At 37.7% G+C, this 116,162-nt stretch overlaps 1 protein-coding gene across 1 annotated transcript; it reads right to left on the bottom strand.

Annotated features, from left to right (window-relative positions):
• Positions 1 to 1,537: 1,537 nt before the first annotated feature.
• Positions 1,538 to 79,517, bottom strand: LOC306870144 (semaphorin-4C-like). Its single transcript, XM_079417249.1, has 16 exons — positions 79,068 to 79,517; positions 35,509 to 35,707; positions 24,633 to 24,787; positions 24,328 to 24,390; positions 24,105 to 24,203; positions 22,904 to 23,000; positions 20,046 to 20,165; positions 17,403 to 17,554; positions 16,103 to 16,278; positions 14,699 to 14,843; positions 12,145 to 12,358; positions 10,678 to 10,793; positions 9,393 to 9,550; positions 6,991 to 7,082; positions 3,586 to 5,491; positions 1,538 to 2,635 (listed from the first exon to the last, which is right to left on the bottom strand). Exons 2-15 carry the CDS (start codon positions 35,609 to 35,611, stop codon positions 4,611 to 4,613), a joined length of 2,571 nt encoding a protein of 856 aa, XP_079273375.1. The 5' UTR covers positions 35,612 to 35,707; positions 79,068 to 79,517; the 3' UTR covers positions 1,538 to 2,635; positions 3,586 to 4,610.
• Between the last annotated feature and the right edge of the window lie 36,645 nt (positions 79,518 to 116,162).

The raw sequence follows: 116,162 nt of genomic DNA, 5'->3' as shown, positions 1-116,162 counted from the left end.
AATGAGTTTACTAATATAGGCATCTGGGTCCGTGAAGAGTCAAGAATGATACCCAAGTTTTTGACGGTGGCAGATGGAGTAATTAATGTTGCTTCAAGGTCAAGTCTGGGGGCATTAGTTTGAAAACAGCTAAATTAATATATGTTTAAATATCGTACAAATGCTTATGAATGAGATTATACAGATTCATGCCACCAAATTTGCCACCAATCTGCCAAAAATTAAAATAGTTTTATATACACATATATACAAAATTAATGCCAGTTCTTGCATTTTCTCTGAAGCCTGTATAAACAAATTCAGTAAAAATATTCATTAGGCCTACAGGACACTCATATTTATTTAAATACATATTTAAATATTTATTTACTGAATTTATTTACCATTTATCATTCTGAAGTCTAGAGACTTGTCATAAAATTAATCAATCAAACAATAAATAAATAAATAACCAGAACTTAGTTTTTTCCCCCCTCAGGCTTACACTATATTTAAAACTTTTTTTTTTTTTTTAAAGAAGTCACTTATGCTCACCAATAATTGAATCAAAAATACAGTAAAACAATAATATTGTGAAATATTATTATAATTTAAAATGACTATTTTAACATATTTTAAAATGTAATTTATTCCTGTATTTTCAGCATCATAACTCCAGTCTTCAGCGTCACACGATCCTTCAGAAATCATTTTAATATGCTATTTAATATTATTGTCGAAAACAGTTGTGCTGCTTAGTATTTTTGTGGAAACTTTAGATACAATTTGTTTCAGGAGTCTTTGATGAATATAAAGTTAAAAAAAGAGCAGCATTTATTTGAAATAGAAAAAGTCATTACTACAGATTTTGACCAATTTAATGTGTCCTTGCTGAATAAAAGGATATATCAAATATATAACAATAATAATAAATAAATAAAGTAAAAAACAAACAAAAAAAACAAGTATATATATATATCAGTGGTGGGTAGAAGAAAGATAGCAGCTCAGAAAGCAAATATCCTGCAGATAATGGCCCTCTCTCTTCTTCTCCTCCTTTTATAGACGGCTTGGAGGCCCAGCTGATTAGCCAGTGATGATGCACCTGTATGTCTCACCTGTACCTGTTCAGATGCACGGTATTACAGCGAAAAACATGAACGCTTCACTGAAAATAATTATGCAATTTTTTAGGTAAGTGGTTGCAAAAAATATTATTTTATCTACATTTAAAAAAAAAAAAAAAAAAAGTTAGTAAACTAAATTTGTTTATTTAAATGTAACTTAAATAATTTGATTGCGACCACATACCTTAAATGTTTTAGTAAATTCAATGAATCATTTTTTTTCAGTGTATAAGCAGCGGAGACTGCACTTTTTGTTATTGTCCAAGTGTCGTGTCTGGACTCCATGAGGTTAACCAAACACTGAATGGACATATTTTAGCAGAAGCAGCATGAAAAGCACTATATAGACATTCTGCATTAAGCAAATGTAACACTTGACATTTGAAAGGCATTATAAAGTCAGCCGAACGAATAAGCAAACACAACCTACTCGCTGTGAACTGATCTCTACTTTTATTTTCTGTTGATATATACATATATAAAAAATAAGGGCATATGTACAATGGTAATAAATATCCACTTTTTGTACAAGCAAAATAAGTTACTTAACATAATTACCTAAAAAAAAGAAGAAACAAATAAAATAACAGCAAGATTTTTTTAAAGATATCTTGAATTGCAAGAAAAGAGAATTTCGTAATACAAAAACTCACAAAGTAACAGCAGGTTTAAAGCCATGTGAGATGAAATGAACTGAGATGACCGTATTTTTATTTATTTCTTCTAATCAAGCAGGAAATACTGGTCAGTACAAAAAAGCCATGCATGATGCAAACAAGCATATGCAACATTTCTGGTCGCTCAGTGAAATTATGTCTGACTTTAAGTCATTAGACAGGCTTATCAAAGCGATTAATGAAATTAAGAACGGTGGAATTTCACAATTTCAAGAGAGTCAGAAGCCCACCCTGAGAAGTCCTGGCAGAAAGGATTGGGTCCTTGTTAATCTGACATTTCTTGATGCTCTTTTTAGTACAAAGATGTTTTCTGACAAGTGTAAACTTCCCTCTTCTGCAGTGCGGCGCACACTAGATTGTAGACTAGAAAAGAGCCAATGACAGAATGGAAAGTCGCTTGAGAAAATCGTAAAGCTTTCATGCCACAAAGAATAGCATTCCACCAAAACAAGAGTAGTAGTAACAAAGATTTCAGACAACACTTGAGTTCTGTGCAATGGACAGATTCCAGAACATAAAAAAACGAAAAACAGGGAACGGAAGAAACATGTCTGCAGTCTGCTTTGGCTTCACCCGAGGTGAAGAGGCACAGGTACGAAAACTTGGTTTTTTGAAATCCATGAGACTATTGTTTTGTTGTTGAAACCGATACAATATATTTTGCAGAACATCATGCAACAAAGTCTGGATCCGTGATGAGCATCGTAGTGCCTCTCCACCCGCAGAGTCACAAAAAAAATCTAAAATCTCCGACATTTGTCTTCACAATCAAAGTCAACGCAATGAAATATCCTCTACTCTCGGTTTTGACCCTGTTTTTGTATTTAGTCTTTAAGAGTTGCAAAGCCCACACTGAAAGACAAAAGAGAGGCAGGTTATAGCTTTTATAGCTTATTCAGACAAAATCAAGTCTAAATATGTCTATAAATTTGTTGTCTTTTTAAACAAAACACATACAAATTATTAAATATTCAAAATGAACAATAATGATAATAATTATTAGTGTTGTTGTTATATTATTAAACACAGGATTGTTTTAATCTGTCTCACAAATCAAGAATTTGTTGGTTTTATACGCCACCGTTCAAAGGTTTGGGGTCTTTAAAGAAATTAATACTTAAATAATTTCAGTCTCAAATAAATATTGCATATGTGTGAGCCTGGAGCACGAAAGCAGTCATCAGTAGCACAGGTATATTTGTAGCAATAGCCAACAATACACTGTATGGGTCAAAATTATACATTTCTCTTTTATGCCAAAAATCATTAGGATATTAAGATCATGGTCCATGAAGATATTTAGTACATTTTCTACCGTAAATATATAAAAAAAAAATTTTTTGATTAGTAATATGCATTGCTAAGAACTTAATTTGAACAACTTTAAAGGTGATGAAGCCAAATATTATCATATCATAATAAACCATACAGCAATGGAAAGCTTATTTATTCAGTTTTCAGATTATGTATTTTGCAAAATGTACCCTTATGACTGGTTTTGTGCTCCAGGGTCACATTAGAATGATTTCTGAAGACTAAAGACTGGAGTAATGATGCTGAAAATACAGCTTTGCATCGCAGAAATAAATTATATTTTAAAATATATTCACATAGAAAATGGTTCTTTTAAATTGTAATAATATTTGACAATATTACAGTTTTGAACAAGAGACTAATGAACAAACATGAAAAAAATCGTACCAATTTTTGAACGGTAATGTAAAATATCAAGCAAACTATGCCTTCATATAATTTCAAACCAAGTAAACATCCCAAATATATATGATTTGATGTAGTCTCACCTGTGTTTGATCAGCCGTAGCCTCTGCCATTCATTCTGGACTTCTTCAAAAAGTCCAGCTCCTTGTAGTCTGTAAAGGATCCCTTTCACGCAGAACAATTCGGCTTCATAACGTGAGCGGAGTCTTCTACACCATTCCAGAAGGAAGGTTTCATTCCACTATTCATTCACCTGCTTTATCATGTAGGCTTGTACTTCATTTGGCAGCTCAAGCCAAATATATACAGTAATGCACTTGCTGTCACATCCAACACAGTCTTAGTACAACATTCTGTTGCATGCTACTAGCACTGATAATCCTTTCACATTTCAGATGAAACTATCAATCGTAAAAAAAGAAGAAGTAGAAGAAGAAATCCTTGCAATAAACAGACATGGAAAAACCTCACAATATATTAGTCTCAGAACACATTCTCAGAAAAAAGACTTACTAATGTTTTAAAAAAGTTATTGAGCTGCGAAGAAAGAAAGGCGAAGCATTTGTTCATTATTCAAGTCCTGTTTCGGTTTTACAGCTCACTCAGTTAGTTTTTAATGATCTCCTCTGCTTTCCTCGAGCGTGATTGTCATCAAGCGATTTGAGTTTATGTCCTCGTCTCCTCTCTCAAAGGGTGCAAAGAAACATGTCCTGAGGCGAGCAACCTCAAGACGTCCAAAATAAACTCTGCATCCTCTTGCCAAATGATAAGGATCTGTTATCAGACGCCTGCCCTGCGCAGATCAGACTGACGGCTACATTTGGCTGGTTGGGTTCCTCTCAGAGATGTACCTGCGGTTTAGCCAAGATCAACACGAGGCTCTGTCGCTCCGGTCCTTCAAATACAGACATTTACAAAAGCTCTGTTCAGTCTCGGTCAAGTGTTAGTAGTGCGAGAACCAGAATAATCCAAGGGAATGTCGTGAAGCACGGTGGCCTTACGGCACGGGAGATGGAAGTGCTGACAGAGAAGAAAGAGTTTGCGGATGAAGAGAGTTCCCCAAGCAGGAGGGAGGTAGGTGAGGTTTTCTGCGGTCTTCCTGCGAGATCTACACAGAAGACTCCTCGGGATTGGCGTCGGGAAGCACGCTCCTCTGCTGCAGAGTTTTCCGGAGCTCCTCTTTGAACGGACTGGAGTAGTCGCTGTCTCGGCCGCCCATCCCGATTCCCTGGATGCTGGATCTCTCGTCTCCGGCCGTGCTCAGATTGAGCCGGATGTATCCGTTGGCGCTTGAGCTCCGGATGTTGGTGAGGCTTAACCTGCTCGGCGAGTGAATAGGCTGACCGGGAATCGTGCTCGGGGATGCCGAGCTTCCGGTGGAGCACAATGCATGCCCAGGCACGATTTTTAGGGAGCCGTCTGAGTAGTAATAATTCGCCCCCGTTTCCCAAAAGCGATCTTCGTCGTTTGCCATCTTGCTCGGCACGAATGACGGGCGACTCGGAGGCTCTTTGGGTAAAGTAATGGGGTACACCAAAGTGCTCTCCAGCGGCTTCATTTCTGCACTTTTTCCCAGCGCCAACTTTAATCTTCTACGAAGATACAAAGATGCAATGAGCAGCAACAGACAAGCGGCTCCCAAAGTGATCACTAGGACCCAGAACAAACCCATGCTTCCATCCGGAGCGCGGGCCTCCATGAAGACAGGTGCGCTGGCTACCACCGCCACCTGGTACCTTTCCGTCTGGAACTTCACGCCTTGCTCCTCCGAGTAGCAGATGTAGCGGCCTGCTTGAAGGGGCCCAGCTTGGGGAATGACGAGAGCGCGGAGGGCTCGGTCGAATCGGGGCCCCGGGGCCTCACCTTCCACCAGGACGAGCTCACGTTCGTTGAGCTCCCAGAAAGGCTGGGCCAAGTTGGAAACCAAATGGCAGGGCAAAACCAGATCCGACCCAACAACCACAGTCACATTTCGCAACCTAGAATGATCTGGGGGAAAACAACAACAACATTAATATAAGATATTTTATTTTTTAAATAATAATGCAAATAAATGTAATAATATAGTCTTATTTATTTATTTTTTACATTTTGCATTTTGTTTAATAATATTTTCTGCTTAAAATTAGAATGTTCTGGGGAGAAAAACAATAACATTAATATATTTTATTTTTTAAATAATAATACAAATAAATACAATTAAATAAATGTGATAATATAGTCTTATTTTTTTTACATTTTGCATTTTTAGTAATGGTTTGTGGTAAAAATGTACTGTTTCTCTTCAGCTATTAACAATGATTAAATTATTTGAAAAAATTATATTCTTTCTAGATTTTTTTTTTCTGCATTGTTAATATTTATCTGGTATTATTTTTTTGTGTTATATTTTAATAATAATAAAAAAAACTTAAAGGTAATTTTAAAATGAAATTAATTTTAAATAATAATAATAATAAAATCATTGTCATTAAAAAAAAACAAAAAAAAACAAAAAAAAAAACAAAACATCAACAACGTAAAATTGTAAATTTGTTAATATCGATATAAATATGTTGGTTCATACAGTGCTTAACAAATTTATTAGACCACCAGTATCCACAGTAGTATTTCCAATGCCAAACTATCATCATTGTTGTTATTCAAAATGACTGTTTTACATGAAAGGCAGAAAAAATAATAAAGCACTTTATTATTATTTTTTTTATCAAGAGGCCAAATTACAGTTATTTACTTGCAGTCCTTACAGTTTTTTTTTCAACTGCTTACATGCACATATTTTCAAAACATTGAATTTTTTTTTTACTTGACACACAAATCCAAGAATTGCACACAAAATGCCTCACATTTCTTGCAAAATGAAGCACTGCATTCAAAATATCACAAACACATCTCAAAAGCAAACATTTGCAAACCCCTTTGCCATAATATTAATTCCTGTCAGATTGTAGTGTGTTGCATAGAGAATTGTGTGTTGTGTTTTGCAAAAAAGTGTTTTATGAAATTTAAAAAAAGTCCAATGCTGAGAATTAGTGTCTGGTTTTGCAGATTTGGTGTGTGCTTCTGCTGTTTGAGCGTCAGCTTTCACAAACTGTGTGACAAGTAAAGATTTTGTGTGTAAGCAGCTGAAAAAAACTGTAATATAAAAATAAGATTTAATTGTAGAATGTCACGCTTGATTAATATCTGACTTCTGAGAGATGTTAAATGTGCCAGCTCAAATTTGTGTCAAATTTTAAAATGCAAATTCATAAAGACTACTGAGTTGTTCGTTATTTGCCTAATAAATTTGCCTATACAGATTCCTAAAATATTAGTGTTTAATCTTATGACAGGTGGTCTAATAAATGTGTTAAGCACTATATATCGGACACTATTGCTGTTTTGTCAGTAATCTCGTTGACTCAGTGAAGAGTATGGGACCTCTGATGGAAAAGAGTTCACTACAGGGGCACAGGCCTGCAGGGGGCAGCGTGAGTCTGACGTACCTGGACTGGGGATGGAGAAAGGCTTATCAAACTTGGCTTTTCCTCGGCTGAACCTCTCCAGCATGAGGTCCTGTGAGAGTGTGGATGTGGAGCTGTGGGGGGGAGCACAAATATTGACGATGTGTCAGAAGGCTGTTAGACATACTGCTATAGGGATTCAGCTTAAAAGTACAAAGAGGGTCCTGTGGAGGAGAACAGAGGGGGTGGAAAGGAAAAGCCTTTGCAAAATGATGAGGAGCGAGCAGCAGAGAGACAGAAGGAAAATAAAGAGCAGAGCACAACAGACGTGAGCAAAGCAGCGGACGGAAGATGGTGAAAGGATGCAGTGTTGGGAAGGTAACTTTGGAAATGTAATTGGTTACAGATTACAAGTTACTCTTAAAGTGTCACTATTTCAATTATTAATTTTTTAATTACTTTTCTAAATTTTTAACGAATGTTTTCAGCTGTTAATCATTTTGAAACATTTAAAGCAGGCAGGGTTAACCTTACAGTAAAACTCAACACTGATTTCTGTCAGACTTTAAAAATCCTTCATCAGTTGAACTAAGATTATAATAATTTAATTTTAAAGCACAGCCACCACAAAATCAGACTTTAGCAGCTCTCTTCACTTTGAGATCATTCTGAGGTCAAATACAGATTTAAAATCATAAGATGGCTATGATACTGTTTTAAAATAAAGTGTAACCAATACAACATATGACCCCAAATAGGAAATAACACAGTTATCAAATAAGCATATTTAAGAGCAGTCAATGCAATTTGGAAAAGAAATCAATCAAATCTCTATGTGTGTGAAAATATGTAATTGTTAACATTTTCATAAGTAACTGTACAGGCTGACCCCCCAGCCCTTCAACCTCTGCAGCAATGCTGGCAGCACTCATACGTCTATTTCCCAAACACAACCTCTGGATATGACGTGGAGCACGTGCACTCAACTTCTTTAGTCGACCATAGCGAGGCTTGTTCTGGGTGGAACCTGTCCTGTTAAACCGCTGTATGGTCTTGGCCACCGTGCTGCAGCTCAGTTTCAGGGTCTTCTTATAGCCTACGCCATCTTCATGTAAAGCAACAATTCTTTATTTCAGATCCTCAGAGAGTTCTTTGGCATGAGGTGCCATGCTGAACTTCCAGTGACCAGTATGAGAGAGTGAGAGCGATAACACCAAATTTAATACACCTGCTCCCCATTCACACCTGAGACCTTGTAACACTAACGAGTCACATGACACCGGGGAGAGAAAATGGCTAATTGGGCCCAATTTGAACATTTTCACTCAGGGGTGTACTCACTTTTGTGGCCAGCGGTTTAGACATTAATGGCTGTGTGTTGAGTTATTTTGAGGGGACAGCACATGTACACTGTTATACAAGCTGTACACTTAATACTTTACATTGTAGCAAAGTGTCATTTCTTCAGTGTTGTCACATGAAAAGATATAATAATATTTACAAAAATGTGAGGGGTGTACTCATTTCTGTGAGATACTGTATGTACTGTATGTGTGTTATAATGTTAGAATATCGCAAGTGAAAAAAAAAGAAAAACAAAAGAGTCGTGACGGGACCAAACTTCCTCTGTGAGTGATTTTAAAACGTAAGACAGTACGCAGATTTGAAGACTATACGATTTCACCTCTACTGTTAATGACATTTTGCTAGGCTACTATGAGATGGATAGCCTAAATGTTATATAATTCAGATGGGCTACCTGTTATTTTGTGACTGGTGGTACATTTTATCAATATTTACCATGCTTTCAAAAAAAAAAATGGTCACACTTTATATTAAGTGGCCTTAACTACTATGTACTTGCATCAAAAAATAAGTACAATATACTTATTGTGGTCATACTGTATTGCAAAACACTTTTGCTGCTATTGAGGTGGGATACGGGTAAGGTTAGGGACAGGTTTGGTGGTATGGGTAGGTTTAAGGGTGGGTTAAGGTGTAAGTGATGGGTCAACAGTGTAATTATAAATGTAATTACAGAAATTAATTACAGATGTAATTACATATAGATATATATTTTTTAAATATAATTACAATGTAAAAACATGTATGTACACAATAAGTGCATTGTACCAAATTATTAATTTAAATGTAAGTACACAGTAGTTAAGGCCACCTAATATAAAGTGGGACCAAAAAATGTAAATAGGTAAAAGATGCAATATGAAAAAAAATGTTCAAAAAGCCTTATTCCTAAAGGTATATCTAGAAAAGGGGGTCGTCTTATATTCGGGTCAATTCGGTATATGTAACGTATAACAAAGACAAAGTGTTACCTTATTTTGTATTTAAATTTTACAATACTGTTACATGTAACTAGTTCCTCCCCAACACTGAAAGGATGTTAGCGGATGCAGAAGCAACTGAAAGATAGATGAACGTACCCGCGGTGGAGGTCGATGCGGACACAGGCGCGTCCCTCGCTGTCCCAGGCGCAGTATGGATCTCGGGACAGAAGGCAGTCTGGCTGTGAATGGTAGCGGCTGCAGTTTGCCAAGGGCAGCTGAAGAACCTCAGAGCGGGAGCCAATGTACAAATACTTCTATGGAGAACGAATGGGAAGATTTGAACAGTGTTGGGAAGGTTACTGTGGAAATGTAAAAGGTTACAGATTACAAGTTACACTATTTAAAATGTAATAAGTAGTGTAACTATTTCAATTATGTAACTGATTACATTTGATTTCTTTGACATTACTTTTTAAAATTTCTAATGAATGTTTTCAACTATTATTCATTTTCAAACATTTAATCCAAGCAGGGTTAACCTTAAAGTAGAACTCAACACTGATTTCTGTCAGACTTTCAGAATCCTTCATCATTTGAGTCGAGATTATAATAATCTAATGTTTAGCAGCTCTCTTCACTTTGAGATCATTCTGATGTTAAATACAGATTTAAAATAATAAGATATAGTTTAATAGCTATGAAACTGTTTTTTTAAATCAAATTTTGCATAACTATGACAGGAAACACTGGCATCTAACAATGCATTGGAAAAAAACAGTCAATTTTAAAATAAAGCATATGCATAAACCCAAATAAAACAGTTATGGAATAAGCATGTGTCCTAAACTCCTGAAACACTAGTGTCTCATATTTTAGAGCAGTCAATGCAATTTGGGAAAGAAATCAATTAAATCTGTATGTGTGTGAAAATATTCAGATGTAACCCTCTTTGCACTCATTAACATTTTCATAAGTAACTGTAATTTAATTACACATTTTTTTTCTCAGTAACTACTGAGAAAAACCATTTTACAGTTACATTTATTTTGGGTAACACTTTATTTTAAGTTGTTACACGTTCCATGTACTTACTATTATAATAACAATAAATCATGCATAATTACATGCAAGTAACTCTAAGCCAAACCCTAACCATATAGTAAGTACATGTAGTTAATTAATATTACTCAGTACTTAAATGCATAATTACTCTGTAACAAGGACACCTTAAAATAAAGTGTAACCTTGTTTTGTAATTAAATTATGTAATTGCGTTACATGTAACTAGTTACTCCCCAACACTGGGAATGAATAAGTGAAACAATACAAGCAAGTCAATTATTTTCAGTTATCAGTGCATCCTGTTTTTCGACTCAGTTTGATCAAAAGCGGTTCATGCAAGTCAGGCGGGAGATCTGCGCTCAAAGAGATGAGAAATTACTTTGCTGTGTGAGATGGTGAGGCTGTCCACCGGTTGCTGCCGATCAAACAGCTGGATCTCTTCTATCACATGAGCTTCTGAACCCAGAATCACCACACGCTGGAGCCATCCATCCGCTGAACGACAAACAGTGAGGAAAGATAGGGATAGATTATATTCATAGGAAGAGAAATAACGGAATGGGGAAGGAGAGGAGAAAAGGCGAGAGAGGAGAGACAAATAGGCCATTAATGCATCATCAACACATGGCATATTTCTCCGTCATTGGATTTTAGGAACAAGGTTACGCCGATTACAGCAGGAAAATTGAATACATCCCAGCTGGTGCCGTGACCTATCATAACTCTGTATGTGTGTGTGTACTTTATCCCGTCCTCTCACACAGTGCTTGTCACAGATAATGTGCCACTGACCCCTCTCTCCGTCAGGAGAAAAAAGGGAGAGTGCGGAAAAGGGATAACGGAGGAGAGCGGCAGAGCTACAGGGTGTGCTTTACAAATCCACCCTGCTACTTTTGCTCATGTCAGACTATCTATGTTCACTCTTAATCCTCAATGCAAGACTCTGATTCTCTCCGCCACACACACACACACACACACACACACACACACACACACACACACACACACACACACACACACACACACACACACAGCATCAGGTGCTGCCTGCACTCAAAACAGCTTAACGGTAGTTGATATGAGATTTAACTATACCTGGATGTATAGGGGAAGTGTATATTTTAAGAGTGTTTTTTTTTAGCCATTTTACTTTCATTATTAATTTTTAATAGTCCTGCAGTGTGATAAATGAATATGTAAAAGTAAAAAAAAATATATATTTGATTTAATTATACTATAATTATTATATTCATGTAGTTTTTCAATTAATATGATGTTTTTGCCATCACTAGTAATTTTAAATAGTCTTAAGATATGAAAAATATATTAATATATTTTATAATAACCTTCATGTAGTCTCTTAATATGATGTTTAATATAATGTTTCATTACAATTGAGCAATAATTATTTTAAATTGTTACACAGCTTACTTTTCTGAAAATCTTATGTTAACTAACTAGGTTAAGGCTAGTTGTACTGTATTTGTCTTTTGTGTGCATTTGGTGCAAAACTGGAGTCATTGGATGCTTTAAAGAGACACACACACATAGTTGAGCATTGAGTGTGAGTGTGTTTATGTGAGATTGCCAAGGCCAAATACATCTTTTCAATTTTAATTTGAAGGACTGACCTTCCCGCATGACAGGAATTAACTGGCGGAGGTGACTTTCCCACTTAGATACAACATTATGGCTAATAAAATGGTTTCTTTGGCTGCTCTATTCACACTTGTGCAAGAAAAGACAAAGGAACAATGAAGACGATGCAGAAAACTGTCACATAAACCGACAAAGAAATACTGCTGTCATTTTTCATACATGAATCCATTTACGTGTTTCAGCATACCTGTGCCTATGAAGAGCATGTTGTAGGGTCTCTGGTCCAGCGAGCTCACTCTGTCCACAGCTAGCCGGGTGAAGTTGATCCCTTTAGTAAGCAGCAGGGGGCGAGCTTCTGCCCGGTCCTCCATCAGCGGATGCTTCTTGGCAAAGTTTAGCGTGGCATCAGGCAGCTGCAGAGAACTGTTGTAGCCATTGTCCCTGTCAAAGTTTGTGATGCACTGTGGAAAGAACAAGAAAGGAACGTCTTTTAACGATTTTAAAGCGATCCCTGGGTATTAAGGCTTAATGTAACGTAAATGATGTCTCTTATTTGAAATATGTAGTAGAAAACCCATCAAATATTTAAGTTATTTTAAAAAATCCCATCGATTTATACATATTTTGAACTATGGTGGGCGCCGTTGTTCTGATGATGTAAAATAGTTGCACTCGGTGAGCTACTGGCGCTACCTGATGCTATTTTTACCAAAATACATCTCGAAATAGACAACTCTGAAAATAAAATACTGATATGATGACCACAGAGCTTACAGGTGGTGATGGATATAAGTATAGGTTTAAACCAAATGCTGTACGATCGAGTCTAAACGCCCCGGATATTGAGGGAAATCTGCGCTGAGAAACTCCTCTAGCGGCCGCGAGTCATGATCAGCGTCGGCATGTTTACATCCTGAGATGGCATCTAGCGTTTCCCGTCTCAGTCGTTCGTAAGCTCTTTCAGTAGCTGTGGTCTACTAAGACTCAAAGGCATCAGGGCTAACCTGGAGAGAAAAAGAAGCGGGTTTTTAGAAAGTTTTATTCGTCCACAGGCATCTTCCCATGCTTTTCTCCTCCTATTATCACTAGGAAAGCAGTCTTACGTTGCTTCTCTTGTTGCACTTTGACTGAAAATGACAACCAAAAGGCACACAATGTGGTATCGTATCGTATTTTTATTTTCTGAATTGTGTTGCGGTAAAAAGCCAAAGACTATAGAAATAAGTGCCAGTAGCTCACCGAGTGCGGTTTGACGTCATCGACGCAGAATGTACTGAGCACATAAAATAATGGTTATTTAAAAAAATATTTTTTTAAATAACATACATTTTCATGTTTCTACTACATATTTAAATAAGAGACATCATTTACGTTATATTAAGCTATGCATGTCTTAATACCCGGGGATCCCTTTAACTTAACTTAATTTAGTATGTCATTTATGATGAGTATTTTTTTACTAAATCATACAATTTAAAATACACCCCACTTGAATTGAAATAATAAGAAGAAGGTATTTACAGGAAATGAAGCGTTCTTCTAACTTGGTCCATAAAAGTTAAAGTGATCGGATATATAAACTAGAAAAGCGAAGCCTTTCTCAACTTATTTTTTAGGAAATTTCTCAACTTTTTGTTGTATAAACTTAAAAGAAGAAGTTGAGAAAACTCAAAAATCTGCTGAAGCTGGTTGCCTTAAACTTTTATGTTGGCTCAACTTTTTGTTTGTTTTAACAATGTAGATACCATTTATTCAAGTAATAGCAAAGCTGTATTTCCAGCATCATTACTGCAGTCTTCAGTGTCACATGATCTTCAGAAATCATAATAATATACTGATTTGCAAGAAATATTTCTTCTCATCATCCATGTTGGAAACAGTTGTGCTGCTTAATATTTGTGGAGACTGATTTTTCTGGATTCTTTGATAAGTTCAGCATATAAGTGAAATATATATGTATATATATATATATTTGTAAAAGTCTGTCAAGGTCTTTATTTTCTCTTTTGATTGATTTGATGTGTTCCTGCCGAATAAAGTAAAAACAAAAACAAAAGAACAAATAGCAGCTGAGTCTTATCCATCTTCAAGAAACATCTCTTCCATTCTAACTCTTTTTTATCTATTTGTTTTCTTTTTTAATAATAATAAAAACACAACACTTGACCCTTCTAGCACTCTCTATTCTATTTCTATCCTATCTACTTGTTTTCTTTTCATTTAAAAAAGACCCTCTAACACTAGCATTCTTTTTTTATTCTATCTACTTGTTTTCTTTTGATCTGTTATAAAAAAGTCCTTGTGTAGTGTGTTAAGCTAACTGAGACTTGCATATTATTGCTCTTTTGTTGGTTTTGATTGCTTCTATTGTCCTCATTTGTAAATCACTTTGGATAAAAGCATCTGCTAAATGACTAAATGTAAAAATTAGTAAATTATATTTGTTAGTTCAATTCAATTCAAGTTTATTTGTATAGCGCTTTTCACGATGCAAATCATTGCAAAGCAGCTCTACAGAAAATGTGGTAGTTTTGTATTGTTGAGTTAAGTTCTGAATGGCCCTGCTAAACGTCATTATACTCTGCTTCATCTCAAAATATTTATATTATATTTATATTACCTGGTTTTCCAAATCGCCTTTTTTTTTTTTTTGGACATACTCTCACTCAAAATCTTTTTTAACCATTGTAATCCAACAGGACACTTATTAAGTTCTGATTCACTGGCTGAAAAATGACTGTATGCACAGAAATCTATTTTTAGGCGACTGCTTAGTCACGGCCGGTGTCTGCTGAGCTCACCGCTCCGGGTCGAGGGCTGGGAACTGGGCCAGTGTATCGGCCCCAGCGCTGAGACGACTCCCTGTATTCCTTATACGGCCCGTCGAACACGTTTTTCACCTCTCCGATCTGGTACTGACACACAGCAGACACGTCCACATCCCCCCTGAGAGAGAGAGCAAAGGATGAAGAGACAGAGTCAGTCTGAACTAAACGACTGCGCTACATTGGCTGCTTTATTACTGTAATAGCCTTACTGTCCACATAATGACAGCGCAGCATTTTCTACACTTGAGGAACACGGCTGGATGTTTGGCACCGTGACACTTTTACACAAGCAGAGGACAGAGCGACTTTCACAACTACAGAGAAATACACTATATTGCCAAAGCATTGGGACACCCCCTTCTAATGAACAGGTTTGACTACTTTAGTAATTTCTATGAGTATAAATCTTAATGTTTAAGCATATAATGATATTCTAGGGAATTGTGTGCTTCTAATTCTATAGCAACAGTTTGGACAGAACCCTTTTCTATTCTAACATGACAGTGTCTCTGTGTATAAGACACGGTTCAGAAAGACATGATTGATTGAGTCAGTGTGGAAGAACTTGACTGGTCTGCAGAAAGCTCTGGTGTGACTTTAAGAGCCAAAAACTCATCACCAAACACTGGATTTTAGACACTTCCAAAACTATTGCAACAGAGATGGAAACACGTTTTTTAAAAACATGATTTTATCTTATGGAAGTGCCTTTTTCTGTTCTAAAGAAGGGGGTGTCTCAATAATTTTGTCAAAGAAATCTACAGCAATCGCACGATTTTTTTTCTCTTGTTCACCAAGGCTGCATTTATTTGATCAAAAATACAGTAAAAACAGTCATATTGTAAGATATGATTACAGTTTAAAATAACTATTTTCTCTTATAATATATAGTTATAGACGTCATTTATTCAAGTAAGAGCAAAGCTGTATTTTCAGCATCATTTCACCAGTCTTCAGTGTCACATGATCCTTCAGAAATCTTTCTGACTTGCAGCTCAATAATTTTTTCTTCTCATCATACATGTTGGAAACAGTTGTGCTGCTTATTATTTGTAGAAACAGTAATGCATTTTTTTCTGGATTATTTGATTAAAAAAAAAATTCAGCATTTAAATGTAAAAAAAAAAAAAAGTAAAAGTATGTCAAAGTCTTCAGCTAGGTTTAGGACTTTGTCTTATACACAGAGACACTGTCATGTTAGAATAGAAAAGGGTTCTGTCCAAACTGTTGCACTCAATTCCTTAGAATATCATTATATGCTTAAACATTAAGATTTGTACTCATGGAAATGACTAAAGTAGTCAAACCTGTTCATTAGAAGGGGGGTGCCAATACTTTTGGCGGTATAGCGTCTGTATGACAGGAGGGTTCGCTCACCACTGCGAGTGGAAGATGCCGTAGAAGCTGGTGCTCCTCCAGTCCGCCCCGGGCAAGGTGAAGACGGCACGCAGGTTATTGAAGGTGATGTGGCGCTCGGGGAAAGAACACATCAGCCGAGCTTTCTGGAAGGTGGTCCACTTCTTCTGCAGGGTCCGTGTGCCTCCCAGGTCTCCCTGAAAAGTATACGAGTTCAGAGGTTATGTGCTCATCTCATCACACGCGAAACAGATTTCTCAACCCCTCTACTTTTCTAAGAGTATAAAAACAAATACATTTAATAATATATTAGATTGATAACAGCTTCTGTTAATAATATTCATCTAATCTTTCAGTAAACATGATTTCATAAAAATACAATTTTTGCCTTTAATAGGAATTCTCAACAGTCATGTGGTATGACAAATGCATTTTTAAAAATATAGTAGTTATTTATTTTTATTGTTATGTCAGCATGAGGCTGGGTGAGAGTTACAAACACAAAATAAAACCAGATAAATACAAAAAGATAAGTTTTTTAAACTAACATATGATAAAAAATCTCAAATCTTTTTTTAGGTAAAATCTTACTAAACAAGTCCCTGAGTGAGCGCACTTATTTTTAACGATATAAAAATATATAAAAATGATAATTTTATTAAAAATATATTTTATAAGAATATTCATGTAGTCTCTCAATTAATATGACATCATAAAACTCTTTTTTTAAATATTTAATCATTATGGAAGCTTGTTTCTGCCACAGGATGAAAAAAAAAAATCTAATTGCTAATTTTAACTCATAATTCGGACTTTTTTTCTCAGTCAACATCTCGCAATTCAGAATCATCCAAACTGTCTGAAATTTTTTTTCCAAATTGTGATTTTTAAATGCAGTTGTGTGAAAAAAAATAAAAAAATTATTGTATTATTCCGTGACAAAAACAAGCGACAGTAAATAACATATATTGCATTATAAAAATATATTTTTATAATCATGCAAGCTTTCAGTTAACATGATATCATAAAAACCTGCCTTCACTAGTAATTTTAGATAGTCATGTAACAAATGCATTTAAAAAAATATATAAAATATTTTTAAAAATGATATTTTATTACAAAATATTTATATAAATAATTTTATAACAATATAATAATATAGTCTCTCAATTAATGAGACAAAGTCCCTTTTACTAATTTTACATTGTCCTGCAATAGCAAACACATTTTAAAAAGTATAAAAGTATATTTTAAAGCATAAATATTTTTACATATTCAAACTTCTGGCCGTAGAGTTGAGGTGTGTGTGCTTTATTCTCACCTTACACACACGTGCCACCCGCGCCACAGTCAGATCGCTGTCGCAGTCCAGCTCCACTGCTCTCTCGCTAAAGAAGAAGTAGATCTTATCGTCGTCTCCATCTTTACTGCTGCGGCTCTCCCGGACCAGCGCTGAACCCACAAAGTTTGGCTCTGCACCAGGCAGCAGGGAAAGATATGGAAGGACGTGTTAGACAAGTGGCTGGTGGTTACTCGATGAACAGATAAACGATCTTAAGTTTCCACCTTGGGACATTGTTTATTGAGCCGATTGGATGAACCCTGCTAGAAGAGCTCCTGAGATAATACATCTGAGATAATACGCTGTAGACCAGATCTTTTAATTGTGATCATTCCTCTCTGGCTGATTCAGTTCTTCAAACACATGGTTATGATGCAAAGCTCAATCTTCATCATCATCATTACTCCAGTCTTCAGTGTCACATGATCCTTCAGAAATCACTCTAATATACTGATTTAATGCTCAAGAAGCATTTATTATTATGCTGAAACAGTTGAGCTGCTTAATATTTTTTGTGTGAAACATGATGCTGTTTTGTTTATTTAAAAAAGAAACCTTTTGTAACAATGCAAACGTCTTTGCTGTCACTTTTGACCAATTTTAATGTGTTCTTCCTAAATAAGAGTAGCTAGTCATTTCTTTAAAATATTCCTTACTGACCCCAAACTTTTGATGAGTAGCTAGTATATAGGGTTATATTATATTATATTGGTCACACTTTAGTTTAGGGTCCAATTCTCACAATTAACTACAACTTTTGCCTCAATAAACTCCCAATTTTCTCTTTTTTAATAGTTAGTGAGGTAGTTGTTAGTTTTGCTTTGGTGTTTATGAATTAATATGCAGAATAAGGTATTAATACGTGGTTTATAAGTACTAATAAACAACCAATATGCTAGTAATATGCATTATAATAAGAAACTAGTTAATAGCGAGAATGTTACCATTGTGTTACCAGAAGTGTTACCATTATATTATATTATATTAAAGACATGTTACTTGAAAATGCAATTCTTCAAATTGCCAAACAAAAATAATTTTTAACATTTACCATGAATTTCTTGATTTTAAAGAGCAACAAACACACTGCTGAGGCAACTACAAGGAGAAAGAGCTGGATAATTTAACTGAGTAAATATTACATTTAATTAATTCATTATATTTACATTTTTGTTTTTCGTTTGTTTTTATCTATGCCAGTTACTAATGCACCCAGATTCACTTAATGGCATAAAAGCTCTTTTTTTAAAAGCCGGAAATGCAGCCAGGAAACAACGAAAATCATAAATGATTTCTTATTATGTAAAAACACCAGGTACTTTTCTCTAATGGCACGACAGACAGCATCTCCTGAGCTGATGAGAACACAAAGAACCAAAGACCAACGCACGACGTCTAATGCACAGATCAGACAGAAATTAAACAGAAATTACTCCCTCTCAACTGAAGAAGTACTTCACACTAAGAAAAACAGCTGTGCCTATTATTGTCAACAATATGATTATTTGATTTCAAATGAGACTATTATTAAAAGAATAATAATAATACTAGATTATTGCATCCTCTGGTTCAACAGGATGCAGAGGCTGGGACAGACATATAATCCTGTTTCCATTAAACAAACCAGGTCTGAGCTTATGGACCTGTTGCTATGACAACGACTCAGAGATGAGTTTTGGAGAATGTAACAATAGAGGATTGTGTCAAATCCAGATAACTCCATATCCAAAGAAGCAACGAGGTCTATTCTCAGTTAATAAATGCTGCTATTTTAAAAAAAAATATATTATTATTTTTTTTATATATTTTTGTAAATTGTTAAATAATGTACACACACACACACACACACACACACACACACACACACACACACACACACACACACACACACACACACACTCACACACACACAGTTGAATTCAGATTCACCAGATTCAGATAATTTAATAATCCATCCATGGATTATTTTCTGCTAACAATTGCTTTAAAATGTTAATTTAAAATATATATATATTTGAATATTTTATATTTATTTAAAATATGTTTTAAATGCTGTAAAAATGTTAATTGTTAAAATCAGCCATTTACTACAAATGAAAGACAAAACTGTGTCTAATATTTATACGTCTAATATGATGCATATTTTGAAAGCAATGTAGGATTATGTTTAGTTGCCAACAGTTGAATCCAAACAATTCAGTAATGCATGTTCAAAGATGCAACATCATTGTTTTAATACAAATTTAACTATTGTTAAATGATATATATATTTTAGTATTTTTGTTCATTATTAATTGTTAAAACCAGCCATTTAACTGCAAATAAAATTCAAGAAATATTATATCTATGTATAATATCTAGGTGTATAATATGAGGATTACGAGAGCAACATTGGATCGTATTAAAGTGCATATATTTACGGTAGGAAATTGACAAAATAGCTTCATGGAACATGATCTTTACTTAATATCCTAATGATTTTTGGCATAAAAGAAAAATGTATAATTTTGACCCATACAATGTATTGTTGGCTATTGCTACAAATATACCTGTGCTACTGATGACTGCTTTTGTGCTGCAGGGTCACATATATATTTTGTGTACGTGTGTTATGAGGCTTACCGTTGAGCCACGCCGGCAGGTATTCACTCTTCATGCTGTAATGCTGCTGTCCCAGGTTCCTCAGGATTACGGGCTCTGTGCCCAGAAAGTTATTGAGGGTGGCGGAGTACAACTCTTTGTCTAGGAAAGGAGAAGAACACTTAGAGCGGGAACAGGAGCACACGCACGCACTTCTGTCTACAGCCTCACGGTTATGAGATATTAAAGAGGGACTCCATGCTCTCGAGTGTAGGAAGAGAGGAGGCATAAACGCATCCACGGGCTGCACCAAACACAAAAGGACACCCACACACAAGACACAAGAATAAATATAGCTGCAAGCAGCGATGGCGGGCCCAAGCCTTCAGTGCAAACGCCACCCCCGGTGGCATCAGGAAAACGGTGCCCAGCAGGCACATGCATTACTAACCCTGTGGGGAAGTCGTGGCCTAATGGTTAGAGAGTCAGACTCGTAATCCAAAAGTTGCGGGTTTGAGTCTCGGGCCGGCAGGGATTGTAGGTGGGGGGAGTGAATGTCCAGCGCTCTCTCCACCCTCAATACCACGACTGAGGTGCCCTTGAGCAAGGCACCGAACCCCCAACTGCTCCCCGGGCGCCGCAGCATAAATGGCTGCCCACTGCTCCGGGTGTGTGTTCACGGTGTGTGTGTGTGTTCACTGCTGTGTGTGTTCACTGCTGTGTGTGTGCACTTTAGATGAGTTAAATGCAGAGCACGAATTCCGAGTATGGGTCATCATACTTGGCTGTATGTCACGCGTGTGTATGTTAACAAATGAGACCTTATTATAAAGTGTTATCAAAACTTTTAATGATTTATAAGCATTGTTTAACAATTTTATTGATCTAAACATTCGTGAAATATTTTTGCCTGTATTACAGCTAAGTCTGCATCTGTCAGCTGAACTGTTTTACTGTTACATTTAAACCACTTTTAAATCATCAAAAGTTTTAAACAGACTCTCTCTCTCTCTCTCTCTCTCTCTCTCTTTCTCTGTCTCACCCACCCTCTCAACCCACAGTCAACACACAGTCACAACCCCAATCCACCCAGAAGCAGAGTGACACCAGATGTCTGTTTTTTTTTATTTTTTGCTCTCCATAGTGTATTGTAAATTCATGGAATTAATCACATTTCCTCAGAATGACTTGTTCTGTGTATGTAATTTTTTATGAAGTGTTTGGAAGCTGCACTTTAAAGATACAAGAAAATTACTGTTATCTTTTGTTACCGTTACTTTAGTAAATCACCATCGCCACACCATTCAAGATATCCTAAATCCGTTCGCAATTTAACATCTTCAGTATATTGGCATCATGTTGACAAAGTTTGGTGTGAACTACTTGTTTCTTCTTGGAGGAGTATGAATTAATTTAAACCCTGATATTCCCAAAAATTGACATTCAATTAATTATAGCCGGCTTCCTGTTGGTCGTAGCTAATGAGTGTAAATTAGAAAGTTGTCCGGCTTGATGAGACAAATGTATGTACCAAGTTTGGTGACTGTAGCTAAAACTAACGCCCCAAGTTTTGTCAAAAGGTGGTGCTGTAGAGTGCCTCTTCCCCGCTCGTTTCGAGGTTTTGCCAGTGTCTATCTATCATTAATACTGATATGTGTATTGAGTTTTATGAAATTCTAATCCATGTTATCTGCCTCAAAATCACCAGAAAAGAATACTGAGGTTTGACACGTTGCCATGGCAACAGTATTTTAGATATCAATATTCCCTTCACAGTTTTACACCGGCCGTGTTTTTACATTATCCTGATGAAGTTTGAAGCAAATCAAGTAAAAATAAGAATTATTGAAAATATTGAAAATGACACACTTCCTTCTGGCAGTTGGTGGCGCTATAACTTTGACTCCTAATAGTCACATCTATGCGATCGGTATCATACAACGAACAAACCACCGAAGTTTGATAAAAATCAGACAATGTATGTGGATGTTATTAGGCATTTCCTGTTTCCCATTTCTCGCCATAACTTCATCGCCTCGCCACGGGCAAACCATTGGAGATATCAAAAATCTCTTCGCAATTTAGCGTCCCCAATGTCCCCAATGCGATCATGTTCACCGAGTTTGCTGGCAATCGGTTGGTAATCCTCAGAGGATTATATAAAATTCCAGAGCATGCGCTTTTTAAAGCAATGGGGAAGTCGTGGCCTAGTGGTTAGAGAGTCGGACTCGTAATCCAAAGGTTGCGGGTTCGAGTCTCGGGCCGGCAGGGATTGTAGGTGGGGGGAGTGAATGTACAGCGCTCTCTCCACCCTCAATACCACGACTGAGGTGCCCTTGAGCAAGGCACCGAACCCCCAACTGCTCCCCGGGCGCTGCAGCATAAATGGCTGCCCACTGCTCCGGGTGTGTGTTCACGGTGTGTGTGTGTGTGTGTGTGCATTTGTTCACTACTCACTGCTGTGTGTGTGCACTTGGATGGGTTAAACGCAGAGCACCAATTTCGAGTATGGGTCACCATACTTGACAATACGTCACGACTTTTTTTTTTTACTTTTTACTTTTAAACAGTCCTGAATAGCCGACTTCCTGTTGGACGGAGCCAATGACATGCAGCGCGAAAGTTGTTCGGCTCAATGAGATCTATATGTGTACTGAGTTTCATATGAATACTTGCAAGTATGTGTGAGCTATACATCATATTTTCTGACTGTGTTCCAGGGGCTCCGTAGAGCCCCTGTGCCACCCCCAGGTCCCAGCCTCTGAGTTTTTTAGCACGTTAAGGCCCCCAAAACCCCCAAATAATCGAAATAAAAAAATGCAATCCTTTATTAAAACAAGAGGGCCCTGCGCCATAGTGGCTTGGGCCCTAATAATGCATATTTTACATGTGTGACTCACCCACAATGAGGCCTGTGTGACCCTTGGCGGGGTCGTAAGGGCACTTTCCCTTGCCGTCCTCCAGGGCGGCGCTATCCAAAGTGAAATGATCTGCATTCTATCAAAGAAAGAAATGATCACATATGGATCGAGTGCAAACACACACACGCACACACACACACACAACCTGATGAACACACTGCACCACCGGCCATGTTTGCCAACAGAGTTTAACTAGCAGCTGAGCCCTCTTGTCCTCCTGCCCACACACAAATAAGTGCGCACACACGACGACAATACACACTCAACATGCCGTCTTATCACATTGTGATAACACAACCTCATTTACATTTGATATATTTCACTTTGACACACTGGAAGCCACTCGCTGAGTCTCACACACACACACACACATAGATTACCGGTCAAAAGATTGGAATAATGTTTTTCAAAGAAGTCTCTTATGCTCACCGAGGCTGCATTTATTTTGAAAAAAAAAGCAAAAACAGTAACACTGAGAAATATTATTACAATTTAAAAGAGCTGTTTTCTATCTGAATGTGTTTTAAAATTAAATTTATTCCTGTGATGCAAAGCTGTATTTTCAGCATCATTACTGCAGTCTTCAGTGTCACATGATCTTCAGAAATCATAATAATATACTGATTTACTGCTCAAGAAACATTTCTGATTATTATCAATGATGAAATCGGTTGTGCTGCTTAATATTTTTGTGCAAATCGTGACACACTACCATTCAAATTTTTTTTTTTTCACAAAGGTGCATTGAATTGATCAAAAGTAACAGTAAAGACATAACATTGTTATTACAATGTTACAAATTTCCATTTCAAATAAATGCTGTTCTTTTTTAACTTTATATTCATCAAGGAATCCTGAAAAAAAATCACTGTTTTTACAAAAATATTTAGTAAAAACCGTTTTCAACATTGATTACTAATAACTAAGCACTGAATGTGACACTAAAAACTGTAATGTCTGCTAAAAAAATTCAGATTTGCCATCATAGGAATAAATTACTTTTTAAGATATACTCAAATTTAAAAATTGCAAGAATATTTCAATCCACTGTTTTTCATCATAAAAGCATGAAAACTATTTTAAAAATCCTCAGCTAATGTAATTCCTCCATCATTCCTCCATCGGCTCGATCACGTGGCTCAGATGGATTTCTGGGTCCAAGATAAAAGCACACACTCACGATATAGGTGCACTTGGGCTGGAAGGCGTATGTGCCGCATGTGTACAGGTGTGTGTGGTTGTAGCTCTGCAGGAATCGAATGTAGTTGAAGCACTCAGTCTGCAAAGACGGCGATGACAGAGAGAAAGACACAAAGAGAAAAGAGGTGAGAGAGAGGGCGAGTAAATGCATTTCAGACAAAGTAAAGCTGTTAAAACATAAAGGATGCAACATCAGCCGCTACCTGGTTATTCTTCCCCTTCGCTGCGCACTCTCTTTTCTTTTCCACCGGAGCAGACCACTCAATCTGAGAGAGAAAGAGACGTGACTTTTACGAGCAAATGGCACTCTGCATGTAAAACCTGCATTCGCTATTGACTGCCGCAACTGGCAATTTACTACAAATGGCCGTGGCATTGAAAGAGTGAGTCATTTTTAAATGCAGATATTTTTGAATGATAAAATGCTAATGCCCTTTTTGCTTGATGGCTTGTGCATGAGTATTTATTGGGTGCATTAGGGGTTTTCTGATTGAGATATAAGGCATACCTGTGGTCGGAGCTGTCTGCTGATGTCGTTGGGATCCAGGGCAAAGATGTGCTCTCTGGCGCCAACGTACAAAACCCTCTCATGCTCCGCCAGGGTCAACATGGTGTAGTTCCACACCCCAACGGCACGAAACCTCGCCATACTGTCCTGCACGTCTGAAAAGAGAGAGGAAAAGTGTGGTTTTGTGCTGGTATTAAATGTGATCCAAATGTCACTGATCCAATATGACTCTTGGGCTTTAAACGAAATCTCTCACATTTATCATCTTCTCCGACGCTTCTGCTGAAAATGCCAACTTAGGCAAGCATGAATTTCCATGGATACTCATAACCTTTGCTTAAATCGGTTGGCAATGTGTTAAAAAGATTAATTTAGGCAAATATGAGTGATCCATGGTGGGTTATGCTCGTTAGTGCTGGCTTTTAGTAAGGAGGTCTTAACATTTGAAATTGGCTAAATTTGCATCAGATAATTGTCAATGACATGAATGAAATCATTATATATTTATGATTTAACATAAACCTAGATTAAAAAAATTGTTCTTTGTTAATGTTATATAATTACATTTATATGTAAATGTATTTTAACATTCATAGATATTGTGTTCATATTTTAGAATCATGTATGTTTTAATTATATATAAACAAACCAAAAAATAACCATCCATTTACTACAAATACAATTATATTATATTATACACACACATTATTTCATAAAAATATATTTCTACATATATTAACATAACACTACACACACACACACACACACACACACACACACTTATTTATACATATATTGATACATTATATCAACATATAAATTAATACATTATTATTCCTATATGTTAATAGTACACTAATTTTAATTTTATTTAATATATTAATTTAAAATCTTCTTTTAATCTATTTGAAATAAATAAGTACATTAGTTAGTACAATAATTAATATTTTAATTTATATTTCTATATATCTATACACACACACACACACACACAAATATATATATATATATATATATATACATACATACACACCACTATAAACAATTATAAATAAAAATAAATATCAATAAAAAATTATAATACTTTTTGACTTCTGTTTATTGTAAAGTTTGCAAGTGGTTGATGCCTCTTCAACTAGTTAACACTACTAGTCACTAGTAACTGGCACATGCTAAGAGTTGGCTGTGATCTTGGGTTATCTGTTGCAGACTTAAAACAAAGGGCGACATCTTCAATCTTGGTTTAAGCCAGTGAGGAAGCCAGGAGGGGACACCAGAATCCATGCATCCCTGAACACACGAGAACACCATGCCTGATCTGATTTAACGCTACCATGGGAGATGAGTGCAGAGAGGAGAGAAGGTTATGATGAGCAAGTGCTCCAGGAGAAGAGAGGAGAAAAGGCATCTTGGAGAGACACGGCGAGTGCTGGTGATGGAAGTCAGGAGAGCGTGTGGTTATTAGCTGGAGAGCGGCAGCTTGTTAACGTATAAGAGGGCTGGATGATCCAAGAGGAGAGGGGAAACAGACTTCCCCCAGAGAGGACAGAGAACATCTGCTGGGCTGCAAACAGCCAGGGAGATGTGACAGAGCACACACACACACACACACACACACACACACACACACTCACACTTCTAAATACCTGCATAATGACTCAATGCCTCTCAGACAGTCACAGAGCTTTGAGTTCAGTGAGCTTTGTGCTGAGCCGAGCACAGAGTGCTATTTCTAATTATTATTCTGAGGAGATGTCGTGGACAGGACGCACTTACGGATCCTGACCAGACAGAGGCAATGCTGAGCAAACTGTCCACTGAGGGGGTTCTTTGTCTGTTTTGTACAGGGAAAAGAAAATATCTAGTCCCAAACCCTTCACTAGTAACTGTGCTGAGCTGTGACATGAACAATAGCTGACAGGAGAAAAGCTAGGGATAAATCAACTTCAAAATTCTGATAAGCTGATAATTGTTTTCACGTTATGGTTGAAAATGATAAATTGCAGCTTAAAAATGCACACATTCGAAGTGGATGAGAAAAGCTCATCAAAGTTGTCCTAAGACAAGAATGCATGTTTGGTTTTAGGTCTTTAGGACAACTTTGATGAAAGGTTTTGATCCACTTCAAATGCTGACTACTGTATTTTAAATAAACTGAAAATAAAATCAGTCCTTCTGAATGCTACGTGTGAATTTAGGCATCGCAACATTGTAACAATATTACATGTGTTCACACTCTAAATTTACTCAAATTGAAATAAAACTAAATTAAATTGACAAAAGCAAGACAATCTATATTTTAACAGTTATAGAATTTTAGTTTTCTTTAAATAATTAAACAGAATTAAGCCTCACATCAATACTAATTATTCAATAAATATTATGCATTCCATGAAAACTGTATAAATGTATAGAATATATTTATAATATTACATTTAACAATGTTTATGATTAGTGTTTTGATATATATTAAATGTTTTACATTCATAACAAATAAACAATAAATATTGTGCATCCCATGGAAAATATAAGTAGGCATCACAACATAATAATGTATATTTACAATATTACATTTAGCAGTGTAATTAGTTTATTGGTGTTTTTAAAAATTTTGAAATTTATACAAAGACTTAAGTCTAATTTATAAAAAAAAGGACAATTAATATTGTGCATCACATGGAAAATATATGTAGGCATCACAGCAATATAATGTATATTTATAATATTGCATTAAACTGTTAAAATTATACAAGTCTTATATTCATATAATAATTATGTAGTAAATATTGTTCATTCCATTGAAAATGTGATCCTTCCAAAAACGAATTTCGCACTGGTAAAACATCTGCTATTGCATTTCATATGCTGCTTAAAATAAATAAATAAATAAAATAAAGTAAAGTAGATACATGGATCCATTTGAATGGCTGTCAGTGGAGAAAGATGCCAGATGGTGCAGTTTCAGCATCTACCAGCAGGGGCTGACTGCCAAAGCTAACCTTGCAAAACTTTCCCACTTGGTTTTGGATGGCTAGCAGAATTTAATTAAAAAAGCAAACAGAAGATGATCAAAAACAAGGAATGCACAAAGAACAAGTCGTCCAAAACCAACAGGAGTGTATCTAATGGGGAGAGATGGAGTGTAGGGCCTAAAAAAGGAACGAGCTAAAAATAGATGTCACTTTGAATGGAATCCAGATGTGAGCAACATAAAGGGAACAGAGGTGAACTCTCTGTGTGTGTGTCTTTGTCCTTCATGAGTTCTCAGCTGGGCCGAACGAGAGGCCAGTGATCTCCGGTGGAGGGAAACGAGCCGCAGAACTGAAACGAGTCGAGTTGAAGGCTGCTGTTTTCTTCTGATGTTCCTCCATGGCTCCTTACAAAGCAGCTTTGCTATAAATACAGTCCTGCCCTGCTTATAGCTCATAACCGCAGCGCTCCAAACACACACTCTGCTATTAAAGACCTATTTTAAGGCCTTTGAAGCTTTGACATGGATACCAAAGAATGACTTAGAAACACAAAAAATGGACACACACACAAAAAATGGACACACACGCTAATTAGGAAGAGAAAAGCGCATATGGCTATAAAAACACACCCACGTTTGCTAGGACAAAGACGAGAGGAGCCACCGTCTGAGGCTGACACATAACGGCACAATTAAAAGAGAAGAGAGAGAAAGAAACACATTAAGAAAGACGCAGGTGGCGTGTTTACGCTGACACACGAACACAAGTGGTGCGCTGGAGAGCGGGGGACGAGGGGAAGTGCTGTAATTGCAGTAGATTAGCTGAAGGGAAGAGAAGAGAGGAGAACACGGCTCAGCTTCAGGAAACGGTCAGAACGGAGCACCACAACAATAGGCCCAAACACTCGCAAATGCCACAAAGTGCACAGAGCGAGCGAGGGAACGGCGACAGGAATGCAAAGAGGTGTGGTGTGGAGAAAACGACACAGTATGGGAATATACATGGTGGCCAACATTAGTATTTTCACCAGATAAAAAACGCTTTCAAGTCAGTTATTTCTATGTTTTGCTGTAGAGTGTCAGTAGGAAATATCAGATTACATTTCCAAACATTCATTTAGCCATTAATTGTAATAATCCAGTGAGATTTTTGAGATGTGATCTGATCATCATCAGTCTGTCTGGAATGACATGAAGAAACAGAACAAACTGAGACTAAATCCAGAAGAACTGTGTCTCCAAGACGCTTCAAGAAACCTCCTGCAAAGCTCCTGAGAAACTCTGCTCAAGTGCACCGAGGACAAAAACTGCTTTAAACACAAAGCATGCTCACAGCAAATGTTGATTTAGTTTAGTTAATAGAAGTTAATTGATAAAGAAAATCTATTTTTGACAGCATCTTCATTTTACAGCATTTATACACAAGTGCCTAAATCTTTTAACAGCACTGTAGCTTTGCAGGAGGTTTCTTGAAGCGTCTTGGAGACACAGTTCTTCTGGATTTAGTCTCAGTTTGTTCTGTTTCTTCATGTATTTTGTTTGTTTCTTATATGAATTAAAAAAGGAGATGTTAGGCAGAATAATGTGTCATTCACACACTCTTCCATATAGCTAATTAACTGGTAAATGAGAATTTCTTTTTCTGTCATCTCATTTTGTGTGCCAAATATTTTTTTTTGTATATAACGATTTTAATTACATAATATGATTTTTCAATATTTCACGATTACCTTTATGTATTTACTAGAATACGTATAACTCAATGCTTTAACTAAATGCCAAAGCTGAATAATCAACCTACTGATTAATCCTTATTAGTTTATTTTCTTATAGCACATTTCTACTGCCTCAAGAGCAGGTCAAAGTGCTGTACAATGCATTCAAGAAAACCAAACAAAGACAATAACAAACACAACATCTTAAAAAATAAAACATATATTACGTCTCTCCTAAATCAGACTCAAATCCCATAATATAAAAGTGCTTCTGATTAGCTGATTAATCATTCACATAATCGTTAGATTAATCGATTATCAAAATAATCATTTGTTGCAGAGAAAAATCACACTCAACTCTTTCTCTAGTTAGCAAACAGAGGTGCTTAAAGGTGCTGTGGAAAACCACACATAAACTGACAGACGTCTCAAGCTCATGACAGATGTCACTGGAATACGTGCCCTACCTGTCTCGCTGACTGTGTGAACAGCAGGAAAGAGTCAGGGGAGCGGCCCACGCCTAGCCCCAAACTGGCCAATCAGGAGCGCTCTCTGCATGTGACTCATTGTGCGGGTTCATGATTGCTGACATCTGGCTTGCCAACATGTGTTAGAGGGCCTTTGAGAGGAGGACATGTGGTTGAATTTAACAAAATGGTGGGAGTTAGCTAAACAGCTAAGAGAAATGACTCACAGCGCCACATAAGTCTGTTTTCTTCTGAGTATTCTCTATAAAATCTTGTGCTAGTTGCTGGGTTTTGGAAAATAGCAGGTCATTAGTTAATGGCACCAGCTACATGTTTCAGAAACCACTGTAACCCTACATTAAGACTAGCTTCTACCTGGTTTGTTGCTGGTCCAAGACGGTTTAGACGTTTGCCAGTTTGTTAACTAAAACTAAAAATATATATATAAAAATGCTTTTGATAATGACTTTAATTGGCTTTTAAATCACATAAATATTAGATGAAAACTTAAAGAAACTTGAAAAACTAAAATATCGTATTGGCAACTAACTGAAATAAATAAGTTGCCTGAAAGTTGATTACCAAAGCGAAAACTGAAATAAAAATTAAAGCTAATAATAATGAATAAAAATGGTAAAAACACACATTTATTAAAACTAAATTAAATTTGAAAATATATAAATAAAAGGTAATTCAAATTATTAATCATACACTTATGAAAATTTACCATGGCTTTACTACAAATAAAACCAAAAGACATGGGTACTATAGTTAAACCATAGTTTAACCATATAGTATTTATAATAAAACCATTACCATAATGGTAATCAAAATGCCAAAAAAACATGGTCACCACACTTTTACTACAATAAAACCATGGTTAGTTTTTGTAAAGGTAAAAATATGCTATATACACTGAACAAAATGATAAACGCAACACTTTTGTTTTTGCCACATTTTTCATGAGCTGAACTCAAAGATCTAAGACTTCTTCTATGTACACAAAAGGCCTATTTCTCTCAAATATTGTTCACAAATCTGTCTAAATCTGTGTTAGTGAGCACTTCTCCTTTGCCGAGATAATCCATCCACCTCACAGGTGTGGCATATCAAGATGCTGATTAGACAGCATGATTATTGCACAGGTGTGCCTTAGGCTGGACACAATAACCGACATTTTAATGTTTACTGAAAAAAATGCATGCAATAAGACCAAAAACATGCACTAGGAAAGTCAATATGGTCAATTTTGATTTCACGTTGACTTGAGGTCTCCCGAGCTATGAAACAGCAACGTCAGAGCAATGAAACTGTCCTCGGGGCCCAACAAGAACGAATGAGGGAATGAAGAGAGAGTGAGAAGGTGTGGGTGCTGAGAAAATGACAGAAACTGTATGAGAGGAAAAGAGCAAGCTGGAAATGTGGAGGGAAAAAAATGCAAGATTGAAAGAAAATGAAAGAGAGCAGAAGAGACAGGATGACAGTAAAAGGGAGAGATGTGTGAAAGGTTGTTGGAAATAGGCCGGCATTTGACAGACCGGGGGGGGGGGGGGGGGGGGGGAGTGTTTGGAGGGTAGAGACTGCAGTCGAGAATTGAACTCACAGCTTGTACCGAGTTTGACCTTTTCGTGAAAGTGGAGAGCACACAAAAAATAGACTTTCTTTTTTCTGCCCCCTTTAACAAACAGCCTCCTTCTGGAGCGAACAGGTCCACAAAGGGTACAGGAAACAGATTTATTGAATGAAAAAAGAAACACACTTTTACAGACAATGAGACGTAAGAGTCTGTTAGAGAGGATAAATCACAGACGTCCTGTATATCTGTGTGAGAGGAGGAGTCGGGCACAGATAGACGGATATAAACACGCACACATACACACGCAGTGGGCCTGTCCTTTTCAGCGGAGGCCGTCATTATAGTAATTGGAGGGTAGAGAGATGTGCTAGGCAGGCAGTCCCTTTCTCTCTCTCTCTGTAGCTTTGCCATCCTCAGCGCATTGGACTTATTCACATATAAATGCACAAACCCTCTAAGTCAGCTGAACTTTCATTTGGCCTCTGATCAATTTCAGCTTTAATTTGCTGTTTGATCTGCACTTTATATTTTTATTTTTCATTTTAGTTTGAGTTAAAAGTTTTGGTAATTTTGTTCCATGCTTAATAATCCCATTTCTTTTTATTTTGTTTTATTTATTTTTCATTTTATTTTTGTTATAGTAATGTTACTATGCCATGTTAAACTTATTTGCTGCTCAAAAAACTATTACTATTATTATTATTATGTTGAAAACAGTCTATTTTTTCAGGTTTCTTTGATGAATAGAAAGTTCAAAAGAACAGCATTTATCTGAAATAGAAATCTTTTGTAACATTTTACATTTTGTAACTTTTGTACATTTAAGTGTAATTTTTTAAGCCTTTATTAAAATTTATCTTTAACTATATATATATATAACCTTTCAATTTAATTTCAGTTTTAGTAATTTTAGTATATCAAATTAAACTTATTTCAGTTAGTTGACAAGTCACTATTTTTTATTTTTTTTTAAAGTTGAATTTTTTCATCTAATATTTATATTTTATTTCAGCTAAAAGCAATTTTTAATAGTGCATTGATACAATTCCTCAAGTTAGAGCGAGTTTCCTTTGGCTTGCAGTGAAATTCTTTAATTTTCTGTTTGACCTGCTCTTTATATTTCAGTTTACATTTTCATTTATTTTCAATTTTGTTATGTTTTTTTTCATTTGTTTTAGTTTTTTCTGGTTTAGATTTAATTAATTATTATTTCACTTTTAGCTCGTTCATGTTGTATGTTCAGATAATTATAATTTAAGTTTTTTAAGTTAAGTTTATCATACAATATTTCCATTTTATTTTCCTCCCCCCATATTTCGATTACTGAAAGTGATTTTGAATAGATTTAGTTTGTGCACTCATAGCATACTAAGTCTGCAGGAGTTTCCTCAAGTCTTTAATGTTCAGTTTGACCTGCTCTGGTTCTCTTTCTCGATTGCTCTGCTGTGGAAAGCTACGGGTGGGGCCTGTGACTCCCCTTTCAACTCAGAGCTGATTTTCAGGGTGAAGACAACAGTTTAACGTCTGCCAATATAAGTCACAGCACTTTGATAATGAACAGAGGGGGAGAAATGGGAATGAAAGACATTTAGTTGTAAGAAAGACACGCGTTTACTTGTGAATCCCCGGTGACTTTAAGATGGAGATAATTGTGGAGGAGGGGACTTAAAGGGCTGTGGGTGTGGAAAGTAGTGGGTAAATATTATCTCTGCTGCGATCCAGCTCTCCACCTCCAACCACACACACACACACACACACACACACACACACACTCTAAATCCCTCAGACTGCCAGTCTAAGCACTCTGCACGCTCACACACATAAACTTTAAACTGCACTCTGATGCTTTGCCTGCTTTTCAGTCTTTCATCCTCCCTGAAAAGCGTATGTGTGCCGCTCAGGCCTACTGCTTTCGTGGTTTAGGGCCCAAACGTAGTCACACATGACCTGAAACAGTAGTTAAACACACACTGTGTACTTTTCTGTTCTTTCTGGACTTTCTTTGACGTCTTTCTCTCTCTCTCTCTCTCTAAAGCCATTTCCTGTCCATTTAAGGCTGTGTTCCCAGCCGCTGTGCTCCCTACTGAGGGCTTAAAAGGAGATGCTATCAGTTCATGTGTGTACATATAAAATCATGCCTACTGCTTGATGTTTATTGTAGTTGTTTGTTTGATTATCAGCTGTGATTTGGATTAAAACAGGAAAAGACTTAGTGGCAAATTTACTAAATAGTTGTGCCACTTTTGCATGCAGTTTATCATTAACCACCAGTAATCTAGTCGTTAAGCTTTAATTTACAGTTTTTTTCAACTGCTTACACACAAAATCTTTACTTGTCACACAATTTCTGAAAGCTGACACTCAAACAGCAGAAGCACACACCAAATCTGCAAAACCAGACACCAATTTTCAGCCTTTGACTCAGTTTTCAATTTCATAAAACACTTTTTGCAAAACACAACACACAATTATGTAACACACAAATCTAACAGGAATTAATATTATGGCTAATGTTTGCTTTTGAGATGTGTTTGTGATATTTTGAATGCATTGCTTCGTTTTGCAAGAGATGTGAGGCATTTTGCATGTTGTGTGCAATTCTTGGATTTGTGTGTAAAGTTTTGAAATTAAGAGGCAAAGTTTTGAAAATGTGTGTAAGCAGTTGAAAAAAACTGTAAGCCATGCAATTCATGTTATGCATCTCCTTTAAATATAAACTACTGTTCAAAAGTTTAGGGTCAGTAATGTCCTTTATTTGAAATAAATGAATACTTTTATTCAGCAAGCACACATTAAATTGATCAAAAGTGACAGTAAAGACATTTATAATGCTACAACAAGTTGTTCTGAACTTTTATTCATTAAAAAGTCCTAAAAAATCCTTAAAATCACAAGAATAAATTAAATTGTAAAACACATTTAAATAGAAAACCGTTCATTTAAATAAATTCATGATATTACTGTTTTTATTGTTGTATATTTTTGATCAAATTAATGCAAGACACTTCAAAAACATTACACAATCTTACACACCCCAGTGTGAATTATGCTTATTTAAATAGTCAATAAATAGTAAATAGTCAATACTATTTACCTGGTACAATTAACTTTGAGATATTACGTTAAATTGAGTTTCATTTAAAAAAAGACGTTTGTGTACATTTTCTATTGATCTTTATAGAAGTAATTCATCAAATGACGGAGAAGAGTGTTATAACAGGGCATGCATCCAGACATGTGGTGTAGACTAGAGCTCTTTCTGCATCTTAAAGAGCCGATTCAGATATCTGGACTACAGTAGTGAAGTGATGTTTTACAATCTCAGCAGAGTATGCCAGATCACGGTAGTCTGCTGCATTCTTAACAACCTTTTATTCTGAACTGGCCTGCAACTGGAGTACAAATTGCAATCAATGTTAATTTTGAGAATGTGACTATAGTGCAAATACACCACAAGAATCAGTATCTTAAACCATATTTTTGTATAAGAACATTTGCAAATGCTTAAATCAGGACGTACAGTATTTACGTGAGAATTGTGAAAATAAGCTTTCAGAGCGTTTTACTGCAAGTCCACAAGTTTCTTACCCAACTGTCAAATTGCTTTTCTCCTATTTTAAGTATAAACCTCACTAAATGTTGTTAAATGCATGCTAAAAATAATAAAAAAATACTTTTCCAGTGAGGAAAGGAAAGTACACACAATTCAAATGATGTTATCTGAAATCAAGTCTTATAATATTAAGCAATTTTGCTTCTCAAGTAAATGCATTTTTATGGATGCTTCTTGGGAAAGACACAAATACTGATGAAGAGTAACAGCACTGTTGCACAACTTGTTCTTAGTGAATTCCCCTCAGAGAAAGCATTAGAGAAGTAAAGAGTGAAAACATCGTGAGAAAGGAAGAACGGACACAAATGGAGCGAGTGCAAATGATTAGGGATGAAAGCTCTTTACCATAAAGACCTATAAAACCACACAGTAATGTGATATCTCAGTAAATTCAAAGCAGAAATCACATCTCTTATCTGAAATCTGCATGGAGAATGAAGGGAGGGGTCGACTAAAGAAAAGAAGAAAGAGATAGACGGATAAAGATAGGAGGAGTACCATACAAACTGTTTTGTTTGGTCACTAGATACTCACCATTATATTTAACAGTCTTGCGTGGGACGGGGTTCCAGTTGACGCAAATCCCCTTTTCAAAGCCGATCACGAACATCACGAGAAAAACTTTCGCACACCCCATTTCTCTGCTCACACTCCTTTTATAACGCAGATTCTGATTGGACGAGAAGCGAGGGTTCTGATTGGATAACGAGGCTCCAGATGCACACAGCGGCTCCTGTCAGGGGAGATAATAAAAAAACAAACAGAAACAAAAGAGATTAGGAGACACTCTCCAAAGTCCCTAAAGCAGCGGTGGGCAAAAATCAAGTTTTCCACATTAAGTGAGGGGCCGCATAATATGAAGCTTTGATTTATTTTAATTGTTTTTCTAAATTGACACTCACTTACTACTGTACTATGTATACTTGTACCTACATGGCAGCTCTATTCTTGTACCATCTCTACCTATTTTTATGAGCACTTTATGACACAGAGATAAGTTGCATCAGTGTGCAAATCAATTAATGTAAGACACATTTGATCATTTCATTCAGAAATAATGTAAAATAAACGAAACGTTTACAAACATTAGAAACATGGTTTTATATTCTCTACACTCCACAAACAAGCCTGTAAATCTAGCAGTGTCCAGAATAGAAACAAAGAACGAAAACATAAGTAAAAAACAAACACAAATTATAGTGGCATTCACCATAAACATATATTATAATCGCCCAAAGCGAAACTGAAACTAGCGGCGTGTTTGCTGGTAAATGCACAATACAAACTCAAAACAAACTCACTTGCCTTTTCTCATTCATCACCAATCATAATGTGTGCGCTTTGCACTTGACCTTGATTGCTTTATATAAGTCGCCTTGGAAATCGCAGCACATTTCAGATGAAAAAACGCAATTTATAATCCAGAAAAACAGTACTATATCCATTGTCATAAAAATGTGTGTGGAAAACAGAAGAAAGCATATCTTTGTGAGATAAAATGACAAATTATTTCCATGTTTTCCCCACAAAATGACAGCACCGTGAGCAGGAGGATAACACTGGCACTTGTTCTGATGCTGGAAAGTCTTTTAATCATTTTTAAAACAGTTCCAATACAAGGCATTTTTTAAAACATGTAACTTATTTACAATGGTGCCAGTTTTGTAGTGTATATAGCTATTTTGACTTTTTACTTTGTATTTTCTTTTTTCTCAAAATTTAATGACTTTATTCTCAACATTTTTTCTAGACCTTTTTTCTTGAAATTTAACGAGTTTAATCTCGAAACATAATGCCTTTATTCTCTAAATTTAATGAGTTTAATCTCAACATTTTATTTAGGCATTTTTCTTAAAATGTAACGAGTTTAATCTCGTATTATAATGATTTTAATCTTGATATGTTTTTATTTTTTTCTATATTGCTTGCCTAATCCTCTTCCGTACAATCCTTAATGGACAACTTAATATGTAAACAACATTGTCTTTGTTTGTAAAACAATTTAAGACTAAGATATCCAGGAAACAGATATAAGAATATACTCTAGGCCTCAAAACTAGACACACAAACCTCAACAAATGTTAAAAAGCTGAGCTCTTTACATCACAGTACAACAAATACATAACAATAATGACAAAACAACAACAAAAAAGTTTAAATGAAGTCAGCAAACAGCAAAACATCAATAATCCTATATCAGTAATTTATTCATGCTGCAATGCATGCTGGGAACTCACAAATCCTCAAACTGTGTTTGACTAGTTGGGACAACATTTAGGGTAATTGTTGGTCTGGCAAGAGTTTTTATAAATGTGATTTGAAGAAAATAGCATTTTTTAGTCTTTGAGCATCAAAAGGTTTGATAAACTGGAAAATGTTTTATAGTGTTGGCAGACCAAAAGCCAAATTGCGGATGCTTGTCAGAGCTTGACAGCATCGATACAACTCGCCATCGTTTATGAAGAACATGTCATACGCGGAGGACAAGGCACGGACAAATGAGAGATGCGTTTGTAATTATAATTGGAGTCTGATGCATGATGCAAGGTTTCAAGGGAAAGAGCGGGGGGGGGGGGGGGGGGGGGGGTGAACGGTCCAGTCTGTTCAGTAAATGCAGTTTTCACACGTTTGCTCTAATCATCAACTCGCACCTGTTCCTCTCCATTAAAAAGGGAAATTAGGGCCTTGATAATATTTGCTGATTTGAGAGCAAACCCATTGACTTTTAAATGTGCGTCAAATGTCAAATAGTGTTTAGCGGCACAGATAACAATGTAAAGCCCTCTTTCTGCCTGCCCCGTGTTTTATCATTCAGTCTGAAAAGGTTGTGTGAATTTAAAAGTTCTCAATGATAAGCAAGCGTGGAGGAGCTGGATTGAGATGCGGACCAATCTCACAACCATTGATTTCTGTTTTTCTTTTTTCATTAGCATGAAAGAGAGAGCCAGAGACAGATAAGAGAAGTCAGAGATGGTGGTGATTTGCTCCAAATGAGTTGTCCATAATAGAGGGCTTGCAATATAGCAATTCGCTGACTCACATCTCCACTTGCATGGCAGTTTTTATTGGATCGATGCACCGTTGCTTATATCTGTGCTGTGGGGAGGGACTGGAGCGCGTCAGACTGTTGTGACATGTGCTGTCTGCTCGACTTTATAAAAACAGGTGGTTGTGTTCTCCGCACTTTTTCTTGCACGGCACTTCCAAGCTAAATATATGCTCTCTTTTACTGCTGTTCAAAAGTTTGGGATCAGTAAGATTTTTAATGTTTTTTTATGGAGTCTCTTATGCTAATCAAGGCTGTATTTATTTGATTCTATTGCAATTTCAAATAACAGTTTTCTATTTTAATATACTTTAAATTATAATTTATTCCTGTGAAGCAAAGCTGTATTTCCAGCATCATTAGTCCAGTTTTCAGCGTCACATGATCCTTCAGAAATCATTCTGATATTCTGATTTATAATCAATGTTGGAAACAGTTTTTGCTGCTTATTTTTTATTTATTTATTTTTTTGGAACCCGTGATGTTTTTTTTCAGGATTCTTTAATGAATAAAAAGTTAAAAAATAACAGTTTATTAAAAAAAAAAAAAAAAGTGTTACAATATACACTACTATTCAAAAGTTTGGGGCCAGTAAATTTTTTTTTCTTTTAAAGAAATTAATACTTTTATTCAGCAAGGATGTGTTAAATGGATGAGAAGTAATAGTAAAGACTTATATTGATAGAAAAGATTTCTATTTTGAATAAATGCTGTTCTTTTAAACTTTTTATTCATCAAAGAATCAAAGAAAAAAGTATCAAATTCCAAAAAAAATAAAAAAATAAAATTAAGCAGCACAACAGTTTCCACACTCATTATAAATCAGTATATTATTATGATTTCTGAAGATCATGTGACACAAGACTGGAGTAATGATGCTGAAAATACAGCTGCAGATCACAGAAATAAATTATATTTTAAAGTATATTGAAATAAGAAGCCAATATTAGAAATTGCAATAATATTTCACAATATTACTGTTTTTTCTGTATATTTGACCAAATAAATACAACCTTTATGAGCATATGAGATGCATATCTATACACACACATATAATTATTAACCATTTTTTAAAATATTAAATAGACATATTTATTTTAGAATAATGGTAATAATTAATAGTAATAAATATTATTCTTCAGCCACATAATAAGCCCTGTGATGCTGCTCACTAACAGATATCTGACTGTTACACTAAAGGCTCATATGATCATGTTTGACCTGCAGAGGGATTATGGGTAGAGCTCCAACAGCAGCGGAGCAAAGCAGACCTTGTGCTAAATCTCCGGAAAACTACCATTTCAACCCCCAAGAACAGAGAGTAAATCTCACTTGTCATGTGCGAAGGAACATTGCTGTTGGTGGACCATTTCATAAATGTAAAAAGCTATATTATATACCATATATAAGACTACATTTTCTACACTTTATAACTTACAGCATTAAGTAATGCTTAAACGATATCAAAAGGGACAATTCAATTAGCAAATTAGAAAAATGTGGTAACGCTTTACAATAAGGTTAATTAGTTAACAACATTAGTAAACATGAACTAATAATGAACAATACTTCTACAGCATTTATTAATCTTAATGTTCATTTCAACATTTACTAATGCATTATGAAAATCACAAATTGTGAACTAACATGAATAAGCAATGAACAACTGTATTTTCATTAACTAACATTAACAAAGATTAATAAATAGTGTAATAAATGCATTGTTCATTGTTTGTTCATCTTAGTTAACCAATGTTAACAAATGACGCCTTATTGTAAAGTGTTACCAAAAATGTATTATTTAAAATATTATAAAGTTTATAAATAGCAATAAATAGTGTACTTTGTTCAAAGGAAGTGAACCATGTGAAGATGAATGCATGCTCAAAGAGTATGTTTTGAAATGAACTCCTCCCTAAAGAAAACAAACTGCTTTTCTTCCGTCGTTTTTCATTCCTGCCCGGAAAAAGGCCACAGGTTGAGTGATGACCAGCTTTGTGAGTCTAAAGCGTTTCCCATCTCCTTCCAATCTGCTCTTGTCTTCCTGTCAATAATAAGCTCTTCTCCAGAACTAACAGCCAATCCCCATGTTCATCATCTAAACTAAAATAAGACCCTTTGAACTCTGACCTCCTGACCCCCGAGAGACAGCAGAGGTCAAGGCAACAGCACAGCCGTGAGATGAAGGTGGGCTGTGAACGAAACAACTCCACCCCTCAACATAAACACATCTTTCCAGTGTCAAGAGCTTCCTTCCATCCCTCGTTCCCCCATCGACTCTCCTTCAATGCAAGTTAAACAAAGGCCTTTGCATGTCACTGGCCGGTGATTTCCCAACATCCTGCCACTATCTTTACACCAACTCTTCCAGAAACTGACCACTCAACACCAGCTGCTCAACACTATCAACAGATCCTCAGAAAAGCACCCAGACTGCCTCTAAAAGTACACAGCATAAACAGAACGGAAACCTGCCTTCAGCATATGATCTATTTATTTCAGTATAAGATCAGATGGCACCAGTCAAAACACGGCAGCATGCTTTCATCCCCCAGAGTCACAGACCGGATCTCTTATAGCCACAGAAGCAGGGCAGTAGGTGGTAAGAGGAGCCAGCAAGCCTCTCAAGGCCTCTGTCCTGCCCCTTAAGACTGGTTTATGCTTGACGCATTCAGTCTGGCGTGAAGCACCTCAGCGGCACTGAGAGATGTTTACTCTATACATTTTCCCTTGTATTATTTTCCAAAACTACAGGCAATGATGTAGAGAAAATATCAGGTGAAGCGTACGTAAGCAGTAAACAGTTGAAATGTTGAAGTAGAAAGACATGCATGTAAAACATACTCCAATAATCTTTGCTTATTTTACATATTCGAAACATCATTTCTACAGTGTACACCGTTGTTTTTTTTAGTTTAGTAACATGCATTTAAATGCAAATTGATCTTAAATTTAGTCAACATCTTAAGGCTAAAATTTAAGTGCTTTGTTGTCTTACTGTATATATGACTAAGATTTTAGTTAAAATTATAGGTTCACTTAAATTTAAGTTATTTTAATTCTCATTCCTTAAACTCAATTTATACAAACAGGGAACATCAATAGCCTGTACATTATATACTGCAGATGTAAGCGTAGACAACAGGGTTTACACAGCCTTCGTTTGAGAATATTGTATACAAAGTGATCAGCTAACTAATTAACTGACTACATATGACAATTAGATGTATGTATATACCCATACACACACATTCATATATCAAACTCAAATGGCACTAAATTCAATTCTGAGTGGCACGGCACCTTGAAACAAACACCACTATAAAATATACTTCCATTCACAGTCTGCTTTCTGCAGGTGATAACAGCACAATGTTAATTGCGCCAGGCAAAGAGTTTTGTGAATTAGGCACAATCTATAATAAGCCTATAATTTACATATAAGAGAGGTGTGTTTGCACTGAAAAGAATGACAACGACTTCATTTAAATAACAAGGCAGAGCAACTGCATTTCACCTGCTTAAATTGTACTGCATATGTGAAATCAATAAGACATTTTGCACCGAAATGTTGCACACAAAACTGGTGCGACGCTTTAGTGAACTCCCCCCTCAGACTTTCAGAAAGAGTCTCAAGTCTGCAGTCTTGTGCTGATGAAAGTGTTGGGCTGAAGGTTTAATGCCGTTTGTTCTTTGTTTATGCCTTCGAGACGGCGCCTGCAGCCTGGCATGCATGCATTATGTGTGCTTTTTCGTAGAATAAAGTGTGAATGTTGTTTGGGTCGGACTGCATGTGTGCTGTAAGTGTGACTGATGATGTTAGAAGTGGGAGTGTGTGAACGAGTGGGAGGCTGACAGCTCCTGTGTGTGTTGAGTGATTGAGCGTGTGTGTCTGTTCTCGGACATCAACAAGCCGTGCGATGTTTCATTAGTGAATGAGCATAGAGGAAATCTTAATCATCAAATGGAGTTTGACAAGCTGCGGGCGCATCCCACTTCCTGTTCCCTTCCCATCCCTTCCTGTCACCGGGATCCCAACGGCCCTCGGCCCACAGAGCAAGAGCTCCTTGATCAAGGCCATCTTTGAATCTGGAAAAATTACAGCTCAATTACAGTTTAAACCGCTTAATTATCAACCCAAGAGAAGAACAGAAAGAAGGAGTGAAAGAAGAAGATGCCCTTCAGCATCATGTGTTCTCTTACTTTATACTTGTGTCTACAATTTTATATATATATATAATCTTTTTTGTTTTCATTCATGGGTGTTACTTCAACTTTAATGCTGCATTTTTTTAATTAAAAGTAACTTTTTTTTTATTTTGTTATATGAAAGTCATATAAAAAAATCTTGGAAAGCTATTAAATTATACCTCTAAAACAATTATTTTCAAATGTATTTACTAGTGCTGTCAAATGATTAATCGCATCCAAAATAAAGTTTTGTTTACATAATATACTGTGAATATTATGTATATATAAATACAAACATGCATGTACATATTTAAGAAAAATATGTTATATTTATATATTAAATATATTTATATATAATATAAAATATAAATATATAAATGTATATACATGTAAATATTTTCAAATTATACACTGTATGTGTGTGTATTTATATATACATAATAAATATACAGCACAGCACGCATATATTATGTAAACAAAATTTATACTGGATGTGATTAATTGCAATTAATCTTTGACAGCACTAATATTAATATATGTATAGATAGGCTTATTTTCCCTGATGTGCTTAAATCTTAATTTATAAAAACACTTCACGAAAATATGAATTTACACTTTTAGTTTATGAAAAATGATTTCAATATTACTGTGTGAAAATGATTTATATACATGTTTTTTTAAAACACAAATTACGACAGTAACATCATAGCTGTGGCAGCATTATTCCCCTAATAAAGCAAAATGTACATAACTATTATTTTCAGTGCAGAATACTAATAAACACAAATGTAATCTGTACATGACTTGACATAATCCTTATGTCTGTACAGTATATACACTGTAAGCCATTCTTAGTAGACAAATTAAATAGAGTTTGCTTAAAAGAGTGTGCTTTTTAAAAAAAAAGTCTACCATCACAAAAGTGCCTATAATGGAAGAAACACCCATATACTATAAAACCATCTCTTTTCTCCTCTCTTTAACACCATCTCTCTCTCTCTTTCATCATCTCTCTATAAACCTCTCTTTGAATACGGTCCATCTCTCTCTGACCTTGCTCTGTCAGTTTCTCTAATGATGAGGTTTAAGCACAAACTGTTGAGTGAGTGTGTGTTTGGGGTGTATGTGAGGGAGAGACAGACATTGGCAAACACTCACGTGTTTCCATGCCTCCTGTGCTTTGCTCCATGCCCTCCGGAGCAGAGGATACTGGGATACCCTCTCTGACCTGTCCTTAATGCTGCATGTGTTCCCAATTCAATCAGCTTCATTAACGACAACTCATTACCCAGCTGCTTTCACGTGTGTGTGTGTGTGTGTGTTTGTGTGTGCGTGCATCCATAGGTTGGATACAACAGAACAATAGCAATTAAGACAATACAAGGGCAACCACATGGTGTGCATACTGTCCCTCAGGGGTGTGCATACTGTCCCTTAAAGACACCGGTGATCAGCGAAGGAAATAGCTACTCGACAGGATTGGCTTTAACATTATGCAATAACGATTACGGTTATGTTCTACATTTATGATTTCAGCAATGACTGCTGGAGCGCATAATCATTTAAGCAGAGAACTGTAGCATGTTTGGAGAGCTGGCTGGGAGCCTGCAAGGAAAATTCTGTATTTTGTGTACAATATCTTACAGGGACACACTTGCATTAGTTCCTGTTATTGTGCAGGGCTGTAATATTTCTATACATATTTAAATATGCACAAATGTCTCAGGTTACAGATGTAACCCAGGTTCCCTGAAAGGAACGAGACGCTGCATCGAAACGCTGGGGGAACGCCTTCAGCAAGACCGCGCTCTGAATCACATGTGTAATCTGTCCAATGGAAGGGCGAGACGTCACGGGCGGATGACATGATTGACCGGGAAGCATAAAAGCACGTGCGGTGGAACCGGCGTTTGCTTCTAGGAATGAAGAAACCGCTTGCAGGGATGCCGGAAGTATGGCCTCGAGACGCAGCGTCTCGTTCCCTTTAGGGAACCAGGGTTACATACGTAACCTGAGACGTTCCCTTCCAGGAACTCGAGCTGCGTCAAAACGCTAGGGGAACGAGATGCCCACGCAAGATGCTTCCAAGTCCCTGCCCTGTGTGTGTCCCTCAGGAGCAAAATGAGGGCGAGAGAAAAAAGGCCACGAGTGGCTAAAGTGGGTGGGCCTGCGTCCCAAAGGCCAACTTCTGAGAAGTGAGTCTTGATCCCCGAGAAGGGGGAGAGCAGAGGACTCAAGTCTATGTAATAGCATCCTGATCCACCACATAGCATAAACTCTCTGGCCAGAACGGTGCTACCAGTAGTAGACTGACCTCGTCCCGGCGCACTCTCACCAGAATTCCTGGGGAAAGGCATTCAGACGAAGCCTCGGCCAATTCTTTACCATAGCATCCAGTCCCAGTGGAGCTGGATGACCCCGGGCCTCAGCCCCTGCCTCGACAGGATGTCTGCTCTCCATGGTGGTCTCTTAGGTCTGGGAGAAAATGTTTGAGTGCTCGAAGCACGGCCAGCATCTCCAGGCAGTTGACGTGCCATGTGAGATGGCGACCACTCCACAGACCGCAGACAGGGTGGCCACTCATGACCGCTCCCCAACCGGTGAGGGATGCATCCGTTGCTAGCACTACGCGGTGACTAGGAGCTCCCAGCACCAGGCCCTGAGACGAGAACCAAGGACGTCTCCACATGTCTAAGGCACGTAGGCATCGCCGCGTGACCTTGAATGCGAAGTGGGTTTCCCCTCGGGGAGAACCCCTTGGTTCTGAGCCACCACTGTAGCGGTTTCATGTACAGCAGGCCAATAGATATCACGTTGGACGCAGCTGCCATCAGATCCAGCAGTTTTTGAAACTGCTTGACAGTGAGTGACCGGCCTTCTTTCACTCTCTTGACTGACGTGAGGATCCACTCAATCCGAGCAGGGGACATGCGTGCCTACATCGTGGTCGGATCCCACACCACGCCTAGATAAGTGGTTCTTTGTACTGGAGAAAGCACACTTTTCTTGGCGTTCAGTCCCAACCCAAGCTCTTTATAGTGCGCGAGAACGACACCTCGATGTCGAATCGACAGCTGCTCCGATTGAGCTAGAATCAACCAATCGTTGATGTAAAAGTGCGGGGTGAGAGTGCAAGGCCAACGGGAAGAACCCGATATTGGTAAGCTTTGCTGGCTGGGTGTCCTGAAGTGGAGGACCGGCAGGAGACTGCCGAACCAGGAGCTCTAGAGACCCCCGCAGTGGTGGCGAGCTTCTCAGCTCCGCTACGTTTCCGGGCGGAAGAAACTGAGAGAAGCGTGCCCTGGAACACTGGCAAGGTTGGCAGACCGATCTCCTGAGGGCACTGAGGAGAGACGGGCACCGTGTAATGTGATGTACGCCGCTCTTCCCCAGAGGGGCCGGCCCTCAGAAGTCCTGGGTCATAGGGACGTTTCAGCCAAAGACTATCCAGCGAGAATGACGGTCCGCAGATCCACCTTCTGCTAGAAGCCTTTGGCCCGGGAGCGCAACTCTGACTCCAATATTATGGGGAGTACGAGAAATAATGCTCCCTAAATGAGGAGCTGGAACACGGTTGGGGCTGCTCCGCCCAGCAGCCCCTGTTGATCACCTCAACCTCCTCAGAGGAAGTGAGGTAAAGCATCGTGCTCTCACTCGAGAAATGTCCCAAGAGGCTCCTATACACACATATATGTATACATATATACACACATCTAACTTCTCCAAGTTAGATGAAATACATAATTTAATTCCACAAAATGAAATGCAGAAGGACAACCAGAAAGACAACCGCCTCGGCAACGCGTGCTGCAACAGCAAGCTCTCTCTCAAAGGGGGAAGAACCGCACCGCGGGCTTCCACGAGCAAGAGCACTAGATCTGGGGAATGCAGGACGAGATAGGGCGAACCCGTCTGCCAGATCCATGTTGCGATCCCCGTCCCCTCCCTCGAGAACTGACTATGCGTGCTATGCTCTCAAGCAGTCCACACACGGACTGTGTGTATCCCCAGCAGTGATATAACGTTTGCAGGTAGGAACATACAGCCTGTAATGCAATCTGCTCTCGCCCAAGTGCTTGCACACATTGTGGAGCTTATTTCAAGTGATTGTGCTTAGGGACAAACAACACTAAATAAGACTCACAACACAGATCGACAGACACACACATAGAGTAGCGGTTGCTGAATGACAAAAAGCAAACGCCGGTTCTACCGCACATGCTTTTATGCTTCCTGGTTGATTACGTCACCTCGCCCTTCCATTGGACAGATTACACATGTGATTCAGAGCGCGGTCTTGCTGAAGACGTTCCCCTAGCGTTTCGATGCAGCTCGAGTTCCTGGAAGGGAATCCCCGCCACCACATTAGTCACAACATGACCTGCAAAACATGACAGCGCAACTAGTGGGCGTGAAGAGAAGTCATACTGATTTAGTACGGTATTTTGGCCAATTTGTACAATTTTTTAAATGGTGGATGGATAGATAGATAGATAGATAGACAGACAGACAGACAGACAGACAGACAGATAGATAGATGCAAATCAATAAGCTGGTCTAGATTGTATCTGTACATCTGTGTCTGAGTGTGTGTGTGTGTGTGTGTGTGTGAGAATCCTCTCGGTCCATTGCTACAGCTGTGTTTTACTCAGCTTGATCACTTCTGTATGTTAATAGTCTGTAAGTGCAGGATGCCCACTGCTCTCACTCAGAGGTTAATTGTCCTGCAGGCCTCCACCCATTCTGCAGTTCCTGACAGCTGGAGCTCCTGGGGCCAGAGGTGTGCAGAGGTGGAGAGGCTATTTGTGTCCTCTCTCATTGACCTCTACGTCTTTCAGCTAGAATAAGTGAAAGCCGAGAGAGAAGGAGAGGAGAGAAGGCCACGACGCACTGTAGTGTTTCCTTTTAGCAGAGTTAATGGAAAGTCATGCAGTGCTCTGCAATTGTCTGTTTGATACTAAACTGACACCTTCATTCCCAGTGTTGGGGAGTAACTAGCTACATGTAACGCAATTACATAATTTAATTACTAAATAAAAGTAAATGTAATCAGTTACAGTTACTAAGAAAAAAATGTGCAATTAAATTACAGTTACTTATGAAAATGTTATTACGATTACAAAGGGGGTTACATCCTAATCCTTTTTTTTACATACATACAGATTTAATTGATTTCTTTCCAAAATTGCATTGACTGCTCTAAAATATGAGACACCATTGTTTCAGGAGTTTAGGCCACAGAATAGGACACATGCTTATTTGATAACTGTCTTATTTCCTATTTGGGTTTATGTATATGCTTTATTTTTAAGATTGACTGTTTTTTCCAAGGCATTGTTAGAAGTCAGTGTTTCCTGTCATAGTTATGCAAAGATTTGATTTCAAAAACAGAATTATATCCATTAAAATATTTCTTGTTATGATTTTAAATTTGTATTTAACATCAGAATGATCTCAAAGTGAAGAGAGCTGCTAAAGTCTGATTTTGTGGTGGCTGTGCTTTAAAATTAAATGATTATAATCTTAGTTCAACTGATGAAGGATTTTTAAAGTCTGACAGAAATCAGTGTTGAGTTCTACTGTAAGGTTAACCCTGCCTGCTTTAAATGCTTGAAAATGATTATCAGTTGAAAACATTTGTTAGAAATTTAGAAACGTAATCAAATCAGTTACACTACTTTAATAAAGTAACTGAAATAGTTACACTGCTTATTAAATTTTAAATAGTGTAACTTGTAATATGTAACCATTTCCAAAGTAACCTTCCCAACTTCATTCTGCATGACACACATCCCACTGTTCAATTCTGAGAGAGAGAGAGAGAGAGAAACAGAGAGCAAGAGGAAGAGTGTTTTAGCAGACGATAAGATGCGAGATCAATGGGAGATCTGCTGGGATGTAAACAGGAAGGATCTCAGTGACGGAAGGAGGACAGATCGGGTTTAATCAACATCCAGTGTGCGTCTGTAGGAACGCTGGGTTGTATTTATGCTGATTCGCAAGTATCTGTGATGTACTCGCATGTCATGTTGAGACGAATTTGGTTTTTCGTATCGCTGGTGTTGTTTTTCTTTTATTGCGCTGAGAAGGCGCCTTGGCATCTATTCTGAAACACACTAATCCATCCGTCTCTGCACTCGTCTCCGGATATCTGTAGCGTTTGTGGCTTTACTGTCATGATATGTGTCCCAGAATGAGTCAGAATGTGCACGGACTAATTTTCTGCTACAGGCAAAAAGAGTGAAAAATGTTGATTTTAGTCGAATTCAAGGTTTTCTCAAAGCACTCATCTAGTAATCCCAATGCTCCAAATATTAATTAACTCTTTCCCTGCCAAACACAGAATTTTCTGGGTTTCCATGTTCTCGCTATTACACACCAGAGGATGCTATCACGCATCTCCTGAATGAGTCTTGAATGTGCCGATCAAAAACACAGACCAGGAAGACGCATAAACGAGCAATCTCATATGTAAGCATATACATATGAAAAATAATGCGATCATCAACACTAACCGCATATAAATGAAAACGTCCCTAATGTTACAGTGTGAAATGTGGATCCAGAAAGTGTTAAAGGCTTGTGCAAGCTTTGGGAGAGCTGATGGAAGCTATCTACTGCATCTTTGCTTTGATAGTATTACTGAATATGATCCAGTATTTGACAAAAATGCGATTTTCTCAGCTTTTTGCTCAAAATGTTGCTTTTTATGAAACCTACCAACATTCAAGTGTTGAAAAAACAAATGCTTGAGGCTAGAATAAAACAGATTGTTCTGTTTAAAGGTAGAGGTTTTGATCTTTATTTTGATGTATTGCATGTTCAGATATTTATACAACAAAATATTCTGGGGGCCATGAAATGTTAGTGAATATTAGCAAAAACACTGGCGGTGGCAGTCAACTTTTTTTTTAAATGCTGGAGGGGAAAGAGTTAAACATCTGAAATGATCTTTCGTTTTCTGAGAGGAGTACCTTTTCTCCGATCGCTTCTCATGCACATAAAGACGCTTTTGGCAGCGCAGAATCCTGATACACATACACAGAATTCATGCAAACATGATCTGTTATGTCTGAATGTGAATTTTTGGGGAACATCAGATGTGTAACATTATATCAGATCATATTGATTGAACTGCTTTTGTAGTTTTAATAAGCAATTTAATTGTAATGAATACACTAAACGAGCTTTTTTTACATTTGAGTATTTGTTTTTCTTACTTGAACGCTTTTGTTTAAATGTAAAATGAAAAAAAGCTAATGCATTGTTTGTTTCTTATAGGCCTATTTGTTATACTGTTTTTTGTGTGCATCTGTTCTTATTTAGAGATTCTACTAACAGTTAGTAACTTTCCAACTCCATGTCAACTAGCAGTCAACTTAATTAATACAAATTAATAAGAATTAGTTGACATAGAGTTGCAAAGCTACTTATAGTTAGTAGAATGTCTAAAGTGGACTATCAAAATAAAGTGCAATAAACCAAAGATGCAACATTGCCCGGTGATTTTGCATTGAAAACGGCTAATTCTATTGATTTCAAAAGTGTATAGCTCAGTTATTTTTTTGTCCGATTCCAATAAATCATGTATCATTTTGAAGGACTTTTAATGGACAATGTGAAAACAAAAATAACTCAGTTTTGAATATTTGACTCATTTTGCCAGCACAGGTCACATATGCATGATGCACATATATATGCAATATACACATATGCATACGCTTCTTTTCAAATCCCTCCCCAGCCACTTCACCTCAGACTTCCCTCTTTATCGTCCAACTTCCCTTCTTCTCTCCTCCCTAAAAGCATCCTGCTTTTATCATCTTCCTTCCCCTGTTCTCCTCCTTCCCAGCACAAGAGAGGGGGATTTCGACGGCACAAAGCTATTTATGATCATCTACCAATGGCCAGATTCAATCCATTCACTTCCTGTACACAAATGAGCGCTTGAGAGATAAGGTGAGATAAGCAGAAACAGAGGGGTTAAAGGAGGGGTTATTTTTACTCTTTCTGTTGATAGAGTGCGAGCCCCTCTTTTGTGTGTGAATTCGGGAGACGGTGGGAATACAAACGACTCGCCTTGTTTTCGCGACACTGTTATCTCAGGCAATTTGCAAAAGTCTGAGGTCTTCAATTTAACTGAATGCTTATTCTATCGCAGCAATTGCCTCACACAACAATAATTTGTCTATGATTTCCACCGCACACTCCAATCTCACCCAAATCATCCCTTCGTCTCTCGCTCGCCATCTCTATCTCTAGTTCCTCGCCCCACAGACCTATTTGTTTCACCACCATGCTGCGGTCAGAAGAGAGGAAGCTATCTGTGGAATAAATCACTTCTTCTCTGTGACTAGTTTCTCAAATGCCTGTAATTTTCGTCTCATTTGCGACCCCCTCCCTGCTCTATTCTGAAATGCTTATATTCACATCTTTCTTCTCAGATCTTATTTTACTCAAGGAATATCTAAGCTAGATTTCTAGCTAAGTCTTTTTTCATGATTCCCATGCAGTTCATTCGACAAAAACTCCACAGGTTCAATCAAATTCAGCTGTCGGTCTTAACAATGTCCATGGAGTATTTCAAAGGGTCTTTTAAAACATAATTACAAAATGATGCTGATTATATTTCAAAAACATGGAAGCAAGATTACTATTGGAAACAAAAGGTCTCACAAATACTACAAATGTATAGTACTTCCTCCATTTAACGCAGCATGCTACTGTAAGAGAAAAGAACAACTGATTTGAAACACTCTTCATTGGCAGCAACTCGACAGACGTGAAGTGAATAGGAGACAATAGATTCCAATGGAGTATAATGTTGCTAAGTTTAAAAAGCACAGCACACACAAATATTAGAAACTGTTTTATCAGTATTAAAGGGATCGTTCAATTTAAAAATCCTTTACTCAGCCTTATGTTGTCCCAAACCTGAATGACTTTTTCTTCTGTGGAACAAAAAGGGAGATATTTTGAAGACCGCTGCTAACCAAACAGTTTTGGTGACACTGACTTCCATTGTACGGACAAAAAAACCTCCTCAAAATATCTTTTGTGTGCCACAGATGAAAGAAACAATTTGTGTGACTGATCACACAATTTTAATTTCTGGGTGAACTGTCTCTTTTTTTAAAACTATTTTTTTTTAACTATAATTCTAGTGCATTTATAATAAATATATTACAAATATATTTATAATCAATATTAAAAAAACAGCATATAATCATATAATATATATATATATATATATATATATATATATTTTTTTTTTTTTTTTTGGGGGGGGGGTTCATTTAATTTGATTTGATTTTTATTATTATTTTTTTTTTGCAAACTAAAAGATTATTAGGTCTGACATCAAAACATCAAATCATATTATATAACATGAGTTAAATGATTGTAAAAGCCAATATACAATAAATGTGACTGCCCATTATTTGAATTCTACATTAATGCATTAAGTTTTTGGATGCAATCTTTGGACGCAAGTAGCATTGCTGTAGCTATAACAGCAGGCCATGCCGCAAGCAACAGCAAGATCATGGGTTCGATTCCCAGGGAATGCATGAGCCACTGAAAAATTATTACCTTAAATGCATTGCACTTTGAATAAAAGCACCTGCCAAATGCACAAAAGACTAGATGCATCAAAATCTAAACCACTCCTTTTATAATCAACAACACTGTCCAAAGTGCCTGTGAAACAGTTTGCAGAATATACTTTTCGTTTTGTGTCAGATGCTTTAAATAGCGCCGCCCTGTACAAAAGGAATAGCAAATTCTCAATGGTTGACAAAGTTCTAGCATCATGCAGTGTAGAGTATATCATTATACCGTCATCATACGATCACTCACTTGTGATCTCCTGGCCTCAAAATGCACAGCCATCTTTTCTCTGGCTCTCCCTTATCTTGAGTCTTTCTTCTGTTTCTCACTGGAAGTACCAGAAGAGCCTTTTTCACTCAAGCTCCTATGGGAGCATAAGCTACACACACAGACATGTGACTGAAGGTCACGCTCGATAGGGGGGAGAGGGGTGGGCGCTTTCAATCAGGTTAATGTCCTTCTCTAGAGTGTGATCTCTCTCTCTCTCTCTCTCTCTCTCTATCTGAGACAGAGACACAGCTCCATGAAAGGGGATGAAGAGATGAAGCCAGTGTGTCTGAACAACTCTCTCATGGAATAGACAGTCAGCTGTCACACAGATGCATACAACACATGAAATAATCCATACTGTAATGAGAATACAGCACAAAAAGATGAGACGTATTAGAGACGGAGTAACGAAGAAGACAGGATGTTTAAACAGATTAGGTTTCTGAAGACTTCACCCTTTCCTCCTGCGATCGATTAAAAGATATAGTTACATATGCTATAATAAAGCACAGTCACATTGAATCACTAAGAAAAAAGGGGACGCTGTCCATTTGAGTACGTTAAAAGTTGCACACCCACGCACATAAAATTAAGTTCTGCGAATATCTCATATCAGATTACTTTAATCAAATGACCTGCAAACTCAATTTGGGCCATAATTAGAAGCACGACCCATCTGGGAGACCTATTGTGTGTGTGTGTTTCTGCAGAAGCATGGCTGTTAAAACGTTTAACCCCTCAATGAGAGTCCCTCTGCTTGGAGTTGAACCTTCTGCACCAGTCAAAAAAAATATCTCAATGGCTTTACGATCTGTTTGGAAAAATCTAGGACACATCGGGAATGAATGCACACTTCTTAGAGGTAAGGAAATGTGAAACGAATGGTGGTTAAGTGTATGGAAAATACACAGACGTGCATGCACACAAGTGAACTAAATGTCTGCCGACACAATTTGCTACTGCGCTCAGCATTGATTTTCCAAACTAAACAGGCCACCAAAAAAACTTCATTTCCATTGCTTCCTCACCTTATCCTGTGTAGAAAGAGCTACAACACACACACACACGCGCGCGCACTCAAGATATAAACACTTCAAACGCATCCGGTGGTGTATTTCTGCTGGAGAATGTGGGATTTCAAAAACACCTGCGCACTAAAACTTAAACTCATGAGTTTCAAACTTTTCAGAACACACAAACATTTACATCTAAATGCTATCTTAACACTAGCTTGATACAAAGATAAACTATTAAAAACTAACCTTAACTTACTGAAACTAATCTAACTATTGCACTAAAGGTTGTATTCCTTTTTTCAAGCATCTCAAAAAACAAAACATTTACATACCGAAGCTTTCTAAATTCTAGCTTGAAACAAAGTTAATGATAACTACTAAAACTAATCGTAACTTATTGAATCTAATCTAACTATTGCATTAAAAGTTAAACGGCTGAGTTTTAAGGTTCTCAAACACAAAAGCATTTACATTCTACAGCCATCTAAATGTTATCTTAATGCTAGCTTGATACAAAGTTTATTAACTACTAAAAGCTAACATTAACTTATTGAAACTATTGCATTAATGTTGTACTCCTGAGTTTTAAGCTTCTCAGAACACACAAACATCTAAAGCTGCCAGCTGGATATAAAGTTACTTTACCACTAAAAACTCTAAACATATTTACTTTATTCATGACCCAGTTTTCCCTTGATAAAACACTCAGTTGATTAACTTCTCATAATTATTTTCATCAAATTTGTCTCTAAACTTTCTGTCACTCAGAAAGCCTTTCAACACCCTCATGAATTAGACATGTGCAGTCCAGCACGCTGTTTAAAACCTCTCGTTTAATAGCAAATCGACCATGGGCCACAGTAAATGAGTTTCTGAAACAGTGCTGGTGTAAAAGCCTTGGCCATGAATAAATTCACACCAATCTGACCACCTTCTCACCTATGGAGAAACGCACAGAGAGCAGTCAGAGCTAAATTAAAACATCCCTTTATTAAACTCTGAAATCAAGCATGACAGCGGCATAATACAGATGATTCATTAGCTGACGTTGCGTACACTAATCACAGCCGTGCAGAGCGGAAAGGAGACACTGCTGAGTCACATGCTCTGTGATGCTTATCTGAGGCCGCTTTTGCCTTGGGTTTGGTGAAGACGCTGGTGCTAGCAGTGCTAATTGCGAGAGTGTTGGCTTAGCGTTTACTGCATTCGTTTGGTATTGGACGTCATTCGTGCAACTGTGGTTCTGGCTTCGGCTTCACTGGAACACTCATCTAGGTGTAAAAGTCTTGTTTTGTGTCCCAATTTGCATATTACCCAGCCTAATTAGCATGTCCCAAATTGTAGCATGTTGAAAAAGTCTCTGAATGGTGGACCCCTTTAATATAAAGAGTTTTAGGATGCTAACTCTTACATGATATCCAACAGTAGTGCATACTTGATGGTAGAGCTGGGTGATTTTATTGATTGTTCTGCCACGATTTTTTTTTTTTTTTAAATCGAAAAATAAGAGAAAAAACTGATCTGACCTACCTGATTAAAAAAAAAAAAATATGATCAGTAAGTTATGTCAACTTGATTTTACATTATTTTAACTCATCAAATTAAGCAGAGCAATTTCAACTTTTTGTGTTATATGAAATTCAGCTTTTAATGTAATTTAAGTTTAAATGACTTGTACAAACAAGTTTGTTATACTTAAAATGTAAGGCAGCAACTGAACTGAAAATAGGTGGAAATTTTTTACAGTGATGAAGGACCATAACATGGAGCATATTGGTAGTTTGCATTAACAAAAACACAAGACATGGGCAGTGGAATAAGAAAAAATGCCAGGTTATGAGATGCAAACTGAACTTTTTAACTTCAGCGCCATATTTTTACAAGAGACAGAAGCGCAACTGTCAAATGCATCCATCAAATGCATGTTTACACAAATAACAATGGAAAAACAGTGCAGTGAAATGCAGAAACCTGTCAAGAACTAATACTGCATGTCCAATATATGATAGGCTGATAGGCTGAAAGGTGCTGCTATTTTCTTTGTTTTTACAAATAATTTACTGCTAATAATAACCTACTGCTGATGTTATACTTTCAGTCATTTTTAATTTGAATTGCCTTGACCAATAAAACTGAACGTCTATATTTTGGCTAAGAAATATTTAGCATTTTTCTTATTTTATATTATTTCTGAACATATAGGATGTTTAAGACAAGCTTGTACAATATTTATAATAATCATAATATATAATAATTTATAATACCATGTATCATAATAATTTATAATACTATAACCTTAACACTTCATGCATCTATTCTGCAAAGATATTTAACAAGTGAATTTGATTACATTTACACCATATTGACAACTTCATGTGTGCTGCACTTGGAATACACTTTTCTTTAACCAGATAGTTAATAACAAAGAATGTTATTGAATCATTTTGTAGTTACATTTTTAAATTGGCTAAACATTAAAACAAATGACCTTGAATTAGTCAAAAAATAAGATTTTATGTTTTGCCCTATTGCCCAGGCATTTGATAGTACCATATGTGAAATTTAGTGAAACTAGCTTATCATGTAAACAGCATCAAGATATTAGGATGCATGTAAGCACCAGTATTGATCAAAGTGTCGTATTGTGTCCTTCTACCAGTGTCCATTTGCAAGGTCACTCATCAGGTCATTCAAGTCTGTCCAGACATAAGAGGAGCAGTGTGGGTCAGTGAGTCAGGAGTGTGTGCCCTCTTTGTTGAGCGACTGCACTTTTGCATTGACCTTTGACCCTCTGAAGACTATTATTCATGGGTCATGATGGCCAACCTTCGCTTTAAATTAGCCTGCTGTCACACTGACCCTCACCCTCCGTCCACTAAAAATAGAAAGAAAGGAAGAAAAAGAAAGAAAGAAGCAGTGGTTGTGACAAATATGAATATTTAGTGGCAGAGTCACACAGCTAGAGTCGCATTCATTAGAGTGGGCTTTGGCTGTGGTGTGTTTGAGCCGATAAAAGCTCGTCTGAGAAAATGCTGTAGATTGCTTTTGTTATTTCTTAAACTATGCCCATGTGTGGGGAAAGAACCATGTAATACCCTCCACCTGCTGCTGGGCCTGGCAAGAAATTAGCAACCCGCCAACAAGGCCAACGTGGAGACGCTAAAACACACACACAACACACACGCACACACACACACACACACACACACACTCTATGACTAGACAGTGTGTGGGAGGACAGCCTTTCTGAGACGGTTGAGAAACAGTCTAGAGAATCTTCTGTGCTAAAATAGTTTCACTCATTGTAAAATAATAAATAAATAAATAAATAAAAATAAAATAATAATAATATATATATACAGTTGGGCAAAAAAGTATTTAGTCAGCCACCAATTGTGCAAGTTCTCCCACTTAAAAAGATGAGAGAGGCCTGTAATTTTCATCATAGGTACACTTCAACTATGAGAGACAGAATGGGGGGAAAGAATCCAGGAAATCTCATTGTCGGATTTTTAATGAATTAATATATATGTGTGTGCTGTATATACTGTATTTATTATGTATATATAAGTACACACACATGCATGTATATATTTAAGAAAAATAAGTTATGTTTATATTTTCCATATATTTATATTGTCACATGTCGGTTTCCGTTTAGTTCCTGTTTTTCCCTTATTTGTTTTTTCCTGTCCTAGTTTAGTTAATCATCGTTTATTCCATTCACCTGTTTTGTATTAATCATCTTGTTTGCTCTTTTGTTCTTGTTCCTTTATAAGTCCTCAGTTCTCCCTTTGTCTTTGTCTGAGTTTAATGTTAATGAAAGGTTTAAAGTGTGTTGATGCTACGTCGTTCTCCTGATCCATTATTTTATTTTGACTACAACCACTACACCGTAACAGAAACTCAGGCCAACACTGAAAACGAGGAAGCAGTTGATTTTGGTTCCCCACAAGGGAGGTCCGGGGATATTCAGCCTGCTTCCGCAGCCCGCGACGACAATGATTCCGCCCGTGGCGATGATTGTGCTGCCGCCGCCTACAGAGAGTGTGGCAAGCCCGCCGGCAAAGATTATGTCAGGCTCACCGGCACTGGTTCCAGCGCTCCTGGATATGGCGCTACCGCTGGAGTTTGCTGCGTCCATTCTAACCCCTTGTCTCCGCTGGTCCCGTCCAGCCCTTCGTCTCCTGAGTTCCCCAAGTCGGCCAGCTCCACTCCTCACAAGTGCCCTCCAGTGCCTGCTCCTCGCAAGTGCCCTCCAGTGCCTGCTCTTCGCAAGTGCTCTCCTGCATCTCCACTGGTTCCGTCCAGCTCCGCGCCTCCAGAGTGCCCTCAAGTGCCCGCGCCTCCAGAGTGCCCTCAAGTGCCCGCGCCTCCAGAGCGCCCTCAAGTGCCCGCGCCTCCAGAGCGCCTTCAAGTGCCCGCTCCTCCAGAGTGCCCTCAAGTGCCCGCTCCTCCAGAATGCCCTCAAGGGCCCGCTCCTCAAGAACACCCTCAAGGGCCCGCTCCTCCTCAATGGCTCCCAGAGGGGAACTTCCCCAAGAAAATTTTTTTTGGGGGGGGGCATATAGTCACGGCCTGTATGGCCAGGCCAAGGGCCAAGGCCATGGAGTCCCCTAATCCGCCATGGCCTCCCGATTCCCCTGATCCGCCACAGCCTCCTGAGTCCCCGGATCCGCAATGGCCTCCCGAGTCTCCTGTCCCGCCCTGGAGGCTTCCCATGTCTCCTCCCTGTCCTGGCTCTGCTCCAGCCTCCAGTGCGCCCACCCCCCACTCCCCTGTGTGTATGTTACGGTGCGGGATGCACCTTCCGGGAGGGGGGCGATATCTGTCACGTGTCGGTTTCCGTTTAGTTCCCGTTTTCCCTTATTTGTTTTTTCCTGTCCTAGTTTAGTTAATCATCGTTTATTCCATTCACCTGTTTTGTATTAATCATCTTGTTTGCTCTTTTGTTCTTGTTCCTTTTATAAGTCCTCAGTTCTCCCTTTGTCTTTGTCTGAGTTTAATGTTAATTAAAGGTTTAAAGTGTGTTGATGCTACGTCGTTCTCCTGATCCTTTATTTTATTTTGACTACAACCACTACACCGTAACATATATATATATAATATCAATTATATGAATATAAATATATACTGTGTGCATTTGTATATACATATTAAGTATACATTCATATATTATGTAAACAAAAACTTTTATTTTTGATGCGATTAATCATTTGACAGCACTAAAATATTTTATGGAGTGTGTTTTAATCAAACTGTATACATCAATAAGTGTTTAGTGTCCTTATAATTCATGCTGATACTTTATAAAGTAGGATCTGTGTGGTATATAAGAGTGGGTAGAGAGATTTTGGGTGCCTTTGCTTAGTGTGTGTGTTGTGTTTATATAAGTGGGAGGATCACAAAGTAATGCTCTGGCTTTATTTCAAGCCTTTTCACAACAAACCCCAGGGCTGTGTCAGATTTATCTGAAAATTTTCTCATAAAAAAGTACAAACCAAACAAATCCCATGTTAGGAGACGCCCACTGATATAAACCGATGCTCTCAAGCCCTGGATTCAAACCTGCCCCCACCAAACAAACTTTCTTGCTTTTTTTTGTCAACGAGGTATAGAATTAAGTGTCCCTGTTCATCTCGTTCTGCTGAGGGTGAAGCATTTAGTATTATCACAATATAAAACTAGTTGCCTCGTAAGTGGACAATTCACGGGGATAAACTTTGCCACTCAAAATTACCACATTATTCTAAAAGACCTTTCTCACAATGGCTGTAATTATATTGTGCTGCATAACGCAAAGAGAAGGAAAGCGACAGATGGTGACTTTGTATGGTGCATGGAAAACAATATTTGTAATTTGGTTTCTTTTCAATTGTTTAAAAATCAGCTGGTCTTGCTTTCTGCATTAGTTCAGCTCTGCTATAACACAATCTGCTCGCAATCTGCTTTTTCTGTTTTTGACAGTATAATAAATAATAATCTCTTAACGATGCTTCAGTTTTCAACAGTAAGTGTTTGGGAGTCCATTCGGGGCAAGAAAGGAGAACGTGTGGGTCAGTTTTCCAAAGGTTACTGATATCGCAGCTGTGTTCCACGAGACTGGAGAAGCCAGAATATTTTAGCTCAGTTTTATTCATGAGATATGAATAATAGAAAAATGCACATATCAATTTCAAATAAGTGCATTCTGACATGCTTTATTGACCGTTAAGAATATGATGGCTCACCTTTGAGCACATGCACGCACAGAGGTGAGGTAAGGTTGAGGTGAGCTCATATGTTTACCCCAGACTCCATCCCAAAGGAAAACAGTAGAGCTGCTACACCTTATAATGAGGAAATACTATGGTATCCAGCTGATTACTGCAGTCTCTTATGCATCCCAATACACCTTTTCACACTGTATAAAACATCACATCATAAAAGAAACATCATTGGCTCTAATTACGACGTGATGACATCAAGCCTTTGGGATAAGCCTCGCATGCTGGTTCTAATTGCAATGATTCTCACATATGGCTGGTGCTCTACAATGAATCAATGTTTCTATTAAAACATCAGGTAAATAGTTTGATGGCAGTCAGTCAGCGTAAATTAGTTAATGCATTCAGTGAATGTTAATTTAAAGTTAACCAGCTGCCAGTTGTTTATCATTAAAATAAATGAGTTACATGCTATCTTAAGGTTAATTATGATGCATCTCGATCTGAAATGTTCATGCAGATACACAGCTGGAATTGTCAAAAACCCCAAAAACATAACAAAACAAGCAGAGTGAATCATTCATGTATAGGCTGACAATGATGGTGAGTGAATCTCACAAAATGCGTCAAGAACATGTCCAGGTCATATTTCACTGCACAATTTAATTTTATGTTTATTAACCCTACACCTAAACTTAGCCCTCACAGGAGACTGCATTTCTACTTTCCCCAAAACACTCACTCTGTATGATTTATAAGCGTTTTGAAATGTCCTCATAAGTCACCTTCACCTTGTAATACCCGTCATACCTGTGTTATTATAAAAATGTATGTCCTCAGTTGTCACAAACGTGCACACACACACACACACACACACACACACAGAATATAAGAGTAGAGCTGAGGATTTGAGAGCCAGAGAGTGACAAGGAGCAGACATGAAAGAGAGACAGACTACTAGAGTAAAGAAAAAACAGAGGGAGGGCAGATGGATGACACACTGAAAAAAACAGCAAAGAAAACAGAAAAAGAACAGAGAAAAGGTGAGAGACAGAGGATGAGGGGAAGGCAAGATATACAAGAGACTCAGAAAGACGTATTGCATTGAAACAGAGCGAAAGAGAGAGAGAAGGTTGCGAACAGTGCAACGAAAGAAGGAAAAAGCAAATGAAGTCCACAGAGGGACAGGAAGTTCTCTGCGGACACAGATGAGGTCATATTTATTAATAACACCCTTACGAATGCAAACAGGCAGGCCGAAGTGTGTACAGACGGGAGCGGGGATTTGAATGGGACAATTTGCACATGCAAGCATGTGTGTGCCTGTGTTCCCCTGTGTATGTGTGTCGAAGTTTGTTTAGTAGGACACGTTGGCCCTGCTATAACTCAGCAGGGCTGATCTGTCAGAGGACACTGCACAGAGAACAGAACCAAAGAAAGACAGAGAAAGACAGAAAAATAGAGGTTACTCAGGGCTGTGGTGGTGGTTGGGAGCTTGGATGGATTAGAGGCACATCTGTCAAAAGCTAACAGAGAGAGAGAGAGTAACTCATATACTGCGGTCTTACTGCCAACTGCACATTTTACTGCAGTGATTAAGGATGTCAAAAGTACTGTAACGGTTCTTCAGTACCAAGTCGATACTAAAATAAAACAAGACATCACTTTTTACCACATACCGATTTCAAACATTCACTTGCATGCATGCGCTAGGAAAATAGTCAACCCATATCGCACATATATATGTGTGTGTGTGTGTATATATATGTGCATACTGCTGCAAATATAACATACATGAAATGACCCATAGCAGATCTATATAGTTGGGGCTGGGGAATATTATTTTTTAAATATATACAGCATGAATTGTATTTTGTTCAAACCTTGAAAGGCCACAATATATTACAAAATGTTATTCAAAGGGGCAACAAAAACAATATATTGCACAATATATAAAAAAAATACTGTCCAGTACATATTAAAAGAGTTTACAGTTAATTTTTGTTGCCTCTTTAAGTACATTTTGTAATAGGCCTATATTTTTGGCCTTTCAAGGTTTAAACAAAGTACACCTTCAATTTGAGAAATATATTTCCATAATTAAATAACTCAAAATGAAATTGTAAATAAAATATAATATGTACGAATGATGATGTTACTTTATTGTCCCTCTCAAGGGAAATTTGTTTTGGCCAATAATACAAACAGTTTGAAGCTGAATAACAAGATAAACCATGCATTTAAAAAAATTACTAAAACTTATTTCAAATATATTAATGCAAGTATATTTTAACATCTATATTAGCAATATATTTGGGCCATTTAATGTTGTATGATGTAATGTTGGAACTTAATGTAAAATACATAATTATTTAATGAAGTGAAATTACTTTTTTGCATACAACGAATAAATCAAATATATTCTATTATACTTTAGTAGCTGTTTTGCCAGTGTCCAGTTATATTATTTTATTATCATTTAATTTTTAAATGGACTTGCAATTACAGCTTTTACATCACAGCTCAAAAATCACTAATGGCTCTGTCCAGAACGGTACACTTGATGAATGTTTATTAATGTGCTTTTGCATTATCGACACACTATTTTCCTATTTAACACTGTAAAGCTGCTTTGACACAATCTGTATTGTTAAAAGCTCTATATAAATAAAGGTGACTTGACTAGACTTGGCTAATGTGTGCATGAAGTCCACAAGAACACAATGTTCATGCAAAGTGTACTTTCTCTAGTACCGATAACTGAAATTTTGGTATCATTACAACCAAAAGTACACCAGATTTCCAGCAAGTCATTTCAAGTCGAGCTGCTCAAAGTCATCAGACTGACCACTAAACCAAAATAACCTACAGCTAAAGCTGTGTCTCACTCTCTCTTTGTTTTCAAGAGACTTTCAGTAGACAAGGATTGAAACTCTATCTCTCTGTTCTATAGGGCCGCTGGTCCTGCCTTCTCTGTGGTAATGGATCTCTAATAGGTAAAGAGCTGAGAAAGAGGAAGCAGAAACCCTGTTTCTGTTTTACTCAGCGGATCCCATGCAGACGCTCTCAAACCCTCTCCGGCCTCGGTCTAAATTCATTTAGAACTACTTTCGGTCAACGGCCAGCTAATAAACTGCTGGTAAATGCTGCTAAGTTTAAAAGCCTCTATTAAAATCCACCACGAACCCAGAGCCAATCAATGACTGTGAAATCTTTCAGTGCAGCTCGCTCACGTCTCTTTAAATTGATATGTTCAGGGTGCGAAGTGATTCGGTTACAGGCGAGTCGGCCTTTTCAAATGAGAATATGTTTTCCGTTAAGAGGTGGAATGAAAATAAAATTTCAGACAGGCATGAAGACACAAAGAGAGATGAGAGAGAAAGGAAAGATGGGAAAGAGTACACCACCGGGCTGGCCTGGGGTCAGTGCCTTGTAGTGAAAAACAAGAGAAATGGAAAAAGAGAGGTGGAGAGCCCTTCAGGTCTCCTTCCGAGAGGATGCAGGCCACCTGTGTAGCATCCTAGATTACACTAGAAATAAAAGAAACCAGAAACACACACACAAGCTCTGAGTCAAACAACACACTGATACCAATCCAAATGAGTCATTCTCAAACTGATGATGAAAAATGTGTTTATGTGTATTATTATTATTCCAGAACTCTGGAAATGGTCAATTCTGACTGGTTGTGGTCAAATATTCTACCTGAACACTCTTAAAAATAAAGGTTCCAAAAGGGTGTTTTCACAGCGATGCCATAGAAGAACCATATTTGGTTCCCCAAAGAACCTTTCAGTAAACAGTTCCTAATAGAACCATTTTAAACATCTAAAGAACCTTTTCAACTATTTTAAACCTTTTCTGCATTTGAAAGGATGTTCTTCACAGAACCATTGATGACAATAAAGAACCTTTATTTTTAAGAGTGCATATATATTTACCTGTAAACTTCAAATTTGTCAAATTTGTCCCAGTATACCAATTTCCTACACTGAAAAAAAGTAATTTAAAAAATTCAATGTGTTATGTCAAGTAACATCAATTAATTTAATGTGAATTTTTGAAGTAGAATAGAAATATTATTTTCTTAGACAACATACTCCAATAATCATGAATGAAAAATCATGTTTTATAGTGTATATAGTTGTCTCTTAGATCACTCCACAATCTGTTCATTTTCATATAACAAATTAAATTGTACATATTTAAATGCAAATATTATAAATGAGATAACAATCAGCCAGCCATTATTAGAAAAAATAACTATTTAAAACAACATAACACAAATAACTCAATGTAATAGTCATGTTTGAAAGAACTGAATACTTCAATTCAGCAAACACATTAAATTGATCAGAAATACATTTATAATGTTACAAAAGATTTCTATTTTAAATAAATGTATCACGGTTTCTGCAAAAAAAGAGAGCCAGTTAAGACATTTCAATATCACACAATATTACTGTATTTTTGATCAAATAAATGTAGCCTTGATGAGGATAAGAGACTTCATTCAAAAACGTCCTACCACAAGCTTTTGAGCGGTGATGTACAGTATCTCTCACTCTCTAGACAGATATCAACCAACATCAATAGGTCAACCGATATATTGTGCATCCATAAAAATAGCAGCCTTTCTACAGAAAAATACTCCAGGACATGATCCATTCAATCAGTGCACCTCATGTATGTGATATACAGTGTAAGCCATACCTGAATCTCCAGGTACAGTCTAATGGAGTGCAGTGCTGCAGATTAACCATGACAGCCCTGAGCACAGCTTAACCCACCACAATAACCACACACACAATACTGCTTTGTTAATGCTGGGAGGGGAACCCCACTAGCACAACAATACAAGTGCGCACGCAGCGTCACAAGCACAACAGCCATGAGACTCACTCTGTCAGACAAACACCTACATGCACAGCAAGTGTTTTAATGGTAAGCCTGCGTTATTAATTAAATAAAAGCTCCCGGAGGGAGAGGAGGGGGTGTCTGGATTTAATCGGCACACATTCAATAACAGCATCAGAAAGCTGGATAGGCAGACAGACAGAGAGAGAGAGAGACAGAGAGGTAATGTCGCGCTGCACTCTTTAAGCGTGTGGCATGATGCAACGCAACCAAACTAGTTCATGTTATATTCAAGTGAGTGGGGAAAACTAGACTGCATTATAATAAATGACGCAGTCTACACTGCAAGCAAGCTAAGCAATGCAACATAACTAGACTGCATCCATTATAATTAAAGCAGTCTATACAGTATCTGAGGGTTGATTAAATTAAAACCAAATTACTAAGATAAAATCAATCTTTTAAATGTTAAAAGCCAGTATATTATAGCATCACAACATTATAATGTATAATAAAAGATTGTAATAAACAATATATATAAAATAAGCCATGGGAATGAATTCTTAATTTGTTGCCACTGTATGTGTATATTTTTTTCACACACACACACACACACACACACACACACACACACACACACACACACACACACACACACACACACACACACACACACACGCACACACACACATATATATGTATCTATGTATGTATATATATATATATATGTGTGTGTATTTTTTATTTATATATTATCATTTTATTATATTATATAACCATTTTTGTGAATTTTTAAAATGAATAATTAAAATGAAATGGCAGGCAGCATATTGAATGAAACATGACATTTTGAAGTAGAATAACTGAAATAGTATTTTCTTGTAAAACGTACTCCAATATCTTAATAATAATGTTTTATTTATAACCTCGAAAAGTATTTTTGGTAGTGCGGTCAAACGATTAATTGCGATAATTTACATAATAAATGTGTGTGTACTGTGTATATTTATTATCTATATATAAATACACACACATGCATGTATATATTTAAGAAAAATGTTTATTTTTATTAAATATATTTATAAATAATATACATTATATGAATATACATGTAAATATTTTCAAAATACGTATATACATGCATGTGTTTGCATTTATATATACACATAATAAACACAGTACACACAGATTTATTATGTAAACAAAAACGTTTATTTTGGATGCAATTAATCGCGATTAATCGTCTGACAGCACTAATTTTTTGTAGACTGTGTAACCCTAGTTTTGACAATATACTGAAAACATGCAGGGCTTATGTTTTCCAAAAGTGTTGAAAGTCTCTTTGTAGAAACCATTGTTACTTGTCTCTACGACCAACTTATATTGCGATACTTCTGGGAAATGCAGCCCAATTCAAATAGCAATGCATCAAAAACAAACTGCCTTTTTTTTAATACAGATTTTACCAGATCAGTTTGTAGGCCAAATTTCAAGAGAATTGGTCAAATGGCCAGGAATAGGAAAAATTACAAAAAGTGGAAATCGTAATATCATTCAGATGAAGGATTTACATTCTGGCCAATAAGGTTTCTAAAAAGTAAAAAGAAAAATCTACATTTATACATTCATTCCAGTTCTCACAGCATCACTTAGACATCCTGCCAAGTTTCCGGTTGGATACCAGGTGAGCAACTGCTATTGAGATGAATGGGAACGGATAGCTCTCTCCAGGAATTACAGATGTTCTTGACACCGCTCATAGTGTTATGACACTGCAGCTATATTGCTCCCATTATGATTAACAAGAGAACCTGCTCCGCAAACACGCATTTGTGATGTAGCAATGGCAGTGCGCCGTTTTGTTGCTTTGTGTCGCTTGTTCACAGCGTGGATGGTGTATTTGGAGGGAAAAGAGAAAGGGCAGAAAGGTATCCGCGGGACCAGGTCTGTTTCTCTCACCCGTCTTTCTCCATTATCCGTCAACCTCTTTTAAAGGGATGCTTTATTGATTTTCTCATGCGTGGTGGAGCCATGGCTTACCAGGGGGGTTTTCTCTGTCTCTCTTTGCCTCTCTCGAGCTCCCCGTCTGTTTCACAGTGCTGCTATACAATCATAATAAAAAGAGTTTTTCTCTCGACGGCTGCTGTTTTCTTTTTTTTTGTTGAGAGGGAACTTTGCTTAATAGGCGCAAAAAAAAGCTCCTAGATAAACTGTTCCATGTGTGCTGGAGAGGTGTGAGAGTGTGTGTGTGTGTGTGTGTGAGAGAGAGAGAGAGAGAGAGAGAGCGTGCAAGGCAAAGGAAAAGAGAGAAGGCAGCACGTGGATAGGGTCTATTACAAACACACAGGAGCACTCGGCATGAGGATCCAGGAGAAAAAAAGGACTCACTGGAGGGAAAAGAGATGGAGAGAGGAACAGAAAGAGAAGGAGTGACTGAGGAGATTGATGCTGTATTTGCTGTCTGCTGGTTCGCCGTTATCTCTGTTTCTCAGGTCCGGCGTTTATGGGTGCTCCCATGCTTTGCTCCTCTATCTTCCACTCTCTCTTGCCTCTTCTGGAAAGAAATTCTCTTTCTTTCTCAATTTCCATTTAAAGTACTTTACATACTATATTGCCAAAGCATAAATTTGAAAAAGAGGGAGAAAAATTGGAATAAAAAAATAAAACTAAAAAAAATTTAGAAAAACAAAATGAAACATTCAAAAATGTTATTAAATTTAAATAAACAAAAATACATAAAAGAAAGACTAAGCGAATGTTATATGAATAGTTCACCTAAAGATATAAATTATGATAAAAATACATAAAAATATTTTACATACTACACTGAACAAAATTATAAATGCAATACTTTTGTTTTTGCCCCCATTTTTCATGAGCTGAACTCAAAGATCGAAGACTTTTTCTATGTACACAAAAGGCTTATTTCTCTCAAATATTGTTCACAAATCTGTCTAAATCTGTGTTAGTGAGCACTTCTCCTTTGTCGAGATAATCCATCCACCTCACAGGTGTGGCATATCAAGATGCTGATTAGACAGCATGATTATTGCACAGGTGTGCCTTAGGCTGACCACAATAAAAGGCCACTCTAAAATGTGCAGTTTTACTGCAGTCAGGTCGAGACCCCGATGAGAACGACGAGCATGCAGATGAGCTTCCCTGAGACAGTTTCTGACAGTTTGTGCAGAAATTCTTTGGTTATGCAAACTGATTGTTGCAGCAGCTGTCCGGGTGTCTGGTCTCAGACGATCTTGGTGGTGAAGATGCTGGATGTGGAGGTCCTGGGCTGGTGTCGTTACACATGGCCTGCAGTTGGATGTACTGCCAAATTCTCTGAAACGCCTTTGGAGACGGCTTATGGTAGAGAAATGAACATACATTTCATGGGTAACAGCTCTGGTGGACATTCCTGCAGTCAGCATGCCAACTTGCGACATCTGTTGCATTGTGCTGCGTGATAAAACTGCACATTTTAGAGTGGCCTTTTATTGTGGCCAGCCTAAGGCACACCTCTGCAATAATCATGCTGTCTAATCAGCATCTTGATATGCCACACCTGTGAGGTGGATGGATTATCTCGGCAAAGGAGAAGTGCTCACTAACACAGATTTAGACAGATTTGTGAACAATATTTGAGAGAAATAGGCCTTTTGTGTACATAGAAAAAGTCTTAGATCTTTGAGTTCAGCTCATGAAAAATGGGGGCAAAAACAAAAGTGTTGCATTTATAATTTTGTTCAGTGTATATTGTTAAAGCATCAATTTGAAAAAGAGGGAGAAAAATTTGAATAATAAAATATTTAAACAAAAAAATAATAATAAAATATTAGAGAAAAGCAAAATAAACACTGAAAAATTTTATTAAATTTAAATAAAGGAAAAGAAATGAAGACTAAGTGAACATCATATGAATAGCTCACCTAAAAATATAAATTCTGAAAAAATACAATACTATTTATTGTTAAATAAATAAATAAAATCAAAATGTAATTTAAAAATACAATTAAGTACTTTACATACTATATTGCCATAGCATGAATATGAAAAAGGAGACAAATTAGAAAAATAAAATATTAGAAAAATAATAAAATAAAATAAAACAATTAAAAAATTAAATAAAAATAAAGAAAGACAGAATGGAATCATAATAAATGTCAGGGTTGGGGTGAAGGGATGAGGCGAGGACTCAGTACTGCAGAGAATGGGCTTTTATTAATAATAAAAATAAACAAAACCAACCAAAACTACCCCTTAAGGGAAAAACAGGACAGCTGGCAGGCTAGGCTAGGCTAGGCAGGGCAAGGGCAAGGGCTACACACGACAGGGGAATATACGATGACGAACTGGCACAGGACTGCAAACACAAGGAGATTATAAAGGGAGCAAATGAGGAGGGTAACAAGATAAACACAGGTGGGGCAAATTAACCAATAATTGACATGAGAGCACATGACACACAGAAACCTAAGACAAAAGCCATGTGCTCACACAAAACAAAAACACAAACACATGGCCAGCAAAACAAAATCACCAGCCATGTGCTAAACAGGACACGAGAATACTCATAAGCCGCGTGTTCACACAAGACACGACAACATGAAAGCATGCAGCCAATGAAATACACAAGCTGCGTGCAAAACAAAATACAACACACGTGGACAAGAGAATGCGTGGCCGAGCGAACTCAAGACCGCACGCTCACACAACGAGACAGAACATGGAGCACGAGTGTCCGAATCCCGACACGAAACTCAAGACATGAGTGCCGAGATCCGAACACCACGCTCCAACACAAAACAAGGCACGCAGACGAGAGCGCACGGCTCGAGCACACTCGAAGCCGTGCAGCCACATGGAAACAGGACATGACGGGAGTGTCAGGGCTCTGTCACAAAACCATGAATAACACTTGACCGAAGTGACAGAACCCAGACAAATAAAGGAACAGTTCACGCAAAAAAGAAAATTCTGTCACTATTTACACACACTCATGTCATTCCAAACACAACATATGACTTTATGAGGATTATCTTAGCCACGTTTTTTCCATTCAGTGACTGTGAATAAGGACAGGGACTGTCAAAATGACAAAAAGCACCATAAAAGTATCCCGTTCCATGGAAGAATAAAGTCATACAGGTTTGAAAGGGTGAATAAATAATGACAGATTTTGTTCATTTCTGGCTGAACTATTACTTTAAGAGTCCTCCACTGCACAGACAACTTGAATATGATGATCGAAGTGGTTTCTGAGGGAGTGCGGCTGAAATATGAATTTTGCAGATGCATAACTATCCTCCCCCAGTAGCATTTGCATTTGATCTCTCTCTTTGTTGCCATTTTCTGTCAGCTCTCTGCCCTCTCTATCTGCACTAGTCTCTCTCTTCTGAGCGACAGAGCAGCAGGAGGTGTGCAGCGTGTAGCAAACCAGGGTTAAAGGTCATTCAGCAGAAGATGAGGGAGGGTGAGGGGCTAAGCGTTTGCACACACCGCCTCACCAGCGTCTAACAGCCTCACTATTATTTATTTATTACAATTTATTTGAAAAGGGACAATTTTAGCGTAAATGTTTCCATTTCATGCATTGCACCAAATTTAGCCAATGGCTATTTTTTAACCTTGGTCCTTTGGCAGGTAATCACTAACATAAAAACATAAAACAGCAAACACATACAATAAAATATGCACATATAGTACATGCACATCCTATCAGATCCAGAATAAAAGAATAAAAAAAACATCCAGTTAAACCACAACCATGTCAATGTTTACAGAGTTGAGTTGACTTTAAATAAGATTGAATTTTTAATTTAAAAAGATCAATAGATGTACACATCCTTATGTTTTCTGGTAAGGTGTTCCAATGAGTAATAGCTTTCACTGAGAAAGACAAAACCCTACAGTGGTGTTGGTTGGATGTTAAAGTCTGTTCATATGGAGATTTTAGAGGTTTAATTGCAAGGGTAAAAGGATTGCAGCATGCATGAGAGTCTTAGCTATCAGTGGGAAGACATTGTTTAATTTGTCTGAAGTTTACCAAGTTATACTATTTTATAGTCCTCACGATTTCTTCACCGTTTTTTTTAAATTAAGAGTTGGATCCAGTGTTAAACCAAGATAATTAAACTCTGTAGCTATTTCTATCTTTTCATTGTTTATAAAAATGTCTGTATTGGAAGAACAATTGTTCCTCCGTCCTGTGGGTCTTGCACATCTGGGGGGATCTGCTTTGCGGATCAAGCTGTAGAAATAGGCACAGAAACCTACCTTGCACCAGGAGGCAGCGGTGTTGGGGTGGTCTGGGCCGGTGCGATGACGTTTTTTTTGCGGACGTTTCTCCCGAGGGAAGAGGGGAGGGTTAAGGCAAGAGGGCTGAGCCCAGCTGTGGAGCTGTTTCTCTGGCTGTGTTTCTGCCCCGATGGCAACACGCAGCCACTTTTATTGTGTGTGTGAAAGCTGGAGCGCTTGAGTGTTTGTTCCTCTGGTGTTTCCTGCTGCTAACAGTTCAATCTTTCAGTCACAGGGGAAGGCATTTGCTGAAATCGCGTTTGGTCTCGTACTGTATCGTGTATCTTGTCAGTGTGTGCACTTGCTTGGCCATTTGTAGTTGATAAACAGGAAAGTGGGTTCAAGCGCCAGCAGAAGGCAGTGTAATGGAAGTGGTCTTTAAGAGAAGCAGTCTATCAGCGGAAGTTTAAAATCAGCTCGTAAGTGTATTTACTTGTCTCAGTGTTTAGCGCATTTGCCGTTGCTAGGAAACGCTTATTTTGTTTACTAGGATGAGAGTTGCTGAAATCGCGTTTGGTCTCGTACTGTATCGTGTATCTTGTCAGTGTGTGCACTTGCTTGGCCATTTGTAGTTGATAAACAGGAAAGTGGGTCCAGCTGAATTGAAATGATCATTTGTTAGATTGGTATAATAAAGGTTATTATACCGCGGCAGCGGTCGCGGCAGTCGTCGTGTGAAGCCCTCTTAGTGTGAAGACCAAAGAGTGTAAAGACCATCGACTCTACCGTGCGACTCCACCGGGCAGGGACACCGGCAAGGGATAGTAGTAGCTTTTTATTTAATTTTTTCATTGATATGTTTATTATTGAAATGTTGTTGTTATATGCATGTGTTAATTTTATTTAATTTCTTTATTTTCTTAAATATGTGGGTAGATAGTATTTATAGAGTTGTAACTTTTTAGTTTTAGTTACTTTTTCTTATTTGTAAGTCGCTTTGGACAAAAGCGTCTGCTAAATGACAAAAGTAAAAAGTAAAGTAAAAGGCGAAACAATGCCAAAATGAGTTAGTATGCCACTTATTCGAAAGCAAGTGTCCCTTGCCCAAAACATTCTTCTGCGATGCAACATGCATTGTTTTTGTGTGTGGATGAAGGTTGCAATTGCTAAGATGTTGTGATAGGTTGCTAGGGTGTTGCTATGTGGATTCTTACTGTCAAGTGTCAAAAAAAAAAAACTAGATATTTGAAGTCCCGTATAAGGTTACGAAGCAATTTAATTTAATTAGTTGACCAAAACAAAAATGGACCCCACAGGCCTTCACCATATAGACAACAACCACTGATAATATTGAACACAAAACCAGTCATAAGGGGCATGAGATGAATAAATAATCTTTCCATTGATGTATGGTTTGTTATGATAGGACAATATTTGGCTGAGATACAACTATTTGAAAATCTGGAATCTAAGGGTGTAAAAAAAATATAAATATTGAGAAAATCATCTTTAAAGTGGTCTAAATTAAGTACTTAGCAATGCATATTACTAATCAAAAATTAAGTTTTGATATATTTATGGTAGGAAATTGACAAAATATCTTCATGGAACATGATCTTTACTTAATATCCTAATGATTTTTGTCATAAAAGAGAAATGTATAATTTTGACCCTTACAATGTATTGTTGGCTATTGCTACAGATATACCTGTGTTACTCATGACTGCTTTTGTGCTCCAGGGACACATATGTAACTGAATGACATTAGGGTGAGTAAATAATAATTTTTGGGGGAAACTATCCCTTTAAAAAGTAATGCACATCTCAACAAGGCACATCATTCATGCCTATTAGAGCTACACAATATGGAGGAAAAAATCAAGTGCAAAAAAAAGTGAATTTTTTTTTTTTAGATTGTGTTTAAAATGGGACAAAGAAAATCCAGGTTTGATGTGCCTGTTTGTTATTATATATCAATATGACTATAAAATAATAATTGACTAATATTTAATATTAAATAAAAATCTAAAACAATTAAATAAAACAAAATAACTCATTTTAAAAAATAAAAATGATTTTACTTTACATTACAACTGCAGAAATACAATACTAATATTTATGGTTCTTCTAAATTCTTCATTTTCAAATGTTAAGCCATAGAACATTTATTTTGACAGAAAAAAAAAAAAACTTTTGTTGATAAGTGTTTCTCACTACAAGTATGGGAATATGGTTGGTGCATGCTGTGCTCCCAAATGCATGTTTAAGTGACTCAAACTCAGAGATGGAGTTTGTGTGGAGCAGCATTTACTACATATCGAGCCGCTCTGAAACGCTGCAAACATCGGCGGATAATGAGCTGCTCACAAATGGTGTGGGACAAATTAGACACTTGCGTTTAATTCTTAGGCTTACAGGTTTGTTCAAATCCTAGAATCACTCATAATACAAACCCTAAAGCTTGAACACCCCTCAACCGCTTATCAGTGCAGATGGGCTTTAAACATGGCAACGTTCACATAGTGCCAAACACTCCCTCAAATAGGCCTGAGATTTCACCGTTCCAACTCCATTGTGTGCAACAATACACTTAAGTAAATACATTTGGCTTTTGGGGAGAAAAAACACCCATTAATTCCAGGCAAAGGGGGACATGAAGCACCCAAACCAGATGTGAGCTCAGTAAACAACCTGAGCCCGAGATGCATTAGGGCAAACATCTGTTAGGAACGCGTGAGCAGAAGAGAGTGAGGGAGGAGAAAGGCTGCACTTGCTCAAAGCAAAAGCACAGACATGTGATTGTGCTTCTAAATAACATTTCTGTAAACACAATTTCCAAAAGGACATTTGGAAATGGCTCGCACAAAAGGAAATCATTGACCGGCAATTTTAATGCAATCCAGCTCCTACCTGTGGCTGCCAAGCTTTGAATGGTGAAAAACAAAAGTCTGACCCTAATTTTAGGATGGACTAGAAGAAAAGCCACACAAATGCATATAGTTGCACTCATACATATACAACAAATGCACAGCTTGAAAAAATCACTGGCAGAGCCTGCGGGGAAGGACACTAAAATAGCAGATGGTCGATACTGGTCATTTGCTAGCAAACGAAAGGTCCTACGCTCTCCACCTTTCCCCTCTGCGAGGTCTCCATATGCAGCTCGTAAAAGACATGCAAAACTGGCCTGATGGATCCATCTCAGCACCGGGAAAACGAGCCCGGGGCGGAGGTAGCAAAACGAGGTGAGGGAACGCTACCGAAACGGCATTCGTGGCCTAATGAGCTACATTGAATGCATTCTAAAGGGACAATTGACGAAAAAAGAAAATTCTGTCATCATCTACTCCTTTAAAGGGGTCCTATTATGCTTTTTCACTTTTTGAATGTTAGTCAGTGTGTAGTGTGTATGTTTGGGCATAAAACGATCTACAAAGTAACAAATCTCAAAGTTCACTCCAAAGGGAGATATTTCGTTTTTAAAAGAATCCCTTTTCAAGAACTACAACGAACGGCTCGTTTGGACTACAAAGTTGTTTTCCTGTATTTGTGATGTCACAAATTGTAAATCCCGCCTACGGAAATTCGAATGGTTGGGGGGTGGGGAGAACGCTTGCTGGAGCTCTGCTCGTTTCAAAATCGAAACCCAGTGCGGGTGTATTTATATCACAGTATTTCTGATGGAAACCAACTGTTTTCGGAAAATTTTGGATGCCATTTTCATTTAATCTTGCATATAAAGTCGCGTTTGTGAGCGGAGCGCTGCTTTGTGTACAGGTTTACCGGGGAAACCTGATCTCTCCCGCTCCAACAGCGCCTCCTGCTGGCAGAGAATTAATTTGCATATATATGCCGCCACAAATAGTGTAAGTCTGTGGGACTATGGTATAAATAAATTCAACTGTATAACAGTTTCAGTGCAAATCATATTGTAATGTTAGCATTAAAGAACAATAAACATAATACATATTACCGTTGCACTTATGTACATAGTCAATGCAGTTATTTTTAAGCTGTTGTTGACATCCCATCTAAAACGTGATTTAGCCAAAAAATGCATGCATGCAAAGATTCTGCACAATCCTCTTGTTCAATATTCTCGGGTCTGAATTGATATGGCAATATTGACGAACTTGCTGTTTTGGCAAGGGGCGTGGCAATACTGAAACACCGTCTAAGCTGTTCGCCAATCACAATGCACTGGGACAGCTAACCAATCACAAGACATTTTGTTTTTCCCAAGGCGGGCCTTCATCAAATCCGGAACTAATCGAGCCTTTTGTGTCAGGCTGGGGAGAAAGGTATTGTAATAATGTAAATTATGGGAAAAATAAAGCGATTTTCAAACCACCAAGCATGAGAGCATGCTCAAAACAAAATCAAGACTTTGTAAAAGAGCATAATAGGACCCCTTTAAATATCGGTCCAAACCTGTATGAAGACTTAGAAAGGTAACTGAAAGAGTGTTGTCTATCCGGTGTTGTTTTGGACCCCATTGACTTCCTTTCAAATATCTTTCATTGTAGAATGAATGAATGAATGAATGAATGAATGATGCATTTATATAGCGCTTTGTGTATTACTGTACACCCAAAGCGCTTTACAATCATGTGGGGGGGTGTTTCCTCAACCATTACAATCATTTTGTAGGGATACAAAACACTTATTTTCTGGTCTGCAGAAGTTTTGTTAACTAAAACTAAAACTATTAAAAATAGTTTGCAGCATGTTTTATTGTTTTAGTTAGCTGTATGTTTTAGTTATTATTATTTAATCAAAACAACCCAACTGCAGTTTGATTGATATTAATTGGAATGCAGGATTAAAACATTAAACATGTTTAAGAATGTTAAAAAAAGAGTTTAAAAAAAGAAAAGAGTTCTGTTAAATGATAACAGAATTGTGTTTATCTTTCAAAACTTTTTCAAAACGATTTTTCTGTAACAGTCAAGTCTGTGTCACTTTCACAGCTCTGTGCAGACGTGTTTCTCCATCTCTGGTCCACAGCTGGGCGCACACACACACACACACACACACACACACACACGCAAGCGACATCACATCATTCCAATATGTGTAAACACACTGGGGGATGGTGGAAAAAAGCACTACCCCTTAACACAAATGCACACAAGCTGCCCTTCCATCCACACACACATGCAATCTCTTCTCTATTTGCAGCGCTGCTCTTAAAACACTCTTCCCCATCCCCTTTTCTAAACATCACCCATGTCCATCCCTGGCCCCTGCTGTTTTCACTCACCCGTCTCAGCAGGCGAGCCGCCCGCCTGCGTCCACTCCAGATCACGGACTTGCCTTGACTGCATGAACTCCCTCCACTTTTACACACTCTTGGAGTACCATTGCGCTCATTACTAATACAGGTGGAAACAGAGAGTCTAACTAGAGACAGAGAGGAGATGGCATATAGGAGCGCACGCTGATAGAGAATAATGAGGGTTCTAGTCGAAGGGGTCACTGTCAATACACACAGCAGAGAAAGAGGGACAAACAACTCTTGTACAGGCTTGAATAGGGAACAACTTTACAATAAGCCAGAGGACGGATGGTGTTATACAATTCAAGGCATTGCGCTCACCAATTGATTTCTATTCATTCGGCGTAAAAGTGATTCAGGGATGCATCACGTTGGTTAGATGCATGCTCTAATTGTGCGACCGTGTCCGCAAAACCACACGATCATAACAAGACCCAAGGCCAGAACATTTGCTTCGTGATGTCAGGGATGCAATCCAATAATTCATTCATGTGATATGAGCTCCTGCAGAGGTTGATAGTGGCAGCTTTCGAATTCCGTACAGGTATTTCTGATTGCTCTGTGCACATGTTGTTGACATTATAGTGCATTTTTGAATTGGGAATTATGAGCATGGTTTCAATGATCCAATTAATACCTGACATTTTATTATGAATGTATCTTTACAGTTGCAGCTTTGATCTAGTCAAACAGATTTTTAAGATCAAGGACAGCACTTATTTTGGAATAAAAACTATAAAAGTGAACATATGCAGCTGAAAAGACATTTTTCTACCTGATTTGAGCCTTTAAATTATTGCGCTTGAGTAACCAGTGTTTTTATCCAGTTTCTTTGAACTGAATCAAACAAGTCAATTTAGATGTTACCCCACGAAGAACATTTTTACGTTCACTGATCTCTCTTTAAAGAATCTTGGTTTCAAGAGTTTGTTTTCAACATTTTAAGCTTTGTTTTCAGCTTAAACACTGGATGATCAGACTACCGGCAGCTTTGTGAATCCCTCATGGTGATGTACTAAACCTTGTATGGGAATCTGTGTGTGATTGAGTTTTAGGTCCTATTGACCAAAGAAGGATGTGAGTCCATTGTGGGACAACAATGAGAAGATCTTCCCTCCAGGAGCCCAATTTGACTCTCAATAGGTTTGAGGAACATCTGGGCTGAAGGGGTGACAGTGTATGGGCCCCCAGCAAGCTATTCCCTGCCAAGTGCATTTAATGCGGGAACACTGTCCAGGACAGGCTGGAAACAAACATGAATGGAGCACAATTATACAGTTACCGCTCTCTTCTCCCTCCACTGTTCATTAACAGACAATGACGAGAGCGTATGACAGCCTCACGTCCCAATAATAAAGAGCTTTGTTAGAGGCTTCCAGTCTCCTCTATGCTTACAGACACTGCATGAATCTCTACATTATAACGGACAATGTTCTTGGATGTGATGATACATACTGGTCTTACTATTTCACATACACAAGCTTTAAAATCCCATTCACATACACTGTTTTCTACCTGTATATATGCTATTTGTCATTTTAGGGTTTTTATTGAGACATGATTCGGAACATAAAGTATATTTAGCGCAGATCCTAGACTTCTGGGGGCCCTAAGCAAAACTTTGTCAGGGCCTCAAATTGCTCCCCAACCCCTTAGCTGACTGTGTTTAGTGAAAACTCACCAAGACAGGCATTTTTTGAAATATGCAAAGCACAAAGTAGCCTATATTTGTCCGTGTTCGACTCTGTCTCGAATCGTGCACACGGAAAGCGCTTGGGAAACCACAGCTCGGTGCACTTTTAACTCGTTTTTTAGTATCGAGCAAAAACGGCATGGAGACTGTATACGATGTTACATAATTTGATTGATTTGGATGTTAAGTAGAAAAGGTGACAGTGCACCGCAAGGAACATTCATGTTTTTATAACCGCTGGCCAAAATGAAAAACATAACTGAAATTAAATCATATTTGAGAGGAAGGGCTACGCAACATCCATACTTTGCATATAGGCAGGATCAGCTCTGCATATATTTACAATATATGATCCCTCACAAAATCTCAAAAACTCAGTCCAAACCTCTACAAATGATTGGTCCATGCAATAACACTGGATGGTAAATGAAGGCGTCAGGCATCCTTTCAAAGTCCTCTGAACAAACCAGTAGCTTTATCTGACCAACGGGCCAAGTTTTAAGTTTAAAAAAGTTCTTACATCCATCCTGGTGCTCAAGTACAAGTACAAGAAAGCTAATCTATGTCTGATTCTCCACTTAACTTGCTGTTAACAGATCAATAGAGTGGAAGAACAATGAATGACAACTTAAATTTCTGTCTCTACTCACAGAACTGCTAAAACTCTTAAGATATCGTACCATTTTTAAGGCAACTTTAGATCATACTTTAGATTTGACTTCTTCAGTCACTATTTATTACATGGAAATAACTATTTATTGTAACTACATGGAAACCAGTAATCAGGACATTCTCTAAAATGTCTCCTTTTGTGTTCCACAGTGGAAAGTAAACCTTAAGTGCTTGGATCATGAAGGTGCGAAGAAAATACAGTATTTTTTTATTCTTAGGTTGACAGTCCCTTTGACCATTTCTCTGAGCGCCCAGCCTATAAACACCAGTGTCCACTCCATGCTGTAATTACTGTAATCTCCAGTATACAGCGCGCACTTATTTTATTATAGACGAACAGTCACAAGAAAATGAGGAAAACGCGCTCTGCTTGGGTCTCAGCACAAAAACATCTGCTGGTGGTCAATCTCCAGCATGATCGTCTGATTTTCAACATCACTCTCACGTATAATTTCAATAGCTCATCACATAGTGCCTGTGTCACTATAAAGACATTTATTTTCAGTCAATATTCCCTCAGAGATAATCGTTTTATTGTCCTGTGAACGTGGCAGGAACGATGCAATTGCACTAAGAAAAAAAGTGCTGATGTTGTGCTTCAAATATATAAATCGCATTACATACACAATAAAGCGTCCGCGTTCTTCACTCACTCAATCTGGCGCTTGAAGATTTTAGTGTTTTATTTGTTTGCGCGTCGCGATGTGTGTAAGAGTTACATTCGCCAAAGTGACACAAACTGCCATCGATATTAATGCCAATCCTGTTTTGTTCGGATTTTAAACTTATCTAAACAATACGGCAACAGTTGGAGCTCCGCCGACTGAAAGACTGACTGACTTAATGACGGTATCAAATATCCTTTCCACCCCCAACGCTTTTACAATAAACGCATTTCTTTTTTTTTTAAAAACACACAAATTATGTTACGTTGTGACGTCAATTTATAACAGAACAAAACACAGCAATAACACAACACACCGCAATAATCCAGATGCATTTGTATTGGAGGCGTCAAACTTACCTCTGGCGAGTCAGTGCGTAACGCTCGCGGCGGTCAGCGCGTCCAAAAACGCATGCAAACGCACACCGCGCTTGGTCTTACAAGAGCACCATTTCAAAACGAGGCCAACAAATCCCACATTTTCCAAAGAAAGACTCAGCTCCTTGTGTTTTCCCGCATGCTTTCTTTCTTGACGCCTAGGAGAGCGAGCGGCGCGATGGTCGGTGTCGGTTTACGCAGCGGAACTCTCTCCGTTCACTCCCTTTGTAGTAGTTCTAGAGAGGGAGGGTGTATTAAACCCGTCCAGATCCACTTCTTCAAAGCGGGTCCCCTCCGTCTCAACAACTTGAACCCCGCGCCCTGTTAAAGTGAAGCTCTGCGAGAGAGACAAAGGTGTTCTGCGCAGCTCCGACTCGCCACACACACTGCGCCGGAGATATACTGCCTCCTGATGGGTATCACTAAAGCGATGAGGCGGATCGGTGGCTCACAAAAGCAGTACAAACACAGGTCTCCGCCCCAAACACCCCTGTCCTGTACGGGAACGGGGCCGGAACACCGGAACATCATCATAATCAGACGGAGTGAAGCGTTTGTCATTCTCTAATGGACTTCTGTGCTGTAGACACCTACATTATTTTAATTACTTTTTCTAACACTTTACAGTATTAAAGTGTATGACACAGAGCACCCATGCTGTTACCAGTCATAAAGACTGTTGCACAGTTAATGTAAAAAAACAAACAAACAAACAAAAATTATATATATATGGGAACTAATGACAAGAGAGATACACTGTAAATTTTATTTTAAGTGAAAAACAATGTAAAAATGCTACAGTAAAAAGCTGAGTTAATTGGTTATCTGTTACCATACCATTAGATACATTAAATTAGCCCTATATTCAATTTATCAGGATAATATATTTAATTTTACAATTAAATAGGTTTTGGAAGTAAACAAGGGTGAATAACTTGCATCTAAAATATATAATATCGTCAATAAATGAAATATTGTATCTGCATCACATAATAGAACATACGTAACATTTTTGTTTCTTTTCTGTTATCAGTTAAAATACATGGTTTTATATGTGAAATAAAGGGTTTATGAAAAAACCCCGGAAAAGTTTATGAAAAAGTTATGAACTGAAAAATACTTAAAATGATGACAGACAGATGTATAGATAATAATAATAATATAATAATGATATTATTAATATTTTATTTCAATAATTTCTTTTAATTTTCGCTTTCAGTTGAAATATATGTAAAATAAATGGTTTATTAATAAATATAAAGTTATGCATTGAAATTTACATGCACTAAAATGACTGATAGATAGATAGATAGATAGATAGATAGATAGATAGATACAGCTGTCTCTGCATTTTAACACTTGAATGAATCTCTCTGTCTGCATCCTCAGCTTAAAACACTCTATCATGTAATATATACTATTTAGAGATAAGCACCTTGCCATTGCCAAAGCCGAAGGATTAACCTAAATTAAAAGAAAAGGGTATTTTCAATGGGTTTCTAAACCTTTTTGTGGCATCTGTTTTTCTTCATATTTCTTTAGAAAAGCACAGGCAACTATCCTTCATTTTCAACAGTACTGGTGGTGCTTATGGAATAGTCAAGGGACTGCAGATCTGAATGAGGAGGGGCCTTTCTAGAACATTTAGAGCAACTTCAGCTGAGATGGAGCCTTTCATACCTCTCAAACTAAACATGTATAACTGCAGGTGTGACACTCAATTATGGGCAGTGTTCCTCTAGTGTAATCATAATGGAAATCTTCATTATACTTCTGAGTGGCACAGGCTACTTAAATAAAAGCCTCTTGCCCCAGAGGCCCCTCAGATTCACGAATAAAAGCCTTAAGTGCGGGCGCTGGGAACGGAGGAAGCATAGATATCATTTAGAATCTGTTTGGATGAGGATTTACTCTGGGAGGCAAATCAAATGGATAATGGACACCAGTCCACAGCGGGACCCAGGAGACCACGTAGAGACGAATCTACAAAACCTTTCACATCATAACAAAAACAATCTCCATCATGCCAAGCTGCATGGTGAAACATACAACTGCCATGGCATTTTAAAGGTTAATTTGACTCAAGAAGAAGGTTTCGATTTGCATTTCTGCAGTGACATGTTTCAATCGATTATTGGCAGGGAATGCTGAGTATGTATGCTCACACCAGTAGTAGAGCCCCATGATTCCCACGATGTGGAAGACAAAGACATAATCACTGAATGTGGCAAATTTTGGAAATCAAAAGTAGGGTTGTACTTTTTATCAAATCGCAATATGGATTAATGCCTGTGAATGTTAAAGCACAAAAAAATTGCTATTGAAACGAAGTCTGCGTGTTCCTAAAATGACTAATTGTTAATGTTTTATCTCTTCATTTGATTGCCACGAATCATAAATCCAGAAATATTAGAAGACAGCACAGTATATCTGAAAAATAAAGCATTTCAGAGTGCCCTGCTATTATAAAAATGGCAATAAGTTAAATTGTTTTAAAAGTGTTAAAACATGGAATTTGGGATAAATAAAACAGAATTTGAGGGGGAAAAAAATAAGAGGGTGCTAAAAATTTAATCTATTAATAAAATGCGATGAATTTGTATACAATTAATTTTTCAATTGATTAGAAATTATTTTAGATCACTAAAGCTTCATTTGACACCAAAGTAAAAATTTTATTTGAACAAATATAACATTTTTAAGATAATATTTAATCTTGGCTGCGAGGTTGGGGGCAACAATAACATAAAAAAAAAACTAAATAAATTAGGCAAATTTTTGATCTCTAAAATATAATTTAACCATTCTCACTCTATTGCTATTCTATCATTTATAGCACAACTGTACATACAATTTATTTTATTTTTCCAATTATGTTTTTTCTATTTTTATTTACGTGTGTGTATTTTTATACTCATCCTATTTTTTATTGTCTTTGTGTGTTTTCTCTGTGTACTGGAAGCTTGTGACACTAAAACTAATTCCTTGTATGTGCAAACATACTTGGCAATAAAGCTCTTTCTGATCTGATTGCTATAGTGCTGCACTCTTTTTATTAAATGATTAAATAAATAGCATTTAACATGACATACTATAGAAAGAAACAATCTTGTTGCTTGCATAAATATAAACCTTGCCTGGTTTTATTTGTGAAGGTTCTGCCCTTGATGGAAGGTTTATCAGGGGTTATTCTCAATTCAGATGAAGACATGGAAGAGGGTGAGTCTTATTGATACATGCTGAACCTTGAGCAGATGCTGCCTTTTGAGTGAAACACCTTGCAGCACTCCACTGAAATGCAGAATCACTTTTTGAGTGAGAGTCGACTTTGTCTCTATTCACAGTTCCTGCTTCAGCAAGGTTGTATTAGTCATGTGGAACAAGCACAGCTTGGAATATAGCACACAAAGCAGACAAATGTGGAAACTAGGCCAGGACAAAGAGGTAAGGTGTACACTCATTAGGATGGGGTCCAGAGGTCCAATCCCCAAAGCTACAAGTATAGATATATTACTACTGCTCGTGTGCTCTAATTTAAGCCCAAAACACAGTGTCGAAAACATGCACAGTCATGATAGTGAAAATACTGTATGACTGCACTAACAAGGTTACTCATTCTTTTGATGAATGCTTATAAATATGCATATGCAAAATCAATACTAAGATATATGAATCAATGAAGAACCTTGAGTTACACTTTGTTCTAAAAATTCTACAGTAAAAACATTTACAGAAAAATAGAATCTTTGTAGATAGATTTAGGATTAGGAAAATATCTTTTTTAGAAATATAATATTACAATATACATCACATTACAATATATATCAGATCAAAAATAATGCAAGATTTTGCCTTGGCTATAAAACTATAGGCAACTGTAGCATTAAAACAAAAAAATAAACTCTATGGCAATTGAAAAATTTAAACTTAATTAGTAAAGTGGCTTAATATCAGTTACTTTTGACACATATATATTTTTATTTATACCAAGAGATGTTAAATGTGTTTGTAGTAGTCTGTGAGTTATGAAGGATCATGTAAAATGAATGAATAAACACATTAAAATAAATAAATAATAATATTAATAATAATAAAATGTAGAAAAAAATAATTTATATACACAACGGATTCTTGACAATGAGGCTTAATATATATATTGTTTTTTCGGCCATAGCATTAAAAAAAATTAAATAATTGATTTATCATCTATTGCATCACCATCGTTTATCGTGGATGCACATTACCTTAAAAGTGTATTTTTTACTTCAAGTCTTAACTTGATCCCAACAGCCAAATAAATCAAGAGCGACTAGAGCATTTCCATAGCAGCCTGACTCCCAGGAGTGATGTGGATAGGCTAGCCGTGTCTGTCGTCTAACTCTATTTACCTGCAGCCCAAAGTGAAACGCTGCCAGGTTCAGCTACAGTTCAGGGAGAGAGCCAACATGCTCAGTTCTGGATGACAGGCCTGGAATTGACTTGCACTAGTGCACAGCGTGAAGATGATAGTAGAGCTATTGCAAGCCTTGCTATAAGATAATCTAGAGCAATTAAATGAAAACAATGAGAAAATAACACACAAGGCAGCTTCAATATATAGTTGCTCAGCGCTGCAGAATGAAATGGAAATGAGGAAACACAAGAAGATCAAGCACCACACACCACTGCAGGATAGAAGGAAGAGGATGTTACCTTTGCTGAAGGGTTGCTGCAGATTTTTGGCGTCTTACTGATGCAGATACATACTTTCAAAGGGAATGAATGCTGATGAGAACTTGTTTTAGTCGTCGGGTTTAGGTAAACAGCGAGTATCTGGCACAGCGTGTAGAGGCCAATTAAGCCTTGCTTATTCACACAACTCCGTGGCCAATGCTGAAATCACCAAGCCTCTCATTTCGCATGCAAAGCATCTAAGACAGAGCGAGTTGCAAAGAGAATTTCGCTATCACTAATGCATCATCTGAAAGCCGGGAGGTTTCACAGGATACGGATGCTTTGGACAGCTGTGGTAATTCCTTCTGCCTGGCACTAAACTTGCTGCCAAAGCGGTGATGAATTCATTGAATGCTTGAATAAGTTCAGATATGAAAGGAACCGCCTTAGAAGTTCTGGCAACTTTTCATCCTGCGCCGAAAACCAGCTCAGATCTTTCAGTTTGCGTGGAACCCTGCCCAACTTTTGAAGATTCATGCACAAAGTGCACTGGCACAACTTTGTCCGTAATCTCAGGACGGAGAGCGCTGTGAGGGCTTTCCAAGAAAGACAAATCTCCACATCCCATGCTGAGATACGGCCGTTCAGAAGGGTAATTTAAAATCAAGCGTGATAGCAGAACAAGAGAGAGTTCAAATAACCTCAAACACCTTCAACAAATGATAATCGACAATGAGAACAGAAGGGAGAGGACAGATTCTGTTTCACAATAACAGCTTGTTCTCAAGTCAAGTCTTTATTTATATAGCACTTTTAACAATACAAATTGTGTCAAAGCAGCTTTAGGAAAATAGTGTGTCAATAATGCAAAAGGACAATAGTAAACACTCAATTTTCAATAAAAGGCAGTTCATCATTGAATTCAGTCATGTTTAATCGCAAGATATAATCATTGCAGTTAATAGTGTTCACCGTCTGTTTGATTACATGCAATTTGTAACTAACTTCATGATTTTTACTGTATATTTCTGTCATAGTCACTACTAAATATGTGGAAACTTAATTTTTTTTGCAATGATTTGTATCGTGAAAAGTGTTATACAAATAAACTTGCATTGAATTGAATCATTGAGCTCAGTTCAGTTTAAATAGTGTCTGTGCAATCAAGTCGACAATATCGCTGGAAATAAAGTGTCCCCAACTATGCAAGCGGCAAGGAACCAAAACTCCATCGGTGACAGAAATGAAGAAAAAAATCGAGTTAACACCTTAAAAACACCCACAAAAAAGCCTTTTCACTGAAAGCTGAAGCTAAGGGCCAGTATCCCAAGATGCCATCCGATATGCTGTCTTGTTTTCTCCTCCTCTGAGCTGCTGCGATGTTAGGAGTGCAGAAAAAATAACTTGATGGATTGCAAAGCATCTACAGTCACCGGCCAACAGCATCTAATCATGTCCGAGCTACGAAACCCTTTAATGAGGTCCTTGGATCAAATAAGGACAAACTACTCAATCTTAGCTCTTAAAGGTGAAATGACTCATTTTTTTGGCACAGGCATTAGCAAAGTGAGTTGCAAAAATAGTGACGGGTTCATTTCCCACCATCTGCCATTGGTTGGTCGAACAGACACTCCCACCTCAAACCTGCGCCAATCTCATCAGGATGCTAAAACAAACACATCAACATTTTGATAGCGCCTCAGTGTTTACTCTTTATTGCTTATACTTGTCGCTGCATATTAAGCTGGGATAGGACAAAGCATTTTAATATCCAGAACACACATCACCTATAGTCGATCAGAAAGCAATAACATCTAAGACAGTGAGTAGACTACTAAAGAACAAAACATTTACTGAGATCGATTTTAAAATAACAGTTAAAGGGCGACCTGTGCTAGTTTAGATTTACAAGGAGGTGACATTCGTGACCACCAATCCAGTCATAAGGGTCAATTTTTGGAAATTGAGATTTATACATCATCTGAATGCAGAATAAATAAGCTTTCCATTGATGTATGGTTTGTTAGGATATGACAATATTTGGCTGAGATACAACTATTTGAAAATCTGGAATCTGAGGATGCAAAAAAATGTAAATATTGAGAAAATCGCCTTTAAAGTTGTTCAAATGAAGTTCTTAGCAATGCATATTACTAATCAAAAATTAAGGTTCCAATTTATATTAAGTGGCCCTAATACCTGTGTACTTACATAGTAACTAGATGTGTACATAGTATGTAACCACAGTGTAACTACACATCTCTACAGCTCTAATGTTTGTGTAACTACACATATGTAACAACCCACTGAATGGCACGTGTAAGTACAAATGTGTAACAGGACATTGGTAACAACACTTTTTGGTAATGAAAGTACAAATGTGTAACAGAACTAACAGCACTTTTTGGTAAAGAAAGTGGGTAACACTTGATTTTAAGGTGTCATAATACAGAGTAATTACCTAATTTAGTACTTAGTAGTAGCCGTAGTACTTATATTGTACTTACCATATAACTAAGTTATGAAACAGCCTGTACTTACAGTTTGTAATTATGTAGATGTAATGGGCAGCTACTGTTACACATGTATCAGACCGAGTCTGTTACACAACTACTTGTACACTTAAGTACAATCATGATACACTTTATTTTAAGTAGCTTATGTCTGTGTACTTACATATATAATTACGTTGTATAAAGTCTGCAACACATATGTAACAATCTTTTGGTTACATAAGTAAATGTGTAACAGACTCGGTCTGTAACATATGTGTAACAGTAGCTGCCTATTACATCTACATAATTACAAACTGTAATTACAGGCTGTTCCATAACTTAGCTACATGGTAAGTACATGTTATTTCATGTAAGTACAATAGCTACTACTAAGTCCTTAACTAAGTAATTTCTCTGTATTATTGTCACCTTAAAATAAAGTGTTACCAGAAAGTGTTACACTTTATATTAAGTGAACAGTTCCTGAGGAGTTACCATGTAAGTACACTGGTATTACAGTGGTGCACCAACTCCACAAACTCGAGATCCAACTTCTCCCACTTTACATATGCCTAAACCTACCCATCTCCACCCCCAGATCAAACTTTTTCAATTACTCTTATACATATTGTTGTTACAAAATTTAGTTATATGATTCCTGTTACACGAGTACTTAGTGAAGTGAAAAAAAGAATTGTTGTTACCAATGTCCTGTTACACATTTGTACTTACACATACCATTCTGAGGGTTGTTACATGTGTGTAGTTATAGAAATATTACATCTCTAGATAATATGTACCAATGTGTACTTACACTGTGGTTACATACTATAGTTACTATGTAAGTACACCGGTATTAGCGCCACTTAATATAAAGTGGGACCAAAATTAGGTTTTGATATATTTACGGTAGGAAATTTACAAAATATCTTCATGGAACATGATCTTTACTTAATATCCTAATGATTTTTAATGATAATTTTGACCCATACAATGTATTTTTGGCTATTGCTACAAATATACCTGTGTTACTCATGACTGCTTTTGTGCTGCAGGGACACATATGTTTCTTGTTATCAAGTGTAACCCTAACTAAAGCAGCGCTTTGACAAATTATGCAACAGCGGCCCGTCTCATGGTCCTGTCCCGATCTTGTTCCTCCTCTTCTCAAAACTGTCCTATCTAAATAAAGAAATATGCTAAAACACACAGTACCGTTTAAAAGTTTGGGTTTGGTAAGATTTTTTAAAATGCTTTCGAAAGAAGTCTATTATATTCTCCAAGGTTGCATTTATATGATCAAAAATACAGTAATAATATTAGAGACTGTAATTATAAGACTGTAATAATATTTTACAAAAAAATAAAATGTTTTCTATTTTAATATAATATATAATGTAATTTATTCCTGTGATGGCAAAGCTGAATTTTCAGTCTTCATATGATCCTTCAGAAATAATTTGAATATGCTGTATTCAAGTAAAAATTCTTATTATTATCAATGTTGAATATTTTTGTGGAAACCACAATACATTTTTTTTTTCAGGATTCTTTAATGAATAAACAGTTCAAAATGACAGCATTTGTTTTAAATCTTTTAAGTCTTTTGTAACATTAATCATTTCTTAACTGTCACTTTTGATCAATTTAATGCAATCTTGCTGAATAACAGTATTAATTTCTTAAAAGGTCTTGCTGAGCCCAAACTTTTGAACGAGAAACAAATGAATTAGAGCGCATGACATGAAATGCTGAGTTTCAAAACATAATGCAGTTATACTTTTAATACACTATATAAAGAAAGATAAAAGCCAGTTGTATTTCATCAACAAAAATGTAAACTTAGCACTTCATTTTATGTACTATTAATGTACATTCTGTGCAAAAACAAACTCCGTTTTTAATAATTTTCAGAAATCCTTGTTTTTTCATTGTGCATTCCAATTAATCTCAGTCAAACTGCAGTTGAGTTATTTTGATTAGGCTAAAAAATAACTAAAAAAATACACAAAAACATGATAACAATAAAAAAAGTTTGAAAGTTTTAAAAAACTTACCTGTTTTTACAAATAAACTCTTCATATAATGCTGACTTTACACTGCTTTTGCTTTTATGTGTACAAAATTGCATTCTGTCATAAAATACTACAATTTACGTCAGTGCACAAAATTAGTCAGGCCACACCTGGTGCCTCAAAGCTTTTAGGCCTGTTATGAAAGTCTGAAAGGAAATGTTGAACCCCAACCGGATTAGAACTGGTTCTGTGTAACAGATCTAACCTCTCTCTCCTGTCATCCTGACATGCAGCACCTGTGAATAGGTCATCTGATGCAGGAGACACCCAGGGTGAATCTTTGAAGAGACGTAACAAGGAGATAAATAAAAGGTTTATTTATTTATTTTGTTCCTTCCTGCCCTTTCTCATTAACCCCTGTGAGACATCTTGATGAATGGCTCTGTAGCGTTTCACAGGTGTCCAATTTACTCTCTGTTTTCGCAGCAGCATTTTGAAGTGTCATTTTGGATTAGTTCATCACTCATTTATGCACCGAAACACCATCAGCGCTCGCAATTAATAAAACACAAAAGAAACGTTCAATCTACAGCACGTTTAGAATATGCAATTACCAGTTATAGCGTCGCCAATGAACCATGTGAGAAGTTATGAGCAGTGAAATGAAATGGTGAAGTTTGGAGTTGCGTACAGATGCATCTTCACAAGTTTTTATCGTTACATTGACTGTCTGACAGGAACCCAGGTCTCTCAAAATGACGAGCTGTCACTCAGCATTACATAACCGGTTGAAGTGCAGTGATGTTTGAATGCAGGCATGCAGGAAGGGGCCTGATATATTTGAGAGGTGGGTGGTATTTTTCAATATTGGCAGAAAGTACCAAAACTCATTAACATCTGAGAAAGGCATTAAAAGATGTCGGAAGGAGATGAGTTACACACTTCTCTGTGGCTCTAGCAGGAAATTACATGCCGGCGCTACACGATTTCTCGTGAGTGGCACATCCATCGGGTGCTTTTTTTAAAAAAAAAGAGAGGACATTTTCACTTTAAAGCCACTTTCGCTGCAGAAATTTTTAAATAAACATACAAATGCGCAGCTGGGTGGCCGCTCCGGGACGATTCAGAGAAGAAAGCCTAGAATTAAGAGGCTCAAAGGGGAAGAATGTGTTTAGAATTAATTTGCACAATTACAAATTGATGAGAGCGTGTTAATTCCATCTGATAATGTTTAATTAGATTTGAATATGCAGGGACGCTGTTAAATATTGTACAGGGGTGCAGTCAGTCATTCCCAGATAAAAACATAAATCCGTGCCATTTCTCATTCTTTGGAGTGGCTTGGGATGGATTATTCACTCATCACGGTAAATGATGAGACGTATCATCAAATTTGTGTTTTCAACAACAACCAAGGCCAACACTCACGTTTTTGCGTCGCGCTATGCAAATTGCGTCTTGTGGGATGAAACTAGGAAAGTTGTGAGCACATTTGGACTGTGTTTGAGACTTACTGGGTTTTAATCCCCTCTAGCTGCTCCATTGTGCAGCACACTGAAAAGTGCTGAGGGAGGCATGTTGGCTGGACTCAAGGGACTATACCGGCTCTCTGTTCCTCCCTAGCCAACCTGTCTCTGGCTGTCTGCTCACTTTAATGAGCGCACACATACACACACGAACAGTTGCCTCACATCACAGAGCGCTCTGATGATAACACGATCCATTAGAATTCAGCTAAGCCCATAAGTTCTATTAGAACTTCAATGGAAGTTCAAAGAGGAAATGTTCTTTTCCAGAAGTCTCCCCATGTGCTAGAAATAGAGGGGACCATTGTTGTCATACGAGATGAAATCTCACCTGTGAACCTGGGTGGTAATGGTAAAGGAAATGAAATGTAAATTCAGTCACCCGTATGATGATATTTCTTCAGGAAATCATAAAAGGAAACATTTCTGAACAATATCCTGTAGTCAATAGTTTCAATATAAATGAACATGAATGAGGACTGGGGCAATGTAAAAGTGGTCTGTCACTTAATTCTAAGCCTTCTGAAGCCATACAATATTTTAAATTAATTTGTTATTCTTGCATTTGCTATTCTCAATACGTAAAGTCTTAAGAGTTCTTAATAGCAATGTGAACAAATAAAGAATCAATAAGAAAAATTGATAATTTTGACCCATACAATGTATTGTTGGTTATTGCTACAAATATACCTGTGCTTCTGATGACTGCTTTTGTGCTCCAGGGTCACATATGTTTCTTGTTATCAAGTGTAACCCTAACCAAAGCAGCGCTTTGACAAATCTTGCTGAATAACAGTATTAATTTCTTTAAAGGTCTTGCTGAGCCCAAACTTTTGACTGAAGCTGGTTGCCTTCAAATTTTAAGTTGGCTCAACTTGTTTTTTTATAGTGTAGTATAAACTTGTGGAAAGTGAGTAAAAAGTGTAAAAAGAAGTAAAGTTTCCAGTGGCTGTACACTTCAGAATTTCGTCGGAATTAGTAGGTTTCCGAGAACTTTTCACTTACTGTTTCATGAATACTGTGAATTCAAACATACTACACTTTTTACATGCCGTATATGTTTATCGGCTATTACACAGTAGGGAAGTATGCAACTTAGGATGGATCCATTGTTGTTTGGAGTTGGATCTTTTCAGTGAATCAGTTGATCCAGTTCACAAAACTGGTCTGAATGGTTTATTCATGAATCAAAATGATCTGCTTCTAAAGTTCAGCTCATTGATGCAATGATCCGGATTGAATAGCATGTTAAATTTCATTTGTTCATCATACATGGCTTGAGAAGACTTGGATTACAGTGCACAAGCCAAAAAGCTTTTATGAAACTTTTGGATTTTTTTTGAAGCTTGAAAGCTCCATGCACCATTCATTATAATTGCATGGAAATGAGCGACTAGTGTATTGAACAGTTCTGCTTTCGTGTTCAGATCAGAAAGTAAGTCATGCAGGTTTTGAAAAACATAAGGGCGATGACAGAGTTTTTATTTTAGGGTGAATTAATCTTGCAGTTTACAGTACATTTTTTTTCTTATTTTTTCCTTGAGCTGATCAAACGCTGGCCTGGTCAGACATCCAAATTATGCTGACATTTGCCTCTGGTCCCCATTATGAAAAATACAGAGGTCTGGCTTCATTGCACATTGCTTAGTAACAAGACTGATAGGAACCAATTACTCTCATCTCTAAAGTTAGATCTGAGAAATGCATATATTGTGTAGGTGCAAAAGCCCAAGCAACTGACATTTTCCAAGAACATTTTTAGAGATGATAAAACAAACACTCTCGATTTGCAGAAAGGGAGGTGCAAATTTAAAAAGGGGCTTTATAAATAGCCTTTCTTCAGCTTTGATGTTTTACATTACATATGTGGATCATATGCTGTACAGTATTTTACTGGTCTGAGATATTACAAACACTGTTTTTGCACAGTCACCCTGGTTTAGATCAGCTGGCAACAAGCACTTAAACAATTGCCACCCCACCCACTGTTCAGAATCTGTTAATTTAATCAAAATCACGGTGCACTCTCATAACGCGTCCGCCTTAATGCGATTTAATCAATTACCCGCCTCATATCTGTTGCCCCAGACACACTTGTGGCTTTTAAGGCAACTGGTATCATGTGCTCAGAGCAAACACAATGCAAGCAAATGTGTTTAAAGGATCCCAGCAGATGCCAGTCTTTCATTTAGCACCAGTTGTTCAAAAACATGCATGCCGCTTCTCGAAAAAGCATTTTTTTGTTGGTGTGGCCCTGGCCTTTGATAACCCCACCAAGATTGTCAATGCCCACCCTTGCCCTTTCATTTCAATACCACTCTGTTCTGCTGTGCATTCAGGGTCCGCTGAAGTCCATAGGCATGCACGTCGTCCTAAAGGGCAAATTATTCATTTCGGGAAAGTTCAGCCAGTATTCGTCTGGCTGCTAAATACCTATTGGCCTGAGAGTCATTTCTGGCCTCCGCTGCTGGCAAACGTCATTTAGAGAGGCGATGGTTTCGGAGCGGCCCTTTCATTTCATCTGAGAAGAGAAGCAAACATTTATTTTAATTTCATCGTATGCTGTCCTTCTTAAAGATTCATTTTCATTTATTAATCCTCCCACATGTGCTTTTTAGCTTTAGATTTGTGTGTCTTTAAACATCCACCTCGGCAAGTCAAAGGAATCTCCGCTGACCTGCTGGAATTAAAAGCATAATTAATATTCACATGGAGAAATGGACCTCCATCTTCAATGGCAGCGAGACTATTTGCAATAAACCTCACTGGTTAACTAGTTGGATTTGAATCTGTTGGCTTTGTGTGCATTTTGAGTGCCTGCATGATGTGAGTTTGCCAGACATGTTCCTGGCTCAACATTTTTTGGTTCTTCTTCCTATCAAAGCAATACTAGGAAGTTATTATTTATGGCTATTAGAAGTCAACCCCAAAATCAACCAACTCCAATCATAACCTTAACCAAAAACTACCTCTAAAATGACATGGAAACAACAAGTTATTACAAATGCTGTGCAAGAACTTAAGTTTAACCTTAACCATAAAATCTGATTGGTTGATCCAAGAAAGCAAAAACAAATCACACTTAATTAACTATTTATACTGATTGCCCCAAACACCATAAGTGAGGAATATTAATAAACAAAATATTAGTAAATATAAAATAAAAAGGATTCTATTAGAATTACGGTATATTACATTATATTACTGTATTTTATTTAACAATATATAATAAAATAAAATTAAATATTAATTGTAGAAATGTATAAAACAAATTTTTTTAAAATTACAATAAAATATTATGTTGTTCAAATGTTGTTTAATTTAATTTTATTTAATTTTATAAAATAAAATAAAATAAAATTTGAAAATATTATGTTGTTCAAATGTTGTTTAAGCACCAATTCAAGCCTAAAATCTTATAGGTGTCAGTCCTCTGTCGTGTGTGTCATGTGTTCCCGCCTCTTGTGTCCTTATTTGGTTTGTTTCCTGTCCATGTTGAGTGATTATTAGTTAGTTATTGTCCAGCTGTATTTTAGTAATTATCTATGATTATCCTGTGTATTTTAGTCCTGTCTGTTCAGTTAGATTTTGTCTGGTCTACTCGTTACTCCTCGGTGTTCCTGTGTGTCAGTTCTGCCTTGTCTTGCCCTGTTTGGATGTCATTAAAGACTGTTAATTTGAATTTATCCTCGTTTGCGTGTTCCTCGTTCCTCCCCGTTGTGTGCACCGTGACAGAAGGCTGATCCAAGACAATAAATACATAAGAATATATTAATTTATATAGTCATATATATATCCCAAATATAGTAATTTATATTATATCATCTCACTATTTTATTATGATAAACTGCAATAAATGTATGGCCCAAACAATGGAGTAAACAAGCAATATTAATAAATAAAATATTAAGAAATATAAAATTAAATCTGAATTGTATAATATGAATATCATAATATATTGATTTATCATATAACATTAAAACTATTAAAAATATATACATATAAAAATTTTAAAATAGAAGTTAAATTAAATATACTTAAAAATAGAGAAAATAACGGGTCGATATGAATGTTCATGTACCAGCCCAACCCTAAACCTAAACTCTGATCTGTGGAAACTTGGCTAAATCACAATATACTTTGTATGAGAGTTTTTATTTCTCAACTGTAGAAAAATCCAAACAGAAGCTCCAGATCAACTGTGAATAAGTTGTTCAAACACCAGCAGGTCATAAAGACCCCCGACTCATATAATCACATATGCTGCTCTGCTGACTGAACACACAGAAACACACACACGCACACACACACACACACACACACACACACACACAGTGCACATTACACAACCACAACCACTTTTCCAGGCAGTCAGAAACAGACAGTACGGTATCACTGAGTACAGTTCGGCTTTTGTGCGAACATGAATTGTGCATTTATTACTATAGAGCGCCCGCCCCTCGCTACTCCCACTAATAAAAGCAGGATTATTACAAAAACCATCATGTACGACGGCAACGGCTGTTGACTTTACAGGCTCCCCCTTGGAATACTCTAATAATAAAGTTTCTCGTTCCTCGGAGGAGCAATTTCCTAAAGTGTCAATGAGCGTCTTTCTAACAGGAGGAAAATAAGCCCAGAGGAATATTTCCTGTTTTCAACACTTTAGACATTTCCAATGCTGCCAACTTCATATTTCATGTGCCTTGGCCAATTTAAAGGCCTCTCACAGGTTATGCCCACTGATCAAAAATTCATTACAGTGTGAGAGAGTTGCACTCAGACCGTTTTATCTGTGGCAAATTCAGCCTGTTTGGAAAAATACAAATGCATCCCTGGAGCAGAAAAGCAGTCATAAGTAGTTCAGGTATATTTGTAGCAATAGCCAAAAATACATTGTATGGCTCAAAATGATCCATTTTTATTTTATGCCAAAAATCATTAGGATATTAAGTAAAGATCATGTTCTATGAAGATATTTTGTAAATAAATATATATATATAAATGTTCATACACAGCTTGAAAAGCAAGATTGTGTTCAGTTTTAACTCTCTCTTCCATTTTGTATCTTTGGGTAAGAATAAGAAGCACTTAATCTGGTACTTAGTGTCTTTCATTCCAACATTTCTGGAATCTGCATCTGAAATAGCATTTAGATGCATTTACACAGTTTAATGTATCTCAGAGGCGACATAGATGCATTTAACCTGCAGTCACAGATACATAAATAATGATCTGTTTTAACATAAAACGCTAAATACTGATATTTTAAATTATTTAAAACATGAAACCTTAAACTTAAAACCACAGTGACACGGTGACAGTAAGTGACTGTTAATGAGTGAGTCATTGAGATTCAACCGACTCATTCAAACGGCTGATTCATTCAGGAATAAAGCATTTGACTGTGTTAATGAGTGAATCACTGAATCATTTATTCAACCGATTCATTAAAAACCTGATTCATTCAATAAGTAGACATCGTCCATTGCTCAGAGACACAAAACAGTGCTGTGATTTTTGTTTGGAACTATTTTCGTTGGCAAAATTGAGCAAAAACGGACGATATTGTGTCTAAAATGTAAGTCACTTAATGCTAACTTTATTAAACCTATATAGAATGATTATTACATTTGTTATCATTCTGATATCTGGAGAAAAACGGCACTCTTTGTGTGATATACAGTAGATTAAGTTAACTATATTAAATTATATAAATATAAAAAGCACACAGAACCATTTTTAACATCTACAATTTAGAATGCCTTGATTTTTATACATTTTAATTAGGAAATGTAGTGGAGTAAAAGTGAAAATTGGCTGAAATATAAAAATAGAAATACTCAAGTAAAGTACAGATTCTCCCAAAAAAAACTTAAATACTGAAACAAAGTGTCATGAAACAGGTCCATGGACTTTCATTCGCTCGCCACTCTTCCATCAAATCGACTCTCACACCACACAGACTGTCATATATTACCCTGGACTGCATTTCCCATCATTCATTGCACTAAGTACATACAGCTGCCTGAATCACACGCTCACACCTGAGAATTATCACACAAACACACACCCTACTTAAACTATGGACTTCCTTTCACAGATTGCCGTGTATTGTTCTGCGTATAGCACTCCCCTAGTGTTAGCTGCCTTACAGAAGCATTCTGTGTTTCTGTTTAGTCTCATGTACTGTTCTGCGTTTATCTCTCACCTAGTGATATCTGCTTTACTGAGTCTAGTGTCCAGTCCTAGTTAGTCTTGTCATTCTGTGTTTCCTTGTTTCCTGTTTCCTGCCAGTGTATCTTGGATTAACCCTTGTCTCGCCGTTCGGACCCTGTTTGTACCTCGTTTGGATTATTGCTCACGTTATTGGATTATCCCTCTTCTCAAGCCCGTTGGATATTGTTTGCCGATAAAAGACCCACCTTTGCCCTCTGGATTATTCTTGTATCTTGTCTGTGCCATACCTGTGTGCTGATCTTTTGACCCTGCTTGTGTTTTTTGATCACGTCTTTGTTTAAAGGTGCCATAGAATGAAAAACTGTCTTTACCCTGGCATATTTAAATAATAACAGTTCTGTACATGGAAATGACATACAGTGAGCCTCAAACACCATAGTTTTCTCCTTCATATGTAAATCTCGTGATTAAAAAAGACCACTGAAAAACAGGCGAATCAGAACATAACACCGACTGTGACGCAACAGTCGGGATCACTACGCCCCCAACATTTGCATAAACCTGCCCTTGTTCTAAGCCGGCCGAACCATCAGAAGCTCTGCAGGTATTGTAAATAAACAAGCGCGGACAACAGCGAAAATAACAAAATAAATTTTATGTTCCAGGCCGTGCAGGGGGTGTGAAGTGCAGGGATGGGTTGGTGTCTGTATTCAGAAAGGCACAGAAAGCAAATAACGTGAGCCACTAAAGGGACATGGTTAGCTCCTTGCTAGCGGTAGCCTGTGACAGTATATAAGATTTCACTCTCAGTAAGGAGAGATGAGGATGATGGCGAATGACTTACAGATCCTGAGCACCACTGACAAGCATCTGATCTTGTGAAATGTGTGGTAAGTACTGTTGCTCCATAATGTAAACATAGTTTGTGTGATCGCGTCTCTTGAAAGAGAAACTATAACGCGATCGATGGATCGTTCAAAAGCAGTTTCAATGCCTCGCATATTAATAACGGCTCCCTGATGCCCGCGTTTTATAATACAGTATAATTACCCGACGATATAACTGCGAGAGAAAGTATTTAAATATATATTTTCCTCCCTGTGCTTCCTTCTTGCTGATGAGCCGTACTGTGAAACAGCCAATCAGAGCAGAGCTCATTATTATTCATGACCCTGCCAAATAAGCCAATAACAGACCGTTTCATTCTAGGGAGAAATCCTAGGGTTGTAAATGGACATGTAAAATCGTTTCTGGAGATTTTTTGCCCTTACCTAAGCCACATACCTTCTGTGTAGATATCAGAGAACAATTTAAAAATACTGTATCAATGCATTCTATGGCACCTTTAATAAAGTTTGCAAATGGATCCGCACGTTCCATGTCTCGTTCGCCCCGTTACACAAAGTATTATTACTTAGTTACATTAAACCACTGCAAACCATATATCAATGCAAAGCTTTATTTATTCAGCTTTCAGATGATGCATAAATCTCAATTTCAAAAAATTGACCCTTATGACTGGTTTTGTGCTCCAGGGTCACAAATGCTGATTCTGCTGAAAGAAATGAATAAAGAGAAAACAAAAAGCGTTTGTTCGTTGAGTTAGAATAAACAATCTGTTCTGGAATCCGAACCGTAACAAGATGGCGGGAGTTTTGTGGCTGTCTGAATTTTGGGGTCCTGAGGAAACGAGGGGGGATGGTAGGATGGTGTGTGTGTGTGTGTGTGTGTGTGTGTGCATGTGTGGTGGGTGGTGGGGGGCTACATGGCACTGCTGCATCAGCGTGTGTGCAGTAATGCGATAGCAGAACTCCGCCACACAAAGAAAACACGCTTGCTTGAACACTCCCATCTCTGGTCCCCAGGGGTCTGGACGCGGCTGTGTAGTAATTACAGCACTAAACCTGCTCTAAACCAGGCCCTGTCTACAGAGGTGCTTTATTCACTGCAGCTGGCCTGCGCTTCACTCCAGATGTGTTTGGACTAGAAAAACTTCAGCCTGGGCAGGTGAAAGCATCGACTTTACATTATAAAGTCAATAATACAATATTTACTTTATTTCCATACCATTAAATTTAAGCCTAGGACTGGCCTGGGTCAGAGAGCATGAATAACTGCATACACTTTTTAAAAATTATGTTAATTTATTATTATTTAGGGTGATAATCAATGTTAAGTGGAAACAAAGTCCTGAAAATAGCAGATGGAGAAAACACATAAAATAAAAAAAATAACAAAGCAAAACTATGAGAGCAAACAGGAATTGTGTGCGCTCAAAAAAGAAAATCCAGTAACTTAGGTGCACAGAACAAAAAGTTCTATGAAAAGCAAAAAATACAATCAGACCAAGAAAGGTCTATGAAAGGTCTATCAAACAATAATAATCTTTTATGGGCACTGAAGAAAGCATAGGCTGGAACGTCTGCTCCTCGGTCTGTTTTTAAAACACTTTGCACTTTTGTCATTTTTTCACCTTTGCAGAATATAAAAGATATATTTTTGTGTTTTTCCAGTGTGCGGACAACTTTGGCTACCCGTTTGACCAAACTAAGAAATCAGAAACCTAAAAAAAAAAATCATATTACATTATATATTATATTATATTATATTATGGATCTCACATTAATGAAACAAGTAATTAAAAAGGATAAACTAGTGAGTAATATTGTTTCTAATATTATTATTCTTTTAAGAGTGATTATGTTCAGTTGAAAATTATTCATTTTTATTTTATTTTTTATTTATAATCACTTGCACTAAATTAATATGTTAAGTTGAAAGCCCTCAAATAGCAACTGTGTAAACAAAACAAAATGATGAATTGCATTAACTTTTTATTGTATTATTTCTTTTATTTTGCCATTTATTTATTCATGGAATATTGCTATTTACTTACTTACATTTGCTTGTTTATCATATGTACTACATTTTTAGGGCCATAAATGTAATCCCTTAATTTACTGTAACTGATCATAATAAAATAAGTGATGCAAAACTATTTTTGTTTATTTATTTTCTTGGATCAATCTGTCAATATTTTAGGTTTAAGGTAAGGCTAATAAAGAAATGTTAACCAAACAAGATTGAGTGATAATTAACAACGGACATCAGTTCTGGAAACACAAAGGCAGAGCAGATCAGATGTAGTTCTGGTCTCAGACCCCAGTAAAGGCTCATATGTCACAAACACACAACAAATCTCCTTTCTTCCACAGACTCTGAGGAAAGAGGGAGAAAGGAGGCGACGTGTTACCTAATCTACTCCATATGGGACAGATTCAATGTACAGGTCACACGACTTTACCAGAGGTGGTTTTCTTCTCCTCAATGAGAAAAAACAAAACAAGGACCAATCAGATGTGAGGCACCCCACTTTAAACCAATTCTATTCCTTTACTTTCAACAGTCATGCTGCCAGTTTTGCACAGGGAAGAAACGATAAAAATGTGTGAACAGGTGTCTTTGTGTGAAGGAGTCCTGCTGCATCAAATCTGATCAAAAACAAGCCAGTAGCAATAAACCCCTGAAGTAAAGAAAACACTGAATTTATAATTGTGTCACAATTACAAATGAGGGGTTTCTTGCCTTAAAAGAACATTTCACCCAAAAAATTAAAACTCTGTAATCATTTACTGCCCCTCACGGTGTTGCAACCATCAGAGCTTCTCAATCACTGGATGCTTTTAAATCCAGCTTAAAGACTTATTTTTACTCTTTAGCATTTGAGTGATGCTGTGTATGTACTTTGAATAGTTGAATCAGAATCAGAATGAGCTTTATTGGGTATGTTTACACATACAAGGAATTTGTTGTAGTGACAGAAGCTCCACAGTGCAACAGAGAGACAGCAACAGGAGAGGACACAGATAATAAAAGAATAATATCCAAATAGGCAAAAAAATAATATATAAAATAGACAACTATGTATGTACAGGTCAGGTATGTGCAAATTAGAAATGAGAAAATAAAAATAAAATGTAAGTGTGGTGAATGGATAATGTATTAGTTGTGTGTTCCACGTTTATTTATTGAGTGTTCATGAGATGGATTGCCTGAGGGAAGAAACTGTTCCTGTGTCTGGTCGTTCTGGTGCTCAGAGCTCTGTAGCATCGACCAGATGGTAACAGTTCAAAGAGGGAGTGTGCTGGATGTGAGGGGTCCAGAGTGATTTTACCAGCCCTTTTGCTCACTCTGGATAAGTACAGTTCTTGGAGAGTGGGGAGGGTTGTACCAATGATTCGCTCAGCAGTCTGGACTACTCTTCTGAGGTCAGATTTGGTAGCTGAGCTGAACCAGACAGTTATTGAGGTGCAGAGGATGGATTCAATGATGGCAGAGTAGAACTGTTTCAGTAAGTCCTGTGGCAGGTTGAACTTCCTCAGCTGGCGAAGAAAGTACAACCTCTGCTGGGCCTTTCTGACAATGGAGTCTATGTGAATATCCCACTTCAGGTCCTGAGAGATGGTGGTGCCCAGGAATCTGAATGACTCCACTGCAGTCACAGTGCTGTTCATGATGGTGAGTGGGGGGGTTTCTCCTGAAGTCCATGATCATCTCCACAGTTTTGAGCGTGTTAAGCTCCAGGTTGTTAAGACTGCACCAGACAGCCAGCTCCTTAACCTCCTGTCTGTAAGCAGACTCGTCACCGTCCTGGATGAGGCCGATCAGTGTGGTGTCGTCTGCGAACTTCAGGAGCTTGACAGAGGGGTCTTTAGATGTGCAGTCGTTGGTGTAGAGGGAGAAGAGCAGTGGGGAGAGAACGCAGCCCTGAGGAGCTCCAGTGCTGATGGTTCGAGTGCTGGATGTGAATTTACCAAGCTTTACTAACTGCTGTCTGTCTGTCAGGAAGCTGGTGATCCACAGACAGACGGAGGTGGGGACGGAAAGCTGAGTTAGTTTATTCTGAAGGGTTTCCGTGATGGTGTTAAAAGCGGGGCTGAAGTCCACAAACAGGATCCTCACATAAGTCCCTGGTCTGTCCAGATGCTGCAGGATGAAGTGCAGTCCCATGTTGACTGCATCATCCACAGACCTGTTTGCTCTGTAGGCAAACTGCAGGGGGGCCAGTGATGTCCTTCAGATAAGCCAAAACCAGTCTTTCAAATGATTTCATGGCTACAGACGTTAGGGCCACAGGTCTGTAGTGATTAAGTCCAGTAATTTTGGGTTTCTTTGGGACAGGGATGATGGTGGAGCGTTTGAAGCATGAGGGGACTTCACACAGCTCCAGTGATCTGTTAAAGATCTGTGTGAAGATGGGGGCCAGCTGGACAGCACAGATTTTTAGGCAGGCTGGGGACACACCGTCTGGGCCTGGTGCTTTCCTTCTTTTGTTCTTCCTGAAGACCTGGCACACATCTTCCTCACTGATTTGAATTGTAGGTGTGGGGGAGAGGAGGGTTGCTGGAGGTGTGAATGGTTGTGTGGAGGGGTGTTCAGGGCGGGTGTGGGGTGATATTTCAAAATGACAATAAAACTCGTTTAAGTCGTCTGCCAGGTGTTGATTCTCCAGAGTGCTGGGGGATGGTGTCTTGTAACTGGTGATATCCTTCCTGAAGCAGGATCACTGGAAGATAATTTTTTCCTGAGCTTGTCAGAATAATTCCTCTTTGCCGCTCTGATCTCCTTTTCCAGTGTGTATTTGGCCTGTTTGTACAAGACTTTATCCCCCTTTCTGTAAGCATCTTCTTTGGCCTGACGGAGCTGTCTGAGTTTTTACTGGTGTTAAACTGGTGTTTTTTTTAATTGTTTTTGATACTTGTGTTTTTTTCTCCATCTAGGTTTTTTTTTGCCTCTCTTTTCCTTTTCTCTTTTAAATTCAGATGTATTTTTATTGTGAAGAACTTTGGATCAACGGTTGTGTTAAACTTGTGGTCTTATAAATAAAATTTGCCTTGCAAACCTGTATTACAATACCACGGAACACAAAAGAAGATATTTTTAGAATGTTTGCAAACAAAAACCTTTCAGTTCCCATTTACTCCCATTCCACTCACGAAACAGTTTGGCTACCAAGATTCTTAAAATATCTTTTTTTGTGTGTTCCACGGAAGGTTTGGAATGATTTTGAGCACTTTGTGTTCCAAAGTTACAGGTTTAATGACATGGTAAGTAAAGGATGACAGAAAGAATTTATTTCTTTTCATGCTTTTCACTTCTTCAGATGTTAACTGATGGACTGGAGTGGTGTGGATTACTTGTGGATTATTGTGATGTTTTTATCAGCTGTTTGGACTCTCATTCTGATGGCACTCATTCACTGCAGAGCATCCATTGCTGAGACACTGATTCAATGATATGTTTCTCAGAATCTAATGAAAAAAAAAAACATTTGCAAATTTAAATTTTTGGGTGAAATATTCCATTAAAAGGTATAGCAACCCCCCCAAAAAAGACAATTCTGTCATCAGTTACAGTACTCATCTTATTTACCTCAGCTCTTTAAAAAAAAAAAAAAAAAAAAATCCACTTTATATTATTGGTCCATAACCTAAATGATGTTACGAGCAGCATGTCTGTGCACCTCATCGTTGTACTCCAACTTTCCTCACTATCTTTTAAAACGAAGTGACAGCGATGGCCAGGGGGAAGAGCACATGTTCAAAAGTGTGTTTAGAGGGATGTGATGGTGCAAAAAGGTGGTTTCAGGGTACTGAGGCAAAGGCACAGAGTTTGAGAAAGAGTGGAGAGGAAGAAAAGAGAGAGAGACAGACTGCTGTGCTGTTCTGTAGGCACTGCGGGAGGAAGAAACACTGGGCTAATTGTTGCAATCCTGCAGCAGCAGACCTGTGACTGAGACTCAACTGTGTTTTCATTTAGACTGAGCACATCTGGGCCTGGCAGCTCTCTCAAACATCACGGCATTACATGAACTGTCATCCAAAACAACAAACCTAAATGAGAAACACTGAGATGTGTTATCTAATAGCTTGTAGATGACTTTAGGGTGATTTGGGCTGCATGCAGTTTTCATTTTCTGTCTCATGCTCTCTTTCTTAATAAGATTGTTGTTGTTCTGAAGATCATGTGAAAACTCGTATGACCGGTTACTGGACGCCTGTGACGTGAGCCCGGAGAATGCGTACGAGTGTGTTTGTCCATGAGAGAGAGAAATGCTTTATAAATAATATATTATCGGTTTTTTTTTTTTTTTTTTTTTTTAATGATACTGAATTATGGGAGGAAGGGAAGGATGGACAGGATAGCAAAAAAAAAGAGAGAAAAAAAAAATAATAATAATAATAATACAGTATGTTCCAATCAGTACACATTCATACTACTTGTACTTTTTTTTTCTCCATAGTATGCAGTATATACTGTGCTAGCATTATGCAAATTTGCTGTATTCCATGCTGTTGTAACAGCTAAAGAGTGTTGCTAAGCACAACGAATTGGTCTAATTGCTTTTAAGAAAATGTAAAACTATTCAAGGGATAGTTCAAAAATATATTTTTCTTTTAAAATATCAGATTTTTTTAAAGAAAGTTCAGATCCAAACAACACAAACATTTGTATGGAAATACTTTATTTTATTGAAAATATATATATTATTTTGTGTTCCACAGAAGAAAGACATGCATACAGGTTCACAACAACATGAGGGTGAGTAATCAACTTTCATTTCTGGGTGAATAATGCATTAATGCATCTCTGAAATGTAAACAACAGAAGGTTACTTTAAGTGTGCTGTGCAGTGATACAGAGTGTCATGATAGAGTGGAATATTGTAGCCCTCAATGCAATGCAACTGAACATCCCTTAGCCATGAATTAAGACATCTTTACAGAAACTAGAATTAAAATGCAATGTAAATACAAATGCAAGTCGGTGAATTACATATGCAACATAATTAAGTCAACAACAATGTAGGATATTACTGCATAATGAGGCATAACGAATTCAATGTAGCACTTTCCAATTGATTTTGCCTCGAGACCAAAATTTTGCATTAGACATCAAGTGGAGAGACCCATCACAATTTGCAGCAAAATATCAAAAGTCTGATTGAACTGATGCGAACAACAAAAGATATGGGATGAGTTAAAAAAGCTAATAAGCCTAACGATGTGCAATTATATGGTTAGTTGAATTTTATTATTTGCATTTATTATTGTTTTTCCCTGCCGTACACAATACTCAATAAAGACTTTCATACCATTTTTGGGTCGTGCCCCACCAGTTGAGATCCATTACACTAGTATTCAATCCGAACACAGCCAGGCTCATGTTGTTTGCAATTTGGAGGATGTGCATTAACCACTAGGCCATGACTTGGGCATAATTAGCATCTGCAGGCATTTAAAACAATCCCTGACACAATAGCAGTAAAACGCCAACTAAAAGCAAACTTGTGCGGTGAAAAAGAAGAGATCTGAGAGGCTGACATGAAATAGGAGTCAGGGGAAGAGGTGCTGAGATAACTTTAACAACTATTACTGTATCCGTGCCAAGTCTGATAGGACAGCTGAACACAGATTAATTCTCAGGAGGTGTGTGTGTGTGTGTGCTTCAGTTTCTCTTAAGATGGCCAGAGGCTCGCTTCCTCTCCATCTCATCTCTCCTGCTCTCAGCTCATCTGATAGGACCTCAGATGGTGATATGCCTCACGGTTTAACAGATAAAACGCTCCACTCAGTAGGGCAGCCTGCCCAGGCTTTTTTCTTTTTTTTAATAATACACCATAACGTGGAGAAAGAAGGGAAAATGACTCTAACAATGGAACGAGAGAAAGCCAGAAAACAAAGCAGACACAAAGGGGAAGAGGGATGTAAATATTTAATGGGCTTATTGCTGCATCAGTGTCCTACATAAAATGAGGGTAAAACATCAAGGGTTTGTTAAGCATTTCTTCTCAGATGCAAAACTTACTCATATGTACTGAAAAAGGGGAAAGGGGCTCAGATAATTTTTTATTGCTCATTCAGAGCATTATGAGACTTGAAGTTCTCAGTTATACTGAAGTATGAACTTCTGTTTCTCTTAAATGTCCTGAGGAGAAATACAAATAGATGCAACTGAGATTACGGTGAACATGCAAAAAGACTATAGAATTTATATGCTTGCGACCATGAAAACATTGATTTTTTTTTTTTTTAATTCGCAAATTTGATCTCTTCTGAAACTCTATACTGCTGTAACAGGAAGGTACTTGGCAATATTTTGATTTTATTTTGTTCATCCAATAATAATAAAAATTACAGTAAAAAAAAAAAGCATAAACAGGCCACTGAAAAGATGAAAAATTATTCTTTTTTTTTTCTTTTTTTTCTTTGTAATTGGCTTAACACATTGAGTTACTAAGGAAAGAAAACAAAAACAATGAGGCAAATTTCTCTGGCAGTGCTCTTAACCCGTTTCACTTACACTTCTCAACACAACACTTTTCCTAATTTTCATCTCATTAAATGTCTCAATTCAAACCAATTCCAAAGTAAATGCAATTATAAAATAACAGATTCTACAACTTCTCAAATTAGTCCACTGAAACTTTACGAGAAAGATACACCGTATAAAAGTTTTGTTTGGGGTAAGACTTAATATTTTATTTAGCAAGGACACAATCAGCTGATCAAAAGTTACAGTTTATACATTTATAATGTCACAAATGATTTCTACTTCAAATTAATGCAAGTCTTTTGTTTATTTCAATATTTTGAAATATGACCGGTGTCTTGAAGCATATATCTAATCACGACAAAAACATTGGCCGGCGACAGCCTTTGAAGTTACTACCTGCACGGCCACAGTATAAAGGGGCGCCGGGAAAATATGTAATTCACTTCTTCGTCTGAAGCTTGCATCCGAAGCATGGCACCGAACCTAGAGGACGCAGTGTCTCGTTCCCTACTCTCAGGGAACCATGGTTACATACATAACCTGAGACGTTCCCTTTCGAAGGAACTTCAAACTGCATCCTCTAGGGGTCGCTATGGGGAACGGAATATCCACGCCACCATGCTCAGGGGAGGGCAAGCCAAGCACAGAAGCCAAGCACTAAGTACCAACTCTACCCGGTTAAGGGAGTTGCCCCTGGCAAGGTACGACGGCTGTCAGTGACATTATCCCCTTTGGCCAAAGACCTGAGCTGCATACCCCAGAACTTACCTGTTAGGGGCCAGGTCTCCTGGACCCAGGGTAGAGCTCAAAGGCTTGGAATCAGAAGAAGAGATTCCTTTAAGGGGATACGACCAAGCGCTTAGGATAGTATTTAAGTCTTGGCCTGTCATCCAGGGGCTACTGCTTGCTCTGCAAGAGCTCGCTGAAGGAACCGTCTCAACAGATCCTTGGTAACAACACCCTGTTCAAGTAGTATCACTGGGGATACATAGGTAGAGTGGGGCCCAAGGTGAAACCAGGGCCTGACCGACTCAAAGAATGGGCACGAAGCCGCAGCACGTAACCCATACCGTACAGGATTTTAGAAAGACCACAAAACACTCGGTGTGCGATCTTACCACAATGTGGCTTTCAGAAAGTGCACAGAGACATGCATGCGCACTTACCATAACATGGATTTGTAAACACCGTCTTTTCAAATGCTCTGGAGGGTGCAGCATGCTCATAGGTGACCCTCTATACTGAGGGAAGCAATGCTAGCTCGACCAAAAAACAGCCTACCAGGGAGGCAGAAGGTGGCCCGAAAACCTGAAGTTGCTGACTCACAGAGGTCTGGGGAGTGGAGAACTCAACTCTCAGTATGAGAGGGAACTCAGGGAAGGTTAGCGTGCTTGTAAGAGACCCTCGGAGTGAGGGGAGCACTGCCGAACACACCATGAGATCAGCCTAAGGGGAAGAGCGGTCCTGACACAATGGCATGACTGCACGGTGGATCCCACAGAGCAGAGAATCCAATTCTCAGGATGAGAGAGTAACTCAGATGCTCGGAAGGGAGCAGCATGCTCATAGGTGAGCCTCTATGGTGAGGGGAGCAATGCTAGCTCGACTAACAAGCAGAGCGACCTAACAGGGAGGCATAGAGAGGCCTAACAACCTGAGGCTGCTGAATCACAGAGCTCCGGGGAGCAGAGAACCCAACTCTTAGAATGAGAGGGAACTCAGATGCTCAGGAGGGAGCGGCATGCTCATAGGTGACCCTCTAGTGTGAGGGGAGCACTGCTGAGCTCAACCAACAAGGACATCAACCTGACAGGGAGGCAGAGAGGAGCCTAACAACCTGAAGTTGCTGCTCAACGGAGCTCCAGGGGGAACAGGACCCAGTGAGAGGAGTCCTCAGACCCTTGACCGGGAGTGGCAAGCTCAAAAGTAACCTCGCGGTGAGGAGAGCATTGCCAGGCCTGACCAACAGGGTAACTCAACAGGGAGGCAGCAAGCGACCAACTTCCTGGTGTCACTGCCACAAAGCTCATAAAGAACCTCCCGCAGTTAGGTTTAGGAGCACTGCCAAGTTCAGAGCGGCACTCTCAGCCCTCGGGCTGAGGCGGTCCTTACGACACAAACTGGGAACAGGAGGTGCATAGCTAGCTCTCGCAATGAGGGGAGCACACCCTAACTCGACCAGAAGGCAGTGCCAGAAAAGGACAGTACAGCAGCACCCAAAGGGAGACTGTCATCTGTTAGTAGGTGAATGTAGTCCTACGCTCTCCATCTGTTGTTGACGTGTTGACGTGTTGAAGCAAACACCCAGCCAGGAGCTCAGGGAGCACATCACGAAGCAATAATCTCTGAAAAAGGCTCAGCCTGAATGGAGGGCCCGCAAGTCCTGGGTTGCAGCGCTAATACTGGGACCTGAAGGCCAAGGAGGCTCCCGCAGAAGCCTAGCGACTTGGCTGCATGATCCAGCAAGCATGAGGTCGAAGATGTAGGCCATCATCCAGGCTGGATCTAGTACTGACAAGTGAGACCATATCCACAGGATCGAGAGGGCTCCTGGAGTGCAGTATAATGTGGTTAGAACATGTTATAAATCATCTGTCCAATAACTGCAGACAGATACCCACATCATAATTCCTTACTGATAGGGAAATTACTCATAGGGAAGATTTCCCGTCATGTCCTTTCCCTGTTCTGCCCATGAACTGCGAATCATGGGCAATGGGCAGATAATTCTCCCCGCACTCGCAACGCGCAGCATGTATTCAGTTCCCACGGGAGCTAAACATGCTCCGCCCACGCACTAGATTACCTCCGAATCAAGTGAGAATAGAGCCGCCGCGAATGCGTCGCTATTCCAGCAGGAGGCGAACACACTCATGCAGACACGGGTATTACAATTTGGGTAAAAAGTGAAGCACTCACCTTCCCTTTTTCTCAGTAGTCCCGCGAATGCATTACGATGAGCACACAAGCTCCCTCGAGAGCTGAACGCGCTTGCTCTTCACCACACACACACACAACCCGAGAGCCGTGTGAAACTGCGGGTATCAGAACAAAGCCTCCGTGCGAGAGAACATGCACTCCTAGTCGTGCTTAGCTTCTGCTAACATAAACAAACGGTCAGTGAAGACAAAGAAGAGAATGACGTATTTTCCCGGCTCCCCTTTATACTGTGGCCGCGCAGGTAGTGACGTCATAGGCTGTCGCTGGCCAATGTTTTTGTCGTGATTAGATATATGCTTCAAGACACCGGTCACGCCGAGGCGTTTCCCCCCATAGCGACCCCTAGAGGACGCAGTTCGAAGTTCCCTCGAAAGGGAACTGTTATTTTTAATTTACTTTATTTTTCAATATTATTGATATTTTAATAATTAATGAAACATAGGTGAGCAGAAGAATCTTGGTGAGCATAATAAAAAAATTAAAAAATCATACCAACCCCACATTTTTTAAAAATACTGTTTTTTTGTTGTTTTTTTACACAGAGTAAAGATTAGGTTTAAAAGTAAATCTCTCTACAAACGACCTTTCAATAATTTAAAGGCTAATGCAAAATAATATGCTGTTAAAGAAACATTTCAGACTGAAGGAAACAATTCAGCCAAATTTGCCTTTCAGTATTGCAGCCTTTTAGCCTAATTTGCTCTCTATTACTCTCAACGCTGTGTGGGAGAAACAAATGAATTATTAAAGATCTCATTTGTGATATTTCTTTCCTTTGGGAATGCAGGGATGAGGAAAACTTTGAGATTAGATGCCCATCATGTGTGCTGAAGGAATGGAGATCTCGTTACCACCAGTCGCAGCATCATCCATCCCGTCAATCCCTTTTTAAGCCCTGAGCAGACACTGCTACAATCCATCTCTCTCTCTTTTCTTCTACCTAGGTTGCTTTTCTTCTTTCCCACCCTTGTTTATTTTCCGTCTCTGTCTTTCTCTCTCCCTCTGTCGTTCATTGTCCAGACAAAGTCTGGTGTGGACAGACAAGGGCCAGCTGTCCACTACGCACCCCAATGGGACGATAACACCCCCCATTTTTTTCCCACCCCAACCAGCCTCCAGTAACATCTGCTGCTTCCACTCACAATATAGTACAAATGAATGGACGGACGTTTATGGAGAGAGAAGCCAAACTGATGTGGATGCAAATCTAACATGACTCCGTGTGCCCCTGCGGTGGGATGGCCGGACAATGAGTCTCTGTTCTGTAAAAGCTGTTGCTCTCTACCTCGGTTTCTCCCACGCCTGATGCCCACTGCTGTTCTCTGACATGCCAGTACACATAAACATATAAAGGCCAATTCAAACCAAGACCAAGCGAGAATTTACGGCACACTCTTTACATTTTTTTTTTTTTGCAGCAACAGGCCTTTAAAATGAAACAATGAATCACTATGAACTCCTTCACACTTCCTGTGACAAAGCAACATTTTTATTTATTTTTTGCTGTGTACGTAGATTTTTCTGTTCGCTCAGCAAACCCCCCCCCCCCCCCCCCCCCCCCCAAAAAAAAAAAAAAAAAAAACACTGACGTATTAAAATATGTTTTTGGGTTATGTGTCTGGAACTGGCATTCCAAATAGCCTATCTCAAAAAATGCACAACTGCAAGCACATTTTAGATTAATAAATATTTACAACATGAATTTGTGTCACATTTTTTTTACCTTATAAGAAGCCTTTAAATTGTGCATGGTTTTAAAAAAAACAAACAAACAAAAAAACAGACTTTTTAAGTTGTGTGCTTTAGGGACATGTGACCACAAATATTAGTCCAAATAGAAATCAGCCTATTCAAATCATTGGTCCAACCTGATATCAGAAGAAATCTATTTTACGAGGTGGCAATTTCAAATAAATTCATATGATGTGATTTGTACAGAAATTTACAATTTTTAGAAAAAAATATCAGCATGAAGGTCCACCCCTAAACCTAATTCAAAGGAATTAACCATTAATTCCTGCCATGAAACTGCCATGAAAGTTATTTGCATTGGTTTCCCAATAAAACCATATTCAGATCACGATTGGAACGAAGTGACTCAAATTACGGACAAAAAAATTAATTAAACAAAATTAGCATAAAAATGATTTATACTTATCCCAATACAAATTTCCATCTGAGACTGGCGTACACAAATACTAATCTCTGAAAGCACCAGTCTAAAGGCCTATAGACTATTATCAAGAATTTCCAGTTCAAATTTCCCCCATGACAAAACATTGCATCCTTGTATGAGATTTCTTCCTGTGTCAAAATGACTCATTTTTCATAAATGTTGCCTTTTTTCTTGAGGTGGAATAAACTCACTGACTAAGCTTTTGGATCATGTGGGCATTTCAGCTAAACATGAAGCGGTTAATGTCATAAGTCCTTAATATTTTAAATTCGCATAAAGACTTTAATTATAAAGTATTTTATATTCACACAGTTTGACCCTTCTCACATGAATTTTCAGCTCGAAAAGCTTTAAAGTCAAAACAGTGTATGAAATAAAAGGCCTAGTTGCAAAGTAAAGAGCCATTCATGCGATACAACAAAGACTCAAATTGCAGAGGAAAATTGTTAACCAAATTTTCATTGAAACACCCTTTGATACCTTTTTCACTTTTTATCCCAATCGTAAGACTTTTAATCTAATCAATGCATCCCTTTCACTTCATGCAAGAAGTGCGTTTTCTGCCATGTTGTCAACATTTGTAGTGTTCAATAGGCACACTCTTAAAAAAAAATAAAGGTGCATCACGATGCCATAGAAGAACCTTTTTTGTCTAATTGGTTCCATAAAGAACCTTTAACATCTGAAGAACCAAAAGGTTCTTTGTGGTGAAAGAAGGTTCTTCAGATTATAAAAAGATAAGAAAGAGATGGTTCTTTGAATGGAACCAAATATATGACCCTGGAGCACAAAAGCAGTCTTAAGTCGCTGGGGTATATTTGTAGCAATAGCCAACAATACATTGTATGGGTCAAAATTATACATTTTTTTTTAATGCCAAAAATCATTAGGATATTAAGTAAAGATCATGCTCCATGAAGATATTTTATAAATTTCTTACCATAAATATATAAAAACTTAATTTTTGATTAGTAATATGCATTGCTAAGAACTTAATTTCGATTTTTTTGCACCCTCAGATTCCAGATTTTCAAATAGTTGTATCTCAGCCAACTACAGGTATGTCCGATCCTAACAAACCATACATCAATGGAAATATTATTTATTCAGCTTTCAGATGATGTATAAATCTCAATTTCGAAAAATTGACACTTATGACTGTTTTTGTGGTCCAGGGTCACATATGGTTCTTCTATGGCATCGCTGTGAAGAACCTTTTAAGCACCTTTATTTTTAAGAGTGTAAATCTCATGAACAATAAGATTTAAGACTGGTCATGTAAGAATTCCAAATAGACATTAGGTTGTTGATATCATTGCTCCCTGAGTAAATGCCTATTCACACCAAGAGCAACATGACAAAACGCCTCTAATTGCTTGATGAAAATTGCCAGCAAAATTTTCAATCAAAACTACTCACACAGAGCGAGACGCTAATTTCTTTCTCAGACTGGCACAGACACACACAAACCTCCAAAGGAATCAAACTGAGACATGCAGAAACACAGACAATTCAAACTCACACAGACAGATGCAAACACACACAATCTGACCTCTAGATCTTCACCTCACTTTGCACTAGAATCTCAGCGGCTCACACACGCCATTCCAACACACTGCTCTGATTCACAGCCACTTGAATTCTGTAGGGAGAAAATAACTAATGTATCAGCATTCAAGTCCCAGCACTGTCACCTCTTCTCCCTGTCTTCTCTACAGTTTCCCCTTCTTTCTCCTGTGTGTGAGTGTGTGTGTTTGTGTTTAGCTTGTGTGTCATCAGGCTCACGGTTGAACTTCTGAAGGCGCTGATGTTGTGCCGCTGGGGAGTTCAGGAAGGGCAGGGCTCCTGTCACAGTGGCCCCGGTTTTAAACACCTCACCTCTCCAGGGAGCACCAGGTCCCTCTCCGTAGGCATTCGTGCGGAGCCGAGGTCCAGCCTGCTGGCTTCTTGCTGGAGAAAAACGCAGGCGCGCACACACACACACACACACACACACACACACACACACACACACACACACACACACACACATCAGAGTTGCTAATCTTCCATTCACACCATCAACACTGCAAAAAAAAAAATATTTTCTTTTTTTTTTGTTTTCTAGTATGAATATATAAAAAAATATTTAAAAAAATATTGAACCAAGGTGCATTTACTTTACAAGTTTACAAGAACGATTTTTTGCAAAAATGTCTGCCAGTGGGGCAAGAAAAATATTATTGTTTAGCCTTTGAATTGAGATAATTTTTCTTACCCCATTGGCAGATATTTTTGGATGTTTAAACACAATTTTGATAATTGATCATTTATTTATTTTTTAGAAAACAAGACTTTATATCTTAAGTCAGTGGTTCCCAACCACGGTCCTGGAGGCCCCCAACACTGCATGTTTTCCTTGTCACCTTAATCAAACACACCTGATTCAGATCATCAGCTCATTAGTAGAGACTCCAGGACCTGAATTGGGTGTGTAAGACAAAGGAGAGATGCAAAATGTGCAGCGTTGGGGGGGGGGGCGGCCCAGGAACGTGGTTGGGAACCACTGTCTTAAGTCATTTTACTTGTCATGTGAATGCATCTTGATTCAAAAATGTTTAGATAATTATATTAGAAAACAAGACAAAAATACTAAGTAAGAAAATCTATTTTTTTGCTGTGTATTCCTCTCTGCACACACACGCACTCGCACGCACACACTTGTTTCTGTGAATTGTGGGGATTTTCCACAGACTTCTATTACTTTTATTCTGACCAAGCTATATTTTCTATCCCCTAAGCCAGGGGTGTCAAACTCAGTTCCTGGAGGGCCGCAGTCCTACAGATTTTAGTTCCAACCCTGCTCCAACTCACATACCATTTAGTTTTCAAATAAGCCTTAATGACTTGGTTAGCTGGATCAGGTGTGTTTCACGAGTTCACACTTACATATATTTAGCACGAGTTACGTAATGCGTATTTGGCGAGTATGGTAATACGTAGTTGGCGTGCTGTCCTGGGGAAGGGCTCTGAGCTCAGGAATGGCCCGAACCCAGAGTATCCCCCCGTGGTATGGTGAGAACTTAGTGATATTGGTGGAGAAGGGGTGGTGGAGGGATGCTGATAGACCGTCAAATGAGTGGAGGTATGTCAGCTGTATTTATGTCCGTGAGTTGATTGACTTGATTACGTACCACTTGTGTTTAATTAGGCTAAGTATCTGACGTGCTCCTCCCGAACTTTGTTAATAAAACATCATTTAATTAAGGTTGCATCTAAACTGAGTTTGACACCCCTGCCGTAACCCTACACCTTACAGAAAAGCTTCTTGCATTGTTATACTTTCAGATAAACATCATTTACTATTTTTAATCATTTTTTTCCCCTTATGTGACATTCAAAAATGTCAGGTTTTACTATCCTTGTGGGCACATATCCATCAGAGTTGCTAATCTTCCATTCACACTTTCATCACAACAGTATTCCTCTGTGCGCGCCCTCACACACACACACACACACACTTTGTTCTCATGTCTGGCAGCCTCAAATCCAATGGCATCAGGGAGAGGCTGATGTTGTGTGAGTGTATAAACTGCCTCAGGTGACCAACACATAGCAGTGAAGGAGAAACTGAAGACGACAGCGAGTCTGCCGGCTCACACACACACACACACACACACACAAAGAAAGGAATGTCACACAACACACAATGCAGCTTTATTCTTTCATGCAGAAAGTCTGAGATGTCACCAAGAGAGTAAAACCAAAAGTCCCCGTTTCAAATGATACCCTCAGCTGTTGCAATCCTTCTCTGTATATAAACTTTAGTGATGTAATGTCGCTGTTGGGTAGTAGTTAAGCAGTTTCTTCACAGCAGAAAAAAATTTAGCATTGAGAAAAATATGTGGACACAAGGTTTGTAAGCACCCTTCTGAATTAGAAAATGACCAATAAGACGCCCTATGTTCTTTCATTAATGTAATGTTAAATTGAACTGGCCACACCCACAAGTTGTTGATCTGGAATAATAGGAAGAGGAATTTACTTAACTATCTATCTATCTATCTATCTATCTATCTATCTATCTATCTATCTATCTATCTATCTATCTATCTATCTATCTATCTATCTATCTATCTATCTATCTATCTATCTATCTATCTATCTATCTGTCTATCTATCTGTCTATCTATCTGTCTGTCTGTCTGTCTGTCTGTCTGTCTGTCTGTCTGTCTAGCCTATAAACCTGTAAACTCCATCTATCCATTTATCATCCATCTATTCATCCATCTGTCTATCTATTTATCATCTATCTTTCTATCTATCCATCCAGCCTATAAACCTGAAAACCTCTTTTTTTTCCCAAATAACTTTTTTCAAAGAACATCCCAAGTTTCTCTTGCTTTTCTAGTTAAAACTCAAGCACTTGAATTCATTCTACTTCCTTACATTCAAATTTAAATACCATTTCTGCAATTTACAGATCTATGCATCCACTTATGCATGCATCCATCCTATTCAAACATTTTCATCCCAAATTTACCTTGACAGATATTACTTTTCTAGTTAAAACTTAGTCACATGAATTTATACTACTTCCTTGCATGCAAATTTAAACTGCAATTCTGCATCCTGTTTGGTATCTCAATTCAAATTCAGAGGTTGTACTATAAAGCCTTTCTACATTCAATTCTGAATGGCACACAAACCTGTTTAGTGCAGCTGGCATGTTGATCATTGCATTTTCTCACATCCATTTTTAAATGTGTTCTGTATGAATGCATGCACGGCATACATGTTTAAGTGTTTTGTGTGCTGTGCTTGTTTGGAACTGAGAACTGAGAGGAAAACAGGAGTATTTCTCACACATTTTGAAACATGAGAATGACTGACAAAACGGTTTGTGTGCCTCGTCAAACTGCAGGCGGTCACTGCAGCGGGAGAATGAGGTGTGTTTGCGCAGTAGAAAGAAAAGACTGGAAGGTTTGAAGGAGGATCAGTGAGTGTTTGCATAATTCTGTGAGGAATCCACTCTCTCTCACTCTCTGAAGTATGTCACTGCACAGGAGAGTACAGAAGATCAACAAAGAGGAGAGGAATGAATTCAAGGGAGAATGGAGAGGAGAGGAGAAGATGGAAGATCAACTTATAGCAGAGGAGAGAAGATCAAAGTAGCAGTGTTAGGAAGTAACTGACTAAAAGCACTACTAACTTCAATAATTGGAAAACGATTTTTGTTTTATTTTTGAAATAACTTTCTTATTCTCATTCTGCATTTATTTGGTCAAAATACCGTAAAAGTAAATATTTCTGTAAATATTTTGAAAAAATATTTGCTATTTAAAATAACTTCTGTATTCTAATATATTCTAAAATGCAATAAATACGTACGATGGTAAAGCTAAAGCATGCATACAATTATTTCTAAAGAAATTCTTACTGAGCCTAAACTTTTGAACAGCATTGTAACTTTAGTTGTGTTATATTCAGTACAAATTGACCTGTTTGAGTTTGACTCTCTAACCATTAGGGGTAGTTGTGGTTGAGTATTCAAAGTATGGGACACCATACTTGGCTACATGTCATATCATCATAATACAGATTTGTTTTTGCATGAAGCACAGTATATGTCTCTGATTAAATTAAATAATTGGACTAAAATTGTAAAAAACATACTGTTGCCTTTGTTTGTAACTTGCAGCATAGCTAACTAATTTTTCTAAGCATTTCACTGACTGTAGTTTAAATATACTTCAAATTATGATGAAATTGTAGCT

The sequence above is a fragment of the Barbus barbus genome, assembly GCF_936440315.1.
Source record: "Barbus barbus genome assembly, chromosome: 5".
Taxonomy (NCBI): Eukaryota; Metazoa; Chordata; class Actinopteri; order Cypriniformes; family Cyprinidae; genus Barbus; species Barbus barbus.
This window is presented reverse-complemented; position numbering and strand designations above follow the sequence as displayed.

Coding starts and splice junctions, on each gene's coding strand:
- LOC306870144 (XM_079417249.1), bottom strand. CDS start 35,611: ATGGGGTGTGCGAAAGTTTTTCTCGTGATGTTCGTGATCGGCTTTGAA. Junction 14,844..16,102: donor GGCATCTTCCACTCGCAGTG/GTGAGCGAACCC, acceptor TCTCTCTCTCAG/GGGGGATGTGGACGTGTCTG. Junction 5,492..6,990: donor TTTCTCCATCCCCAGTCCAG/GTACGTCAGACT, acceptor GTTTTCCCCCAG/ATCATTCTAGGTTGCGAAAT.